This window comes from Ceratotherium simum, chromosome 5 (assembly GCF_057802395.1).
Source record: "Ceratotherium simum simum isolate JZ-2026a chromosome 5, ASM5780239v1, whole genome shotgun sequence".
Taxonomy (NCBI): Eukaryota; Metazoa; Chordata; class Mammalia; order Perissodactyla; family Rhinocerotidae; genus Ceratotherium; species Ceratotherium simum.
Window position 1 is genome coordinate 41,434,770 of NC_141904.1, and position 105,718 is coordinate 41,540,487.

Below are 105,718 nucleotides of genomic sequence, written 5' to 3' on the forward strand. Positions count from 1 at the left end.
AGTCAATATTGCTACCTTACTCCTCCCCCTTACCTGCCTTTCCAATTTGGCTCTATGCTGCTGTATGTCACCTTACCCTTTTGGTGGCCCACTCCCCCAGCCCTGGCTCCCCACCTCCATGGTGAAGGCTTCCATCCACCACCTTGGCTTCAGTTCCTGGCCACGCCTGATCCAGATGTTTTTGAGTTTTGCTTGTTTGTTTTGAAGGAATGGCCCCTGGAGACCTCTCCTACCTCTTGCAAGACTGGTGGTGCCTCAGTGTGTGTGTTAACAAAGTTTCAGTTGTGGGGAAGTTGTAGGAGAGAGAGCTCCTCAGAACTGAGTCATCCATGACAACACAAGCATAGCATTCTCTAAAACTCTACAAAATCTTAAGTGCACTAAAAATCCCAGACGGGTGGGCTGATGGGGCACAAATTATGTTAACTAAGAACTACAGACAGCATCAAGGTTGGAATCCAAATTGTTCCAAGGCAGAAAGGCCAATTTCTGGTCAGTGGCTCCCAGGCCAGTCTCTGATGTCTAGGAAGTGGTGTCAGTAGAGATTGACCTGCATCCTTTCTTTGAACAGATGGCAAGGGAGAACACCTTCAAGGAAGAGCTCAACACCCAGCATCCTTCCTGGATCTTGAACCAGCATGAGGCAGCACAACGTCCCCATTCCTGGACTCTAGAGATGCTGTTACGCAGATTGAAGGCCAGAGGAGCCAAGCAGGATGACAAGTTTGCCAACGTCCTGGAAGCAGTGGGGGAATTTGGCACATTCCAGCGGAGGCTGGTGGCCCTCACCTTCATCCCCAACATCCTGTCAGCCTTCTTCATGTTTGCTGACATCTTCGTGTTCACAGCCCAGAAGCCCTATTGCAATACCAGCTGGATACTGGCAGTGGGCCCCAACCTGTCAGAGGCTGAACAGATGAATCTGACCCTGCCCCGAGAACCCAATGGCAGTTTCCTGACATGCCTCATGTACTTGCCTGTGGCCTGGGATCTGGATTCTATCATCCACTTTGGCCTCAACCGCACAGAGTCATGCCAAGATGGGTGGATCTATCCTGAGACCAACAAGCGATCACTGATCAATGAGGTGTGCCCCGTCCTGAGTTGTCTGTAGCTACCCTACGGGCCCAGAGATGTGCCCTCAGCCTCACTGAACAGGTGGGGAAACTGAGGCTCAGGGAGGGGAAGCAATTGGCCCAAGGTCACCCTGCAGAGGCAGGACCAGGGCAGAAATAGGATTCCTGCTGCCCAGCCCTGGCCTCGCCTGTCCTAGCCAGGAAGCTACAGCGGATTTGAGGGTAGGGGCAGATGGCAGATGGCAGGGTTGCCCTCTGTCCAGGGAATTGCTTCTGTAGTGGTGACTCTGCCCTCTGAACTCAGAGAAGAAAGGGAATTGGGGGAAGAAGCAGCTTTGATCAGATACCTCTCAGGGTTTCTCAGCCTAAGCTGCAACCCCGGCCCTTCACAGCACAGACCTGCCCAATTTGAATCTCTAGGCTGGGGCCCAGCATCTGTATTTGGGAAAGGTCTTTGGTGATTCCAGCCTTTGTTCAGTTACCTGTCCACCTATCCCCCATCTTGGCCTGTGCTGGTCCCTCTCTCCAGGCCTAACTCCCAGTCTGCCAGATGCAGGATGGGGGGCAGAGGTAACAGAGCTGAGGCATGCTGCACACACAGTTCTCTGCCCCTGTCCCACGTCCTTTCTGCCTAAAGGCCCACCACGGGGGGAGGCTCAGTCTCTGGACACAGAAAGCTGACCCTGGGTGGAGGCCTGTGGCCAATCCCTATGTATAACCCCCCAGTTTGACTTGGTGTGTGGCAAGGAACCGAACACAGAAACCGTGCAGACCATGTTCTTGGTGGGCCTCCTGATAGGGTCTCTCATCTTCGGGTTCATAAGTGACAAGTGAGTCTCCTGGAGTTCCCTCTGGTCCCCGAGACGCCCCTGCCTCCTCCTCATGGGCACTGAGAGCTGAAGAGTCTCAAGTTGGGGGAGGCGAGGGTAGGGGCATCTGGAGGCCCGTGGACGGCTCAGGACCCGACCCGGGGTGTAGGGTGGGGCCAGCCATGGAGGGCCATGCGCTTGGCGCAGCCTCCTTTCTATGCCTACAGGCTGGGCCGCTACCCCACCATCCTGCTGTCGCTGCTGGGGATGATCATCTTTGGCTTCGGAACTGCCTTTGTCAACAGCTTTCACCAGTATCTGTTCTTCCGCTTTGGCGTGTCCCAGGCCTTGGTGGGCTACGCCATCAGCAGCGTGTCTCTAGGTGAGGCCAGGCCGCGTGGGGGCGGGGCTGGCACTTACCACGTGGGAGCCCGCAGGACAGAGAGTTGTGGCCCAATCGGGCAGGCAGTTGGGGAAGGAGCTTCCACTTCCCGCTGCCTGGAGGCACCAGAGAACCTGTGCTCAGATTGCCCTTCCACTTTCATCCTCCATCCTAGGTCCCTTGGACCCCACATATTCCCCGCTCCTACTCCTTGGGTACCCCCCACATGGCTTACATTTAGTGAGCCCTTAAGAAGGACCAGGTGAGCTGCTAAGGCCCTTACATGTATTGTCTCATTTCATCATGACAGCACTATTCAGTAGGCACTGTTCTATGATTCCTTTAGCTGAGGAGAATACTGGAGCCTCAGGAAGTTAACCAACTTGCTCAGGATCACTCAGCAGTTATGTGAAGCAGCTGGGATTTCACCCCAGGCCTGTGTGATGCGAAAGCCCCAAGTGCCCATACACTTGTTCAGCCTTACAGCTGCCATCGCCTGGTGTGCTCAGGGTTCCTTGGCAGGAGACCTCTTCTCATTGGGAGCCTGCCAGAGTGGAGCCAGAGGGAACTGGGTCTTCCCAGAGCTCCAGGCCCAGGTGGCCAAAGCACTGATGCACTAAGAACAAAGACAAAGACTGATTCCTTGCCTCACCACGTGTCAGGTCATGTGTGAGGTGTTGTGCCCAGAACCGGGCCTTCTCAGTGAGAGGCATGTGGTCAGGCAGGAGGTGTTCAGAGGAAACAGCCAGGCTGAGAAGTGGCTGGAGGCTATATATGTGATTGGGAGGTCAGGCAAGAGGCCTAGGGTGTGCCCTGGGGGCACAGAGGCACTCTGCCTGGCTTTGAAGCCAGGCCCTCTGGACCTAGGGCAGATCAAGAGCAGGCCGAAGAACTTTTGCCCAGTCCAAACTGTCCCGAGCAGGGCTGGGGCATTTCAGAAGGCTGGGTGCAGGGACAGCCCTGGGGACACTGAGCTGACCATGATTTTGTCCTCTTGGCCTCTGCACAGCCACCGAGTGGCTAGTGGGCGAGCACCGGGCCCACGCCATCATCCTGGAACACTGCTTTTTCGCTGTGGGTGTCATGTTCCTGACGGGGCTTGCCTACAGCCTTCCCCACTGGCGGCTGCTGTTTCTGGTGGGCGGGGCACCTGTATTCCCCCTCATCTTCTATATCTGGTGAGCAAATGAGTACCAGGCATGCATAGGGATGGGTCTGATGGGCTGGAGATTGAGGGGTGTGGAGGGTCCTTGAAGGGCTGGAATGGGTGGAATTTTCCCTGGGAGAAGGTGCATGTGGATGAGATGAGAAAGAGCCAAGGGCAGAGCCTCTGGAACCCCAGCATTAACCCCCCTCAGAGGAGACCCTTAAAGGGATGTCAGAGAGGTGGTCAGAAAACCAGAAGGCAGAGCGTTGAAAGGCAAGAGTTCAAGGACACGGGAATGGTCAGGGTTGAAGGCAAGAAAGGTGAGGCTGGGGAAGGGTCTGCTGGCCTTGGTGATCCTGAGGTGGCTTCAGTGGGGTGGCAGGGGCTTGAGGGGGAGCTGAAAAATGGAGTCATCCAGGAGATGACTCTTTCACAGTGTTGGGCTGAGGTGGCAGGGGAACGTGATGCCATGTATGGGCAGCTGAGACAGAGTTGGGGAGGGTATCTGATGTTTTTGATTGTAGGGGAGTCACAGACAGGAACCTGAGAGATTGAAGCTATGAGGGGACAACTGGTGGAGCAAAACTTGGAGGAGGGACTGGGAACAAGAGCAAGATGGCACTGCCAACTGTGCAGGTCACAAAAGGAGAGGAAGAGAAGAGAAGGCAGATAGGGAGGGGAGAGGAAGAGCGCTTGTAACGGGTTAGGCGCTTCTGTGGGAAGAAATGATCACATTTACTCTTGACATTATCACATTTAATCTTCACAACCCTACAGGATGGGTATGAGTCTCATGTCATGGGGGCTGGAGGGGTGGGGGAGGGGGACAACTGAGGCTTCAGAGGGTTGAAATAACTTGCTCAAAGTCACACAGCTAAAAAGTGCGAGACCTGGGGTTTGACTCAGCCTGGCTGGCTCCTAATCCCCTGCACCATATACAATATGGGTTGTAAGACCTGGGTTACCAGTTAAGAGGGAGGGCATGGGGCTGGCCTGGTGAGGTAGTGGTTGAGTTCATACGCTCTGCTTTGGCAGCCCGGATTCGCAGGTTCAGATCCCGGGTACGGACCTACACACTGCATATCAAGCCATGCTGTGGCAGGCATCCCACATATAAAGTAGAGGAAGATGGGCATGGATGTTAGCTCAGGGACAGTCTTCCTCAGCAAAAAGAGGAGGATTGGCAACAGATGTTAGCTCAGGGCTAATCTTCCTCGCCAAAAAAAAAAAAAAAAAGAGAGATGGTGGGCATGTAGGTGACTTGGAGACCTTCCAAATACTGCAGAAGCTGAAGACCAGCTTTGACAGTCATTGAGGTACCCAAGTGAGTGTGGGGACCCAGTTGATGCCAGGTGGCATGATTCTGTCATGTAGCTGGGAAATAGTGCTTCACGGCTCGACCTTAAAACATTTTTTAAAAATGTTATTAATGCAATAGATGCAAAAACTAAGTAGTACAACATGTTTGTATTGAAAGACAAGTCACCAATTTCAGCTCCCCTCAGTCCCCAGTTCCTTTCCCAGAAGCCATCACTCTAAACTCTTTTAGCACTTGCTCCTGGTAGATGTCTACATAGTTCTACATACTATGAGTAGACAGCTTATTGAATGGGGTATATTTTTCTTCAGCCACTGCCTTCAGACATGTCCTGTCAGCTGTCCCTTCTCTGACACTTGACAATATCTTGGGGAGGTTCCATCTCTTTCCAGTCATTCTTAGATGTAAGAAAAAGTCTCATTTTGACAATTAATACTCACTTTCAGGCATTAAAAAAATCCTGTCCTGTCCAATTTAAAACTCAATCTTCCGTTCAATTCACAGCATCTCCCTAGTGGCTAGCTAGCTCAGGCTAGTGGCCTGAGGGGATGAGGTCTGTTCCGACTTTTGCTCTTCCTCCTCTCTGCTCTGATCTTCCAGGTTCTAGGCAGACAGTGGGGGCATCAGAGAAAAGAGACAAGAGATGTACATGACAGGGGCTGTGTCCTCTGTAGGGCAGATGTTCAAATGCCGGTGCCTTGGGCCCATTTGTGAGTCTTCAGAGTGTTGGCATTTCCTAATGCTCCAGGCACTGTCTTTGTGACCTCCCCCCATTGTGTCCCTGGCAGTCCACCACATAGCCTCTTTCTGCAGAAATCTCCTCACCCTAGCATGTGGAGTACCTACAAAAGAGCAAGGTCCACTTGGCTAAAAAACTTATTGTCCCCCCGCCCCCAGCCTGCCACTGTGGGCTGCTCCCACCAGCCTTCTACCTGATCATACACAGGGGAGAGGGGGCCCCCAGTCTCTGGGTTTGTGTAGACCCTCCAACTTCAGGAGACACTATTAACTCTCCCATAAACTCTTACTCTCTGGAGTACCCGGCAAGCCATCACATTTCTGAATCAGCAAGCTCCAGCCAGAGAATGGGAGGACAGACTCCCTTTCTCCAAGGCAGTCCCCTTCACTAGGCTTAAGTAGATAAGGGCGACATGGGGAGGAGAAGAGAGTCAAGACCCTCTTACTTTTGTGAACTGAAAATTTCCAGCCTCTCTAGGTGACTGGAGGAGGCAGCTGCTGGGCTGTTTTATGTTTTTTTAGTAAGTTCTGCCCTGAATGTGGTAGCACCTCTCTTAGAATGTGAGGTTATTGCCCATTGTTACCAGCTTTGGGACTTCAACTGAACTTCCAGGACAAAAATTTCCATGTAACATTCGATCACAGTGCTCTTCTTATTCTCTGATTTTATTTTTTTCTCAGTAGCATTTGGAGCTTGTTTTATGAAAATAAAATTGCAAAGCATTCTCAAATGTTTTTGAGGATACAAATTAGAGTTTTCTTTTTTCTCTCCTGTTCCCTACATTATCTGTGTCCTCTGGGGTCATTTTCTTTTCTGCCCAATTATTTTGGACCCTTTCTCATTTGGAAGGTATTCTTTAATATTTAGTGATCTTTCGTCATCCCTTCATATTTAAGAACAAATAACTAAGAGACTAATGGGAAACTCTGTGTGAGCAGGAGCTGATGGACTGACTGGTAATCCTTTAGGGCAATAGAGCTCAAATTTATGTGAGCATCAGAATCACGTGGGGCTTGTTAAAACATCGATGACTGGGCCCTGCCCCTAGAGTTTCTGATTCAGCAGGACAGAGGTGGGGCCCGAGAATCTACATTTTTAGCAAGTTCTCGGGTGATGCTGATGTTGCTGGTCCGCTGACCACATTTTGAGAACAACTACTATGGGGTGATTAAATGGTGGGTGCCTTTTCCCTGAGGGATCCCAAAGCCAAGTAGTTGCCTGGCTCAGGCTGTTGTGCTCCCAGGTGGGGCTGGAGCTGGGTCTCTTGTTATCATGGGGACTTCCACGCAGTTTCCCTGTGTTGTTCCTCAGCCTTGCCCCTGCTGTTGATGCATCTCTATCTCAGCCTCCCCTTCACTCTAGGTGCAAACTACAGGGGGAACTGGAGTCCCATATCTGAGGACTGGGGTGTCCAGGGTTCCCTGGAGCCAGGAGGCCAGTTCTCCATCTCACTCCTACACACCTGTGCAGCACTGGCTTTGCCTGCCCACGGTCAGCAGTACTCCTCATCCGCTTTCAGGCTTCCTGCATTTGTTAAATCTTTCTTCCACCATGTCCTCTCTCCCACTCTCTTTGTCCTTGAGAGTTGATATCTTTTTTCATTCCCCTATTTTTCAGTGGGCATGTGGTCAATCTCCCATCTTTTTGAAGTCCCAGCTTGATGACTCTTTAGGATAGTTCCAGAGCCGTAAAGTGGAGAAGGATGACAGGATGACTGATTGGAGCCCCTTCTGGGAGGGGGCAGGAGCAGAGGCAGGTAGAGGGAATGAGATTGTCTCTGGTGTCCCGGGTGTGTCTTTACAGCGACAAGCCGCAGAGCCAGGCTGGGGAGGGATAGGGAGGGTTGCAAGAAATCAGCAGGGGCTGATGGCGTAGTTTTACAAGGAATGCCTCATCAGGGCCCCGAGGTTCATATTAGCTCTACCTCTGTGACCTTGGGCAAGCCCTCACTCCCTGAGGCTGGGAATAAAATGGGGATAATCATAGCAGGCACAGGGTTGGGAGGGATTAAATCAGGTGATATATGTAAGGGCACTAAGCGCAGTTCTGGCACATAAGTGTCTGAAATGTTAATCTGTGTGGATTCTGACAGCCTGGGAGGATTGGGAAGAACCAAGCGACTAGAGTTATTCTGAGGTCAAAGGCAGTGGGTGATGTGGCAGGAGAGGAATGGGGACAGAGTGGAGACCTCCACCAGGCAGGAGCTGGGCCCTGGGGTCAGACCCAGGCCCTAATTCTCATCTGTAGCCTCTGACTGGGAAATGCAGGTTATCCGTAACTTCCCCAGGAAAAAATAACCTGCCCCCCCTACTCCCCGGGCTGTTAGGAGTGAGAGAGAGAACAGGAGAAATCCCAACTGTGAGACTGGGGCTCTAACAGAAGGTATGGGCATGGAGGACGGTGCCCTCAGTATGCCCGGGCAGGTGGGGATGACCCCTGAGATCGAAAAGTAGAGAGCTCTTAGAGGGGGTTGAGGGGGAGGAAGCTGTAGGGCAGAGGCAGCGAGTGTCTGGGGTGACACCGAGCAGCATTTGGGGGGCTGTAGTGGCTTGGGCAGGGGGAGAGCTGACTGCCGGAGAGGGGCAGAGGGCATCCCGAGACTGGTGGTTGCCTTCAAGGCCTCTGACATCTGAGTCACCTCACGCTGGAGCAGAATGGCCACAGCTGAGGCTGGGATGGGGCTAGCTTGGGTCTCTGGGGCATCTTGGAATGATGGATAAGAGAGGGGTGGACCATGCAGGATTCTCCCAGAGTCCCCGCGGTGGCTGATGATGAAAGGGAAGGTGGAGGAGGCCAAGCAGGTGCTGTGCTATGCAGCTGGTGTGAACAAAAAGACCATCCCTTTAAGTCTGCTGGACAAGGTAAGAGGCCTCAGACCTGGAGTGAGCCAGGGCAGGGCATTGTGGAAGAGCCTCTTCCCTCCTCCGCCTTTTAGGTGGGACTTCGGCCCAGAGGGTGCCCCCAGCCCACTGCTTGAGGAGAATGGTGACAGCAAAATCAAACCCTGCCAGGGGAAGGCCAGAGGCCCAGCTGGCACTGTGGGGGGCAGGCGGGCCTTGAGGGTCCTGTGGGGGTGGGGAGCAAGCTGAGGTCTCCACCCTGCCTCTGGCTGGTCCTGCTTATCCTGTAGCTGCAGCTGCCCGGAAAGAAGGTGACTAAGGCCTCTGTCCTGGACTTCTATAACAATAGGCACCTCCGCAAGGTGACCTTGGTGGTGGGCTGTGTGTGGTGAGTACCCAGGACTAGCCACAGGGACTGCAAACAGAAGTGCATGCCAGGAACTCTGGTGAGGGAATGGGGCATGGTCTGGCAGCACAGGGGGTGAGGCCTAAGGACGCTGGCTTGGCCCACAGATCCTAGATCTCTGTGCTTGTTTCTCTCTCCATTTCTACCCTGCCCCTCTCTCCTCTGCCTCTGACCTTATTCCTGGCCCCATCTGTATGTGTGCATGTGTGTGTGTCTCTCTGTCTGAGTGTCTGTCTCCTGGGCCTATTCCAGGTTTACTGTCGGTTACAGCTATTTCACACTGAGCCTCAAGCTGAAGGATTTTGGTGTGAACATACACTTCAGACAGGTGATTCCTGGCATCATGGAGGTGCCCGCCCGGCTGTGCTGCATCTTTCTCCTCGAGCAGATCGGGAGGAAGTGGAGCCTGGTTGTGACTCTCTTACAAGGCATCATCATGTGCTTGCTTATCCTTATCCTCCCCTCAGGTACAGCCTACCCTCCCTGATGCACCCCCCCCCCACAGCCTTCCTCCTTCCTCAAACCCCTCCCTCATGCCTCCTGCCCTGTCCAGCCAATAAGACGCCCTGGGAGTCAGCCTCCTGCACCCGCAGCCCACCTACCCTGCAGAGGCCCCAGCACCTCCCGCACAGGCACCAATTACCAGAGCACTGCCCTCCCCAGGGGGTAGTCCCAAGACAGGGTGCTGGCAGCTCTTGGACCTGGGAGAAGAAGGCATGCTGTCCAGAGGAATCGTCCTCGTGCGAGAGAGGCAGCAGCCTTCTTCCACCTGATTCCAATTCACGTCAGATCTGATGGTTAAATGTGAACAGATGCAGCAAAAATAGCCTTCAACTGCTACCCCAGGCCCTAACTCACATCGTTAGCCTCTGACTGGGAAAGGCAGGTTATCTGTAACTTCACCAGGGAAAAATAACCTGCCGCTGAAAATTGAGTGTACCAGTGGGCTACTCAGGAACAGTTCTTGCATGGAGGCCTCTTCTTTGCAGGGAGGCACAATGCCCTGTGCCCTGTGGCTCACAGCTAGAGAAGGAAATGGTGGTGGTGGGGGGGGGGGGGGACTGGCAATATTTTCAAAATTTCAAAGAACCCTACGACAAGGAATATGCCCCAGGTCACAGGGCTAGAGCGTGGCAGGGCTGAGGATGTGGACATTTAAGATGTCAGTGTCCACCCAATCAGAATTGATAACCATGAGAGCCCCCTTGGCTGCTGGGGTGGGGGCGGAGGAGGCTGCGTCCAGGGTCTGCCTCAAGGGGCTCCCCCGCTTTCTCTGGCGGTTGGAATTGTGTGTGTCTTGACCTGGACCCTTCTTCTCCCAGATGTGGCAGCGTTGACTGGCTAAAACAAAATGGGGAAACAAATTCATTATACATTTCTATTGCTTCATGGTTTTTTTTTAAAAAGTGGGTCTATACTGAGTCAAGCAGAAATGTTTAAAACTCTCAAATGACAGAACTCTCAAATGTGACAGAAACTAGGAATAAAATCCCCAGTAGATAAAACTAGATCTCCGATTTCATCCCAGAGCCAAGAAAAGCGGGGACCAGAGTGGGGAGTGGGGCTGGGGCAGGATCCAGCAGAGGCTAATAGGGGAGAAGCTGTAAGCTCTGGGCTCAAGATCAGTAAGCAGGGGATCCGCTCCAGCTCCCCGGGCCTGAGGAGTGGCGTTTCCCCAGATCTTTTCTTCCTCCTTCAATGCACATGTCTGGCTGCCAAGAGTTGGGCATCCTACAATGTCTAGCCTTTCAGGCCCCAGGGACAAAACACCTCCTGCCCTTGTTCACCTTGCAGGGGATGAAGGGAAAGGTGGGAGAGCCCTGAGCAGGGGCTCCAGCACACAGGACACAGGCCTGGTGCTGAGTGGAGGCCCGAGGAGGAGCAGGCGGCGGGTGGGGAAGCTGCCTCTGGGTGAGGACGTGGAAGACAGGAGAGCCTGGAGGCAGAGCGGCGGGGGGGGAGTCCAGTGTGGTAGATGGTGGCCTGGGAGGCTATGGGGGTCCCAGTGGGACCTCCGACCCCACTGACCAACACCCGCACTGCAGAGGTACTAACTCCCGGCTTGGCTGGGCCTCTAGCAGACTGACCTCCTCTGACCGAATGCCTGAGTCTGCTGACCAGCTGACCAGGCGGTGGGGGCGGACTGTTCAGATGCCTTCTAAGAGGTACTGAGGGAGAGCTGATGGGCGGGCCTCCCCACCTGCCCCGAGAGGGAGGATGGCCCCAGACTCAGGTGGCCACACTGTCTGGCCACAGAGTGGAAATCCGTGATGGTCTTGATGGTCGTGTTCGGAGAGTTCAGCATGGCTGCCTTGGTCACCGTGTTCTTCATCTATACTGCAGAGCTCCTCCCCACTGTCCTCAGGTACGGCGGTGGGTGAGGGCCATGGGGGCGTGGGGAGGGCGGGGTGATAACAAGAGGAATAGCAGCAGCTAAGTTGGGCATTCACCTGGTGACAGGCACCATGCTAAGTGGTGCTTGTGGATTACCCCATTTAACCCTCACAAAAAAATCTCCCAAATGCCATCATTAGCCCTATTTCAGACATGAAATCAGAGAGATAAGGGCACTGGCTCGAAGTCAGACATAGCAAGTGACAGAACTGGGATTTGGACCCTGGCAGCCTGACTCTAGTGCCTGCCAGGAATGTGTGGGGGCCACTCTGAGGCTCAGGCCCTTCACCACGGGAGCCCCAGCTTCGCTGTCCGAGTCTTCTCCGTGCACACCCACACAGTGCTGGGTGGGTCTTACTTCTCCCACTTCTGACCCCATGAAGTAGGCACAGAAGATATTACTACCTACTTTGAATCCATGGAGAGCTAAATTCTCCAAGGTGGCACACTGAGTTGGAATGGGGTGGAGACAGGAGAATGTGGGGTTTGGGGGAGCTGCTTCTTCCACCCCACTCAGCCTCTGGGCCCGCAAGGCTCCCCAGTCAAGCTCTCACCTCCACTTGCAGGGCGACAGGTCTGGGGCTGGTGTCTCTGGCCTGGGCAGCTGGAGCCATCTCGTCCCTGATGCTCATCAGGCAGAACCTCACCCTCCTACCCATCTTTCTCTGCTGCATCTCAGCTACCCTGGCCTTGTCCCTCTGCCCCCTGCTGCCGGAAACACAAGATCGGCCCCTTTCTGATAGCCTGGAGAACTATCCCCCACAGTCAAGGTAGGTGTGTGAGGCCGCTGGGCTCTGGCAGGCCCAGGGCCTGGTTTTCAAGCCCTGGCACTGAGAGGATGTCAGGCACTGTCCATCCCTGTCCCTTTTCCAGAAGGGCCTGTGACACAAGGGCCACTCTGTGTCCATAGCAGTCTCCCTAGTGTTCCTGGATGCTGCCACCACCTCCATCCAGCCCAGCCTCTGCCAGCTCTCATCCTGCCAGGCTCTCCTGACCCAGCCTGGGCCAGGTCCTCTCCTTCCTTCGCCCCCTGGCTGCCTGTCTGGATTGGGGTGCTGCCCTTGGACATGCCCTGGGCTTCCTCCCCACCCAGGGCACAGGGGACTGGCTTGGAACCAGCTCTCTGAGTACCTCTCCTTCCTGTCTGAACTTCCAGTTCCTCAAAAATGACACTGGCCTCTTGGCCCCAGCAGCCCAGAACCCCATTTGGGAACTGGGCTCCACCCCGACTGCTTCATGGGCACTTCTGGCCCCTCGGAGAAGAATTATCATGATTGACAGAACCGTCCTTTCTGAGATTTGGGCCAACAGAGCCCATCACTCTCTCCCTGGATCTGAGGGGCCAGGGTTCACAATGAAGGGCAGAGGCTGCCTGACATCCTCCAGCGCCTCTGCTCATACCACAGGGGTCACTGCTTCTGGCCTCCCTCTGCACTCCTCCTCACCATCCTCCTCCTTCCCTCCTTCGTCCAACTCTCATCGGCACCATCTGTGCTAGGCATTGTACCAAGGCTGGGCTGTCAGAGGTAAGAGGTCCCCAGCCTTAAGCAAACCATTGTTTATGGGGAGACAGATATGCAAACAATTATCACTGCTGGGCTCTGACAGAGGGATGTGCAGGACCTATAAGGAGCCCCAGGAGGGAGCAACTTTAGTCTGGGGAGTTGGGGCAGGCTTCACAGAGGAAGCGACATTTGAGAAGGGCTTTGAAGGATGAATAGGTGTTACCCCATTGTGGAGAGGGGACGTTCAGTGCAGTGTAGTTAAGAACACAGGCTCTGGAGCCAGGGGCCTAGATTTCTATCTCTGCTACCCCTTCCTAGCACGTGCACAGGGAAGTTACTGAATACCTCTGAGACTCAGTTTCTTCATTTGCAAAATGGAATGATAAAATAATAATAACAGTAGCTAACATTTATTAAGCGTTTACCACGTGTCACGTCATGTTCTATACGTGCCTTTTCACACTGTGTCCTAACAACAGCCACATGCAAAGGAGTCCTGTCACTATCCCCATTTTACAGATGAGGACACTGAGGTGCAGGGAGGTAAAGATGTGTAGCCCAGCCTTCCTCTCTCTTAGGGTTTTTGGGAGAATTAAACCCACACGAAGCGGTTGGCACAGTGTCTGGCATGTTGCAAGTGCTCAGTAAATGCCGGTGATGAAGATGGTGGACAGAACCCTAAAGATGCAGAAGAGTGAAGGGTCTGGCTAGGGTTGGGAGATGGAACAGGCCTGATCTTGGAGGCGAGGGTCCCTCCTCAGCTCCTGTGAAGCTTCGCTGGGGACCTGCAGGCGTGGGAAAGCCCACTTCTCAGGAGTGCAGAGCCAGGCATGGCTGGAGCTGCCTTTTCTCAGATGCTTTTCTCAGCTCCCAAAAAGATGCGGCTCGTGACTTGTTCTCCCGTGGCTTCTTCAGGAACACGAGCGAGGATATGATGTCTAACGATATGTTATGCGATGACGTGACTGAGGAAGTGGCGAAGAACACCATTCTCAATGCCATGATGCCGAAATTGGACATAGATGTCCTCTCCTCCTCATCACAGTCCAGAAAAGAGGAAGCAGGCAGACGGGATGAATGATGGCCAGGCCCCCAGATGATCTCGGGTTGGAATTGAGTGGCTGGATACAGGGCCATAAATTCCAGGCACAAATTCCAGGCCCAGTCCAGCTTGGCAGGCAGGGTCAGTCCTGCTTGAGGCCAGCCCTCAAGATCCAAAAATGGCCCCTTCTGGGGGAGCTAGGGTGTAATTCATTCCAATAAAGGTACCGTGTTGGACTTGAGATGGCTAGGTCAAAATCGGCTGTGTCTGGAGAACCCAGAGACCAAGGCTGAGAGGAGGGGGAGTCAGACAGTCTTCCCAGAGTCCTTAATGTCCTTGGCTAGCCCTTGGGGACAGTCAGGAGCCCTCTGGATGGGGTGTGGGGGTGGGCCGTGTCTGTGAGGGCCAGGAGGGGGCAAGGGCAGGACTGTACCGCCACGCCGCCCACATCCTCTAGCCCAGGCATCTGCCAGTGTGGCTGGGCTTCCAGCTCAAGTGCAAGCTGAGGACAGACTTCACAGCCCACTATAGGCACCTGTCAAGGCAGGGGCGGAATATAAAGGAATAATGAGAACTTCTCCCATTTGTACCTTTGCACAGGGCTTTCTCACCCAGTTTTTCCTTTGATGCTTCCAAGTAGGCGTGGCCTTGGGGATTACCCATCTCAGCCTCATCCTTGGGGGTGCCGTACCTGATGGCTCTAGCCTGGCTGACCTTCACCACCCTGAGGATAAGCTCCCAAACCCCAGCTAAAAGTCCCAACTGCCCTGAGGTTGAGTCTGCCCTTCCCAGCCAGCATGGGGGCTCCCCTTGGCAGGACCCAGGACTCCTTGTCCGTTAGCCAGACCTGGAAAACTTTGAGTCAGGCCCTGGGCCCCACCTCCTCTCTCCCTGGGAGGGGAGTTGCTGAAGGCAGGGCCTGGCTCTTCTCCTCTCTCTGCTCAGTTTATTGGAAGATCATCAACTTGCAGGGAGGAGCTGACTCCCTGGAACTTCTGAGAGAAGGGCAGAAAAGAATGTCCGGCTTCACGGAGCCGGGGCAGCGAGGCCCTGGGTCTCCTGGGCCAGGTTGGAATGCGGTGCAGCAGAGTGGCTTCTGGCCCTCTGGTCCAAGCACACTGCTTTGGGCGTGCGCTCCCAAGCTTCAGGATAGAAAGAAGCTGGTGCCCATGCCTCCCCCTTTGAGTATCCTCCATTCCTTACCAAATTTCCCAGGATTGCCTCCAAAGAGGGGTTTGAAGGGCCCAGAAAAAGAGGTCTCGCCAACTATCTGCTCACAAGACAACAGGACGCTTAAAAGGCCTTTCTAGAGGAGGCCTGTCTGTGAGCTGTGATGGCCAAAATATTAGCCACATTTAAACCCCTCACCTCAAATTACTTTGCTAGAAGGATTCAGCCAGTGCTACAGGGAATAGGAGGAGGAGATGGGTCAGAACAGAAAACCGAAGGGGCAGCATTGGTGTGAAGGAGCCGGTGGCTGCAGGATGTGACTGTTGGCAAGCCCCAGTGCACCCCCACATGGCTTAGATATTCCTTAGGTGGCCAGGATTTGTCGATCAGTTCCAGGTAGGACCTCCCTAGTTTGTCTATATAATCAGTGGCTAATATTACCTAGAGTTTGACATTATATATTTTAACAGACTAGACCCATGCTGTCCCATACAACAGCCACTAGCCAGGTATGGCTATTGAGGGCTTGAAATGTGGATGGTCGGAATTGAGACATGCTGTGAGTGTAAAAGACACACTGGATTTCAAAGACTTAATACAAAAATGAAACAAAACATATCTTATCAGTATTTCTTACACTGATCATGTGTAAAAATGATAATATTTTGGATATATTGAGTTAATAAAATATTAAAATTAATTGCACCTCTTTTTTAAAAACTTTTTTTATTGTGACTGGCAGGAAATATAAAACTATACACGGGACTTGCATTTGTGGCTCACATCATATTTTTATTAGACAGCATTAGACTAGAACGTTCCTTTTTTTTTAATTGATGTTTTAATAGTTTTTAACATTGTGAAATTTTGTGTTGTACATTTTTGTTTGTCCATCACCATATATATGACTCCCTTCACCCCTTGTGCCCACCCCCCACCCCCATTGCCCCTGGTAACCATAATACAGTTTTCTCTGTCCATGTGTTGGTTTATATTCCACATATGAGTGAGATCATACAGTGTTTGTCTTTCTCCTTCTGGCTTACTTCACTTAACATAATACCCTCCAGGCCCATCCATGTTGTTGCAAATGGGACGACTTTGTCTTTTTTATGGCTGAGTAGTATTCCATTGTATATATATATCACATTTTCTTGACCCAATCGTCAGTCGAGGGACACTTAGGTTGCTTCCACTTCTTGGCTATGGTGAATAATGCTGCAATGAACATGGGGGTGAGTAAGCCTCTTTGGATTGTTGATTTCAGGTTCGTTGGATAGATTCCCAGTAGTGGGATGGCTGGATCATAGGGCATCTCTATTTTTAATTCTTTGAGGAATCTCCATACCGTTTTCCATAGAGGCTGCACCAGTTTGCATTCCCACCAGCTGTGTATGAGGGTTCCTGTTTCTCCACATCCTCTCCAACATTTGTTGTTTTTTGTCTTGGTGATTATAGCCATTCTAATGGGCGTGAGGTGATATCTTAGTGTTGTTTTGATTTGTATTTCCCTGATGATTAATGATGTTGCATCTTTTCATGTGCCTATTGGCCATCCGTATATCTTCTTTGGAGAAGTGTCTGTTCATTGCCTCTGCCCATTTTTTGATCAGGTTGTTTGTTTTTTTGTTGTTCAGTTGTGTGAGTTCTTTATATATTATGGAGATCAACCCCTTGTCAGATGTATGTTTTGCAAATATTCTCTCCCAGCTGGTGGGTTGTCTGTTCATCTTGATTCTGGTTTCGTTTGTCTTGTAGAAGCTCTTTAATCTGATAAAGTCCCACTTGTTTATTTTTTCTTTAGTTTCCCTAGTCTGGGTAGGCATGTCATCTGAAAAGATTCCTTTATGACCAATGTCAAATAGTGTGTTGCCTATATTTTCTTCTATGAGTTTTATAGTTTCAGGTCTCACCTTCAGGTCTTTGATCCATTTTGAGTTAATTTTTGTGAATGGCGATAGCAGATGGTCCACTTTCATTCTTTTGCATGTGGCTGTCCAGTTTTCCCAACACCATTTATTGATGAGACTTTCCTTTCTCTATTGTATGTAGAACGTTCCTTTTATCCTTGTCACACATCATTCTCATCACACAGGTTTCTTAGACTAACATTGAAAATTAAATGCCAAAATTGCATGAAGTTACACATGGTCAATAAATTCCCTTTCCTACAAATCTGATGTCTTTATGATACAGTAGATACATATGTACCGCACATGTCCGTGGGGTCTCCCTGTGGGACCTGCAGACTTAAATCCAGGGCTCTCATTGCCCTGGTCACTGAGCATGGCCTTATGTGGAATTCTCATCTGCATCTTTCAGCTGCTCATGCATTTCTACCACTGCCCAGGCATTGACCTAAACGTGGGACCTAGTCTCTTATCCTAAGTTACACCTTCCATCCCCACTCCCACATGGGATACTGCTCACAATTTACCAAAGAGTATGAGCTGATGGCGAGGGGTTGTATGAGGTAAGAGTGAAGCGGCTCATAAATGAGCACAGCCCCTGGACCATGGGTGGAAAACCTGGCCCCATGGATGCAAGCCCCAACCCCAGAAATGAACTTAAAAACTTGTGAACTCTTGTAAGGTCTTGGCAGAAGCAAACACTGAACCAGTTCATAAAGATGTCACCACAATAGCCCAAAACTCACAGGGCTTCCTAGGGAAGATGAATCTTGCCAAAAATAAACTTGTAAATGAAAGTTACTGAGCACATGAGGAAACAAAATGGCATACAGGCAGAAGCAATAAACTAGAGGATTTACCATCAATGTACCGTCTGGTGGTGATAGGGCTCTCTGAAAAGGACTTTACGTTTGTTTAAAATGTTCAAAGAGATGAAGTAATATAACTCCTAAGACACGAACTTGGAAAATGACACCCATAAATCCTAGAAATGAACAATATAGCAACTGAAGTAAAAAACACAGTAGAGAAGTTAAATTAGAATAGAAACAGCCAAAGAAGGAGTGAATTGTTGCATATTTTTTGTGGGTTGTTTCTTTTATCATTAAATATCATCCCTCTGTTTCTATTAATGCGTTTTGCTGTAAATTCTATTTTGCCTGAAATTATTTTTACTCCAACCTTAGAAACTTATTAATTGCATAACATACAGAGAAGTGCGTAAATCACTTGATGTATCATTTTATGAATCACCGCAAGCACATAGTTAGTATCCATCACCCAGATCAAGGAGAAAATTATTAGCACCGTAAAGCTCCCTCCTGCCTTTCCCAGTCACCACCTTGCCTTCCTCCCAGGCAACTACTCACCTTCTAACAACGTAGGTTACTTTTGCAGGGTTTTGAACCTTAAAAGAGGAGTCACAGTTTGAACGCCTGTGTTTGACTTCTTGCACTCAACTCTGAGATTCATCCATATTTTTACACACAGTGGTTTGTTTTTATGCTGTAGGGTATTCCGTTGTATGAACTAACCACAGTTTATTCATCCATTCTAGTAGCGATAAACATTTTGGTTGTTTCCAGATGGTGGAAATGTGCTATGATGAATAATGTTTCTGCTATGGTCTGAATGTTTGTGCCCCCCCAAAATAATATGTTGAAAACCTAGTGCCCAAGGTGACGGTATTAGGAGGCAGGGCCTTTGGGAGGTGATTTGGTCATAAGGGTGGAGCAGTCATGAATGAGATTTATGCCGTTATACAAGAGGCCCCGGGAGCGAGCTGGTCCCTTCCACCATGTGAGGACACAGTGAGAAGATGGCCATCTGCACCCTGGAAAAGGGCTCTCACCAGACACTGAATCTGCTGGTGCCATTCAGGTTCAGATCTTGGACTTCCCAGCCTCCAGAACTGTGGAAAATTTCTGTTGTTTATGAGCCACCCAGTCCATGGCATGTTGTTATAGCAGCCCAACGGACTAAGACAGCTTCTATGAACCTTGTGTAACTATATCCCGGAGCACAGAACACCAGTTTCTCTAGGCTTTTGGGAGCAAGATTGCTCATCATAGAGTACACTGTACATCACTTCAACCTTAATAGATAAGTCATTATCCAAAGTGGTTGTTTCAATTCACACTTTTTAAAAACAAGGTAGAAGACTTCATCTGTGTCACCTCTTTGATAATACCTGACATTTTCAGACTTCTTTTTTATTTTACCCAATCTTGTGGCTATGTAGTAATATCTCTTAGGTTTAAATTTACATTTCCCTCATTCCTGAGGAGGTTGACTACCTTTTCATAAATTTATCAGCCACTTGGATTCCCTGCTTTGTGAGGTACCTAGTCAAGTTTTTTGCCCATTTTTGTATTGGGTTGGCTGTTCTTGTTCTTGTAGATTTGCAGGAGTACTTTATACGTTCTTGATGAGTCCTTTGTGAGTTACCTGTGCTGCAAATATCTTCTCCCCCTTTGGTTTGCCATTTCACTTTATTTAAAAAATTTTTACAGTTTTATTATTTTTTTTAATATGGATGTCTAATTTTCCAGGATCCCTGTCGAAAAGATGATCTTTCCCCCACTGTCCTCAGTGCCATCATAAATCAAATGACTGTATATGTGGGTTTGATTCTGGGTTCTCTTTGCTGCTTCATTGGCCTGTTTGTCATTTTTGTGTCAATACCCCATTTTCTTGGGTACTGTGGTATATTAAAGCTTTGATATCCAGGAGAGCAAGTTCTCCCACATTGTTTTTGTTTAAGAGGGTCTTGGCTTTTCTTGGCCTTCTGCATTTCCATATAAATCTTGGAGTCAGCTCACTAAGTTCCACAACAAAAATGAAAAACACTTGTTGGTGTTTTGACTAGGATTGTGGTGAATCTATCGAACAATTTACAATATTGTCTTCCAATCCAAGAACATGCTAGATCATCTTTCCATTTATTTAGATCTTTAAAGCTCTTCACTAATGTTTTATAATTTATGGTTTTCTCCATAGGAGCCTTGTATGTTTTTTATTCATTCCTGGTTACTTGATAGTTTTTAAGCTATTATAAATGCTATCTTTTTTTTTGTTTTTTAATTTCATTTCCCATTAGTTGCTGGTAAATAGAAATGCAAATGACTGTTGTATATTGATTTTATATCCACAGCCTTGTTAAATAAATTTTCTCTTCCTTTTTAATGTTTATGTCTTATATTTCTTTTTCTTGCCTTACTGGACTAGCTAGTTCCTCCAGTACAACACGGAAAAGAAGTGGTGTGAGTTGGCTTCCTTGTCTTACTTCTGATTTTAGAGAAAGCATTCAACGAACATTTCAACATTAAGTGTGATGTTTGCTGCAAATTTGTTGTAGATAGCCTTAATGAGATTAAGGACGTACCTTACTCTTTCTATTTTTCTAGGAGGTTTTTTCTTTTCCTCCTTTGGATCTTAAATTGCATCAAATATTGCCCTTTTGGAAAGGGGCCCCCCTCTATCCCAGGAGCTGTTTAGAGCAGTTGGAGGTCTGAGGTGCCAGCTCGTCTACTCCCCGGTGTCCACCTCACCACCCCAGTCTGTGGCCTGTTCCAGCCCCCTACCCAGCAGACCTGGCTCTGAGCTGTTGTATTTCCACAGCTGGGAGCCTGGGGCTGGAGTATGGGGCAAAGCCTCAGAGCTGGTAGAGATGTGGCCCTGGAGCTGCAGGGTACACACCTTCCATCACCGGCGTGGACTCATACAGCTCACTGCTCCTGTTGCGGGAGTGGCTGAGGTTAGGAGGGGGCCCTGGCTCCAGGCCCGTGGGCAGTGCCGGGAAGGTTGGGAGGGGCCATACCTGGCAGTGAAGAAAACCTTGAAGGTGATGGAGGATGGGGGTGCATTGACTGGTCGTGCCTCCAGCAGCCCACTGCTTGGGGAGACCCTGAAGGCCACAGGGTCCTTGTCCGGCTCCTGCTGGCTTGCACCGAAGGAAGGGACACACTTGTGAACACAGGCAGCTCCATGCGCCGCCCCACATCTCAGGTGTGCGCCTCTGGCCTTGCCCAGCACCATAGGGCAGGAAACCCTGGGGATCACTTGGGATTGGGGAACTGGCCATCTCTGCGGGAATTCCCAGGTGGTACCAGCCCTGGGGAGCCAGCCTGCAGGGACCGGGCACACAGGCCCCTTCCTGGAGGTCTTGGCCCAGCCACACAGGGGAGCAGTGGGCAGGCAGGAGGGCCTGACAAACCCATCAGCATGGCCCAGTAGCTCCGGCAGCCGCTCGGGTTCCTCACGTAGACCTTGCAGACCTGCGTCTGGTTCACAAAGCAGGTGCTGAAGTCCACCCAGCTGGTGGAGAGCTGCAGCTCAGGCACGGCCACGGTGGTCCGCAGGGACACCACCTAGGGGCACAGAGCCTTGCACTTGGTGGGGACCAGGTGACCTTGCCCACGCCAGCTGGGCTCTAGCCAGGGACATGGGGGCCTGCCGACCCCAAGTACTGAAGCTTCTGAGGAGCACACAGGCAGCACCATGGTGGGTAGAAGGGGGCTGGCGCCGGCAACAACAACCAGAGGCTGCTGGTGGATTCTGTGCAGGGAAAGGGCCAGGAAGGGGCCATCTGCTCCCCATCACCCCTGCCACCCACGCCCTGATCAAGCTCTGTGGTCTCTGCTCCCTGGGTGGGCCGCCCCCCTGCCTTCCTCCCCCTCTTGTCCAGCCCTCTGCTCCTCTTGGGCTCTGGGCCATCTCGCCTTTCCCCTTGGCCCCCCAGCTCAGCGCCACATGACAGCCCGTTGACCCTCTGTCACAGTCCACAGAACGAGGCCCGTGGTGCTCGCCCTGGTGCTTGAAGCCCCACATGAGCCCAAGAGTCATCCCTCAGCTGCCTCAGGTGCTCACTGTCCCCACCCATTAGGCCATTCTCTTAGCTTGACTTTCAGTGTGGTTTCCCTTCTCTCTTCATTAAACAATGTGCAGGCTTCACACGCCACCTCCTCCAGGAAGCCTTCCCTGATTTTCCACCCTACAACAACTCACTTGGTTCTGAGCTCTTGAGACAGGTGAGGAAGGATGATACTCATTTCTCCATGTGTGTCCTCAGGGCAAGATTGTGTCCTCAGGGCAAGATTGGGCCCTCAGGGCAAGGCCCAGGCTCCTCTTATTTCTGAGGGCCCCGTTGGGGGTTGTCCTCCTCTGACCCCACCAGAACAGAGTCCAGCCTGGTTCCCCCCTCCTCAGTGTGTGGGGCAGGCCTGGGACTCACCTGAGTGGTCTGGTTGGTGTAGCCCAGGAGCAGATTCTGCGTAAACACCATCTCTTTCTCTCCGCTTGCATTCCACTGAATGTCCACTCCGGGCAGCAGCTGGTCAGCTGGGAGCTTCTGATAGGAGAGCAGCTCCAGGGACAGGGAGAAGGACACGTTCACCTGAGCAGACGTGGATGAGCCGTCACCTCAGCCTGCTGAAGGCAGGCGGCAGCTTCCCCACCTGGAGCTCCATCTTCTTTCCCTCCCACGGCCCCTGCAGACCTGGCAAGGTCCCAGCTCAGCCATGACCCGGCACGGCCTGCAGGGCCCAGACTGTCCCAGCCCTGCCCAGCAAACAGCCGAGAGGCACGCCTCACCCCCACCTAGCACCTCTGTCTAGTGCATTCATTCCACAAACTCTGTCTGTGCCCTGCTCCATACCCAGCACCTGTTAGTACCGGGGACAAGGCCATGCCCGCCCTCAGGAGCTGAGGGGCTGGAGAGGAGACTACAAGCAAACCACTCTTGTCCTCCTGGCGAGACCAGGGCTATGTGCAGGCCCGTAGGCCCTGGTAAGGCCTGTGTCTTTATCCTGAGGACAGTGAGGAGCCTCTGATGGGCTTTAAGCAGGAGAAAGTCCAAATCAGCTTTGCCTTCCTCAGAGGTCACTGGCTGCTGTGGGGAGGTGGGCTGGGGAGCACGAGCGGGTGTGAGGACATCAGTCAGGGGCCGAGGTGTAACTTCGGCCCAACAGGATGGGACTTGGACACATGGCTCCCAAACACTAGTCTGTGGCCCTAGCTCAACAAATTTACCCAAGGCTCCTGTTGGAAATACAGATTCCTGGGCCTTAGGGTCAAGAGCAAGTCAAGAATGCAACCAGCTGTAAGACCCTTTATTAAGACCTTCGAAAGATTTAAGGCTGTGCCTCCTAGACCATTTCAAGTAGACCAGTCCTGTTTAATAGAAGCTTCTGAGCAATGTTTTATATCTAGGCTGTCGAATATAGTAGCCACTAGCCACGTGTGGCTACTAAGCACTTGAAATGTGGATAACATGACTGAGGAACTGAATTTTTAATTTTGTTTAAAGTTAAATTAAATTTAAATAGCCACTTGTAGCTAGTGGCTACTGTAATGCAGAGCCCCACCCAGACATACTGAATCAGAAATTCTGGGAATGGGGCCCAGAAATAAATGTCAAACGTGGAATTATCATATGGCCCAGCAATTCCCCTCCTAGGCATATACCCAAGAGAAGTGAAAACGTACATCCACAGAAATACTTGTACAGGAATGTCCATAGCATCATTATTTATAAGAGTCTAAAAGTGGAAACAACCCAAATGCCATCAGCTGATGAATGGATAAATAAAATGTGGTATATCCATATGATAGAATATTGTTTGGCCAAAAAAAAGGAAGTACTTATGCATGCTACAACATGGATGAATCTTGAAAACAGTATGCTAAGTGAAATAAATCAGTGACAAAAGGCCGCATGATGCATGATTCCGTTTATTTGAGATGCCCAGAATAGGCAAATCCATAGAGACAGAACGTAGATTAGTGGTTGCCTGGGGCCGGGGTTTGGGGAGAAATGGGAAAGAGTAGAGAATGGGATTTCTTTTGGGAGTAATGAAAATGTCCTAAAAGTGGTTGTGGTGATAGTTGCACAACTCTGTGAATATACTAAAAACCATTGAATTGTATACTCTAAATGGGTTAATTGTATGGTATGTGACTTATATATCAATAAGGACATTAACTTTTTAAAAAGAAAAGTTAGCGGAAGGCAGACTGGTGAAGAAACAGAGAGCAAGGTGCTCTCCTGCACAGTGGGTACTAATGCAAATTGTGCAGCATTTCTGGAGGGGAGTTGGGCAATATGTACCAATATGTAAAACCTGTGTACTCCTCGACTCAGTAATCCCCCTTCTAGGATTTCCCCAAAGGAGATAATTACCCAAATATAAAAATACGTGTACACAAGGATGTTCACTGCAGCTGTGTTAACGTTCAAAATAGACAAATTTTTTGAAAACAACCTTTCAGTCATCACTAGGAGACTGTTTAGACTAAGTAATCAATACAATTTATGGTAAAGCTTTATGTTTACTGACATGAAAAGATGTTTGTGACATGACGTTGTGGGAAGCAAGCAGTTTACAGAACCATGTGTAATATATCCAGTTACATAAAATTTAGACGTTTATTTACACACAGAGGGGTGTTCATCAAAATGTTGAGTGATTTCCACTGGATAGAAGGTTTTAAGGAAATATTTAAACATTTTTCTCATTTGTATTTTTCTGTACTGTTGGAATTTTAAAATATATATATGCATGATGTTTACAAAGACATTAAAGCTATTCTCAAAGAGGAGAAATGTTAAAAAAAAATTTTGGGTGGGCGCTGATCCTGTGGCCTAGTGGTTAAGTTCAATGTGCTCTGCTTTGGTGGCCCTGGTTCAGTTCCCGGGTGCAGACTTACACAACTCATTGGTGGCCATGTTGTGGCTGCGACCCACATACAAAATAGAGGAAGATTGGCAACAGATGCCAGCTCAGGGTGAATATTCCTCAGCAAAAAAAAAATTTTAAGGCAAGAGGACAAAAAGGTAAGTTCCACTAGTCAAGGAATATGTAATCCAAACTTACACAAATTTTCCAGAAGATAGTAAAAGAGAAAATACTTCTGAACTAATTTTTGAGGCTTGCAAAACCTTGATTAAAACACACACACAGATTAGGACAGTTTAAAAAAGGAAAATTGCATGTCAATCTCATTCATGAATATAGATGTAAAAATCTTAAGCTACATATTACGAACAAAATCCAGCAAAATATAACAAAATGAAAGTACAATTTGACCAGGTTGTTTATTCCTGAAATGCAAGGTTGGCTTAACATTACAAAATAGATTAATATATTTGACCACATTAACATACTTTAAAATTATCATTTAAAAATTCAATGTACATTAATTTTTTAAAACTCTTAGCAAAAACTCAAAAATGTGAGAGAATTTCTTTAACTTAATAAAGGGCATCTGTGATGGTTAATTTTATGTGTCAGCTTGACTGGACTAAAGGATGCCCAGATAGCTGGTAAGACATTATTTCTGGGTGTGTCTGTGAGGGTGTTTCCGGAAGAGATTAGCATGTGAATTGGTGAACTGAGTAAAGCAGATGGCCCTCCCCAATGTGGGTGGGCATCGCCCAATCCAATGAGCACTTGAATAGAACAAGAAGGCAGAGGAAGGGCAAATTCACTCCCGGCTTGAGCTGAGACACCAGTCTTATCCTGCCCCCTGAAATTGGCACGTGGGTTCTCCGACTTTCAGACTCAGATGGGACTTACATCATCAGCTCCTCAATTCTCAGGCCTCCAGACTTGGACTGCGTTACATCATGGGCTTTCCTGGTTCTCCAGTTTGCAGACAGCAGATTGTGTGACTTCCGTCCTCCAAAATTGCATGAGCCAATTCCTATAATAAATCTCCCCTTACGTAGATCTATCTATAGCCTATTGGTTCTGTTTCTCTGGAAAATCCTGAATAATACAGCATCTATATAAAATTGTACAGCAAAGAGTATACTTAATGTTAAAATTTGAAAGTATTTTCTTTGAGATTGGGTACAAGAAAGTCTGTGCTCTCACTACTTCTATTCAGCAAGTTCCAGACATCCAAGCCAGTGCAGTGAGACAAGAAAAAGAAATACAAGTATAAGGATTGGGCAGGGTGTTAAAAAATTATCATTATAGTTGCAGACAATATGAAGGTCCATGCAGAACATTTTTAAAACTCTATGAAGAAATAAAATGAATGATAGAACTAGCCGGTCTCCAAGCAGGTTTTCAGTCCAAATTCACACATTGCTTATGAAGTTCTTGGGAGTGTGCTAGCCAAGGAGGCAAGCCTCCTTTTCCATGTCCAGGCCCAAGCTGACACCCAGACTAAGGAGTTGGCCTTTTACCAGATGTCCACACCAAGCAGTGTCCTTATTAGGGAACTTCTGGAAGAGCATAGAATATGAGACGAGGCCTTCAAATTCCAAGGCACAAAGATGGAGACCTTAGAAAGGGTTACAAAACTTCACTAAGAGATGTTAAGAGCTCAACATCAAATAAAGTTGTTGAAGAGACGAGAAAGATCTTTGATGGAGCAACGTGAGAAGAGATGCCATTCCCAAAGCATGGGACACCTTTACCCCTGAAACTGAGAGCGAGGGTGAGTGAAGCTCAATTTAGCATCTTCCTCCCCCTCGTGTTTCCACACGCAGTCTCCAAGACCTGTTGATTCTTCCTCCCAAAATATCATTTGGTTCTGATCTGTTCTTCCCTTCTTGTTGCTGCCTCCTTATGATCAAGCCTCTAGGTGTACAAGTATCAGTTTACAGGAAAGCTAGGGGACAGGGGAACATGTTAAATGGCACCCCAGGGGTGCATTCAGCAAAATCCATATTGTAAGAAACCCTATGGAACAAACAACTCATTTTCTGCAACAAATAATTCCCAAAGGAAAAAAAAAAAGAAAAGAAGGGGAACCTACAGATTAAGGGGGACTTAAAATGTGTACCAGCTGATCAAATGTGTGGACATTTTTGGATCCAGATTCAAACAAATATTTACAGCATTTAATGAGACAATGGAAATTTGAATACTGACTTGATAATACTAAGAAATTATTTTAAATTTTCTTTTAGGTTTCACAATGGTCTTGTGGTTGTTTTTTTAAAAGGTCCTTTTTTAAAAAAGATACATACTGATGAAATGGCATGACATCTGGAAATTGCTTCAAAATAATAATAGAACGGGGGAGATGGATGGGTGCGGGACTGTGGATGGGGCAGGATCGGCCATGAGTTGATGATTTTGGAGCTGGGTGATGGGTCCATGAGGGCTCATTATACCATTCTATCTACTTTCATGGATTTTCAAAGTTCTCCTTTAAAAAGGTTTTAAAATTTTAATGATGTAAAAAAGGGAGAATGATTTGAATAAGACTAAGCACTACTTGTGAAAACAATTTTGCCAAACTAACCCTCTTTATAATTGTGCAGCAAACATCAAATGTAAAGTGTTGTTTTCTATTCTACATTTTTTCAGAAAATTTAGGCCAGCAAAATCGACATTTGATTCACACTTTACATTTATTATAAGAATTAGCACATGTATACAATTATATGTTGTTAAATATTGTAACATTAATATATTTTCACAATTTTAGTTTCATTTTTCAAAATAAATTCCCAGTTAAAAAAAAATTAAAAAGCAGGGGCTAGACCCATAGCGTAATGGTTAAGTCCAGTGCACTCCACTTCGGCGGGCCCAGATCCTGAGTGTGGACCTACACACACTTGTCAAGCCATGCTGTGGCAGTGATCCACAGACAAAATAGAGGAAGATTGGCACAGATGTTAGCTCAGGGCTAAGCTTCCTCAGCAAAAAAAAAAAAAAAAAAAAATGGCAAAACCTGGCCACGTTGTTTCCCTGCTCAAGTCTTTCAATAGTTTCCTTTTATCCTCAGCCACTGACACTCCCTCTGAAGGAGGGACGCTGGCTCTTCTGTTCATCTCTCTCATCCATTTGGATGCTTTAAAACATGTCCTGGATGAAGAGGTGAAGGACAAGTCCTCACATTGGACCCAGGGTCCCGTGTGGAGACGGGGTAGGCTCAGGGAGCTGCCCCACTGTTCCGAGCCTTGACAGGACCTGGTGGCTGTGTCCTGGATGTCTGAGGTCAGCGTCACTTTAGACTGGATTCTGCAACCCTACTGGAGGCCAGCAGCTGTTCTTGCCCCCTCTGAAGACCTACCTGGTGACGAGGCCTGAGTGCTGTGACAGCAGGGCCTGGTTCAACGTTGTGGTTTTATCTCTTCATGACGGGTTTTTTTTTAGTTTCTGATGATGTTTTTTTCAAGAGGTTTGTCTTTTTCTCTGGCTTCAAAACTAGCCCTTGGATTATTTATCTTTTTGTGTATTTACTGTTTTCTCGTTGCTTTTGTCCTTTTGTTCCTTCTTTCTGCTTTCTTGCAGCCTCATGTTTTCCTTTTTTTCTAACCTCCTGAATTATGGGGTGCTTGAGTTTCCCAGGGCTACTGAAAAAAAGTACCATCAACCTGGTGGCTTAAAATGTAAATTTACTCTTTCACAGTTTTGGAGGCTAGAAGTCTGAAATCAAGATAATTACAGGGCTGTCCTCCCTCTGGAGGATCTAGGGAAGAATCTTTCCCTGCCTCTTCTTGCTTCTGGTGGTTGCCCGCAATCCTTGGGATTTCTTGGCTTATAGATGCTTCATTCCAATCTCTGCTTCCAACTTCTCATGGACTTCTCCCCTATGTGTCTGTGTCTGTGCCCAAATTTCCCTCTTCTTATAAGGACACCAGTCATTGGATTAGGGCCCACCCTAATCCAGTATGATCTCATCTTAATTTGATTACATCTGTAAAGACCTTATTTCCAAATAAGGTCACATTCACAGGGTACTGGGAGTTACAACTTGAGCATATATTTTTGGAGTACACAATTCCACTCACTACATGGGGTTGGTTAATTTCTTTTCACTCTTTAAGGAAAGTATTCAAGAATATGCACTTACTCTGAGTATATCCCAAAGGTTCTGATAAAGATGTTTTCATTTTCCTGCTTTTCAAATAGTGGATTATATTTTGATTTTCTCTTTAACCCACTAATTGTTTAAGAGAATGATTTAAAAGTCCTAAGCAGCTTGAGATTCCTCCCCCACCATTATTGCTACTTTGTTTGCCTGTTTTCTTTTTCTTTATTCTTTTAGTCCAAAAGTTAAAAGTTCAAAATACAGACTTAATTAAAATGCAAATGTCACCCCCTAACCGCTAGTTTCTAAATCCCTCTTGGACAGATGATTGTTAATAACTTGGAGTGTATCTTTCCAGACCTTTCTTTTATGTATATGGAACTACTGGGTTTAATTATCTGCCTCACATGCTCATGGATTGGGGGAAAAACAGATCCCATGGGGTGAATGCAGTAAAACCAAAAAAATGGAAGATATCCACACCAACATTTAATTTTCCTAAATCGAGTTTGCTTCTAAGGTGAGTACAAACACAGAAACAGCAGGCATATTCACACTTTGGTGAAAATAAGCACTTTTCTCCTCAGTGTTGTTTAGAATCTGTTTGCTTAAATGTCAAAGTCCATCCAGTTCTCTCCAGGCATAAACACAAAATCAGCTTTAAAAAACTCTTAACCTCAGCTGCATGAGTTACTTATTTAACTGGAGGCAGGAACCACCCCTCCCCCTCAAACTTGGACAAACAAATCTGTGTGACGGTCCCCCACTAAGGGTAATAGTTTAGAACATTTATTTCCACTCATAACAGCTTCCCGCTGATCTTACAAAGAATTTGTCCCACCTTTGAGAGAGAACAGACAGAAAATGATTTAATTTCTAACATATCCCAAGATGAATTTTCTATAAAATTTCAGACAGATGTAATAAATTAGTGAATCTGAATTTTAATTGATTTGTCTATTTTATTCCCAAATTAGGGATAATAATTTCCGATTATTTTTGATTCAGTGATTTTTATCTTGTCTTAGAAGTGGAAGGTATAGATCTTAAAGCTAACAATATATTCCTTTTTTGTGTGTGTGTGAGGAAGATCAGCCCTGAGCTAACATCCATGTTAATCCTCCTCTTTTTGCTGAGGAAGACCAGCCCTGAGCTAACATCTATTGCCAATCCTCTTCCTGTTTTTTTTTTTTTTCCTTTTCTTCCCAAAGCCCCAGTAGATAGTTGTACCTCATAGTTGCACATCCCTTTAGTTGCTGTATGTGGGACGCCGCCTCAGCATGGCCAGACAAGCAGTGCGACGGTGCGCACCCGGGATCCGAACCTGGGCTGCCAGTAGTGGAGCACATGCACTTAACTGCTAAGCCATGGGGCCGGCCCCTACCAATATATTCCTAACTTTTCACTCTTTTTTTTTGTGAGGAGGACCAGCCCTGAGCTAACATCCAATGCCAATCCTTCTCTTTTTTGCTGAGGAAGACTGGCTCTGGGCTAACATCCATGCCCGTATTCCTCCACTTTATATGGGACACTGCCACAGCATGGCCTGACAAGAGGTGCGTCGGTGCGCGACCGGATCCGAATTGGCATACCCCGGGTGGCCACAGTGGAGTGCGCGCGCTTAACTGCTTGTGCCACCAGGCCAGCCCCCTAATGTTTCACTCTTAAAACTACTCACTTAGAAAAAAATATATAAGCCTGGGTGGCTTCAATAGTTATCAGTACTAATGAACACACCTTTAGGCTGAGTGGGATAAAAACAAGTCTGCTGTTTTTACATGAACAGAATATAACACACTGGAATTTAAAAACAATGCATCTTTATGAAGAAAGCATATTTTCTTCAGGACTTTTCTCAAAGAAAAAGGTTTATTTTGGGAAAAATCCATGTTTACTTTGAGAAAAATCCATGTTGGGGCTGCAAACTTCAAAGAATGAAGAGATATTTTGGTGGTGTTTCACTGGAGAGCAGAGTATAAGAACTGAATTTTTGTTTGTCTCCATTTTCCTATTTTACAGTAAGTTTTCATTATTATATTTACTAAATGAAAAGTTTTTTCTTTTAAAAGCTTACATCTAGTGCTTACCCTTGGATGGATTAGTTTTCACTGACTTCTGTGTCTTGATGTAATTTATTCAGCTGACAAACACCCAATTCAAAGAAGAAAATGATTCCATCAAAGACCCTGCTAATAGAAGAAATGTACGCTAATATCTTTGTAGAAAATGTCAAATAATAGCTTTGCGGCCTGGGAGTGGGAAACACAAACAAGATCAAAAAGCTTAGACAATAAGGAGAAAAACTGATGGAATTTGTCATATTCAAATTCAAGATTTCAGTCCACAAAGGGCAAGTTGGACAAAGTTAGCAGATAAATGACATATTGGGAGAAGATATTTTCAACAACTAAAACCGACAGGGAACTTATACTTTGAACTATAAGAAATTCCTGCAAATCCATAAGAAAAAGACAAAAATTCCCAACTGAAAAATGGGCAAAGGACATAAGAAAGGAATTCACTGAATGAGAAATCCCAAATGGCTACATGAAGAGATGCTCCAATTCACCAATAATGAGAGAAATGCACATTGAAACAAGAAAGAGAAATCACTCGTCCCCTATTAGACTGGCAAAAATTAAAAGGATGGAAATGTTGAGTACTGTATATAGGATGTGGGGATAGAGGTACCCTTGTGCGTTCCAGGTCAGAGTGTAGACAGGACAGCCATCCTCAGGAGTAATCCGGCACTCTGATCAAACTAGTTATGCACATGTAGTGTAAACCTACTCTTGAATGTAAAACCCAGAAAAATTCCCTCACACAGGTCCATAAAGCCATGGATGAGGACATTCCGTGCAGTGCTGTTTGCATTAGTGGGGAACTGGAGTCCACTCGGGTGTCCCTCAGGGGCAGCCTGGACAGTAAAATGTGGGTCCAGCACACCAATGAATATGATGGAGAGTTAGAAGCAACCAACTAGATCAGGAGTTCCCAAATGTTCGCATATCACGGCACCCTTAGACTCTCAACAATTTTTCACAGTGCTCCTAGGCCAAAAGAAACGGCTAACAGTCCTGTTTACTAAGTGGTTAGGATCAAGCAGCTTACTATATATTTATGTCTTAACAACTCAGTAGTTGTTTGAAGAAAACAATACACATAAATTGGAGGATAAAATATTTCATTTCTTTCTTAAATAACCAGAATTACTAAGAGGATGTGTGTGCCTGTTGAGCACTGAACAACTTCTCAAATGCTGGGATCAGGTTGGACACTGCCGTTCTTATTCTGTTTCACCTTGATTTTCCTACAGTACTTGCTTACCACCGTGACTGCTGAAAATGCAGATTTGCAAAGATATGATGTTATATCATAGAAAGGAATGTAGCACAGTGTAACATTGGAACTGTGAACTACCTTAAGTTAGCAGTTCACGTGGTGCCTGACAGATGTTGAGTATCACCGTGTTTCCCTAGAAAAGTAAAGATAACCTGCTGCACCCATATGGGTTCCCTGCAGCTTCCCAGAGCACCTTCGTGCACAGTTTTGGAACCACAGAATTAGATATACATATAATAATATGAATAAACTGTAAAAACAGTGGTGAATGAAAAAAGTACTTAAAAACTAAGGCCTGTGGGGCTCCACCAAGTCCGCTCTTGCTGAGGGTTCAGTGACCTGCCTCCTCAATGGTAAACTGAAGGACAGGTTTCCATGCAGCATTTGACACTGTTGAGCCCCACCTCCCAGGCAGGTTCTTCCACTGGCTTCCACCACACCCCTCTCTCATGGTCTCTCCCTGCGTCTTTGACTTATCCTTTGCAGTTCCCTTTGGGGGTCTCCATCTGTCCCACTCTGAGTCATTTCTGCACATTCTAGCCTACTCGCATTGGCAACTGATAACTCCCAAATACTGTCTTCAGCCTAGACCTCCTTCCTGAGCTGGAGGCCACGTCTGCAACTGCCTGTTCAACTTCTCCACTCAGACATCCCACAGACACTGCAAACCTACCACGTCCTGACAAGCTCATCATCTTCCCCCCAGGTCTTCTTCTGCTCCCATGTTTCCTAACCCAGAGAATGGAACCACCCTCCATCTGGTAGTGGCCTGTGTAGATTGCAATGGTGGTCCCAATTCTTCACCCCTCGTGCATCCACATCCTTCCATGGCCTCATCCCCACTACTTGACTTTGGGCTGGTCATGAGACTTTGGCCAGTGGCATAGAAGCAGAAGTGCAGTATGTCAGTTCCAAGCCTAGACCTTCAGAGCCTCACGTGTTTGCCCTTGCCCTCGTCTGCTCTGCTGCTTTCATGAGAAGAAGCATGCCTGGAGTACCCTGTTGGTCCCAGGAATACCAGGATGAGAAACACGTGGAGCAGAGCCACTCTAACTGAGCCTAGCCTAGATCAGCTGACCCCCATCTGACCTGCTGACATGTGAGGGACAATAAAAGATCGTTGTCTAAGCCACCAAGTTTAGGGGTGTTTTGTTATGCATCAACGGTTAACCAACCAGGTCACCTAAACCAGAAAGCATTACCTTTGACTCCTCGCTCTCTCAGTCCACGAGGTCCCCAGAGCCTCCTAAATATCTCTTGAATCCATCTATTTCTCCCCGTCCTCAGCACCTGTGCCCTACTTCAGGCCTCCTGCAACCACATTCTAATCCATTTTCCCTTCCTCCCCTTTGCCCACATTCTCCACACAGCATCCTGAGCCAGCTTCCTAATATGCAAATATGATCACGTGACTCCTCTTCTGTGGGCCATCTTGCCTTCAGATTGGGGTATCAGTTAGGGCCTGGATAAGGGAAGGAGCCTTGCTAGGGACTGTGGGCATCCTGGTCACTGTGAAGAGACACCTCCAGGGCAGTTCTGCTTTGTTTCCAAGTCAGTGCAGGGGTTCGTGAACAGATTCTGTGCAGGGAGGCAGGTTCGAGTTCAGCTCTGAGCATAATAAGCAAAGGATCAGCCTCAGGCCACGCACCAGCACTTCCTGAGGGTTTCCCAGAAACCCCTCTGCTTCTGGGTACACCTTTTCAGAGTGTCAACAGAGAGGACAACATGAGAGGCAGCGACAACTTGGAATTAAGATTTCTGTCTTCATTCCTTGCTAACGGATCGAACTATGGATGTGCAATCTCCTGATGTAGGTAAATGGGCTTTCAGACCTCCAGTCTTCCCTGTGAAACGGCTGTTACATCAAAAGAAAGGATGAGTTACCAGAATGGGGTTGGTGCCACAGCCAATAGAGAAAGGCACCCCTGAACAAGACAAGGCCTCCCTGTGAGGCAGCTTGAGAAACAGCCAGTGGCCTTGGCCTTCAGGAGACATTTCTGTATTGCCACGGGCCTTCTCACAAGGCTGCCCAGCAAATTGTCTTGTTTAGCAGTTAAACGTGGATTCTGGAGTCAAATTTACTGGCTATGGGCCCAGCTCTGCTATTGATCTCCGGACCTGGGGCCAAGAGGAGGACCTGGGCTCCAAGCAGCTCAAGTTCAGCAAGAGAGAGACACGTAATCAGACCATTGCATCAGGGGCTCTGATGGGCCGGGAAGCTCCTGGGAGAAGCATCTCAGCTAGATGGGTGTTAGGAGGGCTTCCAGGAAGAAGTCAGTCCTAGGGACAAGAAGGACATGACTGGGTGGAAGGAGGGGAAGAGAAAGTGTCCTCAGCTCTGTGAAGAAAGGGAGTGGTTCTGATTTTGGCTCTCATCCCCGTTCCCTGTGCCTGGCACACATTAGACCATCAACACTGGTTGACTGCAGGAACGAATGAGCCCCTCCGTGGGGCATCAGGAGTTCTGATTCTAAATACAGAGGTGGAATGTGGCACATGGCAGAGCTGGGGAACCACTCAGATTTGCTGGGTCAAGACAGGGCCTATTGGAGCCCTATCCAACCCCAAGGCACATTTCCCTGTGAGCCCCGAGTCACCACCATGAGTGGACAGCTGCTCCAGTATCCAAGAGACAGCCATGGGGGTCTCTAGGCCCAGAGCCACCAGAGAGACAAGCAGGGACAAGCCGGCTTAAAGCTGAAACCTGTGGCCCAGGTGTCATTTGAGGGAAGCCAGGCCGCCTTAGGGCAAGGCCTGTCCAGAGAGAACATGAGGATGGGGAGCAAGCGTAGGGTGAGGTTGGGAGGGAGCGGGCTGCGCAGGGGGTCCCCGTCTTTTAAAGGTTCGGGGCCGAGGCCGAGGCCAGACGTGCGTCCCCACCCCGGTCCCCCGGCAGGCGGCGCCAGAGCCGGAGCCCGCCTGTGCCTCGGGTCCAGGAGTCCGTCCGGGCGGGGCGAGGGGCGGGCCCCAGCGTCTCTGGGCGTTGGAGCGCGGCGACAGTCACGCCGCGGGAAGGACAGACGCACGCGCCGCCGGACCCTCCGCGGCCATGGCCGAACACGCCGCTCGCCGCTGCTGCCTGGGCTGGGACTTCAGCACGCAGCAGGTACCGTGGCGGGCCCCGGGTCCAGGCGAGCCGGGGCCGCCTCCTCCGCGACGCCGGGCCGGCTGGCGGCGACCCGGGCGCCGGGAACCCGGGGCCGAACCGCGGGCGCGCCTCTCTCTTGGGTTTCCCGGGGATCCGGCGCCCCCTGCTCTGCAATGCCTTGCCAGTGCCGCCCGCCCGCAAGGTGCGACCGCGACCCCGCCTGGACCCCTGCCCTCCCGGGAACGGCGGGCGCCCCCACCCCACCCCGGCAGGATCCCGCGGCACGTGGCGGGAAAGAGCCCAGAGGGGCCGGGGGCCCTGGAGTACTCGCGCGCCGTCATGGGCACCGAGTGACAGGGACCCGCAGGAGCTCAGCTGCTGTAAGACAGAGGAACAGACAGACGGGTAGACGTGCACACAGGCGTGACCAGTGACCTGGAACCAGATCACTGCTTGAAACCTTTTTTTTTTTTTTTTAATGAAATGGCAACAGTGTACACATGAACTTTGTTCCACCCTGTGACATCCTTGGTTTGCACCAGTGTGCACAGGTCAACGTGCCCAGCACTGCTGGCTAGAGGATTGGGCTGTGCTGCTCCTAGGGCCCTGCAGACAGGCAAACAGAGTCCAAATTTGCCTTAAAACTGGACGTGGGTGCCAAGCGGCTCCTTCTCCTGAACTTGGGAAATCAACACAGCTGCAGTCAAACCCCTCTCCTCAGATGGGTCAAGGGAGGCAGGCCTCAGCCAGTCCCTGACCAGAAAGTCCTGTGGGACCCTGGAGAAGTCAGGTTGCCTTGCTAGACCTCAGTTTCCGCATCTGTCCAGAAAACCCCTGAGTTTGGAGGTCTGTTCCATTGGGACGCTGTAAGTCTCTGGACCATGATCATGGCCTATGGGAACAGCCCAGGGGCCTTGCCTGGTGTCTCAGATCCTTGCAGATGTGGGCCTTAAGAGACATCTCCAATTCCTTCCCCTTTAGGACTTTCTCAGACCTCCTTGCCAGACGCAGGAACTAGCTCATCAATGAACACCTATCTCTAGAGGGCCTTGACTTTGGCTGTTCAGGGGGCAAAGATTTCTTGAGCTACATGGGTGTTTCTAGTTAGCCTCAGCTTCTTCATTTTACTAAATCTTTGGGTATGTCCCCAGATGAGGCCTCTGTTGCCATGGTTACAGTGATGCTCCCCAGCCTTCCAGGAGGTCTCTAGGGTGAACCACTCCCTTCTAGGGTGCTGGGCTTCACCTAGTGATGTTAGTACCCCTGGGCCAGTGTAGACACTGAGGAAAATTCTGTACACCATTTTTTAAAATGCCTTCCAGGTGAAAGTTGTTGCTGTTGATGCAGAGCTGAACGTCTTCTACGAGGACAGTGTGCACTTTGACAGAGACCTTCTAGAATTTGGGTATGTACCTAGTATGCTTGTTGTGTGTTGCAGGGATTGGTTTTGGGATCCTCCCTCAAACTTTTACATTCATAGACAACACTGTTCTGGCTTCATCAAACTGCAGGAGTGGTGGTCTTGGTAGAACTCTCAGCATCTTTTTTCAATGCCTACGATAGGCTCTCCTCTATTCATTCATTCATTCATTCTCATATATGCAGTAGGTATCATTGTAGACTTATTTTGTTCCAAGCACTGTGCTGGGTGCTGGGATTTGGTAGGGAACCAAAAAGAGGCATGGTCCTTGCTCTCAGAGTTTCCTCTTGAGTGGGGGAGACTGATGTCAATCAAAGAATCTCACAAAAGAATATTTGCTTATAAACCCAGATAAGAGAAGGAAAGGAACTCACTTCTCCAAGCACTTATTATAAAGAAATGTGACCCGTACTTGGAAGAGGGAGTCAGGGAGGGTCCCTGAGGAAGTAGTGCTTAAGCCAAGACCTGAGTGAGTGAGGTTAACCAGGTGATGGAAGGGAAAGAACATTCCAGGCAGAAGAAACAGTGTGTGCAAAGGCCTTGTGGCAAAAAAGAGCACTGGTCATTCATGGAATTGAAGAAGGCCAATATGGCTGGGGAGCATAGTTTGTCTTCATTCTAAAAGCTGTGGTTGGCCACTGAAGGGCCATAAGGAGTAAGGAGGAGATGTGACATGATTGTATTTTTGTTTTGGAAAGATCTCTTCGGGTACAGGGGGAGAGCAGAAGGAATGTGGCCGGAGTGCATGTTGGGAGACCATTGAGGAGGTTTTTGTGGATCATCTGGGTAAGAAATGATGGTGTCTTGAAGGAGAGAGAGCTGGGTGGTAGAATTGACAGGTCTTGGTGCAGAATTGAATGTGAGATGTGACCGTGAGGTTTCTGACTGGCCTTCAGGATGGATGGTACACTGTGGAAGAGAATTGGTTTTGGGGGAAAAGATCATGAGTTTAGCTGTTGTGTATTAGCTTGGTAGGACTGCCAGAACAAAATACCACAGACTGGTGGTTTAAACAATAGAAATTTATTTTCTCACAATTTTGATGTCTGAAAGTCCAAGATCAAGGTGCTGACTGGGTCAGTTTCCTCTGAGGCTTCTCTCCTTGGCTTGCAGATGGCTGCCTTCTCGCTGCATTTCACATGATTGTCCCTCTGTGCATGCTCACCCTGGTGTTTCTTGGTCTGTGTTATCTGTGTCCTAATCTCCTTTCCTTATAAGGTCACCAGTCATCCTGGATTAGGGCCCACCCTAGTCACCTCTTTGTAACTTAATTACCTCTTTAAAAACTGTGTCTCCAAATACAGTCCCATTCTGAGGTACTAGGGGTTAGGACTTCAACATAACAATTTGAGGGGGACAAAATTCAGTCCATAACAGCTGTAGATTTGTTGATTTTGAGGTGGCTCTGGGAGGTCCTGGTGGAAGTGTCCCTCTGTGTCTGTTTTAGATATCACTTCCTCTTTGAAGCCTTCCCTGCTGGCTCTTCATGTTCCTCTCACTGCTCATCACGTCGTGTTGCCATTTTTCCCCCTCAGCTGACGTGCCTCCTTTGAGCTGAGGTTGGAAGCCATCTTGCTTTCATATTTTTTATTACTGCAGGCCACGTTATGTTTGAGTTTTGGTAGTTTGTGTTTTTCAAGGAACTGGTCCATTTCATCTAAGCAATGAAAATTGTGGTCTAGAGTTGTTCATAATATTCCTTTATTCTCGGGGCCCCGGTGGTGCAAGCGGTTAAGTGCGCGCGCTCCATTTCAGCGGCCTGGGGTTAGCAGGCCCGGATCCCGGTGCGCACCAATGCACTGCTCGGGAAGCCATGCTGTGGCGGCATCCCATATAAAGTAGAGGAAGATGGGCACGGATGTTAGCTCAGGGCCACTCTTCCTCAAGAAAAAAGGGGAGGATTGGCATCAGATGTTCGCTCAGGGCTAGTCCTCCTCACAAAAAAAAATATAAAAATAATAATAATAATATCCTTTATTCTCCTTTGATGTCTATGGCATCACTAGGGATGACCCTTTTATCATTTCTGATATTGGTAATTTATCTTTTTCTTTTTTTTTCTTAGCTTGGCTAGAGGTTTATCAATTTTATTAATCTTTTCAAAGACTCGGCTTTTATTTCATTGATTTTCTCCACTGTTTTCCTCTTTTCATTCTCGTTGACTTGTGATCTAATTTTCATTATTTCTGTTCTTCTGCTTGCTTTACACTTAAATTGCTCTTCTTTCTCTAGTTTCCTGAAGTGGAAGCTTAGATTATTGATTTTAGGTCTTCTTTTCCAATATATACATTTAATACTATAAATTTCCTTCTAAGCACTGCTTTAGCTGCATCCCACAAATTTTGACAAGTTGTATTTTTAGTTAGTTCAAAATATTTTTAAATTTCCCTTGAGACTTCTTTGACTTTTATGTTATTTGGAAATGTATTGATTAATTCTCCACATTTTCCAGCTATCTGTCTGTTGTTGATTTCTAGTTTAGTTCCCTTATGGTCAGAACATACATCATATGATTTGTATTCTTTTAGATTTTTAAATTCCCTCTCCCTCACTCTCTTCCATTCAGTGAGTCATTCAGTCCTCTCCACTAGACATCTTGGGAAAAAAAAAAAAGGTCTTGGGGCCAGCCCAGTGGCGTAGTGGTTAAGTTCATGTGCTCCGCGTTGGTGGCCCAGGGTTCACAGGTTTGGATCCTAGGCACAGACCTACACACTGGTAATCAAGCCATGCTTTGGCAGGTGTCTCACATATAAAGTAGAGGAAGATGGCCACAGATGTTAGCCCAGGGCCAATCTTCCTCACCAAAAAAAAAAAAAAAAAAAAAAGGTCTCCATAACCAAAATACAGTATTGCTTTTTTTCTCAAAGTTACATTTTTAAGATCTTTTAAACCAGATATGTACAGCTCTAGTTCATTCCTTCCCCATCCCCAGATCACTTTCTAGCCTTGGAGGTTTTTTTTTTTTAATAATTTATTGAGGTATAGTTGATATACAATAAACTGCACATATATGAAGTATACAGCGTGATAAGTTTTGACATATGTGTTCCTCCATAAAACTATTACCAAAGTCAAGATAATAAACATTTCCATCTCCCAAAAGTTTCCTTACTCCCCTTTGCAATCCATCCCTCTTCCCCACCCCCAACCCCTGGCAACCACTGATATGTTTTCTATCACTATATATTAGTTTGCATTTTGTAGAATTTTATATAAAGGGAATCAAAATTGTATACTCTTTTTTTATCTGACTTATTTTTTACTCACCATAATCATGTTGAGATTCATTCATGTTGTTACATGTACCAGTAGTTTGTTCTTTTTATTGTTCAGTAGTATTCCGTTGTATGAATGGACCACAATTGGTTTATCCATTCACCTGATGAGGAACATTTAGGTTGTTTCCAGTTTTTCATTATTACAAATAAAGAGGCTATGGAATTCACATACAAGTCTTGGTATGTACATAAGCTTTCATTTCTCTTGGAAGTAAAATACCCAGGAGTGGAATGGCTAAGTTGTATGGTAGGTATATGTTTAACTTTTTAAGAAATTGCCAAATTCTTTTCCAAAGTAGTTATTTTAATAAAAAATATTTTATTGTTAATAGACATTACATGCACTTAGTACGTAATACAAAAGAAACAAAAAGTATACAGTGAAAAGTCTTAATCTCTCTGTGATCTCATTTCTCTCCTCCTGCCCTCCTCTACAAATAACTTCTTTAGTTAGTTTGTTGTGTATCCTTCCGGTGTTCCATAGAAATGGAAATATAAGCAGATGTGAATATTTTTATTTTCTTCCTTTCTTACACAAAACATACATACCATACATACTATTCTGTACTTTGCTCTATTCATTTTGCAATAACTTGGCTATGTTTCCATGTCAATACATAGAGCTTCTGTGTTCTTTTTATAGATGCTTAGTATTCCATTGTGTAGATGGACCATCTCCTATCGAAGGACATTGAATTGTTTTCCATGTAAAATGATGTAGTAAATTACGTTACATATGCCATTACAGACATGTGCCAGTTTATCTGTAAGATAAATTTTGGAAATAGAATTGCTGGATCAAAGAGCAAATAGATTTATAATTTTGGAAAATGTGGTCAAATTGCCGCTTGTAGGGATTATATTGATTTCACCCACCAGCAATACGTGGGGGTGGCTGTTTTCCTACCAGGCTGCCAATTCAGTTTGGTCATAAAAGAGTTTTTGGTCCTTTGCCAATCAGAGAGATGAAAAATGGTATCTCTGTGTAGATTTACTTTGCATTTCTCTTATAAATGAAGTTGAGCATCTTCTCATATGTTGAAGGGCTACTTGAATTTTTTTCCTGTGAAGTTGTTTTTCATGTTGTTTGCCTATTTTTCTTTGGGATTGGTTATCTATTGCTTTTGTTTATAAATTCTTTATAAATTCCTTTGTTTCTAGTGCCGTAGAGTCGATTCCGACTCCTAGTGACCCTGGGTACAGCAGAGCAGAACCCTGCCTGGTCTTTTTGCACCATCCTCTTATTTTTCAGCACTATGTCAGACAGTGCTCCACTGCAATTCATGGGGTTTTCATGACCAATTTTTTCAGAAATGGGTGACCAGGTCCTTCTTCCTAGTCTGTCTTAGTCTGGAAGCTCTGCTGAAACCTGTCCACCATGGGTGACCCTGCTGGTATTTGAAATATGGGTGGCATAGCTTTCAGCATCCCAGCAACACGCAGCCACGATAGTATGACAACTGACGGATGGGTGGTGTAGTTCCTAGACCAAGAAACAAACCGAGGCCTCGGTGGTGAGAGTGCCAAATCTTAATCACTAGACTACCGGGAACTCTTTATATATTAGGATAATTATCTCTTTGTTGTTAAATGAATTGCAAATATATTTCTCAGATTTTTGTTTGTTTTTGACTTTTGTGTGGGTTGTTGCTGTTGTTACCATACATGGACTTTTGTTTTTTTATGCCATGAAATTTCTCAATCTCTTTCATTGCTTCTAGATTTTGAGTCAGTTTAAAAGGTCTTCCTCTCTCCAAGATTGTGAAGGAACTCACCTATGTTTTCATCTAGTTCTTGTAGGATTTCAGTTTTCTCATATAAAGATATTTGGAGTTTATCTAGGTGCATGGCATGGCATTTATATCCAACTTTAGTTTTTTCCAGATGACTCTCCAATCATTTTAACATCATTTTTTTAGAAGTCTGTCTTTACCTCACTGATTTGAGATGCCAGCTCTATCATGTGCTAAATTTCTGTGTGTCTAGGTCTATTTCTGGGCATTTTCTTTTGTTCCATTGGTTGGTGAGTCTTCATGAGCCAGTAACACATTGTGTCAATTATTCCAGCTTTATAATATGATTTAGTATCTGGAATTGTTGCTCCCTTCTGATTATTCTTCTATTTCAGTTTCTGTTGCTATTCTTTCTTCTTTTTTGATATGTACTTAGAATCAGCTTTTAAGTTTCCAGAAAGCAAAATTGTTAATATTTATAGTTAATATTTATTAAAATAATAATTTATTATTATTATATTATATATAGTATAATAATATATATTATATCTAATAATATATTATTATTAACAATAACTTATTGTTAATATTTATAATACATTTATAGATTAACTCGGGGAGAATTGACATATTTATGAAATTGAGTCTTCCTGTCTAAGCACGTGCTATGTCTTTCCCTTCCAAGTCTTCTTTTGAGTATTCCACGTGTGTTTTAATATGTTTCACATACGGATTTTGTACATTGTAGTATATTGCAAAAATGACCATGATTCTCCATGCCTCCCTGCACCAATGCCCTTTGCAGTGTGACTTTCCAGCTCCTTCTCTCAAGAGATGGAGTCATTCCCTGGCCTGTTGATTTTAATCAAAAGGATGTTGGGGAGGTAACACTGTGCCAATTCTACCCCTAGGCCTCAAGAGGCCTTGCATGCTTCTGCTCTCAGTCTTGGAACCCTGTCCAGCCACCACATGAGCCAGCTCAGGCTAGCCTGCTAGAGAATGAGAGACATGTGGCCTAGTTGCCCCATATCCCCAGCTAAGAGAAGCAGAAGCCAGCCGCCAGAAGCAGAGCCCTCTAGCTACTGTTAGCTGGCCACAAATATGTGAGTGAGCCCAGCTGAGACCAGAAGAACCACCCCCCAGCTAAGCCCAGCCCAGTAACTGACCAACAGAATTGTGAGCTAAGTGAGCTTAGTAGCTTCAAGCCACTAAGTTTTGAAGTGGTTTGCAACAAGGCAAAAACTACCTGGTGCACATAACTCTTTTGAAAGCTTATTTATAACTATTGTATCTTTTTACTACAGTAGAAGAGAGGTTTTATAGCAGAGACTGACACACTATCCTCTAAATCCTCAGCCATGTGAGGACACAGTAAGAAGGCAGCCATCTGCAAACCAAGAAGAGAGCTCTCACCAGAAACTGAATTTGCTGAATTCGCACAGACTTCTAGCCTCCAGAACTGTGGGAAAATAAATACCTGTTGTTTAAGCCACCCAGTCTGTGGTATTTTGTTATGGCAGCCCGAGCTGACTAACATTGTGTGCAAGTTTTTGTGTAGACTTGTTTTTATTTCTATTCATTTCATTTCTGTTGGCTATGGAATTGATGGGTCATATGGTAACTCCATGTTGAACATTTTGAGGAAGTGATCGACTTTTCCAAAGCAACCATACCATTTTACATTCCCACCAGTGGTATATGAGAGTTCCAATTTCTCCATGTCATTGCCAACGTTTGTTTTTGACTATCTTTTTGATTATAGATTATAGCCATCCTGGTGGATGTGAAATGGTATGTCATTGTGGTTTTGATTTGCATCTTTCTAATGACTAATGATGTTGAGTACTTGGCCATTTGTATGTCTTCTTTGGAGAAATGTCTATTCAGATCCTTTGCCCATTTTTAAACTGCATTATTTGTCTTTATTATTGAGTTGTAAAAGTTCGTTATATATTCTGGATACAAGTCTCTTATCACATATATGATTTCAAAACTTTTTTCCCATTCTGTGGGTTGTCTTTTCACTTTCTTGATGGTCTTTTGAAACAGAAGTTTTTAATTTTGATAAAGTCTAAGTAATCTATGTTTTTTCTTTTGTTACTTGTAATTTGGTACAGTATTTGTTAGGTTTTGGTGTTAATTTTATATTTACTTTATTAAAAGATTTAGAAAATTTTTCTTCTTTTAGGTGCTCTGGAACAATTTAAATAGTATTAGAAATATTTGTTCTTTAAAGATTTGAGAGAATTTTTCTGTGAAACCATTTGTGCCTGGAGCTTTTAGGGGTATGGGGTCATTCCAGTCTTCCTTCTTAGTGGGAAGTGCCAATTTTTAGTTGTTAACTACATGGTAGAATGTTTGGTTGCAATTTTCATCTGTTTTGTAAAGGCAGCATTTTTTTCTGGTGAGTTTTTTTGTCTATAGGAAAGTTTACTGTTCTTTTCCACCTTTTTCCTAATAGTATCTTTTCAAAAATATCAGTATTATTGAGTATAATTTTTGTATGAAAAGAAGCATCCCTTAAAATGTACAATTCCATGCATTTTGACAGAGGCAGACCTGTGAAACTGCCACCACAACTAAGATACAGACTATTTACGTCACCCTCAAAAGATTCTTTGTGCTCCTTTGCAGGCTGTCCCTTCCTTCCCATTGGACTTGGGAAACCACTGATCTGCTTTTTCCCAATAGGTGGATTTGCGTTTTCTAGCATGTTACATAAAGGGAATCATGTAATATGTACTCTTTTGTGTCTGGCTTCCTTCACTCAGCATGATCATTTGAGATTCATCTGTGTTGGTATGCGTATCAATAGTTAGGTTTATTGCTCTGTAGTCCCCTGTGACATATATGTACCACAATGTATCTGTTTACCTGCTTAGGGACACCTGAGTTGACTCCAGTTTTTTGTTATTACAAATAAGGCTGCTATGAGCATTTGTGTATATATCTTTCTATGGACTTACACTTTCATTTCTCTTGGCTAGATACTTAGGAGTAGAATGGCTGGGTCGCATGGTTATCGAATACTGTCTTGGTGTGGATTCTGAACCTGGTTTTTTTAAACTCATAGTTGAAAGGGTTAGATTTTATCAAATCAGCTGTTTGCATGAGGGTCTTGTAGGAATGAGGAGGGTAGGGAGAGGGGTCCAGGTAACCTTCCAGGGCTTGCAATCCAAGGATTCCCTGATCTGATAGCTAAGAACTTTTCCCACAGACACAGCACATCTGTGTAGCCACACCTCTTCTACCTCTCTAAACCCAATGGATGTGGGAGGGCTTCTAATCCAGCCTGCACTCTCCAAGTCCTTTCCTGGCCACTGAACCAAATGACACTGTGCTTCCTTCTAGGGTGACCCCTCATATTTAGAGGCTTGTTTTTGCTAGTGCTGTCTGAGAATTGCCACCTCTGGGCAATTTCCATGCCTTCTCTTTCCCTCTCACCCAGCACTCGTGCCTGTTCAATCTAGAGTTCCTGCTCGAGGTTGGGGTAGGGGGCATTTCTCCTTCCATTGGAGGTATCCAGGATCTACCACCGCTGTGCACCTACTGGCTTTGCCATGCTCAGCCTGCCTGAGGCTCTGTTCCACATTCTCTCTTGTTCTCCTTGTAGGACTCAGGGTGGAGTTCATGTTCACGAGGATGGGCTGACAGTGACTTCTCCAGTCCTGATGTGGGTTCAGGTAAGCACAGGGATTCCTGTCCCTCTCCTGTTCCCAGCCCATCTCACAGGCAGACCTGGCAATTTTCTAGGAAGCCCAAAGGTGGTAGCTCATGAGAACATCTGTTGAGACCAGGTCCTCATGGGGAAATGGAGTCTACATGGTTCCTAGGGCCAGACTCGGCCTTAGCTGGTGTCAGTACTCCTGAGCTGAGAAGATTCACAAAGGGCTTCCAGGTCCTGAGCCATAGTGGCTGGAAAGTCCTGCTGGTAACCCTCTTTAAAATACCACAGAGCAAACCTTTTCCAAACACTCTGCAGTCAGGCCCTGTGGCCACTTTTGTACCCTGAGATCCAAAGACAGCCCTGGGGGTCTTAGTCCTCAGCCCTCAGACCCTTTAGCTCAGGGGCAGACGCCCTCAGAATGGCGGCTTACGACCTGACCATTTAGGCTCAGATCAATCTGAAGCCAGGCCTACCTGCTCAGGACCAATGAGAAAGGAAGGTGCCTGTTGTCAAATCTGGGTGACCTAGGGGACCACAGGACCAGGGGTGTGGACAGCACAGACAGGCGTGATAGGGCCAGAGGCTGCCTCATATGCCACGGGGGACTCAGGACCCTCAAACTAGAGGCCAGCCAAAAGCAGCACTTAATGTGTCTGCCGAAAACTTTTCCAGTCCTTCAATACCTGTTTAACCAACTCCCTGTACTAAATTCTTTCTGTTAAGATAACTAGTATGATTTCTCTTTTCTCAGCCTGACCCTAACTCATACTGGAGGACTGGGGTAAAGGATGAATTTCCACCAGACAGGCTGGCCAGAATGTACTCAGAGAGCTGAGCTAGACCAAGGGGCAGTGGTGGCAGGGATGGGGGTAACAGGCAAGAGTTGGTGTCTAGAGGTCCCAGTGATGATGTCAAGTGCTTCTGATAGGCCAAGGCCTTAACTTGGTGAGACAGCAAGTGGATAGAGAGCTAGGCTTGGGGTTGGGCTCAGGGTGATTTCTGATCCTGAGCAACCCCTCAGAACTGGACCTGTTCTAGCTTTGCCAATCCCTGCTCCAGCTGTGCCCCACTCCTCGCTTGAGGTTTGGCAGCAGGGCCAAGTTGGCAGCCACAGCCAGGGTTGTGAAATGAGCCCTCCCAGTGTAGGGTGGGGATGGCGGGGTCAAGCCAAAGCTCCAATGGCTTCTCTACCCTCAAGGAAAACCCAGCCTGGGTGACTCTAATTCCTGCCTTGAAATCTTAGAGGAAATGTCAAGCTCTGTTGGGCAGCACCATCCATCCCACCTATGAGGTCTTGTTAGAAAGAAGATTCCAACCAGATGGTGGAGGGTGGACCAGGGGGTTGACACTAATGGCCACTGCCTCTACCTATTCCCTCCAGCCCTACACTCCTGGACACAGGGAGTCTAGGCCTGGTGCCCTGTTCTGATGGGAGCCCTCTGCTTTGCTCTTCACTTCTCCATTGCAATGAAGTCATGTCTCTAATGTGGTGGGTTGAAAATACAAGTAAAAGAAACCAAAATTTGAGCTACCTTGTTTTTGTTCTTCCTGAGTGCTTGGAAGTCACAAATTGGAAGAGCAAAATTTGAGGATTGATGGTTTATGAGTCCATTTATTTAAAATATATTTAGCATAGTTCACTTTTTCATTTGATTGATACCTGCCTGGTATCAATGCAGGTATCAATCAAATATCAATGCTGTTTAATTAATGTATTCTAGTGTTTACAAATCCCGAGACATCAATTCTCTCTTCATCATCTCTGCTGTAATGGCAAGCACTTACGTTTCCATTTTGAGGCTTGTGTGCCTGATTCGGTGGTTCAGTACAGTCATGGTGGATCCTGTTTTTCTTCCCAGGCTTTGGATGTCATCTTGGAGAAGATGAAGGCTTCAGGCTTCGACTTCTCTCAAGTCCTCGCCTTGTCTGGGGCAGGCCAGGTGTGTTTGCAGCAGCCTCCGTCTACCACGTGAGGGAGGCTGTCTTGGGTAGTGGTGTGGGTGCCGAGAGGATGGCTCCCCTAGAGGGAAAGTGCTCAGTCTTGAAAGCCACTGCACACATTTTGTTGTTAGTAAAAATCCCTGTGGCTGTTTTCCCTTGGAGGATGTATAGCTTGGCTTATTGCAAAAAGATCTGAGACAGTTCTTACGATTAAGCATTGTACAAAATAGGACACTGGGTGAGGAGGGACTGGCTAGAGGTCCTCTAAGTGGGTGGAGGAAGCATTTGATGTGAATTTATTATGACTGTTTGGGGGCACTAAAATTGCTTTTCTCTTCCCTGGAAATAAAAGCAAAGTCAGAAATCATAATAATAATGATTAGCAGTTTTAGTAGTAGAGATATTAGTAATAATAATAACAAAGAATGTTGACTGAGCGCTTAGTGTATGCCAGCTTTGCACTATCTAACTGAATCCTTATAATGATTCTACAGGGTGGTAGTGTGGAGAGGTTAGCACAGGGGTTCAAAGTATGCTGCCCAGGTTTGATCCCGAGCTCTGCCATTTACAAGCAGTGACCAGGGGGGGCTTGTCATCCAGCTTTTTGGTGCCTCCATACCCTCATCTGCCATAGGATCAATGTGAGTGTTAAATACATAGAATAGTGCTTAGTACATAAAAGACCTTACTTAAGTTTTAGCTACTGTTTTTATTATCCTTGCCATTTACATGGGGAAACTGAAGCACAGAGAGGTGACATCGCTTGCCCAAGGTCACATGGCTGCTACGAGGGGGAGTTAGGACTCAAGTCAGTCTCATCCTCCAAATCACTTTGCTCCATGCTGGATTAGTGCGTTTTCACATCCTTGTTAGAGAGCGCTTGCTAATTTTTCCGGAGATGCCTCTTCTTCCCCCTGACCTAACAGGAATTTGTTACTTCTGTCCTTGTTAAACTGAACAGATTCCCTGGGGGATCTTATCTGCTTCTCTCACCTGAACCCTGGGCCTGGACACCCTCTCCCTCCTAGGTGTCTGCCCACCCCCATGGCCAGGTGTCCCATGAACACCTCAAACTTATCATGTCCTAGACTGAGCACTCTGTCTCCTCCCAAATCTTGTCTTCCTCTGCTTCCCTTTCTCGGGCAATTCTCCCAATCCACCCAGGGCCACAACCCAAGCGTCATCCTTGACTCCTCCATCTTCCCACCCTCGCGTCCATCCAGGGGGTCCCCACGTTGATTTGTACATGACTCTTGAATCTACCAAGTCTTCTCCAACTCCGCCTCTGTTGCCCCAGGCCTAGTACCCATCATTTCCTCTGGGCCTCTGCTTTGGCCTCCCTGCCTCCAGCCTACTTCGCCATGACTCCCACAGGCTTTTTCATATATTCATCCCTGGCCACGTCATTCCTCTGCTAATCCAGAGTTCCCACCATCTCAATATAAACCCCAACCTTCTAAGCATGGATGTCAAGGCCCTGGTGCTCAGACTGCCACCTCACCCTCCAGCCCCATCACCTACCTCCTGCCCCAGCCTCAGGCCTGCTGCTTAGAATGCCACCCTTCCCTGCACCTGCCAGGCTCTTTCACCTGTGGTTACTCTCCGCATGGAGCATCCACACACTCAATTCTGGGATCTTTTGCTAAATATCACGTCCACCTCTACCCATCTGTACTCCCAGCTGGCTCAATGCCCCTCCTCTGTGTTCCCACAGCCCTGTCACTGCACCTCCAGGGTTTTATAATTATACGTTTATGTCTTTTTCCCTGACTCAACTCCAGTATCCTGCAGCATAAGGACAATACTACCTTATTCATCTGTCCCATGCCTGGCATGATCTGGGTGCTAAATAAATGTTTGTTGAATGAATGAATAAGTGACTGAATGAGTGCATTTCAGGTAATATTATGAGCAATAAATTTAAATACAGTTTTACAAAGGCACCAAAATCCAGACCAATAATTCTTTCTTGGACCCTTCCTACAAGTTTTGAGGTAGACAGAGCAGAATTCCTCCCCATTTTATAGAAATGAAAACCAAGTCTCATAAGGGCGATGAGCTCTGTGACTAAGAAGTGGTACCGGTGGGCTTGGAGCCCAGTTCTTTGGCCTGTGGCCTGGGGTCTTTCTGGGTCTGCAGGAGGCTGTGACACCGCTGTGTGGCCACATGAGCATGTGCTTGGGTTTTCCCTTGACAGCAACATGGAAGTGTATACTGGAAGACTGGGGCCAGCCAGGTGCTGACAAGCCTGTCACCAGACCTCCCGTTACGTGAACAGCTGCAGGTAACTGTGGGCATGTTGCAGGAGTCAAAGAAATTTTGTAGAGTGGGGAGAAGGGCCCTGAGCCTTGTGGGCCCTGAAGTCTGGGGCTTTTGCACATTGTCAAGGGTGTAGGCAGGTTGCTTGGGCAGCAGTCCTGTGAGCATGGTCTGCCCTGCCTCCCTGCGATGGATGTACCTGGTTTCTAGACAGGGCTAACAGCCCTCATTACATGGGTCCCCTCCTGCCCGGCATGACTCTGGCTGGTTCCGCCCTCAGGAATCTCTCCCCAGGACATGATGCCTCCTGGTGATGCAGGGAAGCCAGGCTCTGGTCTCTCCTTTTCTCCTGGGCTCTAGATGCCCCGGCAGAGCTGCCCTTTGCTGCAGCCGTCGTCCTTCCCTGCCCATCTCTGTGTCACCTGCAGTGCTCAGGCACCCTCACCAGGACCTTCAACCTTGAGCTTTCTGGGGAGAGATCCCACTGGGCCAGGCCAGGTTTGGGCATGCAGAGCTTGTCCATGGGTCTTCCAAGGTCACATCCAGAGAAGAGGTGCTCACACCTGCTGTGATGGGCAGTGTCACTGCCAGCGTTGGGGTGGCCCCCAGAATCAGCAGGCAGAGCTCAAGCCTGTGCCTTTGTCCCTTCTCTCCAGGCCTGTTTCTCCATCAGTGACTGCCCAGTGTGGATGGACTCCAGCACCACAGCCCAGTGCCGCCATCTGGAGGCCGCTGTGGGTGGGGCCCAGGCTCTCAGCTGCCTCACCGGGTCCCGCGCCTATGAGGTGGGCAGCGGCCACCACGAGCTGGGGACTGAGGCTGGTCCGGGGAGAAAGGTCTGGTTGCTGGCTCTGGGCCCTTCTCCCTGGGTGTCTGGGAGGACAGCTGGTGACCTGCCCCCATAAGGATCACATGAAGCTGTGTGGAGCCTTGACTGGGCACTCTGGTCCCTGATTCTGATCAAGGTCATCCTGCCTCCCTGTGCTGCCCGTTGAGCAAGGGCAGGCCTCCTCCAGCATGTCCCCAGGTCAGAGCCGAGGTGTGAACACGGCTGTGCTCCTCATATCGAGCTGCTATGTATGGGGGTAATGATGGCACCTCGGTTTCAGCCTCTCTAACCTGGGAATAAAAATAGGACTTACATTTTGGGTAGTTTTGAAGCTGAAAGGAGTCAATGCATGTAAGACACTTAGTGCAGCTCCCGGCAAAGTTAAAAGAAAAGAGTGTCTCTTTCCTGCTGGCTTCAGCCACAGTCCCAGGGGTGGCTACAATTGGCCCAGCTTGGGTCATGCGACCCTCACTGGAGTGGCGGGTTTGGGGATAGGGCCAACCCTACTTGGGCCACCTGAAGTGAAAAGAATGTGGGTGGGGAAAGTACTTGAGTCGCCTGCACGGGTGCCCTTGGTCAGTCACCGACCACGCTGTGTGAGGAGCAGGGCTTATTCACTCAGAGTGTTCGGCAGATAGCAAACATTTCCACATTTGAGGCTTTTTAAAAGCTTTCATTATATTAACCAATATCTAGAGCATGCCACACTAAACTCACTTTATGGAGTTGATCATTCCACTTAGGATTTGGGTTTTTTAGAATCTTCACTCTTTTTCCAGCGTTTTACAGGAAACCAAATCGCAAAGATTTACCAGCAGAACCCTGAGGCCTACTCACACACAGAGGTTGGTTAAACATTCCTATTTGATTGAAAGTCACAGTTGAATTCCTTTTATAATACTTACCTTTAGCATAAATACATCTCGTGTACATTGGCTAAAAACAGTGATTAGCAGACCTTAAAAACGATATATTCGGGGCTGGCCCGGTGGCGCAAGTGGTTAAGTGTGCGTGCTCTGCTGTGGTGGCCCGGGGTTCACCGGTTCGGATCCTAGGTGCGCACCAATGCACAGCTTGTCAAGCCATGCTGTGGCAGTGTCCCATATAAAGTGGAGGAAGATGGGCATGGATGTTAGCCCAGGGCCAGTCTTCCTCAGCAAAAAGAGGAGGATTGGCAGATGTTAGCTCAGGGCCAATCTTCCTCACAAAAAACAAAAAACGATATATTCAATTTGCTTTTTTCTCGTTGTTAGGCTATTTCCAAAGAGGAGGGAAAGAATGGAATTGTGGGAAAGAGAAGTCGGGGGCTCTCCTGTCCAGAAGGGGTGGAGGTCAGGATCAGGGTGGGAGCAGTGGGGACTGGTGTCTTCCTGGGACCACCTGAGAGGGAGAGCTGGCTGCCCTTTAGGCTCTGTCCACTCAGTTTCCTGTATGGTTAATGCACATGGTGACCAGGCACTTGGTTGGTGTGGGGTCATTGTTTTCTTTGGAAGCGTGGAAACCTGGAAAGATGTGTCCCCAGCTGTGGCCCTTCAGCCAGAGCCTGCATCCCAGACACCCAGATTCCTTCCTTGATCTGCAGTTGCTGAAAGCCAGCCCTTAATGCTGCCTGAGAAGCAGCTTGACACCCTGGCTGGTGATTTTCATCTCTGAATAATTAGAAAATGATCAGCTCATGCTGAAGCTAAGTGCCTTTTTAATCTTAGAAGTTAACATGCAGTTTATTATTGAATGATTCAAGGTTCCAGATTGCTCTGCAGCATTAGCCCTTAATGTCGGTTTTGGGTGGCAGGGGCAATGAAAAACTCACTCCGAATTCTGTGTGTGGAACAAAGGTGACCTGAAGGGGACAGGACGTGAGGGCATTCTCTCCCCTGTCCAAGGGCCACGATTCCCATGTGGAAGCACAGACCTTCAGGCCGACATTTGAAATCCATTATCAATTCCTCGCCTCATGTGTGGGGTCTGTGTCTTCTGATGGGCCAGGTTTCACTTACACTTGTTCTGAACCCCCGAGAGTGTCCTTGTCAGTTCTGAGTCCTGTGGTCACACATCCCACTTCCTTTGTGACTGGTTATAAAGACCGCAGAAGTGGAGGAAGGAAGTCAGGGCACCGTGCTCCCCGGCATATGGAGTCCGGGTGGAAAACCCACTTCCCTAAGCCTGGTGTTTTCACAGGGCTTGTTGTTTTTTGTCTTTGTTGAACTTGACAGTTTTATGGCCCGTCAGAAACTGCAGAGTGAGGTGCTCTCCCAGGGAGTTGGTTCTTGGTATTCCAGCTGCTCAAAATGCTCTTGTCTGGGATACTCAGTCACTGCCATTACTGGGGCATCTTGCTCCAGGTTTCCACTTCCTTCCCCAATTTAAAACTCTTCTCATGTTGTGTGTGTATGTCAGAAGTATTCAGTTCTCTGAATAATTAGAAAATGATCAGCTCATGTTGAAATTAAGTGCCTTTTTAATCTTAGAAGTTAACATGCAGTGTGTGGAAGTGAGTCGTATCTCACTGCATTTCTTTCTTTTACAGAGAATTTCTTTGGTCAGTAGTTTTGCTGCTTCCCTATTCCTTGGGTCTTACTCCCCGATTGACTACAGTGATGGTAAGCCTTCAGAGTCCTGGGTGTGTGCCTGCAAAGTGGGCGGGTGTGCGAGCAGTGTGAGCCTCATCTACCCTGGGTGGGTGCCAATCTTTCAGTCCTATCATCTGTTACACACAGAAAGGGAGTGTATTAGTTATCTTTTTTGTGTGTGTGTGTGTGTGAGGAAGACCAGCCCTGAGCTAACATCCAATGCCAATCCTCCTCTTTTTTGCTGAGGAAGACTGGCCCTGGGCTAACATCCATACCCATCTTCCTCTACTTTATATGGGACGCCACCACAGCATGACTTAACAAGCAGTGCGTCGGTGCACACCCGGGATCCGAACCGGCGAACCCCGGGCTGCCGCAGCGGAGCACGTGCACTTAACCGCTTGCGCCACCGGGCCGGCCTCAGTATTAGTTATCTTGTGCTGTGTCACAAATGCCCCCAACACTTAGCAGCTGAAGACCACAGATGTTCATTATTTCACAGAGTTTCTGAAGGTCAGTAATCAGGGAGCAGCTTAGCTGGGTGCTTCTGGCTCAGGATCTCTCATGAGTTGACAGGCGAGCTGGCAGCCGGGGCTGCGGTCATCTAAAGGCTTGACTGAGGCTTGAGGATCCACTTCCAGAGCCAGATGCCTCAGTTTCTCACCATGTGGGCCTCTCATAAGACTATTAATGTCAGTGCAGCTGGGTTTCCCCCAAGTGAGGGATGAGAGAAGGAGAGAGTGGCTAAGCAGAGCCTGCAGAGTCTTTTACACCCTCATCTTGAAGGTGACATACCATCACTTCTGCTCCATCCTACTGGTCACACAGACCTACCTAAATACAGGGAGGCAGGGACCTCACAAGGGTGAACACCAGGACTTGGGGGTGAGCAGGGGCCGTCTTGGAGCCTGGCTCCCACAAGGAGTTATTTATTGAAGTTTTTGTTCACTTTTGAGGAACTCATGAGAGTTGTGAGCTTCTGGGATCAAAACCTTGTCAAAAAATAAATGTGAATGATCCCAATAAGGAAGGAAAGCTGGGAGGAGGTTGCTGAAGGAACTCTTGGATAAGCCTAGACTAAAAGGATTGTGAACAGCAGAGGAGAGGAGAGTGCAGAGCAAGAGCCCAGACCTGTGAACGTTGCTTCAGAAAAGAGTCTTGGAATGCTCTGAGCCTCCTGGGAATTCGCCCGAAGTTTTTGAGTGCTGTTGTATGCCAAGAATTATTCTAGTTTTCAGGGGGAGAAAATAAGGTGACTAAGGAGTGGTCCCCAAGCTTCCTAGAGCTAGCTCCGTAGAACTCAGACCAGCAGCACCCTAAACCTGGAATCGCCTGTGTCTACCCCGGGGCTGTTAAGCTCTGCTGGGGAAAGTCCCACCACTGTAGGCATTCCAGAGGTTTGTGTTCTTCAACCTCAGCTGGGCCCTCCACTCCGCTTCCCTCACTCTCACCTGAGAAGTCACCTCCTAATTTACCAGCTGTCTAGCCTCCTCACATGGGCAGTGACTCCATCGACCTCCCAGCCCAGCTCTGTCTGCTTCCACCTTGGCCCGGTGGAGGAGGAGGAGGGCCCTCCCCACATGTGCTCTGGGTTCTCTCCTCTGTCCCATCCTCAGGAAACCTCGGGAGAAGTAGATCATTGTAGGAATGACGTAGCGAGCTGATCTTAGTGACGAGCATGAGGAAGTTTAGAGGAGTCCGAGAGCTTTCCTTGGAAAGTTAGATGTGATTGGGCAGTCCCTGAGGGCTGACCCCTGTCAGCACCAGGGCTGCCTCCGAGTAGACACCTCGAACCCCAGGGGCCATGAAGAGCAGTTCCCAGTCAACATATTGCTCGTAGTTCCCCTCCCGCGGCCAGGCCTTAGAGCAGCAGGTTTCCAGATCAGCTGTGATGTCTGAGCCTGTGAGGCGTATTTGGAGGAGGTGGTGGGGCCGTGTGTTTCCAAAGGCCCTGCTGGCCTCTGGTTCTCTGGTTTCAGAATGACCCAGTCATGTTGTATACATTCCATTGGGAAAGAGCTCCAGGTATAAGTTTGCTGTGGGAGAATGATCTGTTCTCGGCTAGATTTGTGCATTTCTACAAAAGGTCCTGTTTATATTTCTTGTTTTCTTCCTTCCTTAGGTTCTGGAATGAATTTGTTGCAGATCCAGGACAAGGTCTGGTCGCAGGCTTGCCTCGGTGCCTGCGCACCTCATTTAGAGGAAAAGCTTGGCTCCCCAGTACCATCCTGCTCAGTTGTGGTAGGTCCCTTTCTGGTGATGTCGGCAGCTATTAGGGAAGCAGTGCAGTACACACGCACACACACTCTCATACTCACACTCATTCATTCATTTACACACAGGCGTACACACATGGGATTTTCAGTTTAGTATAAGACAAGTGTTTGACATGGTCAAAGCAAAGGGTCTGGATCAGTGCCTTGCACTTAGTAGGCACTCAGGTACGTATATAGATTACTGCCTCATGGCAGTGGGGGGGACTTTGGAAGATTCCACTAGAAATTTTTTAGAATAGGAAAAAAAATTGACGGCGTAAGTCCTAAAGTGATTGCGCACTTTAGGAAAAAATGGACAGAATGTTAAAATTTTAGGGCTAGGGACTACCACTGAGGCTTGAAGCAGGCAATCTGGAGAAAATAAAAAGAAATGCCAGTGAGCCTGGCAGAGCACAGGCCCTGGTGCCAGACTGCCTGGTATGGAATCCTGGCTCTACCACTAACCGGCTCTGTGACTTTAGTCTGTGCCTCAGTTTCCTTGTCATTTCCATTGTTCCTGGAACAATGGGAGTAGTAATACTTTCTGTCTCCTGGGGCTATTGTACAGAATAAAAGAATTCGTGCATTTAAAGTGCTTAAGATAGTACCTGGTCCCACGGTAATATTAAAAACATTTAACCATGAGTGTGGCACTCCCATCGGAATAGACGCTGGCTGTGAACGCCCTGGTTTCTCCTCAGTGACAGGCTAAGTTCTTGGCTGTTCTGTGGGGAGAATGGAGTAGAGAGAGACCTGGACCCTGCTCTCAGGGCCTTTTGGCGGGGAGCACATGCCACACAGCCAGAACAACCAGAAATCTGGGGTGGGACAGAGTGTTGGCTATGAAGCAGGAAGGGTCCCTGAGGCCTGGGGAGAGTCGTGGAGCTGGGAGGGGTGGGCTGTGAGGATGACTGGGCTATCTCGAGGCCTGGCCACAGATGCACTTTTCTGAGATCAACACTGACATGCTGAAAACAGCCTTTGCCACCGTGAACAGAATCTCAAAGCCACACCCTCATCATCCAGCGTGTGCAGGGAGGCCAGCGCAGAGCTTGAGGAAGGGCGTCCTTAAGGGAAGAAAAGTTTGCTCTGTGGCCCTGGAGTCCCCTCCCCCACACTGCCTTTTTTTGGTTTATTTTCCTTAGAACGGTGACCTCTGCACTTGCGTGTCCCATTACTCTTAATCTGATTGCTGGGCTGATAGAGCCTGCGTGTCAGGCATTGTCTGCTTCCATGAGTTTGCTTACTGATGTCCTCTTGTTACTAATGTGTTTATTTTTAATGCTATATCCAGGATTTGGAGGTTGCAAAGCAAATACAAGTTGGGGATTGGTTTGTTTTAGCTGCCTTGAATTTCAAAATCAAGTGGTCTTTGAGGCGGTGGGATGGCCTCATGTTCGTGGTTCCAAACCTGTGCCGGGCTCTTCTGGCATCTTGTGAACAGGAGGGACACCCCTGGGTTGCGACGGAGAGTGATGCGACTCCAGGCTCAGTGGCCTGGAGCTGGTAACATTCCCATGGCCTGAGGTGTGGCCAGCTGTGCCGAGTAGGGGGATTTGCCTCAGCAGAGCGTGCTTGCTTTTTCTCCTCAGGGAGCCATTTCTTCCTACTATGTCCAGCGCTATGGATTTCCTCCAGGATGCAAAGTGGTGGCCTTCACTGGGGACAACCCAGGTGAGTACCTCGGGGATTTCATTCCCCAAGCAACCCGACTTGGTCCATGCTGGACATTTCAGAACGCCCATCCGGCCTCTTGGTAAGCCCTTCTGTGGTGGGACCCCTCCCACGCTGGCTGCCTGCCCCACTGCTGGCCTGAAATCAGACTCCTTGTACCTGCCCCACCTTGGCCCTGACTCTGCCCTCAGGAGCCACTCAGGGCCGCCCCCCCAGGTGAAAACTGATCAGCGACTGAGGAAGGCAGTTGTGCCCACCCCTCCTCAACTGCCTCTTCTCTTCCAAGCTAAACACCTCAGTTCCTCCATCCCTTCTTCTAGAACAGTTTTGAGTCTCCACCCTGGTCATTTGATCTATAGGTATGACATTCCTCATCCACACACCTTCTCTCCTCCCCTGGGCTCTTCTCTTCCTCCTCCTCTTCTCCTCCAGGGCTTCCTGAGGCTCAAGCCTGGAGGGGCCATCAGGTCTCTGAAGAAAGGCCAGGTGGCCACGCTGGTACCCCCAGACTGCTGCCCCTGGACCCCACTCTGCAGCCCTTTTCCTAGCGAGCCCCTGGTCAGGGTTGCCAGATATAGTAACTACAAATACAGGACACCCAGTGAAATTTGAATTCCAGAGGAACAACGCGTAATTATGTAGTATAAGTGTGTCCTGTGCAATATTCTTAATTTCAGATAACAACAAATGATTTTTCAGTGTAAGTATGTCCCAAATATTGTTTCTCTGATGTTCAGATTTCACTGAGCGTCCTATATTTTATCTGGCAACTCTACCCTAAATTGCCCTCCTAGGTAGCCGTTCCTACTGCATGTAAGAGGATTTGGGCTGCTGCATGGGTGGAGTCCGGGTCTACTGTCACGGGGAGTCTCTTCCCTTCTGAGAACCACTCCTGCTTCTCTCTGTGGTCAGGGAGTGTGGGGCTCTATTTCTTCTATTTCCAACTCCTTTTAAAAACATTTATTTTCAGTTATTTTCTGACTTCAGCCTTTCTTCCACTTTCCACACCCATCAGCCTCCCTGTACTTACCTCCTATTGGTTGTACAGATGAGAAGGACGTGAACGTCAAAAATAAATCAATAAATAAGAGAGAGATGCACGTGTCTGGGAGGGGAGTTGTCTGCCTAGAAGTGGAGCTGAAGGTGTTTGTTAAAACTCATCCATCAGGGGGCCGGCCCAGTGGCGCAAGCAGTTAAGTGCACGCGCTCTGCTGCGGCGGCCCTGGGGTTCACCGGATGGGATCCTCGTTGCGCATGGACGCACCGCTTGGCAAGCCATGCTGTGGCGGCATCCCATATAAAGTGGAGGAGGATGGGCATGGAGGTTAGCCCAGGGCCAGTGTTCCTCAGCAAAAAAAAAAGAGGAGGATTGGCAGATGTTAGCACAGGGCTGATCTTCCTCACAAAAAAAAAAACAAAACTCATCCATCATAATTATGATGATTGATTTTGATCATCAGTTCAATCAATTTTGATTATGATCTTCATAATTATGATGATAATGATTATTATTATGTTCCATATTTTCTGCATTGTCTATGTATACCTTTGTGACCAGGAAAAAACATTTAAGCTGCTGCTTCTACTGTCACTGCCACCACTGCGAATAACACTTGTGGTGCTCCTAGGTCTGCTTTGGTCCTGTCTGCTTTGGGCATGAGGGCACAGTTGGGACTTCCCTGCCACACTTGTGGTTGCATCAGTGTCCTGGCTGTGACCCATCCCTCTTGGGATGGCCGGGCTCTGGCATCTGGAGGGAACCCCCAGGAGCCAGACAAGGGCCCTCCCTGTCCCTGAGCAGTTTCCATAGACTCTCACACGGATCCCTGTTGTCAAAGCACAAAGCCAAACAGAGCAGGTTTTGGGGAAGGGACCCTAGTGATCCTGATCCAGAGGTGAAAGGGAGATGGAGGCTGCTGGATAAGTGGCCAGATTTCAGCAGCAGTGAGATAGGAAGCCTGTTGCTCTGTCCCCTGGGTGCCTGCTTTGAGAGGCTCTGGCCCGCAATGTGCATGTTCTGGTGCCCCAGGCTCCCAGGGGACGCTCAGGCACCAGTTCCTGTCAGCCCTAATGGCTGGGAGGTCTAGCCTCCCTCAGAAAAGAATAGTCAGTGTACAATCACCGATTCAGGAAACTTCTCCACTTTGTGGGCCACATCTGTCTTCCTTTCAAAATGAAAATAACTTCATGGAATCTCATTAGGAAAATGTGTATTCTTATACCTACTTTATCAACTAGAAGAATGTCAGGGAGAATAATGGGCCTGCTTTTTAACCACTGAAGTGTGAGCTTCTGGGCATGTTTGAGTGAGAATGACAAAGAAGCGGCTATCTAATCCTTCCTCTTAGACTTTGGTTTCAGGCTGAATGTTGGCTGAATATTGGACATACCAGGTGGCTAGCCTTCAGCCAGTCTCTCCCTAAGTCTGACCTTTAGTTTACTGCTGCCTTAAGTAATACATTAGTTGCTCCTTCGTTAGAACAACAATAACAAGCAAACAGACTAACAAAGGCTCATCATGCTTTTTTCTTATTCACAAGGGATACTTCACTGCAGAAAACAATTTTAAATGCTGACAAACCAAAGGAAGAATGTAAAAATCATCCGTAATCCTTAACCCAGAAACAACCACAGTTAGAATTTCGATGGCTGTCCTTCCAACTTTCTTTCTATGCTCATAAATAAACATATTTTATTCCAACTTGGGCAATATTGTCGTGCAACATCATTTTAATGGCTTTCTAGGGTTCACTTGTCTCAGCATTTATTCTTCCAGTCTCCTGTGGTTGGAGGTTAGCATGGCTTCCATGTTTGGACAATACAAACAGTGTTGAGATGCACATCCTGTCTTGTCCCTTGTCCTTCTAGGATAATTACCAGAGGTAGGATTCCTGGATCCAAGGCTGTGACACACACCGCTGATTGTACCTCGCCAGCAATGCTTGAGTACACCTGTTCTTCCCCACGTTTCTCCTTCTGCTCACTCATTCATTCATTCACTTGACGTTCAGTGAGCACCTACTGCGTGCTACCTACTAAGGCCTTCCTTCAGTTCCAGAGGACCTCAGTGAACAAGGCGGATAAAGATCGCTGTTGTGGGCCTCACATCTAAGGGGGACAGACAGCCAACAGAACTTCGTCCCTTCCATTCCACTGGGGTGGAAGACAGCCCCTCACTCCTGCCTCGCCTTTGTCTTTCTCTGCCATGTGCATCCTGGTGTTTTGACTTGGCCGCCTTGGTTCTCTGCACTTGTGGCAGCCTCTGACTGTGGGTGGGGAGTTTGGACCCCTTTAGGAGAGGCTTCCCAGCCCAAATCAGAGCCCCTGACCCCAGAGACTCTACCTTCTCACCCCTGGGAGCTTCCCTTGGGGCCTCCTTCCCTGGGAGCTTCCCTTAGCGCCTTCCCTTGGAGCTCACCCTGTTCCTGCCTCTACCCTAGCATGTGTGTGGGGGTGAGACGTGGGGGCTGTGCTCCCATCTTGGGGATGACAGAGGGGTGGTTTGCTTTGTGGCTTCCATGTGACCTCCAGCTAACCAGAGGCTCCCTTCCCATTCTCAGCATCGCTGGCAGGCATGAGGCTGGAGGAAGGTGACATTGCGGTAAGGTAACTTCTCACACTCCTAGAGAGGCAGAGTCAGCTCTCTCTGCCCTGGGGGACATGAGTGCTGGGTCTCGGCAGCATCTTTGCTGCCTATCAGAGGGTCTGCTGGTCCCAAAAGGTAGCTGAGGGAGGGGATAGGGAGACCGAGGCCCCAAGACCTGCCCACATCTCCTCTCTTAGAAGGTGAGTTGCCTTTGCTGAGTGAGCAGATCCCCTGCCTGCCTTGACAGTGGCCAGTCTTGGTAGGCACAGTGGCAGAGGGATCAGACTCTTGGCCAGAAGACTCTGAGCTCCCCGGATGAATAAAGACCTGCTGGGTCTAGTGGGAAAGTCATTTGGGGAACCACTTGTCACCCAAACCATTAGTTAGATGCAGTTGTGGCAAGTTTGAAAAAATCAGCCCGCAGGATCCATGAGAGCCTGGATCCCGGGAGCTGACTTTGGACTCATCTGGTGTGGGCGGGTCAGAAGAGTTTTCTCTGAGGAAGTGGCATTTAATCTGAGGTCTGCAGCATGAGGAGGGAAGTGATGAGGGTCAGGGGCTAGGCAGGGACTGAGGCCTCACCTCTGCCCATCTCTCCCCAGGTCAGCCTAGGCACCAGCGACACCCTATTTCTCTGGCTCCAGGAGCCCACACCTGCCCTGGAAGGCCACATCTTCTGCAACCCAGTTGACACCCAGCACTACATGGCGCTCCTCTGGTAGGCGAGGTGGGGGGAGGAGGTGCAGGCAAGTATGGCACCATCCTGAGCACCCCTCGTCGTTCTACTAGTCAGGGTCTTGTCAGCAGCTGAGACCCCACAGACTCATTGGGTCTTGCTGACAGCAGAGCTGAGTGAGGAAGAACCCAGGACCTGGAATTCCCCCTAAACCTGGATTCAAATCCCGACCCCAACGCCTATATCCTCTGTGGCCTGGGGTGGGCCCTGTAGCGTCTCTGAGCCACACTTTGCTCATAAAATTGAGAGAATAAGAGGTTTACTTTATAGTGTTGTTATGACGTGTCTGGCTCGTGGTAGACCTTCAAGAAGTGGTAGTAGGGACATCCTGCTTCCTGACAGTTCTCACGGAAGGGATATGCTCTGTGTCCTGACCACAGGCCTTTGGAGACCTGCTAGAAGCTACGGAGGGAGGTTTCTGAGCCTCTAAGCCCCAGGAACCATTGGAGCATAAGTAGATCTAGTAAATACAGCCATCCCCCCTCCATTGTCCAGGTAGTACAAGGTGTAGAAACCACAGCTCCCTGTCTCTTCCTGGGGTCCTTTTTGGCAACCTCCTCTGTAAACAGAGCCCAAGACAAGTGCATTTCCCAGTGACTCCTTGGGATGTGTGCCGGGCCTGATCTCCGAGGGAGAACCTCAGATCCCTGCCATGCACTGGCTGGGGGTTGTGGTCCAGCCTGACCTGCAGCCCCTCTACTTGCGACTCCTCACTGAAACACGTGGGTCCAATCAGCAAGCACTGGGTCCCTCTCTCAGGGTTGTGTGCACTTCTGCAGCTTTAAGAATGGCTCCCTCATGAGAGAGAAGATCCGCGATGAGTCTGCTTCCCGTTCCTGGAGCGAGTTCTCTAAGGCACTGCAGTCCACAGAGATGGGGAATGGCGGAAACCTGGGTAGGCTGTTTGGTGATGCCTGGGCCTGTGAAGGGGCAGCAGCTGCTGGTGGGAGGGACAGGGCCTGGGCCCCCATGAGTAGGGGGTGAGGGCCATGGAGAAGCCAAGGGGAGCCCTGTCTGTCTATACTTCTGCTCCAAGGGCCTTACGAACTAGTGTGAGGCCCCATGATCTGAGTGAGGTCGGGCCATGAGGCTGCTCTTGGCTGCTGCTCCATGCTCTGAGTGGAAGATCAGGCCAGAGCTGCATCTTCTGTCACCCTCGAAGCCCCTGGTGACAGCATCAGAGATGGCAGCCACAGTGCCTACTCTACCCTGGTGAATCCATATAAAAACAAAAAATCCGTATGCAACTTTCTGTCCCAGACACAGAGTTCTGTTGGGACAAGTGCCCAGCGTCTGGGGCAGGCCTTCTGAGCAGGGAGGGGATGTGCTTCCCTTGATCAAACCTTTGCTGGTGTGCTAGGGTTAGTTTGGCGGCTGCCTCCTGGCCTGGGCTGCCGGGTGAGGTTAGGAAGAGTTCTTCTCTAGGAAAATCTGGCCTAGGCTTTCAGGTTCCCCTCTGTCCTGCTGGAGAGGAGCTGAGAATAGTCACAGGTCTCATCTGGGGGACAAGAGGGGCTCAGGGGACAGGGATATGGCGTCATTTCACCCTGCTCTTTTCTAAGTCTTTGAGAAGCTTATCTTTTGTTTTTGACCCCTGGCAGCTAATCTCTTCCTGGTCTTGTTTCAGGTTTTTATTTTGACGTAATGGAGATCACCCCTGAAATTATTGGGCGTCATAGGTTTAGTGCAGAAAACCATGAGGTACGTGTGTTGTTGGTGTTGGAGCTACATTGGCTCAAGTTTTGACGATTAAATTTAACAATAACCTATCAAATTATGCTACTTTTAGGGATCTCATTTATTCACTCTTCCATTGATATAACAAACATTTTTGACATGCCAGGGTGCATTTTAGATGGTGGGGAGTCAGCAGGATCTGAGACAGACGCCATCTTTTCTCATAAAGAGGAGTCAGAACACCTAAGGATCCTCCCTGAGCTAACATGTCTCACACTGACTGTCACTGAGTGTCACAGAGCCTGTTTCCTTGGCGAGCTTTATCCTCCACCTCCTGAGAACTCACAGATCTCCAGATGAATTTATTTCTTCCTGATTGATAGAGCCTCTGGGACGGGAGGCACTAACATTTGCCGGTATTTGTTGAGTGCTGTTTAGTTCCAGGCGTTCTGCTGGTGGTTTTCTGTATCTTCCTCACTTACTTCTCAGAGCAACTCTGTGAGGTTGGTATTATCATCCTTTTAATAGATGGAGAAATTGAGGCCCAAAGAGGCTAAATAATGCACCCAAGTCACGAGGGCCTAGGTGGTGGAGGGAGGTCAAACCCTGTCTTCTCTGGCCCTAAAGCTGCTGTTTGCTTTCCCCTCCACCATGTGGCCTTTCCCAGGGTGGACTTGGTCCGTACTTGCTGCTTTGAATTGACTTTTCTGTGAGATAGTTACCAGAAAGTCATCATCACGTTTTGGATTGGACCTGAGAGACGTTTCCAACCCTAGTAAATGTCTGGAGAGCTTCAGTAAGTCTCTCTGTCTAGTGACTGTACCAGTTAGAGTTGGCGTTTGATTATGTGGCTGATGATGACATTACATGTTGGATTATAAATGGAAAGCTTTATATAAAGTATAGGGGGTTCATCTCAGTCTTCTGATGGGGGATCAATTTGGTTTCTGTTGTCATAGAAGATATGCCTGTTCTCTTTTGTGTAAATCCATCTAGGTTTGTCAAGGAGAAGGTAGTTTTCTTCATTCAGTCATTCGATCAACAGATACGTATGATTGGTGCCAGGCACTGGGGACACAAAGGAGAGCAAGACACACGTGGTCCCTGCTCCATGGAGCCCATTGTCTAGGAGGGAGACGGATAGTAAACAAGTGAATGAACACATATACGATTATGATGTGTGACGCGGCCAGGAAGGAAAAGAAAAAAGCACCACAGAGAAAGCAGGGGGTGGGCTGGGGGGACTTGCCCCAGATGGGGTGACCAGGTACAGCATCCCTGAGGAGGAGGCCTTGAGGTCGAGACTTGAAGGATGAGAAGGATTCCACTGCGGGAAGAGTGGGAAGACTTCCAGGCAGAGGGAACAGGTTGAGGAAGTGAAAGTAGGTGAGTCAGGTGGAGTAGTTCGTGAGGGAGGGAGTGGCAGCATCTATCAGGGGTCTCAGGCTGGTGAAACAGGCAAGGCTAGAGTTGACGCCCATCAGTGTTATCTTGAAGGATGCTCCATGGTTGGGAGTTCTCAGCATAAGCTCCTGGCTCTCACTTAGTGAGTGTCCACGATATAGACCAGGCTCTGTTGTCTGATTCGAACATTATAACAACCCTAAAACACAGGTACTCCTATCACCTCAGTTTTGTTAACAAAGAAAATGAGGCTCAGCAAGATTTAGGTAACTTGTTCAAGGTTGCAGAGCTGAATGGCAGAGGCAGAACTTGAACCCTCAGCAGCCTGAGATTGAGCTCTCTGATGCTCTGACTCCTCAAAGTGATACACACGTGAGGCTGTGAGCATGTGTGTGTGAGTCGTGTGTGTGTGTGTGTGTGTGTGTGTGACAGGCAGTTAGTGGTTCAAGAGCCTTACTATGCATGAGCTCCACTGGAGGCCTGAGTCATGAGTTCCGAATCTGGGCTGTTGTTTAAAAAGACAACACACACAAATACACACACACAGACACATGCATGAATGGACAATGAGAGTTCTTCACTTTGTACCCACTTTCTCCTGGAGACAGGTGTCAGCATTCCCCTGGGATGTGGAGATTCGAGCACTGATCGAAGGACAATTCATGGCCAAGAGGATTCATGCCGAGGGCCTGGGATATCGAGTCAGTAAGTGAGCTGCTGGAGTAGGGGCCCTAACCCTTGAGATGCTTGACACCCTTCTCAACCTTCAGGCCAGGCCTAGCGGGGCACTATCTGTTGAGGCCGTATTATGGGGCCCCATGCAGGAGGGCAGTGGAGCCTGGTCCCTGGTGGTGGGGTGAGAAAGTGACTTAGTGGACAATTATAGATAGGCATAGACCAAGAGCAGGTTGTTTCTGCTTCTCTGCTCTGTCCGCAGTAGCCTGATCTCCTGGCCTAGAACTGTAGGGCTTAGACGTCTTTCCGTAACCCTAACCTCCAACCTGCAGACTGTGTCCCAAGCTCTGGACCCTGAGGACATGGGCAGTGTAGGTGGGAAGGATCTGGTCTGGGGCCATGACTGCACCTTGGCCATGGCCCCATCTACCTTTGTGGCACCGTTCTAGACATTTCAGCATGGACAGGGAAGAATGGGGATGTAGAGCCACTGTCAAGACTGAGAGGTCTGGAACAGAGCGGGCAGAACCAGGGCCGGGGAGGCACTTAAGGGGAGAAGGGGATTTCTAATAACTTGAGCTCTGGGAGGGGCAGCTTTAGGAGGTCAGTGAGTTCCTCTTACAGGTGGCATTGGAGTGATCTGGCGGGTTTGCAGGAAGGTTGGAGTCCAGGTTTCTAAGGTGTATTTGTCCCTCTGGGCAGCAGCTGTTGTTTAGTAGAGAAAGGAGAAAACCCTGAAGCCTCTTTGCTTGAGGGCCTCCTCCTGGACAATCCAGGTTCTATGTAGTATATGTTCCATGTCTTTGAACCAACCAAGTAAAAGGATACTACAAAAATAAGTGTTAGGTAAACCTTTCTGAAAACCTGTTAGGCAGCAGGTGCTGAAGCTGCATGCACAGCTACCCGGCGATCTCACCACTCAGGGAATGCGTAACAGAAAGTGTACACGTGTCCTCTAAAGATGTGCAGGAAAACATTCATCATGGCATTGTGCTTAGTAGCCCCACACTGGGAACAATCCAAGGCCCATTGATAGTAGACAGCATAAATGCGTTGTGGGATATTCACGCAACATGATACTACACAGACATGAAAACGAACCAGCCTCAACCACACACAACAAAATGGGTCAATCTTACAAATGTAACTCTGAGCCAGATGCAAAAGTGCATATGGCAAGATTCCGTGTACGTCAAATTCAAGAACTGACAAAACTGTTTGCTGTTGTTGGGAGTCAGGATAGTTAGCAGTTGCCTTTCAGGAGGGGGCCTGAGAGGACTCTGGGGTGCTGGTGATGTTCTGTTTCCTGGGTTACACAGGTGTGTTTCTTTAGCTTGTGAAAATTTGTCAAGCTGTCAGCTTATGATGTGTATGTACGTTTTTCAGGATGTATGTGTGTTCAATAAAAATTTTAAAATAAATTAAATAATCGTTATAAACATTCCCATTCTTCTCCATCCCACCACTCAAAGTGTAAAAAAAAATTCCCCAAAGGTCTCCAAAGACTTCAGAGTTCCCTGAGAAATGCAGTCGGGTGAGCAGGGCAGGGATGGTGCTGAAGTTGGCCCTGAGTGCCTGGTGCCAAGGGTCCTCCAGCCGCCAGCCCAGCGTGTGGGGAGAGGCAGTGAGAGCAGAGGCCCTCTTGGGCTTGGGCGGGGTCATGTGATTATGTTGTCATTCCCAGCCTCTAAAGCAGTTCTCATGCAAAACAGCATAAAGTTACTTATCCTCTTAGCAAGCAGATAAGTGGAATCAAACCTGTTTTGCCAGCTTGAAGTAAGACTGATGATCATGATAATAATAGCTGCTAACATTTATTGAGCGTCTACTGTGTACCCTGCCTGGTTCCTAAGCACCTCATCCTTATTGACGACAGGGCCTCTGAGGTAGGTACTGGTATTACTCCTGCTTCACAAAGTAGGAAACCGAGACCCAGTGTGTTAAGTCACTTGCTGGAGGCTGGTAGAGCTTCCGAACCAAGCCAGTCCAGCCCCAGACTCTGGATTCTTAACCACTGGGCTACCTCTGCTGTATGTAAGGAGTGATCGCTCTCTCGATGTTTAGACACCATCAGACACATACACCATCAGACACATGCACCAGCTGGGCTGGGCTAGAGCCATGGTTCCTTTCAGCTTGTGTTTCTATGTATATTTTGTTTAGGTTGATTTGTAAAAGCAATAAAACCTTATAATAGCAAGTTTGGAAAATAAAGAAAAGAAAACTACCTGTACTTATAATCCCAGCCCTTCTTCCCAACAGCTAGTACTGTCTGGGAGTTCCAGTCTCCTTTACAAGCTTATTTTTATATAACTGTAGTCCTATTTCCTTTGTACATACAGACCCAAAAGTTCCTCAAGCCTTCTTCGTGGTGCCTTACATCACGCCCAGCTGACTTTCCCTGCAGTTGGGCATGGAGGATGTCTTTGATTTTCCGACATGGAATCACACTAGAACATCCTCCCATGTCCTGGATTGTTTCCTTAGGAGGCTGACATTCCTCCCCCTTTTCCAGTCTAGACACTTTCTTAATGGCCGAGGGTCAAGATGGAGCAGGCTGAGAGGCGGCCACAGGGGCTTAAAACATTTATTTGTTTTTAAATATTCATGTAATAAACAACTACTTTTTTGTTGTAAGAGTCATGCAATCCAGAAATAGACGGATCTAAGCACTGTGAGATTCCAGAGGTCTCCCTCCGCTTTCCGGCCCGGCCCCCAGCCTCTGCGTCACCACTTACACAGTAGCCAGCCATGGGGAGAGTTGGTGGGTAGGGAGGACTAGCTCTGCGTTTGGGGTACCTCCAGGATCCAGTCCACCACACCAGCCCAAACACGGTTGTTACATATTTGACAGTTTTCTCTCTATCCTGACAAAGTTGACTGCCTTTAGGGACTTACTACTTCACCTGTCTTATACTACCTGGGTGAGTCAGCACTTAAGGGCTCATCTCATCCCAGAATTTAATTTATTTAGACTTCATTACACTCACAACTTTTTGATAGCTTTCAATAAAAATATGTTTGTTGATTCAGCATTCTCTCACTGTTAACAGCACAAGTGATGCTCTTTCTTGACCATCTCCATTTTAACTGGAAGTGGAACTCTATGTCTTTTATTAGACTGGGGTTTATTGTTTTTTGTTGTGAAAAATATCATTCATACCATCAAGTATATGCATCATACAGCCAATTGGAAAACATACTAATAAATCAAACACCTGTTTATTGAGCACTCTGGTTAAGGAATAGATCATTGCCAGACCCTTAGAATCATCCCGTGTATCCTCTTCAATTGCAACCCCATCTGATCCTAGAGGTAATTTCTCTCCTGGTTTTTGTATTGTCATTCCCCTGAGGTTCTTTATGGTTTTGCTAGCTATGTTTGCATCCCTAAAATTACCTTGTTTTGTTTACCTGTGTCTGAACTTCATGATATATGGAATTATACTGTATGTGTTCTTATGTGATTTGCTTCTATAACTCAGTGTTATGTTTATGAGTTCATCCATGAGAATTAGTGTGGCTATTAGGTGTTAACTCTCATGGCAGTATGGTATTCCATCACATGATTATACCATGATTTATTTATCCATTCCTCTGTGATATACATTTGGTCTTTCCGGGTCACTATTATGAACAATGCTGCGATGAACAATCTTGTAAATGTCCTTGGCTGATTTTTCTGTATTTCATCTCTTAACCTCTTAACAGGCATTGATAGTAAACCAACAACCTGAGTACAGATTCTATTTCTAGAACTTGTTGTGTTTGGCTAGCATAATGTTTAATTTTTTAAATCAAATACCTTTAGGTAGGGCCTGCTCATTCAGGTGCCACGTCATCACCCTGTATTGTCACACACTAGCCTGGTCCTCTCAGTTACACTGTCCTCCTGGCCCCTGAAGGCATCTCCGTTGTTGGTAGCTGAGCCTAAAGGTTCTACGTCTTTTTCTAGTAATTACTCTTAAAATTTTGACATTAATACTAAAGTGTATAGTTTTTGATCAACATTTAGAATTTATATTCTGTTCGGTAATTATATTCTTCACCAGAAGAACACATCATGTTCCCTCTCTTCTCTCCTTTCTTTACCTCCCATTTTCTGGTTCCACAATATTACTGATTTGTGTGCATTATACATCAGTAATTATTTAAATTATACATTTGGCTGGTTTCTTAGATCACTACTGCTTATTATATCATACATCTAACTTTTTTTGGATTTGTATTTCATCTTTGCCTCAGGACATCCTTGACTCTTTCTTTCCTGTAGAGATGGGGGTGTGTGGAGGAATGGTCTCTGTATGAAAATATATTATTTATTTATTTATTTATTTATTTATTTATTTATTTATTTATTTATTTATTTATTTATTTTGTGAGGAAGATCAGCCCTGAGCTAACATCCATGCCAATCCTCCTCTTTTTGCCGAGGAAGACTGGCCTTGGGCTAACATCTGTGCCCATCTTCCTCTACTTTATATGGGACGCCGCCACAGCATGGCTTGACAAGCGGTGCCTTGGTGCACGCCCGGGATCCAAACCTGGGCCGCCAGCAGCGGAGCACCCGCACTTAACCACTACGCCACCGGGCTGGCCCCTGAAAATATTTTTATTTTGCCTTCACACTTAAATGCTAGTTTTACAGTATATGGACTTCTGAGTTGAAAAATCATGTTATTTCAGAACTTTGAAAATAATGTTCCATTGTTTTCTTTTAGTATTGCCAATGAGAAGCCTGATGCCAGTCAGAATGGTATTTTTTTCTATACAGAATCTTCTAGAATCTTCTCTTTCTCCTTAGAATTCTAAAATTTCTCAATTAATATCTAGGCATAGGCCTTATTCATTCATTGTGCTGAGTGCTCGTTGGCCTCTTTCATCTGGGGAAATTTATTACGTTATTTCTTTGATTGTTTCTTCCCCTCCATTTTCTCTGTTCTAGAATTCATACAGATTTGTGGTTTTCAACAGTGGCAATTTTTCCCCCCAGAGGATATTTGACAATATTTGGAGACATTTTTGGTTGTCATAAGTGGGGAGAGCTATTGGCATCTGGTGGGTAGAGGCCAGGGGTGCTGTTAAACATGCTACAATGCACAGGACAATCCTCCACGACAAAGAATTATCCAACCAAAAATGTCAGTCATATACCGAGGTTGAGAAACCCTGTATTAAACCAGATGTTGGCCCTCTGGTCCTATTTTCACTCTGCTTTATTTCATCATAGAACTTGTCACTATCACAACATATTTTGTTAATTTATCTGTGTGTTTATTGTCTGTCACTCCCCAGCTCGAATACGAGCTGTCTGAGAGCAAGAATCTCAGCTGTCTTGTTAAACCACCTACTGCCAGTGCTTAAGCTACTTCTAGGATATAGCTGGGCTCTCCTTAGTCTTTGTAGAATGAATAAATGTTACATGGAGAGTGATTGCTGTGTCTTCTAACTTAATTCTGTCTCATTGTTTAGGGAATTTCCTGGATTGTATCTTTCACGTTATTAATGAGATTTGCCATGTTTATTCTACTATTTAGCCTTTCTATTTATTTATATATTTTTTTGAAATCGTATATTGTTATTTCTTGTGTCCTGGTTCTTTTTCATAATGGTTTATTCTTGTTTTATTGAACTCTATACATCTGAGGATAAATATTAGAATTACCTCTATATCTGAGGATAAATATTAGAATTTTTTCAAATTTACTCTTTTGTTCCCTGATTTCTTTTTCTTCTAAGCTATTCTGTTTGTTCACATTGATCCTTCTCTTTCACAGTTGGTTTTTCTCAGTTATCTTGGCTGTGAGTTTATAGTACTGAGTGAATAACGGTCTCCAGTATAGACAGCAAGCCTAGCTGTCCTTTTCAGGTGCAAGGTCTCTTCTCCCAGTCGGCCTCCCCCACCTGCCCCAACGGGAGGGCTCCCTGGAGAGGCTACGTAAGTGGATGGGTGACAACAGACAGATGTAACTTGAGGCCTGTGAGCACTGTACAAGCTTTTAAGCTGGAGTCCTCCTACAGAGTCTCTCCAAATACCAAAATCAGGAGGATTTTGTTCTGGTTTGAAGATGAACCCAGCTTATTTCTCTGACGGGTGGAACTACCTTCTATGTCTGTGTCTTTCCGTGTCTGCCATGGCAGTTCAGTGTGACTTCAAGTTCCATTTCTCTCTCGGGACCCTCCAGGCACCCTCCCCAGGTAGTAGCTCACTTTTACTAGGGGGCAGGTCTTTAGCTTGAGGTCAAATGCTGCTGCTGCTCAATGTAAGAGAGTGGAGAGAAGAGGCTGAGAGTCTTGCGATTCTGAAGTCATTAGTTTACTCTCAGCAGTAATGCATGAGGGTTCCCACATCCCCATCAACACTTAGCATCAAGCACCTTTGAATCTTTTGCTAATCCGATGGGTGTAAACTGGTATCTCAATGTTGGTTTAATTTGTATTTCTTTCATTAATAATGAGTTTGACTAGCTCTTTGTAACTTTGATTTTTTCCTCTGTGATTTGGCTATTTATATCCTTTCCCATTTTTCCCATATTGGATTTCCTATCTTTTTCTTACTGATTTGCAGGAGTTTATTGTACACTTCGAATATTAGATCCTTGTCAGTTTTCTGTGTTGTGCATCTTCTGTCATTCATCTGTTAACCTTATTTATAGTGTCAGCAATTGATCAGAATTTTTATTAAATTAAATTCATCAATTTTTCAGCTTCAATTTTATGCTTTCGAGATATTATTTAAGAGGTTTTCCTCTATCCCAGTGTCACAGAAATTTTGTTTTCTGTTTTCTACTGTTAGTGTAACTTCCACATTTAGGACTTTGATTCCTCTTGAGTCCCCCTTTGTGAATGGTGAAAATTGGGATCCAGTTTAATGTTTTTCCACATGGTGACCCAGTTCTGTTTTCCCCCATTACTTGTTGTGCCCTCCTCATCATTATCAAGTTCCTGTATATACATGGGTCTCTCTCTATACCCCCTTTTTCGCTCCATTGGTTTATTGGTCTGTTCTTGGGACAAACTGTCCTGTTATGGCTTTTTAGTCTATGTTAGTTGGCTAGGGCTGCATAACAAAGTACCACAGACTGGGTGGATTGAACAACAGAAATTTATTTTCTCACACTCCTGGAGGCTAAAAGTCTGAGATCAAGGTATCAGCAAGGTTGGTTTCTCCTGAGGCCTCACTCCTTGGCTTGTAGATGCCTATCTTCTCTCTGTGTCCTCACATGGTTTGCTCTCTGTGTGTCCTAATTTACTCTTCTTATGAGGACACCAGCCATATTGGATTAGAGCCCACCCTAATGACCTCATTTTAAATTAATTACCTCTTTAAAGAGGTATCTGTCTTTCTCTCCAAATACAGTCACATTCTGAGGTACTGGGGATTAGAACTTCAACATATGAATTTTTGAGGGACACAATTCAGCCCATAACAGTGTCTTAATATCTAATATAACAATTCACCCCTCCTTACTTTGCTTTTTTTAATATTGTCTTAGCTGTTTATGGGTCTTTATTTTCCCAATATTTTATAATAATTCGTTCAGTTCCTTAAAAAAATCCAGTTGGAATTTTTATTTAGGTTGCATTGAATTTATAAATTAATTTGAAAAAATTGACACTTTTATATGTTCATTCATACCCATCCAAGACTGTCGAATATCTTTTAATTTATTTAGATATTATTTTTTGTACTTTAATAATAGTTTCGATTTTTTCTTTTGAAAAAATTGAATTTTTTGAATTCAAAAACTTTTGAATTCAATTCAAAGACCTTTGAGTTCTTTGCTAAGGTATTTCCTGGCTACATTACCTTTCTGGTTGCCATTGTGAATGGTAATTTGTTTTCTATTATATTTGCTAGTTGATTATTGCTAGAAATGCCATTGATTATTGTAAGTTGATTTTGTATCTGGCAAGCTTATTAAACTTTTAATAGTTTGCCTATTTTTAATTTTTCTGAGTAGATGGCCTATTGTCTGTAAATGATAATAGTTTTATCTTTTCTTTCAATCCTTACACATTTTATTTATTCTTCTTGTCTTATAGCACTGACTAGTATAACTAGTACTATGGAATAGTGTATTGGATAGTAAGAATCTTTATTTTGTTCCTAGTATTATTGTATTGCTGTGTAACAAATTACCTTAAAACTTAGTGGCTTAAAACAACGGTGAACATTTATTATCTTACACAGTTTCTGTGGGTCAAGAATTTGGGATTAGCATAGCTCAGTGGTTCTGACTGAGGTCTCTCTTGAGGTTGAGGGTAATATGTCATCTGAGGGCTTGACTAAGGCTGTAAGATCTGCTTCCAAGGTGGCCAGTTCACATGGCTATTAACAGGAGGCCTCAGTTCCTCACCTTGTAGACCTCTCCACAGGACCACTTGAGTGTCTTCATGACATGGCAGTTAGCTGCCCCCAAAGTGAGTGGTCCAAGATAGAGTGATCTACTACAGAGCAAGATGGAAGCCGCAATCTCTTTTATGACCTAGTCTTGGAAATCACACTCCATCATTTATGCAATATCATACTGGTCTTGAGTTAGCCCAACTGAATGTCAGAGGGAACTACATGAAGGTATGACTATCAGGAAGCAGGGGTCATTTAGAGGCCTTTTTTTTTTTTTTTTTTTTTGGTGAGTAACATTAGCCCTGAGCTAACATCTGATGCCAGCCCTCCTCTTTTTTGTTGCTGAGGAAGATTGGGCCTGGGCTAACATCCGTGCCCATCTTCCTCTACTTTATATGGGATGCCACCGCAGCATGACTTGACGAGCGGTGCGTTGGTGCATGCCCGGGATCTGAACCTGCGAACCCTGGGCCGCCAAAGCAGAGTGTGCACACTTAACCGCTACACCACCGGGCCGGCCCTGAAGGCCATTTTTGGGGTCTGGGAGGCACATCAGTCTTAAAGACAATGCTTCTAAATGTTTCTCTTAAGAATGATGTTTATTGTAAATTTTGGATATATGGCCTTTATCAATTTAAGTAAGTTCCCTTCTGTTCCTGGTTTGTTGAGAGATTTTGTTGTTTAATGGTTTTTAAAAAGTGAAGACGGTAAGAGGTGGGTGGAGCAGCAGCTTCACAAGCAAATTACATGTGACAAGCCTGCATGGACAGAGCCAGCTTTGAATTTCTCCTCCAGTCCTGTGTGATAAGCAAGAGGCATGGGTCCAACACAAGCCCTCCATGGCTGAAGAACTCTGGAAAACAGCCTTTTCTGCCTTGAGGGAATTGTCACAGCTATTGGTTTTTTTTCTTTTTTCCTTGCAGTGCCCAAGACAAAGATTTTGGCCACTGGAGGGGCATCTCACAACAGAGACATCTTACAGGTAAATGCTTGTAGCAGGCCCTGCACTAGGGCCTCCTTTGTGCCTATTACTTCTAAGAGCCAGACACTCAGTGATAAGGACTGCCTCTGTCCCCACTCCTGCAGGGGTGGGGGCCTCACAGCTCATACTCTCCCGGAAGCCAGCTCTGTTGCCTTGCAGCTCACACTGTGAGCAGATTCCCTCTTATACTCAGGTGAAGTCCACTGCCATGTATAACTCCACTCTCTGATACCAGCACTGGCCTCTGGGGTCACACAGAAAGTGCCTGTCCTTCCACATGGCAAACCTTCTGACATCTAATGCTAGTGTTCTTGTCTGCCTCAAGGTTTCTCCCTTCCAATGTAAACATCTCTGATTTTCCCAACCATTCCTCTTGTAATACAGTTGCCAGACTTTGTCACTGTCTTTCTGGTCCTCCGTTATGCTAGAAATCTGTGACCCAAAGTGGAATCAACCTGCATATGTCTGGCAATCAGGCTGTCACATCGTGGGGTGTCAGTGTCTTATTGGGGTACTGAGCATTTGTGGATGTAGCCTGACGCTGCCTTAGCTGTTTGAGTAACTGCATAAGCTGTTGATTTGTAATATACCTGTCTTAGGTAAGATTCTCTAGAAGCAGAGCCTGAAATGGGAATTTTTCTGTAAGTGATTTATTGGAGAGTGCTCCCAGGAGAAAGGGATACAGGTAGGGCAGGGGAAGAAAGAAAAGCAAGGATGTGATTTTGGCTGGAGTTGGCTTCAGCTCCATCCCAAGGGGAGATCTGGAACATGAACTATACCACAGGCTTGGTTCCACATTGGGGTAAGGGAGCCAACTCGCTGGCCTGGGGAGAGGTGAGAATAACCTCCTGTGAGAGGCAGCTTTTATTCAGCCAAGAGCAATTCTTTTGAGGAGGGGCATCTGTGAGCCATTAGCAGCCAATACGCACAGCATCTGGGGGAGGGGTGCACACGCGTCCAGTGAAGGAGATCCGGATGGAGCATCAACGGCATCTAGTACTACAATACCTCTGGTCAACTAAGACTCTCAAGTCTTTTCCTTGTGAGCTCCTCTTAGTACATGTCCTCCATTATAATTTTTGCAAATTATTTTTGGAACCTAAATGGAAAACTTTGTTTTTATCCCTATAAAACATGCCCTTGTTAGTTTGGGTTCGTTTGGGCTTGTTAATATTAGTCTGATACCCAGCCATCTCCACGTTGACCGTTTGCTAAGCATGCTTCCTAAATCTTCCTCCTTGTCTTTGATAAAATGGTTAAAGAGTGCAGGGACAACCTGGAGAGCTGTGGCCCTCCACTAGAGACTTCTCCCAGGTCATCCTGACGCTATGATCACCAGGCTGGCATGGCCAAGTGTACTTCGTTTAAGACGGTAGAGGTGGAATGGAAGGCATCAGAAGACATACGAAGAAGGAGCCTGGAAAATGCATGCCAACATGTCCCTGTTCCCTCTGAGGAAACTCTGTCCCTTCCAGGTGCTTGCAGATGTGTTTGGCGCCCCGGTGTATGTCATAGACACCGCCAACTCAGCCTGCGTGGGCTCTGCATACCGAGCTTTCCATGGTAGGTCGATGGATGGGGGACAGATGTCTCTGAAAGAACTTGGAGCACTGGCTGGACTGAGGAGTGTAAAAGGGGAGATTGGGATGTTCCCATTCTTTAGGGACATTGGAGTTTTGGGGGCATTAGCTTCATTTTTCTCCCTCCCAGCAGGTGAGAACCAACCCAAACCCTCTGTTCCTTCATTCTCTACTTAAAGTGGGAAAAGAGAGGCAGGGTCCTAACTGAATGAGGCCTAGTCAGAGTCAGGCTTAGCACAGGGACATTGAGAAAGGACACAGGGCATGCTTGAGGGCACACAGGCGTACATCTGGACAGCTGGTGGGCAGGAGAGGTGGGAAGTCCAGAGCCATCTTTTCATCAAGAGCAGGAAGTTGACACAAAGGTGAAGGCTTCAGAGCCAAGCAGTCCAGGACCCTGGACAGCTCCGTGGGGGACCATTGCTCTGGTGGAGGCCTCGCTGAAACTCTGGATAATAAAGAAATCTCCCCCATGTAGGCAAGTCCTGGCGGGAGCAGCACGTGCCCACAAGGGCGTTCTTCCTCCCATTTGGTCAGTTTGCCCTGTTGTCTGCCCTTTGAGGCTGCTCCACTGGCTGGCCGTGTACCTCAAGGGCTTTGTCTTTTCCCTCTAGCAGTTCCATTCTTCTCACGTTTACTCTTAACTTTTTAACACACTTATTTAAACTTATATTTTTCTATCACCATTGAGAATTAATCACAGACCATTGCCTTCTCTTAATAATTAACCTCTTACTCATAATTTTATTGCCCTCCCTCTCCATGCCATCCACCTCACCCCACCTCATGCCACCTCCTGCATCAAGATCATTGGGCAGTTTATTTCCAGACTGTTGTGTTTTCAATTAAACTTTACATCATATTGGCTTTTATTTGCACTTACCTATGAGTTTTTCTTTCTTCTTTTTTTTTTTAAGTCCCTGCAGTTTCTTTCTCCTTCTCCGTTTCTATGCTAGTTTTGTTGGAATATACAACCTAAATAAGTTTTTAAGAGATAATTCAGTGGGTGATAATTTTCTGTGGCCTTACATGTCCAGCAAGGGCTTTGTTTCTCCCTCCCAAAGGATGCTACCTTGGCTGGGCAAAGGACTCTAAGTTCAAAATACTTTTCCTCAGAACTTTGGAAACACTATTCCCATAATCTTCCTGCCTTCACTATTGCCCATGAGAAGCCTGGGGTAAGCAGGCAGGAAAGCAACTACCCTTTAAGGACTCCACTGCTCTGCTGCATTGCGTTTTTTTATTTTTCCTTTTCTGTGCCTGTTTAGTTGTCAGCGGTTACCTGGGGGTACTGCCCTGCTCTGCCTTCCAAAACCAAAGCCTGTGCCCAGTCCTAGCACAGCAGTTCCCACCCCAAGACATATCAGCCACTTTATTTGGAGATCTGTTCTCCAGCTGGGTCCAGGGAGGAATCTCACAGGCAGCCAGTGTGTGGATGAGTGGAGAGGGGACCATGTCTTTTGATTAGTCCCTTTGCTGGCCACCCCACCACTCACCCCATCCCTTCATCCCTACAGCTCTGAGCTGGGATACTCCAGCATTTGGTTAGAAAACTGGGCCTCGCCTCTTCATTGGGGCCTCCTTCGCTCTTGGTGGTGTTGCATTTCCCTGTCAATCAGTTGCTAATCCTTAAATTGCCTAGAAATTTCTCACTGTTTCTTGCCCACCTATGGCAACCTTCCCTCTTTTCCAGCCCTGCCACTCATTTGCTTGGTATTTATTGAGTGCGTCCTGTATGCAGGCACTGTGCTAGGCACCAGGGCTCTAGTGGAGACCCAGTCCCTGGCCTCACAGAGCTTCTGGCTCAGCAAGGGAGGGACCTTAAACAAATCTGTGGCCGGAATTGTGAGAAGTGCCCTGAGGAAAGCGGATGGTGCTTCGGAGTGGAGGGTGAGGGAGCCTCCTGAACAAGTGATATTCTTAGCTGCAGCTTATCTGGGGAGAAGAGAATAGGTATGTGAAGGGAGGAAAAGAGAACATTCCACACAGTGGAAAGGCTCTGAGGCAGAAGGAACTGAAAGAGGCCCAGGGTGGCTCAAATGCGGTGAGCCATGGGGAGAATGGAGCACACGAGGGAGGAGAGGCAGGCAGACCCTCCCCTTCTGTTGGACGTCAGGGGTTAGCCGCTGCTCCTATGACAGGCACAGCGAGCAAGACAGACGAGGCTCTGCTGAAGAGAGGCCTGCACTTGAAACTTTTCTTTTCTCTCTCTTTTTTTTTTTTTTAACATTTTACTGAGGCACAATTTATATGACATAAAAATCACCCCATTTTAGGTGTACAAGTCAGTAATTTTTAGTAAATTTACTGAGTTGTTCAGCCATCACCATAATCCAGTTTTAGAACATTTTATCACCCCAGAGATAAAATGCCATTTCCAGCTGATGTCCTCATTTGCAACGTGCACTGGTGTGAGATGAGCCTTCCCTTCTAGGCCTTGCAGCTGAAACAGACGCGCCCTTTTCAGAGGTTGTGAAGTTAGCCCCAAACCCCAGATTAGCTGCTACCCCAACCCCAGGAGCTTCTCAGGTGAGAGACCATCAGAATTTGGTCATAGCATTTGCATTGTGAAAACCAACTAGGTTCTTTTTTCTAAAAGGTAAGTTTTTCTTTGTTACCTACCTTGAAGTTGGTGTGCTCAACTAAAGGGAAAATCCTACTTTTTAAAAAATTGTCAAGGAAACGGGAAAAGAAGCCAGGTTGTCCACTGAGATTCACAGATCCTGCTGGTTTTGCAGCCCTGGGGGTAAGATAGATTGCTGGGCATATCTTCATTGCTCCATGTGCCTCAGGGCGGGCCCTTCCATTTCACCCGGTTACAGAAGCCACTGAAAGACTCTGTCACTTAAGCACAAGACATGCTGGGTTTCTAGCACTCAAATTTGAGGCCTGGATCCAAGACGGCTGTGCAGTCATTCAGGCCAGGAAATCCCTATGAAGTCAGACCTGACTTGTTACAGGTTGGATTTCCTGGAAAGCAGACTCTGAGATGTCGATTAGGATGCAGGAGATTTATTAGGGAGCACTCTTGGGATCTACTTCTGTGGAAGGAAAAAGGAGGAGGCAGCACTGGGCAGAGGAGGAGGTGACCTGCACTGTAATCTCAGCTGAGCCCTCAGCCAATCCTACAGGAAGTTCTGAAGCTGGGATTCCCTTTTGGAGTTTTACCCAGTTGGGGTGAGGAGGCCAGGCCTTTATACCATGAGGTGCCATGTCAATCAGTTATTGCATGTAGGTCACCCCAGGATGGGGTAAGGCAGCTCTCTATAACCGAAGCAATCCCTAAAGGGGGCTGTCTGTCAGCTGAGGGCTGGGAGAATAAGTTCTTCATTTCTGAAGGGCAATCTGGGTGGTATGCCACACATCCACCATGCCACTGTTGCTGTTTGAACAAGGTTCTTGCAGCCCAGGTGCAGGGGCAGCGCAGAGGGCTTTATTACTCATGGTACAGCAGCCAGCGTAAGCTTCATGCTTGCATCAGTTTTCCTTGGCCCTGAAGTGCATGGGGTGATGTGGTGTGGGCCCAGGTAGATACTGTGCACGTACTATGTCTGTGTCACAATTGAGGGACCCCGAGCTTAGGAAACCCCTAACCTTATAAAGGAGCTGCAAGTAAACCTGCCCGACCTTTGCCCCCAAAGGAGACATTATCGTTATTATCCTGGCCAGCAGACAAATTTTCTCTCTGCCCCTCAGGGCAACACTATCTCTGTCTTCCAAGGCTGTTTGCTTTACAAACATCCTTGAAAAGATAGTCTGGAATCAAGGCTGTCACCAGACATATAGAAACACCATGGAGAATTGTCTCCCAGCATATCTTGGAAGCAGAAGCTCATGCTTTCTGGGTGACCAGATAACCCACACACAGGTATGCCCAAGCTTCTATTATTTTCTATTGTGTGTCCTTATGTTTAAGAGGCAACTCAGTGCAACAGAAGGATCCTACATTGCGATGAAGGGCCTTTGGGTTCTGATTCTTATTCTGCCTCTCTCTCATGATGTGACATTCATGTGACCTTGAGCAGCACTCCTCATCTCTGAACCTCTGTTTCTTCATCTGTGAGGTGGGGACAACATCTGTCCTTTTAACCTAATTGTGAGGCTTAAAAAGAATCCTTGACTATAATGGCTTTATTACATAACAGGAAGTCTGAAGGTGGTTGCTGGTGTTGGTTCAGTGGTTCGACAATGTCAGGGCTCTGGGTCATGTTCCCTGAAGTTCTCCAGATCAGTAGTGGACAAGGGGAACATCATGAGAGCCACATATCCCATTTTAAATTTTCTAGTAGTCTCATGTTCTAAAAGAGTAATAATAAATAAATGACTAATTTTAATAATATATTTTATTTAATTCAACATGTCTAAAATAGTGTCATTTCAACATGTAATCAATAAGAAAAATTGCCAGTGTGATATTTTCCTTTTTTTTTTTTTTGTATGAAGCTTTTGAAATCTGGTGTGCATTTTATGCTTATAGCACTAGTCACATTTCAGGTGCTCAAAGGCATGTATGGCTTCTGGCTTCTCTAGTGGAGAGTGTAGCTCTAGATGTGCTCAAAACAATCACAGGATGTCTGCGGCTGCTCCAAACATCATGTCCCCCACAACTGAATTCATAGGAGAGAGTCAGAGTGTGGCATTGGGCAGAGTCTGTCTTCACACATTTCTTGCTTATCAGGGAGAGACATACTGGTCTGTTCCCCAACTCCCCCACAGACTACCACTTGGTCATATGGTCAGCCTGGGCTGTAGGAAACGCTGGGGAGGGTCCTGCTCTTTCATCCTCTCTGGAAGCTGGCCAGCAAGGAAAAAGGTAGTTGGGGAGAGCTTTAGGGCAACTTTAGCTTTAGCTGCATCTGCCTCATTACAGGTAGCAAATACTCTGTGTACCACCACTCTCCCTGGCCTGCCCGTGACCAAAGTCACTCATAGCTTGTGGAACTCTTGACCATGACACCCAAGTGTAACCTCGGAATCCTTCTCAACACCAGCTTACAAGCAGTGACAGTCTGTGATTGCTGGCATCAGTGACCTATTTGAGGACTGGATTGTAAACTCCTTGAGAGCAGGGCAGCGTCCTCTGTTTTCTGTCTATGTCACCTACAGCAGTGCTGTGCTCAAGGGGAAACTCCAAACAGCAAGAGTGTTTTCCCTCTCGGCTCAGCTGAATGTTGCAATTTCCTCCTTGGAGAAAAAATCAAAACCACCTTATGTCCTCTGACAACATTCACAGACAGCCGCTCCAGCTGCACCAAGAGTGGCCCTAGTTGCATAATCAGTTACTGAAGTACTTGGCGTTGGAGCTAATTAAGCCAAATTAAGAAGCAATGGGATTGGCATGAGCTACCAGTGGTGTTTGTGAGTCCCAAGGAAATCCGAGTCCCTCAGTCTTAGGTGTATCTTGTCTGTAAGACAACATGCACTCACCTGAAGTGCACCTACATTTCTTAGGCAAGGCTTACAGAGCCACAGGCAAAAACAGCTTTAAAAAAATAGAATGAAGGGTAAGAATGTGGGGTTGTATTTATTTCTGGTCTTTTTTCCCTTGTTGGTTTTTTAGTTTTGGTTTATTACACAGCACACTGTATATATAATTTTGTAGCCCACTTCTTTTAAAATTCTACATTACAGCATAAGTATTTACATTCTTAAAAATGCGTATACAAATTATTTTTAATGACTGCATAATTTTCTCTCTAGCAAATGAAACATAATTTACTTGAGCATTCAAGAGTAGTTGCTTCCAGTTTTTCAACTATTATAATTAACCCTATGTGGGTAAAGGGTTAACAAAACCTTTTCCTATTCTGCATGAGAATTTGACCTTTGGTTAGCTTTTTAAACCAGGTTTCCTTTGAGACTTAATAAAAATGGAATGTCATAGGCAACATTGCTTATGTAAAAATGTCCTTTAATTGAAAAACTGCATCTGGAGTAGGAAAACCATAAATACCTGATGAGAAGTCGTACTTAGGCCTTCCCTGAGTGCAGTGACTTCTCATGGGCGTGTCTCTTGCCTATGGAGTTGTTACAAGAGATACTCCTGTGGGACATGAAGTTTCAAAGTCAAGGTGGTTCTTGCACCTGTACGATCTGGATTTCATCTCCTTGCACCTGAGCTGTAACCTGGGGGGTAAGGAGGGGAAAAGGCAGGGAAGTGAAGAGACCCTTTCCTGGACACCTGTGCAAACTGCTGTAGGGACCACTACAGTGGTCTCCCATTGAAGAGGAGCACCTGTAGCCACTGTGCCAACAGGTATGTTTCTCCACGATATCCTTTTGAGGGCCAAGGTGTGGCCCTTGGTAGTCTTATGAGTCTGATGTTTAGTGCTGTGTAAGAAGGCCTTTGGGGCCGGCCCGGTGGCATAGTAGTTAAATGTGCGTGCTCCACTTCAGTGCCCCGGGGTTTGCAGGTCCGGATCCCAGGCGCGCACTGACGCACCACTTGTCAAGCCATGCTGTGGCAGCGTCCCATATATAGTAGAGGAAGATGGGCACGGATGTTAGCCCAGGGCCAATCTTCCTCGGCAAAAAAGAGGAGGATTGGCAACAGATGTTAGCTCAGGGCTGATCTTCCTCACAAAAAAAAAAAAAGAAGGGGCCTGGCACCCTACACGTAGGATTATTTCCTTAGGAGAGCTTTGCAGTAGTAGAATAACTGGGTCAAAGGCAATGGGCGTTTCCAAGCCTCTTAATACAGACATAAAGTCAAGTTGATTTCCAAAAGGGTTGCCCACCAACTTTCATCAGCTGTGCAATGAGACAGCCATTTCCAGGTACCTTCACCAGATTTTTTTTTAACTTTGTAGATTAAATAACAAAAATTGGTTTCTTGTCATAATTGGCGTTTAAAAAAATCTTAAACTATAGGTTTGAGAACTACTAGCATTTCCTGTTTCGTGAATTGACACTTCTTTTCTTTTGCCTAGCAAAAAAATTAAGTTGCAAGTAAATGGGATGTAAAATTTTAAAACTGCAAGTTGCAAAAAGATGTAAGAGGCACCTCCCCCTCCCCATTCTAAACTGTTCTTTCCACCCTTCCAGGTCTACGAGGCCCTCCTTCCACAGTACACCAAGTTCGAGCAGAGAATTCTGTCCCAGACCCAGGGGCCTCCGCAGTGAATTCCACAGGCCCAGGCGCCCCAGTTAACCCTGCCTGCCCAGACTCACTGATCCCACTTGAGGACGTAGCCCTGGACAGCAGGGATCTTCTGCCATATTCTGAGTGGCTCTGTCTGCCCACCTGACTCTTTGCAATGTGGGCCCAGGACCAGCTTGAAGCCCGCCTTAGCACATCTTCCTGAACATAAATGGGCTACTTGTGTCCCTTTGCCTGTGTGCCCAGAGCTGGAAAGCATCTCTCTTTTCCTGTCTTTTATCCAAGGAGGCAGGATAACACTGAGTCTGGGATATGTCCAATAAAAATTGTGACTTTTCCCCTTTCAAAGGCAAAAGTAAAGCTAATACAGGGACCTCAATCATCAGAATGAGGGAGAGAAAGCCCTCCCCCTTACGCTGACCCACATTCCTCCCACACATACCCTGACCCCCACTGTCCATCCTCTCTCCCACACCCTGACCCTCTAGCTATGTCTCTCCCACACCCTGAGCAAAATTGCATCTGGTTGAGAACCACGGACCTGGAGACTTGATCAGATGCATATGTGATTATTTTCCTTTTTAAGTAAGACATCTTCATACATGGTGTTGTATTCTTCCATCAGGAGGCAATAATATCTCGTTTTCTCTCTTTTTTTCTGATGTTCATGCCTAGCTCCATTAGTTCACTGGGGATACAATTTTGTTATTATTCTTCATTTATTAGCTGGGATTCTTATATATGAGCAGCATCCCCCATCCAGTTATCCAGTGGTATTGTTTATATAGGAGAGGCAGAATAAATGGATTATTTCTTCTTTATTCACCAGTTTTCAAAATAGTGAGTTGATGTCCAAGAATGCGCTAACAGCAACTAGATTTTTATTTTTAGTATAAATATGATACATTTAATATTTTATGTCGTAATCCATTGCAGTAATTATTCTTATCCTGTCTTCTTTTTGATAGCCATTCTCTCCAACTTTTCTGCTGCTTTCCTCATCTCTAATTCATTCTTTCTTTTTCAGTGAAACTTCTGCTCTGTCTACTCCTTAATTGTTGCTGGGCCCCAAATCTCTGTCCTCATCTCTCTTTCTCTCCCATTCTGTCCTCTCTTGTTGGATGATTTCATCTATTCTTGGGCTTCAGCTACTACTTATATACCAGTAACACCCAGATCTGTGTCGCTAGCCAGAATGTTCCTTGGCATTCTCACAAGGGTACTTCAGACTCCACCTATCTTCCCTTGCTCTTCCCCAAACCTCCTCCAGAGTTCCTCTTTCAGTGAATTAGCACCACCATCCATCTATTCATTCAGGAACCCAAACCCAAAACTCAGATATCTTCCCTCTTTCCCACATCAAACCAGTCACCAAGTGATCTTGGTTCTTCCTTCTAAATCTCTCTTAAAGCAATTCCTTTGTCTCCATCCCTCCTGTTTTACTTCAGAACCCTTTATTGCTTGCTCACATCATTGCAAAAGCATCCATAGAAGGTCCTCTGTGATCTACCTCCTGCAAATCCTCCAGATTTTTCTTCTGTCACAGTCCTCGCCCAAGTTGGGACTCCAGTTAAATCAAACTGCTTGTGGTCTTATCCACAGTGGCAAAATGCTGCAAATAGGTCTGAGACCTGGTGGATCAGAGCAGTGGCTAGTGGGAGGTCAAAAGGAAGAGGTTTAGAAAGTAAGTAGGACCAGAGACATCACTCTGAGAGATAAAGTCACCTTGAAAGGGAGTGGTGTCCCTTGCAGGCTTGGTGGATGAAGGAAAAAGGGGAACAAGAGCTGAAGATGATGACCCATCAGATACAACAGCAAGTCAAAGATTCAGAAGGAAATGGATAACTCCTCCCACCCACTACCTAGACATTACTTATTAAAGAAATGTTATATTATTGACCATCAGAAAAAGTCTCTCTTGGACCAAGAAATAGAAAGCTACTCAATCCATTCCCCATTTTACCTCTGCTGCCAGAGTTGCCTGTTACTGCTAACTACATGTCAACATAAATAGAAAAAGAGGGTAGTGACGTCAGCATCATGGCAAAGTGAGTTGCTCCCTTTATCTCTCCCCTCTAAGTTACAACCAGTAGGACCTCCACAGACCAACAAAGGACTGTCTGCACAGCACACCAGAATGCCTGAGAGATCCATACATCTATACATCTGAAGGTGGGTGGACTAGACCTCGTGGAGGCGATGGAACCAAAGAAGTAGTGACAGCAACTCCCAAGACCGGAGGCTCCAGGAGCCATGGCAGTACCTGTGACCCAGTCCCCTCCCCCTCCCCCAGTGGTGGTGCCTCTGACCCTGGCCCTCCTAGGAGTGGGGGCTGCATCCAAGACCCTAGTGCCCCAGCAGCAGCGGTGGTGCCTGTGACCTGAGGTTCCAGGAACCGCTCTGGCACTCAAGACTAGACACTCCAGGAACCGCGGTGGCACCTGCGGCCTAGGTACCCCCTCCCCCATGGCAGTGTCAATGTCAGTGCCACCTACAACCCCAGCCCCCTGCAGCAGTGGCAGTACCAGCACCTGCAGAAAACCCAGGAGCAGCTGTGTAGGCAGCACACACAGCAGCAGTGCCTGAGGCTGTGGAGAACCTGGTAAAAGCAACAGTGGAGCTCACAACCACAGTCCCTCAAGCTGCAGTGGCACCCCCAACTCACAGCAGCAGTGCCTGCAGACCCAACAAACCTGGATGTAGTGGAGGTGCCCATGACCCTGGCTCCCACTGTACCCTCCCCCACCCCCACCACAGTGGGGGAACCTGCAACCCAGGCAACCCAGAATCAGCAGAATCACTTGCCAGCCCGGTGACCCCAGCGGTGATGCCCACAACTGCAGCAACACCATAGCAGCAAGGCACCAGCAACCTTGGAGGCACAAGCAGCACAATGAAGACGCTGATGACACCTTTGGCAGAGGCAGTGGAGGGTGGAAAGCGCAGGCCCTCAGATACAACCAGAAGCAGCTCAGAATCAAAGTAAACAAATTCTTACCTAAATCAGAAAGGTGTTTGCTACTACAAATGCACTGGCAGAGGAACGACTTGTCAAGCACAGTGAAAAACTATGGTAACACAGTATCACAAAAGGAAAATGACAATTCTCCAGAAACCAAACTTGAAGTCATGAAAGATTGTGATCTAACTGATAGAGAATTCAAAAATAGCTGTCATGAAGAAACTCAATGAACTACAAGAAAACTCAGAAACATGGTTCAATGAGCTCAAGAATAAAATTAATGAACAGAAGGAGTACTTCAGAGATTGAAACACTAAAAAAGAACCAAACAGAAATTCTGGAGCTGAAAATCTCAATAAACGAGATGAAGAATAAAGTAGAAAGCATTGGAAATAGAGCAGACCATATGGGAGAGAGAATTAGCAAGCTCGAAGATAGAAATCTAGAAATGATTCAGGCGGAAGAAGAGAGAAGTAAGATTTTTTTTAAAATGGAGAAATTCTATGAGAAATATCTGACTCAATTAGGAAAAGCAACATAAGCATAATGGGTATTGCAGAAGGAGAAGAGGGGGAGAAGGGAATAGAGAGCTTATTTAAAGAAGTAATAGCTGAGAACTTTCCAACCCTGGGGAAGGAACTGGATATACAAGTACATGAAGCTTATAGAACACCTAATTATCTCAGTGCAAAAAGACCTTCTCCAAGGCACATTATATTAAAACTGTCAAAAGTCAATGACAAAGAAAGAATATTAAGGGCAGCCAGAGAGAATAAAACAATAACCCTACAAAGAAATCCCCATTAGGCTATCAGCATATTTTTCAGCAGAAACTCTACAGGCCAGGAGAGCATGGAATGATATGTTCAAAATATTGAAAGATAAAAACTGTCAGTCAAGAATACTCTATCCAGCAAAGTTATCTTTCAAATATGAAGGAGAAATAAAAGCTTTCCCAGACAAACCAAAGCTTGAGAGAATTCATTGCCACTAGACCTGCCTTACAAGAAATCTTGCAAAGAGCTCTTGTACATGAAACAAAAAGACAAAGATATGCAAAGCTTTAAGCAAGGTGGTAAGTAGATAGAATCAGAAAATTGCAACTCTATCAGAATAGGTTAGTAAACACTTAATTATAACATAAGAGATTAAAGGGAAATAAAGCATTAAAAATAACTATAGCCACTTCAATTTGGTAAAAAACAATACAAAAAGGGGTAATTTGTGACAACAAAAACATAGAGGGGGAAGAGGAAGAGGATGGATACTGCCTAGATATATGAAGATAAGATGCTATCAGCAGAAAAAGGACTATCTCATCTATGAGATCTTTTATACAATCCTCATGGTAACCAAAAAACAAAAATTCAGAGCAGAGTCATGAAACAGAGGAAACTGAGGGGCCAGCCCAGTGGTGTGGTGGTTAAGTTCACGTGCTCTGCTTAGGCAACCCAGGGTTCGCGGGTTCAGCTCTCAGGCACAGACCTACACTCCGCTCATCAAGCCATGCTATGGCAGCATCCCATATACAAAATGGAGGAAGACTGGCATAGATGTTAGCTCAGAGAAAATCTTCCTCAAGCAAAAAGAGGAAGACTGGCAGTGGATGTTAGCTCAGGGCCAATCTTCCTCACACACAAAAAAGAGGAAACTGAGAAACAAAAACCACCAAACTGAAATGGCAGAAACACAGGGAAAAGAAACAATGAAAATACAGAGCAAGCAGAAAACAAAAGATAAAATGGCAGTATTAAGTCCTCATATATTGATAATCACCTTAAAAGTAAATGGATTGAGGCCGGCCCTGTGGCTTGGTGGTTAAGTGCGCACGCTGTGATGCTGGTGGCCTGGGTTCGGATCCCAGGTGCACATCGAGGCACCACTTCTCCGTCCATCCTGGGGCCGAGTCCCACATACAGCGACTAGAAGGATGTGCAGCTATGGCATACAACTATCTACTGGGGCTTTGGGGGGAAAAAAATAAAATCAATAAAATCTTTAAAAAAAAAAAAAAAAGCAAATGGATTGAATTCACCAATCAAAAGACACAGAGTGGCTGGGGGGGTTAAAAAACAAGACCCAAGAGAATGCTGCCTCCAGAGACCTTTCTCAGCTCTAAAGACAAACATAGGTTCAGAGTAAAGGGATGGAAGATGATATGCCAAGAAAATGGCAACCAAAAGAGAGCACATGTAGCCATACTTATATTAGACAAGATAGACTTCAAGCCAAAAACAATAACAAGAGACAGAGATGGACATTGTATAATGATAAAGAGGACAATCCATCAAGAAGACATAACATTTATTGATATATATGCACCTAACGTAAGTATATAACCACAGTATATAAAGCAACTATAAACAGACCTAAAGGAAGAAATTGACAGCAACACAATAATAGTAGGGGACATTAATACCCCACTTACATCAATGGATAGGTCATCAAGACAGAAAATCAACAAAAAAACAGTGACCTTAAATGAAACAGTAGACCAGAGGGACTTAATAGACATATATAAAACATTCCATCCAAAAGCAGTGGAATATACTTTCTTCTCAAGTGCACATGGAATATTCTCGAAGATAGACCATATGTTGTGAAATGAAACAAGTCTCAATACATTTAAGATTGAAATCAACAAGCGCTTCTTTTCTGACCACAATAGTATGTAATTAGAAATCAACTACAAGAAGAAAGCTGGAAAGTCACAAATATGTGGAGACTAAACAATATGCTACTGAACAACTATTGGATCAAAGGAGAAATAAAAAATACCTGGAGACAAACGAAAATGAAAACACAACATACCAAAATCTATGGGATGCAGCAAAAGTGGTACTAAGAGGGAAGTATATAGCAATACAGGCCTACCTCAGCAAACAAGAAAGGTCTCAAACAATCTAACACTACACCTAAAGAAAAGTCTCAAACAATCTAACACTACATCTTTCTAAAAGAACTAGAAAAAGAAGAACAAATGAAGCCCAAAGTCAGTAGAAGGAAAGAAATAATAAAAATTAGAGTGGAAATAAATGAAATAGGAACTAAAAACAATAGAAAAGATCAATGAAAGTAAGAGCTGGTCCTTTGAAAAGATAAAATTGACAAACACTTAGCTAGACTCACTAAGAAAAAACGACAAGGCTCAAAATCAGAAACAAAAGAGGAAATATTACAATGGATACCACAGAAATACAAAGGATTATAAGAGAATACTATGAAAAGCTATACACCAACAAATTGGATAACCTAGTACAAATGGATAAATTCTTAGAATCATAGAACCTCCCAAAACTGAATCAAGAAGAAATAGAGAATCTGAATAGACCAATCACTAGTAAAGAGATGGAAATAGTAATGAAAAACCTCCCAAAAAACAAAAGTCCAGGACCAGACCGCTTCTCTGGTGAATTCTACCAAACATTCAAAGATTTAACAACTATCCTTCTCAAGTTCTTCCAAAAAATAGAAGAGGAAAGGACACTTCCTAACTCATTTTATGAGGCCAACATTACCAAAACCAGACAAGGGCAATACAAAAAAGGAGAATTATGGGCCAATATTGCTAATGAACGTAGATGCAAAGATCCTCAAAAAAATATTGGCAAATTGAATACAACAATACATTAAAAGGATCATACACCACCATCAAGTGGGATTTATTCCAGGGATGCAAGGATGGTTCAACATCCACAAATCAATCAGTGTGATACACCACATTACAAAATGAAAAAAATCACATGATCCTCTCAGTAGATGCAGAGAAAGCATTTGACAAGATTCACCATCCATTTATGATAAAAACTCAATAAAATGGGCATAGAAGGGAAGTACCTCAACAAAATAAAGGTCACATACAACAGATTCACAGCTAACATCATACTCAATGGTGAAAAACAGAAAGCTATCCCTCTAAGAACAGGTGCAAGACAACAATGCCCACTCTTCCCACTCTTATTCAACATCTTATTGGAAGTCCCAGCTAGAGCAATTAGGCAAGGAAAAGAAATTAAAGGTATCCAAATTGGAAAGGAAGAATTAAAACTATCACTATCTGCAGATGACATGATTTTATATATAGAAAACCCTAAAGAATCCACCAAAAAAGTATTAGAAATAATTAACAAATACAGTAAAGTTGCAAGGTACAAAATCAACATACAAAATTCAGTTGCATTTCTATACAACAAACTTGCAGAAAGAGAAATCAAGAAACAATCCCATTTACAATTGTCAAAAAGAATAAAATAACTAGGAATAAATTTAACCAAGGAGGTGAAAAACCTGTACACTGAAAACTATAAAACATTGTTGAAAGAAATTGTAGAAGGCGCAAAGAAATGGAAAGATATTCCATGCTCGTGGATTGGAAGAATCAACATAGTTAAAATGCCCATATTACCTAAAGCAATCTACAGATTCAATGCAATCTCAATCAGAATCCCAATGACATTTTTCATGAGAATAGAACAAAGAATCCTAAAAATTTATATGGAACAGTAAAAGACCACGAATAGCCAAAGCAATCCTGAGAAAAAAGAACAAAGCTGGATGTGTCACACTCCCTGATTTCAAAATGTACTACAAAGTTATAGTAAACAAGACAACATGGTATTGGCAGAAAAACTGATACACAGATCAATGGAACAGAATTGAGAGCCCAGAAATAAACCCACACATTTATGGACAGCTAATTTTCAACACAGGAGCCAAGAACATACAATGGAAAAAGGGAAGTCTCTTCAATAAATGGTGTTGGGAAAACTGGACAGCCACGTGCAAAAAAATGAAAGTAGATCATTATCTTACACCATACACAAAAATTAACTCGAAATGGACTAAAGATTTGAATGTAAGACCTGAAACCATAAAACTCCTAGAAAAAATATAGGCAGTACGTTCTTTGCTTTGGTCTTAGCAGTGTCTTTGTTTTTAAATATGTCTCCTCAGGCAGGGGAAACCAAAGAAAAAATAAACAAATGGGACTACATCAAACTAAAAATTTCTGCACAGCAAAGGAAACCATCAACAAAATGAAAAAAAACCCTGCCAATTGGGAGAAGATATTTGTAAATTGTATATCTGATAGGAGGTTAATATCCAAAATATATAAAGAATGCAACAAGAAAAAAACAGCCCAATCAAAAAATGGGCAGAGGATCTGAATAGACATTTTTCCAAAGAAGATATACAGATGGCCAACAGGCACTTGGAAAGATGTTCAATATCACTAATTATTAGGGAAATGCAAATCAAAAGCACAATGAGTATCTCATGCCCCTCAGAATGGCTAATATTAAAAAGACAAGAAATAACAATGTTGGAGAGGATGTGGAGAAAAGGGGACGCTTGTACACTGCTGGTGGGAATGTAAAATGGTGCAGCCACTATGGAAAACAGTATGGAGATTCTTCAAAAAATTAAAAATAGAACTACCATATGATCCAGCTATTCCACTTCTGGGTATTCAAAGAACATGAAAACACTAACTAGAAAAGATATATGCATGCCTATGTTCATTTCAGCATTATTTACAATAGCCAAGACTTGGAAGCAACCTAAGTACCCATCAACGGATGAACAGATAAAGAAGATGTGGTATATGTGTACAATGGAATACTACTCAGCCATTTAAAAAAATGAAATCTTGCCATTTGTGACAACATGGAGGGACCTTGAGGGTATTATGCTAAATGAAATGTCAGACTGAAAAAGATAAATTCCATATAATTTTACTCATGTGGAAGAGAAACAAACAAACACATAGATACAGAGAACAGATTAGTGGTTACCAGAGGGGAAGGGGGTGAGGGGAGGGCAAAAGGCATAAAGGGGCACATGTGTACGGTCATTGATGGCAGCTCGACTTTTGGTGGTGAACACAATGCAGTCTACACAGAAGTTGAAATGTAATGACGTACACTTGACATTTATATAATGTTATAAGCCAATGTTACCTCAATAAAAAAAGGAAAAAAAAGTAACGCACTAACTACACAAATATAGGAAGAAAACAACATATCCAAGTGAAAATAGAAATGACTGCAAGTATAGTAAATCATGTAGAAGATAGGAATGAAAAACACTAAGACAGCAAAAACAATATAAAGGAAGAGCTGAAAATGCCCAGAAAGAAAATGATAAAGAAGATAATCAAAGAAAAACACAGGTAAAATTGGAGCTCCTGAAGCCAAAATATAAGACAATGAATAGAGTTAATATTTGAAACTGCACCACGAGAGAAATTTCTGAAATAAAACAAAAGAAGACCTGAATCTTGGAGGACCTATGTCTTGTAAGGGCCTATCTTGTTACTTAGAAAATTGACCCAGAATGGCCCAGAATATATGCTAGCAAACTATTATGCCTTGAAGGTAGAGAAAAACTGTCTTTGTTTTGGCCTAGAAAACACTAGGCCAAAAGACCTAGTCTCTTACAAAGGAAAGAAGGTTAGGTTGGCATCGGATTTCTAAAAAAGCAAGTAGCAGTTGCGCAACATTTTCAAGAAACTCAAAGAAAAAACCTGAACTAAGGATTTTGTATCCAGCCAAGCTGTCCTTTAAATATCAAGGATATAAAAAAAGTTTAATCATGCAAGAGCTCAGGAAATATTGTATTCCTAACATCTTAGGATTCTACTAAAAGACGAGCTTCATCCAAGCAGGAGATGACTGGAGAAACTTCAGAAAAAGGACTGGTAGTGAGCATTGAATATCTTTAGTTACAGATGTAAGACCAAAATGGACGTGGAGATAAGGGTAGAAGAATAGTATCAAATGGTATATGTTTTGATAGGATAGAAGTAACACAACCAAAAAAACTTAAAAAGAAGAGAGAGAGGAAGAGGACAGCACAAAGCTCCGTGGCAAAGGCAATATGTATGAGTCAAAGAATATCGTTTAAAGTTGACAAACCAAATAGTTGAGGCTTAAGTAAGGAAAAAAGGGGACTAAAAGCATTATATAAAGGTAATAGTATAGTATAAATAGTAGAGAGATAAGCACTAGAATAAAAATACAAATCTCCCTCTATGCCCAAAGAAACGATAATAAAGGCAATAGATCACATAGTGAAAAACACAGTAAATGTAGTGTCATACACACAGTAAATAAAATAAGGCCAAGCATATGAGTCAAATCAATAAATGAAAGGACTTCACTCATTTATTTAAAAAAAAAGTTCAGATTGGCTCACAAACCAACATCTTATTGTCTGTTTTTTACAAGAGAGACACCAAAAATAAGTATCCAGAAGGGCTAAAAAGTAAAGGGATGGGCAAAGATATACCAGGAAAATATAAACCACAAGACACAAAGATTTGATATTGATATCTGACAAGGTAGAATTCAGGAAAAAAATTAGATAAGACATAGAAGGATACTATAATACTAAAAGCCACAATTTACAATGAAGATATATGAGTTATGAATGTTGCAGCCTCAACAATTTGGTTTGTCAACTTTAAGTGATATTCTTTGACTCTCACCTATAAATTCCAACAGAATTTATAAAGTATATCTTCTGAATATGTATTGAACTTTGCACCTTGATAGCAGAGGATGCCCCTATTATATTCACAAATATTGACCATTTATTGTACCACAAAGATTTCCACAAAATAGAAATAATATGATCTTCTTTAATCACAATGGAATAAAATGACAAATGAATAAAACATTTTTTTAAAAGTCCCACCTGGAGAAAGATTATCTGTGAAACCATTCTTGGGGCAAAGGGGAAATATAAAGCAAAAATTCAGAGCTGCTTTTTTAGATTGATAGTGATTGATAGTGAAATATATGAGACATAATTAAAGCAGTGATAGGTGAAATATACTTAGCTTAAAAATACTGTAACATTGATAAAAATAAAGGAATAAAAGTTAAATGAATTAAAAATACAACTCAAACTGGATAGCCACATGCAAAAAAATGAAAGTAGACCCTTACCTTACACCATACACAAAAATTAACTCCAAATGGATTAAAGACTTGAATGTAAGACCTGAAACTATGAAACTTCTAGAAGAAAACATAGGCAGTACACTCTTCGACATCAGTCTTAGCAACATGTTTTCAAGCACCATGTCTGACTGGGCAGGAGAAACAATAGAAAAAATAAACAAATGGGACTACATCAAACTAAAAAGCTTCTGCACAGCAAAGGAAACCATCAACAAAATGAAAAGACAACCTAACAATTGGGAGAAGATATTTGCAAACCATACATCTGATAAGGGCTTAATCTCCAAAATATATAAAGAACTCATGCATCTCAACAACAAAAAAACTAACAACCCAATTAAAAAATGGGCAAAAGACCTGAACAGACATCTCTCCAAAGAAGATAGACAGATGACCAACAGACACATGAAAAGATGTTCAAAATCATTAACTATCAGGGAAATGCAAATCAAAACTACAATGAGATATCACCTCACGCCCGTCAGAATGGCTATAATTAACAAGACAGGAAACAACATATGTTGGAGAGGATGTGGAAAGAAGGGAACTCTCATACACTGCTGGTGGGAGTGCAAACTGGTGCAGCCACTATGGAAAACAGTATGGAGATTCCTCAAAAAATCAAGGATAGAACTATCATATGATCCAGCTATTCCACTGCTGGGTATTTATCCGAAGAACTTGAAAACACCAATGTGTAAAGATACATGCACCCTGTGTTCATTGCAGCGTTATTCACAATAGCCAAGACTTGGAAGCAACCTAAGTGCCCATCAAGGGACGAATGGATAAAGAAGATGTGGTATATATACACAATGGAATACTACTCAGCCATAAGAAATGATGAATTCCAGCCATTTGTGACAACATGGATGGACATTGAGGGTATTATGTAAAGTGAAATAAGTCAAAGGGAGAATGTCAAATACCATATGATTTCCTTCATTAAGTAGTAGATAATAACATCAAACAAACACATGGAGACAGAGATTGGATTGATGGTTACCAGAGGGGAAGGGGGGAGGGAGGAAGGCGAAAGGGATAATTCGGTACATGTGTGATGGGTTGTAATTAGTATTTTGGTGGTGAACATGATGTAATCTGTGCAGAAATAGAAGTATAATGATGTACACCTGAAATTTATACAATGTTATAAACCAATGTTACTGCAATAAACAAAAAATTAAAAAAAAAATACAACTCAAAAAAGCCAAAAAAGGAATAACTGTTAACAAAAGAAAGAGGAAGTAAGAAGTAGTAAGGATAAGATCACATATTAATAAGTAGGAAAACAGAGAAAAATAAAATTAATAAATGAATAGTATTTTAATTATTTGAAAAAAATCAAAGTAGACAAACCACCAGCTAACTTAATCATGTAAAAAGAGGAGAAAGCAGAAATACACAAAGTAAAAATAATAGTGAAAAATTAAAGTTGACAAAACAATTTTTAATTTTAAGGACTATTTTGTACAACTCTTTGCTTATAAATTCTGAAATGGTAGTGACCATTCACTAGATGAAATGGTAATGACCTAGGAAAATATAATTTACTAAAATGACTCCAGTAGAGATGGAGAGTTTAAACAGGCTAATTTTCATAAAGGAAATAGGAAAGATTATCAAAGGACTACTCTATAAAAAAGGCACTAGGTCAGATGGTTTCACAGGAGAATTCTACCAAATCTTCATAGACCAGGTAATCTCAGTGCTATGTAATGTATTCCAGAACACTGGAAAAGAAGAAACATTTCAAAATTATTTTTATGAAGCAAATATAACATTGATTCCTATACTAGGTTGCAAAAATAGCCCCAATTCTTCACTTATCCCTATAGCCACATGCTTTGCTTTGGAGGTTTATTGTGCCCTCCCTCTCTGACTCTGGGCTCAGTCATGTGAGTTTGGCCAATGGGATTTTCACAAACATGCAAGCAGTGGCTTGAAAAGCCCTTATGCAATTGAGATTGCTCTCACTTCGCTCTCTGCCTTTTTCATGAAAATTTTGTGCCTAAGCTAGCCTGACCAAAGCCATCCCAGATCACCGTAGGGTGGCAGACCACCCCAGACATGTGAGTGAGTCCAGATGAGACCAGAAGAACTGCCCAGCCAAGCCCAACCTAAATCACTAGCCTACAGATTCACCAGGTAAATAAATATTAATTGTTTTAAGGTATTGAAGAGTAATAGATAACTGATACAGAAATTGGTGCCAAAACAAAAAACTAATACATGTGTGTGTATGTGACATTGGAATGGGGCTGTGGGTGGAGATTAGAAAAAGGTTGAGAAAATTATTATAGGAGGCTGAAAAAATGCAAGGAAACTGTTGAAGGAGACTGAAAAAAGTGGCAACCCGTGTTACTACCTGAGGTACCTGGAAGATAGAAAATGTACCTAATGAACATTTGGGCTTGAGAAAAGAAATTTCTAGGCAGAATGTTGAACATGTTAGCTGGCTATTACTCATAAAAGAACTAGCCTGATTTCAAGTAGAATTTAGAGGGAATGTAAAGGTGCTAGAACGGAAAAATAACTTTCCCATCTTCATATCTTGAAGACAATAAAAGATTATCAAATTTAAGACATGGCTCTAAGTAACAACAAAATCAAGGGCTGAAAGATACTCTCCTCAGACCTCTGAAAGAATCAAGACACTGTCTAATAGACTCTTCCAGCTGATTAAAATGACTTCCTGGAATCAGAAGATTGTTGTCCCACAGCAGCCTGATACCTAAAGTATCAGTCATTAATCCCAGAGAGAGAGATCTCAAAAATAATTGTGGGTATGGCCTTTGGTGCATAGAATGGATTCAAGCCAGACACAGAAAATCCACAGAACTTTTTAGGGAGCTATACTAATAAAAGTGACATCAACCTAGATAAAAGGGACTGAATGTAAAAAGACTCTGGGCCCCCGACTTGTTATGGGCAGGAAGCTGGCTGAAGAAGTTGCTCCAAAGGCATATATTCCAATGCTGTCTTCAGAAGTGTTCAAGGATGGCAGTGGAAAGTGAAACACATCATAGGGGGTGAAGCCAAGAGCCAAGGAGAACAATGGACTGGGGTGCCACTTTCAGTGTGGCAGACAAACTAAATGGCCTGCAAGGATCCCTGCCTTCTGGTATTCACACTCTTTCGTAATTCCCTCCTCTTGAGTGTAGGCAGGACTTGTAACTTGCTTCTAATAAATAGAATATGACAAACGTGATGGTATGTCACTTCTGTAATTACATTACATAAGATTATAACTTCCATCTTCCTAGCAGACTCTATGACTTTCTCCCTTGCTGGCTCTGAGGAAGTAAGCTACCCTATGGAGAGACCTGCATGGCAAGGAACTGAGGGCAGCTTCTGGCCAATAGCCATCAAAGAACTGAGGCCCTCAGTCCAGCAGTCGACAAGGAGCTGAATCCTGCCAACAACCACATGACTTTGGAAGAGAATTCTTCCCTAGTGGAGCCTCAGATGAGACCTGAGCCCTGGCCAACACCTTGATTACAGCCCATGAGAGGTTCTGAAGAAGAGGACCCAGCTAAACTGTGCCCAGATTCTTGGTTTTTTTTGGTGAGGAAGATTCCCCCTGAGCCAACATCTGTGCTAATCTTCCTCTATTTTGTATGAGGGATATCTCCACAGCATGGCTGATGGGTGGAGTAGGTCTGTGCCTGGGATCTGAACCCGGGAATCCAGGCCGCCATAGCAGAGCATGTGGAACTTGAACCACTCGGCTATGGGGCCAGTCCCTAAACATGCCTAGATTCTTGACCCACAGAAACTCAGATAATAAATCAGTGTTGTTTTAAGCCACTAAGTTTGTGGTGATATTGTTATGCAGCAATAGGTAACTAATATACTAAGGGAACAGAACTGGAGCCTAATCACAAAACATTTCCCATCTACAGAGCATGGGGACCTGGTGGATTTTGGCATTGCCATGGGCAAGTGACTGCTATATGCTTTTCATTCTTACACTTTCCACATGATACACTTTTGCAACTATCCTGTCCTAGTTTTATCCACTTATGTTGGATATGTGGGGGGCAAATAATTTGACTTTTTAGTTTGGATGTCTTTGGATCAGGAGTACACCATGAGCTCCTGAACCTTGAGTCTGATGTCATGATTGAGGTTTTTTAGGGCTCTGAGATGGGAATGTGCATATTTTACATGTGGGAATGATGTGAATAATTGTGGCCATGAGGGAAAACTGAGATAGTTTGCAAGAATGGCCTCATGTGCTTCATTCCTCATTGTATCCGTTCACTTTGTTGCACAACTTTGCCATGGTCTCCCATTCTGACTCTAGGGTTAGCTGTGTGACTTGCTTTGGCCAATTGGTTGTTAGTAAGCATGAAGCAAGGTGAGGCTTGAAAATAGCTTGCATGGTTGAGTTTTCTCTTTCTTGGAAGAGCACCATTACTGTGATAATAGAACTGGGAGGATGACAAATCCATGGAGCAGAGCCTGGCCATTCCAGGTGCTCCAGCAAACAGTCATTTGAACTCTAGATATGTAAGCTAGCCCAGCCAATATCAGAATCACCTCAGTCACTTGAGCAATAAACCTTTTATTGCTGTAAGCCTCTGAGGGTTTGTAGCATTACTGTAACAATAGATAACTGATACAGTACCTAACCTCATAAAGACTTTACAAAATAAGAAACTACATGTCAATCTCTTATTAATATCAAGGAAGTTATCAATTAATTTTATCAAATTATTTATAATTTTTAGTATAAATTATATTTATAAATGATAAATTTATCAAATATTAGCAGATTAATTAATATCAATAAGAAAATCTCAAATAAAATAGCAAACAGAAACCAATAGGGCATTGAAGATGATATATCATGACCAAGTGCAGCTTATTCCCAAATGCTTCAGTTTTGGGAAATCATTGAATACAATTCTCCATTTTATTTATTTACTTTTGTTTTATTAAGGAAGATTTGCCCTGAGCTAACATCTGTTGCCAGTCCTCCTATTTTTTTTTTCCTTGAGGAAGATTAGCCCTGAGCTAACATCTGTGCCAATCTTCCTCTATTTTGTATATGAGTCACTGCTGCAGCATGGCTGACGAGTAGTGTAGGTTTGTTCCCAGGATCCGAACCTGGGAACATGGGCTGCCAAAGGGAGCGTGCCAAACTTAACCACTATGCCATGGGGCTGGCCCCAATTCTCCATTTTAATAGATGTTAGAAGACAAACAATTTTATTATAGCTGCTGAAAAGTTCTTTGAGAAAATTTAACACTCATTTCTGATTTTTTAAAAGACAGGATAAAAGCCAGCATGTACTTAAGGAGGAAACACTAGAGTCATTCCTGCTAGAATCAGGAATAAGTCAAGGATGTCCACCATCTCCACTTCCATTAAATAGTGTATTAAATGTAGCAGCCAATGCATTCAGACCAGAGAGAACCAAAGCATAAGAATAGGAAAGGAAGAGAGAAAACTTAAGAGAATCAATGCTAAAACTAATGCATATAATAAGAAAATTCAGTAAAGTGTCAGGATGTAAGTTTTAATATAAAGAGATCAGTGTTCATATATACAATCAATAAAAATTACATGTTATGAAGGACAGGAGCCCAATTACAATAGCAACAAAAAAGTTAAAATACTTAGAAACAGAGCTAACATTTGAAGAAAATTTTAAAACATTCCTGAAAGATAAAAATAGACTTGAGCAAAAGGATACTCAGAATCACAAAGATTTAATGTGATCCAAACAAAAACACCAACCTTTGGGGGGCAAGTTTCCTAAATCTAGACAAGGTGATTCTAAAGTTCATTTGGAAAATCACACAATCTGAAATTGCTAGGAAAACTCTGAAAAAGAATTTCAATGAGGGCATACCATCTCTGTTAGATAATGAAACATTATAAAGGTTCTATTTTTAAAAATGTGTTATTGGTTCAGGAATAGACAGTTCAAAACACAGGGGAAAGATAGACTTGTAAGTACATAATGTTATGAAAACTGGATAGCCATATGGGAAAATACAGAATTAGACTCATGCCTCATATCATATACCAGGATAAATTCCAAATGCATCAGAAATCTGGGGCCGGCTCCGTGGCGTAGTGGTTAAGTGCGCGCGCTCCGCTACTGGCGGCCCAGGTTCGGATCCCGGGCACGCACTGACGCACCGCTTCTCTGGCCATGCTGAGGCTGCATCCCACATACAGCAACTAGAAGGATGTGCAACTATGACATACAACTATCTACTGGGGCTTTGGGGAAAAAAAGGAGGAGGATTGGCAATAGATGTTAGCTCAGAGCCGGTCTTCCTCAGCAAAAAGAGGAGGATTAGCATGGATGTTAGCTCAGGGCTGATCTTCCTCACACACACACAAAAAAGAAATCTAAATATAAAAGTAAAACCATAGAAATCCTAGACGAAAACATGGATAAATTCATTTATAATCTGGGAGTGGGGAAAGTCTCTCATGTCTCAAAATCCAAAAGCCAAAAATATAAAGATTCATATATTTGACTACATAAAAATTAATTTTTTTTGTCATGGTAAAAAAAAACTCACAAGAATAATCAAAGGACAAATGGCAAGCTGGGAGAAAATATTTGCAGTTTACATCAAAGGCAAAGGGCTAGTCCTCCTAATATATAAAAAGCTCTTAGAAATTGAAAAGAAAAAGAACAGAAACCCAATAGAAAAATGGTCAGAAACAAACAGCAGCAGCAAAATATGGACAGTTATTAGAGAAATGCAAATCATTTTTAAGCATATTTTATAATGCTCCTCATTCATGATACCATTTTTCACTATAAAATTGACAAAATCCAAAAGTTTGATAAAATGCTCTGTTACCAAGGTTGTGGCTGGGAGGAGGGCAACTTTAAGCAGTCGCTTTTGTGGAATGGAATTTGGCAACATCTCACAAAACTAAATAGGAATGCGATCTAACAATTCCACTAGGAACCTGCACAAAGACACAACACCAACATACAAAACAACATCTATACAAGATTATTTATTGTGTAATTATTCATAATAGCAAAATATTTGGAAAAAAGCAAATCTTCATTAATATAGGACTGATTGAATGGATTATGGTACATCCACACTATGAATAAGGATGAGAAAGATCAATATGTACTGATGTGGGGTGATTCCCACAAACACGGGACAGGTCTCTAGTTAGTTCTTTAATTCACCTCAGCAAAGTTTTAAAGTTTTTAGTGTACATATATTATACATATTTTGTTAAATTCATCCCTAGTTATTTAAGTACATTTAAAAAATTGTAGTAAAATATATATAAAATAGAATTTACCATTTAACCATTTTTAAGTGTACAATTCAGTGGCATTAGGGACATACACAATGTTGTGCCAGAAGTTTTTTATGATCCCAAACTGAAACTCTTTAATCATTAAACCACAACTTCCATTCCTCCTACCCCAGCCCCTGATAATCACTGTTCTCCTTTCTGTTTCTATGAATTTACCTATACAAGGTACCCCATATAAGTGGAGTTATACAACATGTGTACTTTTATGTCTGGTTTATTTCACATAGCATAATTTTTTCAAGGTTCATACATGTGGATGAATAATAATATTCCATTGTACGTATACACCACATTTTATTTATCTATTCATCCGCTGATGGACATTTGAGTTGTTTCACCTTTTGGATATTGTGAATAATGCTGCTATGAATGTTGCTGTACAAATATCTGTCCATCCCTGCTTTCAGTTCTTTTGGGTGTATACCCAGAAGTGGAATTGTTGGATCATATGGTAATTCTCTGTTTAACTTCTTGAGGAGCTGCCATACTGTTTTATACAGCAGCTGCACTATTTTACATTCCCATCAATAATGCACAGGGGATCCAATTTCTCCACATCCTTGTCAGCACTTGTTATTTTCTGTTTTTTTTTTTTTTTTGATAATAACCATCTTAATGGGTGTGAAGTGGTATCTCATTGTTTTGATTTGTATTACTCCAATGACTAGTGATGTTGAGCATCTTTTCATGTGCTTATTGGCTATTTGTATATACTTAATGTTTTCTGATGCTGATGTAAGGGTATTTAATTTTTCACTTTTCAATGGTTTATTTCTAGCTTATAGAAATACTCTATGGTATCATTTCTAGCATATAGACATTGATTTTTGTTTGATTTTGTGTCTTATAATCTTACTAAATTCACTTATTAGTTTTGGTAGTATTGTGTACTAGTAGAATATATAGGATTTTCTACATATGTCATGTCATCTGTGAAAAAGAGATTATTTTACTTCTTCCTTTCCAATCTTTATTTCTTTCTCTTGACTTATTGCAATGGCTAGAACATCCAGTATAATGTTGACTAGAAGTGGGCAGAGTAGTCATCCTTGCCTTGTTCCTGATCTTAGGAGACATTTTTTTTTTAACTATAAACTGCATGTTAGCTATAAAACTACATGTTAGCTATAAAGAGTGTGTGTGTTTATCCTCCTCGGGGTTTATTCAGCTTTTTGGGTGGAATTATATTTTTCATCAAATCTGGAAAAATTTTGGCCATTGTTTCTTCAAATATTTTTTCTGTTTTCCTCAAGATTTCAGTTAGACATGTTAGACAATTTGATATTGTTCCACATGTCATAGAGTCTCTGTTCCCTTTTTTCCAGTCTTTTTTTCTCCTCACACTTAATTTTGGCTAGTTCCTATGGCTATATGGATTCATGGATCTTCAAATTCATGGATCTTATTTTTCTGTAGTCTCTAATCTGCTATCAATTCCATCCAATTAATCTTTGTTTATTAAAAAATATATTATATTTCTTTTATCTCCAAAAAGTCCATTTTTAAAATATTTTCATCTTCTCTTCATTATGTTCATATTTCCCTTAAATCTTTGAGCATATTTACAATAGCTTTTAAAAAATCCTTGACTGGGCCAGCCCCATGGCTTAGAGGTTAAGTGCGCGCTCTCCACTGCTGGCGGCCCGGGTTCGGATCCTGGGTGTGCACCGATGCACCGCTTGTCAAGCCATGCTGAGGCCGCGTCCCACATACAGCAACTAGAAGGATGTGCAGCTATGACATACAACTATCTACCGGGGCTTTGGGGGAAAAAAAAATCCTTGACTGATCATTCCATCATCTCTGTCATTTCTTTCTGTTTCTATTGACTGATTTTTCTCCTGCTTATGGGTCACATTTTCCTGCTACTTCTCATGTCTAGTAATTTTTTATCACATGTTGGGCATTGTATATTTTTTTATCACAGAGTGCCAGATTTGTTGAATTCCTTTAATAAGTGTTAGAGTTTTGTCTGGTAGCTACTTAAGTTACTTATAGATCAGCTTGATCGTTTCAAGGCTGGGTAATGTGGGTTTACAGTAGCCTTTATGCTAGGGTGAATTTAGCTCCACTACTATGGAGTGACCCTCTGAGTCTCCACTCTGAGTGTCGTGGGTGTTCAATGAGGACTTTCCACTTTGGCCGGTTAGAATTAAAACCTTCCCTATCCTGTGTGGGTTCTTGGAGCTATTCAACTTGTAGCTCTTCTGTCTTTCTTTCCTTTACCTCATGGAGATTCATTCTATGTATGTGAAACATAGAATTCAGCAAAGACCCAAGGAGACTCCTCTGCAGATCTCCAGCTTTCTCTAGGCAGTTCTTCCTCTCTTGTACTCTGCTCCTTAAATTTGCTGCAGCCTTCCTGATCTCCAGTCTTTCTCTCTGTCCTCAACTTTACAAGGTTGCCAGGCTCTGCTTGGGATGTGCTCCCTGCCTTGTGGACTGGAACTCGTCTCCAGGCAGAAAGCAGGAGCAATCATAAGGCTCACTTCATTTGTTTCTCTTCCCTCAGGGATTACAGCATTGTACCGTAGCCAAAAATAGTTGCCTCCTTTATTTTGTCCAGTTTTCTTATTGTTATGGCAGAAAGTATGGAAGTAAAAAATCTTATCCAGCTCTATTTTGGTTCCACTTCCAGCAGTTTCTCCTCAATGTAGGAATCTGACCTAAAAGGGACGCCTGGCTGGTCAGTTTTAAGAGTGCACAGGAGCAGACTGTTCCAGCTCTTTCTGTTGTTACCAGAGTCTCCTTGCATTCACTTGCTATTGGGTTGGGAAAAACCCCTCCCAGTTTCACCTACTGTTCTTAAGTTATTGAGCTTGCTTTCCAACGAATATCTCTAAGCTATTTTGGTTTTCTGTGGTTCCTGGGTACCTCATACACCCTGTTGTGTTTCTCAGCTTCCCCTCGCACAGATGCTAGTACATGAAGCTTTTATTGCTGTTGGTAGTTGGTAGTTTGTCTCCATTTGCTTGTATTTTGAGGGAAAGCTTGTCACCGATTTTTATTGTAAAAGTACATGGATTTTCCATTTGTTTTTCATGTAGTCGCTCTGTGTTTTGATGTGAGAATTTTGGAATATTCAAAAACTATGCAGCCACCAACCAAGCCACCACCTTCTCAGAATCTGGTAGAAATTTTAAGAGCCAGCACGTAATTTACCATGCTCTCTTCCCTCTGTCTCTGCAAGAGTAGAAGCATGTATCCAAATGTAGCCTCCATTGCAATGAGTACAGCTTGCTTGGTGACCCACTATGGATATTTAGCATGAGTGAGGAAAAAAATTTTAAGCCATTGAGGTTTGAGGATTTTCCATTGCCACAGAATAATCTAATCTATTTTGAGAGTTAGAGAGTGTTACCTTTCCACTCAAGCCAATTCATTTAGTTGACCTTAAGGTAGCCACCATTAAGTAAAGAGAGGGAGTAGGGAGAAGAAGTATGGGGGCAAGGAAGAAAAGAAATAAAACAACTTGAGAACTATGTCTAGGAAATAACTTTCAACGTTGTTGATGGTACATAGAATAGATTGGAAACAGATAGCTTACTAAATTTGGGAGGAATTATATTTCCAAAGAAACCATGCACACACACACCCCATTATACAGTGTGAATGGTAACCCCCTGAAGTTGTTTAATGTGATACTGTTGTACCTAAATTACCCACTAATATATATTATCCCATATCTCTCACAATTACCCACAATAGCATATCTGTTAACCAGGGTGCCTCAGAAGCTCACTGTAAGAGGTCTCCAAATAAAATTACAAAAATTGTGGTTACTTGAAGAGTTTATCTTGCCAAATAAATGCATTTAACCCTCACAATAAAATGCATTCTAGTTATGCAGATACCAAATTGTATTATAATGCTGTAGTTTTCCATCTTCTTTCATTAGTTTCATACTGAAGGGTGCGATACTCAATTGTTTCTTCCCAATTCCTTGGTTTCTGACCTTGATCTCTGAGGAAGGGAGAGACCAGGGGAAGAGTGGTCCTAACACATGGATGCCTGAATGGCAGAACTCCCTGCCACAAGTTTTATAGTGGACATTTGTTGGTTTTTTGCCTTTCAGTTTCCAGTCGCCCCATGTCCGATATCAAATGTGGTATTTTGTACACTTGTAGTTCAAAAGAACAGAAAACCCAAACCAAACTTGCTTTTCAGCTATCCATCATCAACTTTTTCAGCCAGCCTAGTATTTGCTCAATGGGCTCATGAACAAAATGGGCAGAGACAGAAGCTAATCCCTTAAGCTCAAGAACATGAATTTCAGCTCTCCAAGAGAATCAGGGGAAGAATATTCCAGCAGTGGCAACGGGGATTGCAGGGGGTCTAAGGCAGAAACAACCTTAATGTGTGTGAGGAACAGAAAGCAGGCCACTGTGTCTGGCTGATAATGGTGAGATGGGAGAGGAAGAGGGGCTGATTATGTAGCGCTTGGTTACCTATCGTAACACAAAACCACAGGAGGAGTTTAAGAAAGGGAGTAATATGATATGAGTTCCATTTTTAAAAGATCATTTCAGTTGCTGTATGGAAGATGAATTATAGCCAGGCAAGAATGGAAGCAGGTGACCAGTTATGATCCCTTTCAGTTCCCTGGTGTTTCAGTGGTCCAGATGAGAGATGTGGGTGGTGATAGTATACATGGAAATAAGTGGCTGGATAGTGGATATGTTTTTGAAGCCAACTTGCTGATGGACCAAATATGGGAGGAATCAAGAATGACTCATTAAGTTTTTTTTTTTTTTTGTGAGGAGATCAGCCCTGTGCTAACATCCGCCAATCCTCCTCTTTTTTTGCTGAG

The 105,718-nt window shown here is 45.1% G+C and overlaps 2 protein-coding genes across 10 annotated transcripts; both read left to right on the forward strand.

Moving 5' to 3' along the window:
• The first annotated feature begins 538 nt into the window (after positions 1 to 538).
• SLC22A14 (solute carrier family 22 member 14) lies at positions 539 to 13,697 on the forward strand. 2 transcript variants are annotated; one of them, XM_087431717.1, is made up of 10 exons: positions 539 to 1,087; positions 1,803 to 1,906; positions 2,113 to 2,267; positions 3,277 to 3,445; positions 8,212 to 8,332; positions 8,608 to 8,699; positions 8,970 to 9,184; positions 10,974 to 11,082; positions 11,678 to 11,881; positions 13,532 to 13,697. In XM_087431717.1, the coding sequence occupies exons 1-10, from the start codon at positions 572 to 574 to the stop codon at positions 13,695 to 13,697; spliced, it is 1,851 nt and encodes a 616-aa protein (XP_087287843.1). In that variant the 5' UTR covers positions 539 to 571. The 2 variants fall into 2 exon arrangements, with proteins under 2 accessions (XP_087287843.1, XP_014643840.2); XM_014788354.2 differs by having other exon boundaries at positions 572 to 1,087; positions 8,602 to 8,699.
• Positions 13,698 to 34,869: 21,172 nt separating this feature from the next.
• On the forward strand, positions 34,870 to 83,483 carry XYLB (xylulokinase). Of its 8 annotated transcripts, XR_015552197.1 has the most exons (21): positions 34,870 to 34,961; positions 36,266 to 36,348; positions 44,988 to 45,057; positions 46,901 to 46,981; positions 49,180 to 49,266; positions 49,898 to 50,077; positions 50,850 to 50,915; positions 51,324 to 51,401; positions 52,598 to 52,670; positions 54,763 to 54,881; positions 56,488 to 56,569; positions 60,130 to 60,170; positions 60,758 to 60,873; positions 61,671 to 61,786; positions 62,519 to 62,592; positions 64,581 to 64,677; positions 73,921 to 73,979; positions 75,455 to 75,542; positions 77,994 to 78,088; positions 79,256 to 79,427; positions 82,604 to 82,719. XR_015552197.1 is itself a non-coding variant. In XM_087430733.1 (20 exons), exons 1-20 carry the CDS (start codon positions 34,905 to 34,907, stop codon positions 82,679 to 82,681), a joined length of 1,740 nt encoding a protein of 579 aa, XP_087286859.1. In that variant the 5' UTR covers positions 34,870 to 34,904; the 3' UTR covers positions 82,682 to 82,791. The 8 variants fall into 8 exon arrangements, 7 of the variants coding, with proteins under 7 accessions (XP_087286859.1, XP_087286858.1, XP_087286860.1 ...); XM_087430733.1 differs by lacking the exon at positions 79,256 to 79,427 and having other exon boundaries at positions 82,604 to 82,791; XM_087430732.1 differs by lacking the exons at positions 77,994 to 78,088; positions 79,256 to 79,427 and having other exon boundaries at positions 82,604 to 83,483.
• Positions 83,484 to 105,718: the final 22,235 nt, after the last annotated feature.

Excerpts from the sequence above, each read along its gene's own strand:
- SLC22A14 (XM_014788354.2), top strand. The coding sequence starts at position 572 with ATGGCAAGGGAGAACACCTTCAAGGAAGAGCTCAACACCCAGCATCCT. Across the intron at positions 8,333-8,601 it reads CTTTAAGTCTGCTGGACAAG|CTGCAGCTGCCCGGAAAGAA; the intron begins GTAAGAGGCCTC and ends CTTATCCTGTAG. Across the intron at positions 11,083-11,677 it reads CTCCTCCCCACTGTCCTCAG|GGCGACAGGTCTGGGGCTGG; the intron begins GTACGGCGGTGG and ends CTCCACTTGCAG.
- XYLB (XM_087430732.1), top strand. The coding sequence starts at position 34,905 with ATGGCCGAACACGCCGCTCGCCGCTGCTGCCTGGGCTGGGACTTCAGC. Across the intron at positions 34,962-36,265 it reads GGGACTTCAGCACGCAGCAG|GTGAAAGTTGTTGCTGTTGA; the intron begins GTACCGTGGCGG and ends AATGCCTTCCAG. Across the intron at positions 61,787-62,518 it reads GGGGAATGGCGGAAACCTGG|GTTTTTATTTTGACGTAATG; the intron begins GTAGGCTGTTTG and ends GTCTTGTTTCAG.